Raw genomic sequence first — 144,179 nt, forward strand, 5'->3', positions numbered from 1 at the left:
ATCAGATAGATTTCATACCTAGTTCTAGCACAATTGAAAATGATTTCATACATGGTGAAAAATGTATTGATGACACTCATTAGGGAGAATGAATTGAAAATTGTGTGAATGAACTTAACATGACTTGATTTAGCAATTGGTGTTGATTTAACCAATGCATTGATTAAAGAAATTCAGCAAAGGCTTAGACTTCATAAGCACAATTGAAAACTGTTCCAATGGTTGAAAGACTATGAACAGAGCTAGTAGCCACTTGGACATGTGACCAACTGAGTAACTGGGGGTGGGTATCACCAATATGTACCTTCACGTCAAAAGGTTGGTGACTTTTTCAAGCAAAACTTAAGTGCACAAAGCTGAATAAAGTACTTCAAGGCTTGCAAATCACTCTGAAAGCTAGAAAAAGTCTTAACTGAACATAACATGTGCATGTATAATATCTCTCTTGAGTAAAACAAATCCTAGCCATGGTAAGTAAAGGGAAACAAAAAAAGAAGGTGAGTAATCTTCATGCATATATTCTTCACTGCAATGATTCAAAATAGGTGTCTTGAGTAAGAGTTTAAGTGGAAATAAGGATCAAGTAGTAAAGAAAACTTGTTTGACAATGTTTATTTGCTTGAGGACAAGCAAAGGGCTAGGTGTGGGGGTATTTGATAAAGCATATTTTAGTCCATTTTATCATTATGTTCTTGATGTTTATTTGCATCTTTTCTGCTTAATTTTGTGATTTTAATCATGTTTTACAGATAATAGGTGTAAAGAGACATTCTGGAGAAAATGCTCTTAAAACTGCCAAAAAGTGCCAAAAAAGGAAAGTTTTCAGAAAAGGAAAGTTTTCAAATAAGAAAAGTGCAGAAGCAAAAGCAAATAAGGAAAGCTCAGTCAGAAAATTATTTGAAATTCAAATCGCAAATCTTTCTTTCCTTGTTCAAAAATGTGCGCACACTACAGCAGTCATATCTTCCTATTTAGGCATCAAGATCTAATCCAAACACACTTGCCTCTTCCATATTCAGCATTCAAAATTCAAACGAAGGCTCCACCTAAAAAGGAAAGACTGGACAGATATCTTTCTACTTCTGCACATTAATGACTGCACGCTCTCCTTCCTCTTCTGCAGTCCATGCGCACACCACTTGCCTCCTGAAGCCAAGGCACGCGCCCTTCCTCTTCTGAAAGCCTTGGGATGTGCCTCTTTCCTTCTGAAGCTCAAGCCACGCATCCTTCCTCTTTTGAAAGCATTAATGCACGATTCTTTCCTCTTCTGAAGACAAGCCGCGCGTCTCCTTCCCTCTAGTGAGCTTGCAACGCGATACTTTCCTCTTTTGCAACAACTTGGGCAGCAAGTTGTACATGGGCAGCCTCTTCACTAATTAGGAAGCAAGCACCTCTTGGGCAGGAAGGGCAGCATGTAAGGACCTAGGGCAATACTTTCAACTATAAAAAGACACATAAGGAGCCTCCCCACAGCTCTTGGAAGCCCCCCTTGGAGGCACCTACGGGATTCACATCTCTTCTTCTACCTTTCTTCTTTTCTTTTATTTTTGGTTTTTGTTTCAGCCATGAGAGGCTAAAATCTTTTATTCTAGTTGAAGATTAGGTGATGTTTTAGTTGTTTTATGGATTGGGAGACTTGATCAAACATTGTTTATCTTTTGTTATTCAATATTCATACAATCTCATGCTTAATTCCATTGTTGCTTTATTGTTTTGATCAATATGGCCAATTGATTCTTGATTGCAAGGTAATAATATGTTAGTTTGGGTGATTTAAGTCCGTAATTGCTTGGATTATTCAAACATAAGAACACTTGGTGTAAAAACCAAGGAAATTGTATGATCTAGCAACATCTCATGCGTTTGAGTAGTTAGGATTGGATCTCTCTCTTTCTTCATGCAATTAATAATTGTTTGATGTCTAAGGCCCAAGGACGTTCCTTGGCAATTTGTTAATTAGTAATTAATTAGAGGATGTTCCCTAATTGGTGTAATCATAAGGAGAGACATGGTGGTGAGAAGCATTTTCCATCTCCATAACTAATCTATTGAATCAATCAAAAGAAACTAAGTGTCAATGATCAATCCCAACAACTCAAGTGGATCCAATTCTTCAACTAGAGCTTTCTTATTATTTATTTCTCTTTTATTTTATTATTCGCTTATTTTAATTGCTTTCAGTAGTTTATTAATCAAATCAATCTCAAATTCCCCCATTTTACTTTTACTGCAATTTATTTTTATTCCGCTCTCAGATTATCTCGTTTTCAGTTTTATCTCATTTCAGTTTGTTTTGCTTTCAGTTTATTTTGCTTTCAGTTTATTTCGCTTTCAGTTTATTTTGCTTTCCGTTTATCTCGTTTCAGTTTATTTTTATTTCAGTTTATTTTATTGGTCTTGATAAGGAAAATAGGTAAGTTCTCAATTCCCTGTGGATTCGATTATTTCACCACTATCTGCAGTTGTAAATTGTTGATAACCAGAAAGGTTATTTTTTACCGGCTTCGACAACCGCGAGTCAAAAATTGGCGCCATTGCCGGGAAATTGTTCTGACTTGTTTGTTTTTCTTTCAGGACCAGATCTGCCACCCAAAGAACACCTCATCGCAGATCTGAACATAAAAATTAAAAAAAAAAAAGTGAAGACCATTTTTGCATAGGAGCACCTTCTGCAACACATTCGGCTGCCGAACTTCATCAACCTTCGGCCGTCGAACCTCATCCTCATTCGGCCACCGAACATCTCACCAAAGGCACGGTCACATCGCAGATCTGAATCATGGATGAGGTAAGTACATCTGATCTTTCTTTTCATCTTTCTGAACTGATCTCTCTTGTGAATAGATGCGCCATAGGTTGAGCTCAACAATTTCAGCCACCAAGGGCATGTGGGATCTGTTCATATGTAGGACACCCAACTGATCAATGTCCTACACGTTATGGGTATGACCAGCCTAGACATGCATATGGAAGATTCAATAGTAAGCCTAGGCATACATTTGGAGGATTCTATGAACAGCCAAGACATGATCCCTACCATGACACATACAATTCAAATTGGGGAGACCATCATACAGTCTGATCTCCAGCCTTGAACCATACAGTCTTACAAGTCCATTTGACAAAAATCCATGTGCATCAAGCGAACAAAGCCGATTCCATTCACTCTTCGACGGCGCTACTAGTGTATGTGAGGGAGGAAAGGGCCATCTTTGAGGCAGCCATTGGTAAAAGTACAAGTGATCATATATCATACTTACTGAATGTTGGTTTAATTAATGGGTGCTTGTGGGTAGGAATGTATTTATATGGATTAAAGATGAACATGAGTCCTTATCTTGTGAGATCTATAATTGAATCCTCATTACTTGATATTTTAGAAATGTGATTTTTTTTTTTTTTTTTGTCAATCTCTGTCTCTTGGGTTTCAGTAAGTCATAAGAAGATATAAGTAGGCTCTTTTGTGGTGATGGACTCCATAACTTATTTCTACCTTAACCATTCCAAATAAAGAAAGATAACTTTGTATGAATTATCTTATAGAGAATTGCCACATTATATTTTAATAAGTTTTGGATTAGTGAATTATTATAAAACTAACAATTGTTTTTGAATTTCGAAATATCAGTTTATGTGTCATGCCCTCAAAAGAAGCCTTAACCTAATGTTTCATGTCACATTATGCACACACATATATTTATGTTTTTTTTTTAAATTATTTCAACAACATAAAACTTAAGAACATGACTAGACTATTATTTAAACCATGATAATTTTAATAAAATTTATAGTCCCGTATAAGTTTTTCAATATAATTTCTACACGAATGATTCATATATAATAGTTTAAAATAATGTTTAAAATTATGATTACGATTTTTAAATATATAATTAGTAAATATGAAATTGTATACAAATTTAAGAGTATCCAACTTTATGTGTTAGATCACCAAAAGCAGGTAAGGTGTGTTGTTCAAAATCTGAGCTCATATGTTATAAGTTGTACTTTGATCTAATAAAATATTATGAGATGTACTTTTGGATATAATCCACATATCACCCTTAAAAAAAAATTTACTAGTGAAGAAAAATATTTTCTATTTTTTATTGACTTTAAAGAAATTAAATATATTAGTTTACCGACCAAGAGCATGTGGCACGGATGTATAAGTGAGAATATTAATTTATTATTAATTATTATCTATAGTTATAATTTTTTATTTTTATCTTTACTCTTGTATTTATATCCATTTTACATTACTAATTATTTAATATTGGTGAGCATTTTTTCAATAATTTTTAAAAAATTCATTCAAAATTATTGTATTAAAAATTACTGTAATTCGATACTTATAAATTATAAGTTTGATAACGATGTAAAACTATATTTTTATTAACATTATTAAAGAAATTTTATTATTTTAAAATTTAAATATTTTACTAATTTTATTTAAAGAAGGTTAAAATTTATTAATAAAGTATAATAATTTAATTTTTTAAATTTTCTTATTTATAATAATTTAGTACATATAATTTTAATATTAATAAAATTTAATATTTTTAACATTAATTTTTTAAATTTTAAATTAAATAATGGTAATCTAATAAAAAATATATTATTAATAAAATAATAATTTATAATTTAAATAAAAAAATAACATTTAAGTGGTAAAATTTACATATAATTTATTACTTTTCAATAAGGGGTCTTTTCATTCATTTTAATACTTTTCAATAGTATTTACATACACCGATAAAAAATTTTTTTTTTAATGTGAAAATTTATCAAAATATGAATCGATCAATCTAAACATAAAACGTCGATATTTGTTATTGAACAATAAATAAATATAAGAATTTAGCGGTTCAAAGAATGTCATATAGAATAAAAAGAACAAATAAATAAAACCTACAACTTTCAATAAAGTGACAGATTTAAATACCGCTCTTATAAAATCCTGAACGTAGATTTCACTAAAATAAGGAAATCCATCCCCAACTCTCTATTAGGCCATCTCCAACGCTGCGCCATTCTTCATTTTGGCGTTGGAGATGGCCCTCCAACGCTGCGCCAATATTCAACGCCATTTTAGCAATCGCTACAGTGTCACGCCATAGTTGGCGTGACACTGTAGCAGCGCTATTTCTATTTTTTTTTTTTTTTAATTTATAATATAATTTAAAATTTGTTTTTTTTAATTATAATATAATTCAAAATTTATATATATTTTTAATTAAATTTATTTTTTTTCACTCTTATAATTTATTATATTTTTAATTTATTTTATATTTTTATAATTATTAAAATTTAATTTAAATTAATATATTCACAATTATAAATAATATTTATAATAAATTAATTTATTTATAATATATTACATAGAATAATATAAATGATCATATCAATTAGCTTGTAATTTTTTATTGATAATTTAATATGTATGAGTTTATTTTATTTTTAATTTGCTAATTAATGTTTAATTAATGTATGTTTATAATTAATGTTTAAGTAATGTTTTTTTATAATTATTATTTAATTAATAATTTTTATAATTAATATATTTTTTTTATTTATTTATAAAATAATTAAATATTTAAATATTGGATGAAAATATAAAATATATAAATATTTAGAGTGAATATATAAAATTATATGAATTTTTTAAGTGAAATATATAAATAAAATTAAAGTAAAATAAATAATATAATATTAAAAAGAGAGAAGAATATAAATAGAATATTATTTTTGGTGTTAAAATTGGTGCAGAAGGTTGGAGTAAATATTGCACCATTTTAGTGCAAAGCACCAAAATGGTGCAAAAAATAGTGCATAGGGTTGGAGATGGCCTTAATACCCATTGGACCCCTTCTCTTTTCCACCCACCACTTCCACTACACAACTCATATATCACTAAATTAACTATGGCCCTCTCCTCCCCTTCGCTCTCTAGCAAGGCGGTGAAGCTCTTCTCCTTTACCCCTAAGCTCATGGGCAATGGCTATGTCCATTCTCCAGTGAGCTTCCGTCTTACTTGACTGGTGAGTTCCCAGGTGACTATGGATGGGATACTGTTGGTCTCTGTGCTGACTCAGAAACTTTTGTCGAGAACCGTGAGCTTGAAGTGATTCACTGCAGAAGGGCTATGCTTGGAGCTCTTGCATGGATGAATAAACAGTTTCTCCAGTATGAAATCTGTAGGTTCTGCCTGGATAGCCCGTCAAAGGATCTGCTCTCATGTTCATGTTTGTCATTGGTACTTATGATAGTGGATACCATGTTTTGGACCAAGATTTCCATAGATTTGCTTGGTAGGATCACCATAAAAAAAACCAAGTCTCATCATAGTAGCAAAATTATTTGAGACAGCCTTGTCAATATTCGACTCATCATAGTAGGACCAAGACTTCAGTGTGCTGGTCTAAGAATCACCAGCAATTGAGATCCAGACCTATCAAATTAAAAAAAAAAAAATTGCAATTTCATTATAAATACTAAGCCTCTTTTAAGGAAAAAATGCAATTAACAAGCAATATCCCTTTTTTTTTCAAAGGGTAATTTTATTTAGTCTACTAGTGAATGGGGATTTGGGGCGGTTGTGGCATTGTCTTTCAAATGTCATCTTATGTCATATATCTAGCTTGTGACACTGGTTTTCAAATCAGGTACTCATGTATGCTTCTATCCTAAGTTATAGTCACGTTTTGACAATATTAAGGGTCTAATTCACTCATAGTCTCTTCATGAAATTTGTTATCTTAGCAATTAAGACTTTTTCTTTTGTGACTTTATTTTAATCTATAATCTTTTAAATATAATTATTTGTATGTCATTTATTTTAGTCATAACATTTATTTTCTTTAGACAGACTGCACCCGAAGGCTGCCTACATTCCTCTAATTGAGAATCAGGTTCACGCAGCTTTTAACAATAGATAATAATATAAAGTTTATACTAATATAATTTGTTCATATCAACCACATTATCACATTATGCTATTCAAAATTATATACATATACAAATTTATATATTATCCATTATGAATATAACCCATCAATAATAATATTTTAGACCATTAGCCCTAAAAAGTACACTGAAGGCATCTTAAGTTAATTTCTAAACAAATCAATTTTTTTAACTCAATCTGCAGGCCTGAACATAGCTTCATACCTAAGGCAACTTGATGCAAGTACCTGGCACCCTTCATCTGGCAGTTACCAAAGCACTAAAGGTGCTTTAATTAACTTGCCTTGCCCAGAAACTTGAGAAACATTACCATATCAATTTACCTCATCCAAGATGGACCGACTCACCTTTGGTAATCCTAATCTAAAGCAAACAAAGAAAATACAGAACAACTATAGTTGTAGATATTTGCTTACCAAATGCTTGGTGTCAAATCCCCAATTTGCTTAATTTCTTGTTCTGGATTTCCACCAAAGAGGGGAGCCCATAATGAGAGAATATCAAAAACCTGGTCTTGAAGCTCCTACAAGTAGCAAGAATAGCAGCATAACATACACGTACTGTCTACATCAACTGGTGAATCTAATAATAATTGTATACCTCCTTTGGCATAGAAGATAATAGAGAGGATAGAAGTAGCCATCCAGCTTCTTTTTCAACTGTTGCAGCCACAGGGTTGCGACTAGGTTTTGTTAGCATTTTCTTTGCAACTTCAAGTGCTGACCTAGGCAATCTGAGTACAAAACAGGATCATATAGGTTTCCAAAACAACCCGTATATGAGACAAAAATACAAGTCAAGAGTACCATAGCCATACAAATATGCGGTCAACAACCAAAGGGCTGAATATTATTCTCATGAAATACTGTTCTATAGAAATTTGCAGAACAACCAATGTTTTGACCGAAATATTTGATTCCGGTCTCAAAGAATCCTAATTTAGTTGTACATAGAAATTTATTTTATCATGTGAGAATTAAGATATGGTTCAAATATCAACATTTGCAATATATTAGTCAATATTTAGGAAGGGAACTACGAGTTTCCTTTAACCTGGTAAATTTTGGGTGCATGCATGGCTTTTTTTTTTTTTTATCCTTCAGACACTAAAATTAGGTTTTAAAAATTCTATAGTTTTGTAAGAAATACATTATTGTCCTCTATAGAGAAAGGATTAGAGTATCAGAATTCAGAAAAATAATTGACCAAAATGCTTTATTGATAACCAAGATGTAGAAACAACTCCAGAACCACAGAGAAATAACAAGTACTGAGTAAACAAACATAGTAACAACTGCTCCAAAGCAAGTAACAGAAGAAACTATACATAAATGAAAAGAACAACTAACAATACGACACAAACACAATCTCTAAGAAGTGCTTTAATATATTATTGAGCATTAGCCTCAGCCCGAATATAAAATGCAAAATAGAAAAGCTAGTTTATTGATATAAAGTAAAGATGCTTTCGTGCTTATCATTTACTTGCTATGTAGCCATCTTTACATAACTTGGCCCAAGCAATGCCCAAAGAGTTTATGCCTTTCTTGGTTGGACTTAAGCAACATGCAACATTCTTTCAAGTCCTAAATTTTGAGCAAGAAGCAGACATATACGGGGATGAGAAGGAGTTTCTTAATTCTCACAATTAGCACAAGTGGGAAAAGGGAAGACCAAAGTCTGCATTATACTAAATCTTTTTGGTAATTGAACTAACTATATTTGATCACCATAGAATATCAAGCACCAAAAGGAAACAATATATGTGGCATATAGAGAAACGAAATCAATTATAAAAGATTGACACTATTATAAAGGATTCACTGATTCACTGACCCAAGATTTATTAAAAAATAAAAATGGTACAGGGGCTAAAGTCTACACTTCCATAAAATTTCACTTTCAGAAAGAGAAAGATTTAAATGCTAAATTAACAGAAATCGAAAAACAAAGGAATTACTTGAATTCTTTCAACAGAGGATATAAAAGTCAAGATTTCCATAATATTTCACTTTCAAAAAGAGAAAGATTTAAATGCTAAATTAAAAGAATTCTACAAACAAAGGAATTACTTGAATTCTTTCAACAAAAGATATAAAAACGAAGATTTCCATAAAATTTCACTTTCAGGAAGAGAAAGATTTAAATGCTAAATTAACAAAAATCTAAAAACAAAGGAATTACTTGAATAGCAGAGGATATAAAGGCCAAGATTTCCGATCCTTCAACAGAAGATATAAAAGCCAAGATTTCATATCCTCAACGCAGTCTTTACGTCCTTGGGTTTGTCTTTCTTTCTTTGCTGATAAGAAGTCGGAAACATGGCTTCTGTACAATTGTTGGCGTATACCAACGGAACGGATAGTGGGGGTGAAATGGGCAAGTCAACCGGGAAAGATGGCAGCCGGTTTACGTCCTTGGGTTTGTCTTTCTTTCTTTGCTGATAAGAAGTGGCCTATACCAACGGAAACGGAACGGATAGTGGGGTGAAATGGGCAAGTCAACGGGAAAGATTGTTTAAGCAAGGAGGAAAACAAATAATTAATTACTAATTAGGAAGAAATTAAAGGGGAGGAAGACAAAATGAAGATGGCAGAAGGGAAGAAAATAGAAGAAATGAGAAATTCAAGAGAGAAAGGTGAAAAATAAAATGAAGATGGCAGAAGGGAAGAAAGACAAAAACCTTGAGAGGATTTGAATTCATTTTGAGTTGCAATACTACTCCCATAATAACTGTGGACGACTTAAAACTGCCAAACAACACGGGCCGGATCCGCTGGCCCAGTGGTTTTTATTTTAAAAAATTAGGGGTATTTATGTAATTCTATTAATTTTATATAATTTTAATATAAATCACTATTATTTTCGATTTTTCTACTAGCTGTGAATTAATAATTTAATCTTAAAATTTATTTTATTAAACGTTAAATATAGCAAATAATTAATAACCAGCGGATAGTTAAGCTTTTATTAAATTATTTTCATCTATTGTTGTTAAAATGGCAATTAAAAATATATATTATATAATTTATTTATAATTAAAGTATATATAAATTAATAATTAATTATAAATATAAATTAGAAAACTGATTATTAATTAAATAAAAATTACTTTTAATATGTATTTTTATTATATAAAATAAATAAATTTTATAAGCAATTTTATAATATTTATATTTATTTTATAAGTTTAAATAATTTATTAATATATATTAAAATTTATAATAATATGAAATATTATAATTAATAAATATAAAAAGATGATATCAGTATAAATAAAAGATAAAATTTCATCAATTATTTATATATTTTTAATATATAAAAATTATATTTTATATTAATAATATTAAATAAAATATTATATATCTTGTTATATAAAGTTATCCTTTATAATTTTTATATAAATTTATATACAATCGTATTTTTTATAAAATATTTAATATTTTTATTTTAATTTAGTCATCTAACTAGAGGCAATTAGAATATAAAAACCCAAGATTTCCATACTATTTCACTTTCAAAAAGAGAAAATATTATAATTTCATAAAATATCTTGTATTTCAAGATTTTTCTTCACTTTCCAGGGATGAAATTTATGGTATAAGCCGAGACGTTGTTGTTAACAGAATGCTTTCATGTTACAATGGCATGAACAAAGAACCCGAACATGGAGAACATAGCCAATATGCTATTCTTGAGCTCAGCAAATGCTTCTGGGTCATCAGTCAAATCCAATGGGTCAAATCTTTCACCTGAGTAGATTGGGTTTCTAATCTCACCGAGTGGTCCACCGGTAAATATGTAACCCTCAACGGCACCCATCAAAACTACCTGAACTAAATTTTAATAAGTTGTGGATTAGTGAAATATTATAAGGGGCCTTTTCATTCATTTTAGTACTTTCCAATCCATGTTCACATCACATCTTTCAAAAAGATTTATTATATCTCTATGCACCGATAAAAGGAATCATTTTTTTCCTTAATGTGAAAATTTATCAAAATATCTGTCGATCAATCTAAACATTAAATGCCCGGATTCGTTATTGGGCAATAAATAGATCTAAAACTTGGTGGTCTAAAGGGTGCCAAGTAGGATGAATAAGAATAAACAAACAAAACCTACAGCTTCTAATAAAATGACAGTTTTAGATACCCCACAATAAGAAGAAACTCTTAAGAAATCCTGAACTTAGATTCCACCAAGATTAGAAAATCCATCTCCAACCCTGTATTAATACCCATTGGAACCCTCTTCCCTTTTCCACCCACTGCTTCCACTACACAACTCATATACCAGTAGATTAACTATGGCCCTCTCCTCCCCTTCGCTCACTGAAAAGGCGGTGAGCTCTCCCCTTTGCCCCTAAGCTCATGGTCAATGGCCATGTCTTCATGAGGAAAACTGCTAGCAAGTATGTTTCCTATGAAAGTCTATGGTACGGTTCAAACCGTATTAAGTACTTGTAATTAAGTTAGAATACATGATTCTTATTTTTTTTAAGGATCTAGAATTATGACTTACTTCTTTACATGCTCTATTAAGCTTGATTTTGAGACTTTATAGCACTCCATGTACATTCCAAATAATTTTAAAAGCACATTTCCTCGTATCAGTTTAGTGCATCCAAAATATTACGAGGCGTTTGATTAGAAAATTTTAAAATATGAAATTTGTGTATATGTTTTGTTCAATTAATTAGAGTCGTTCAATTAATTAGAAAAATCATAATATATGTTTTGTTCAATTAATTAGAATTTATATATCATATCAATAATATTAAATAAATAAAATATTATATATTTTATATTATAATTTTTTTATATTTCAAATTTTTATTAAACTACAATATTTCTATAAGAATAAAAATCAGAAGTAAATAATGAAATTAATAAAAAAATAGTATTGAAATAAAAATATGCATTTTAAAGATTATTTTATTAGTAAACAAAATTTTAGGGATTATATTATAATTTTTTAATAACTTTTTATATTTAATTTATTTTTTTTATTAAAATTAAGACAAAATAAAAAAAATTAATTTTATTATAAAAATTTAAAATATAAATATAAATTAATATAAATGTTTCAAATTTTTTTTATTTAATACACCTTCTAAGGAATAATGCATAACAAGTGGATTAAAAATATTTTTATCAAAATTAATTCAAATAAATAGTTAAAATTGAGATAAATATGAAAAAGATTGATTTTATTGTCTGAAATTTTAATATTAGAATATAAAAAAGTAATAAATATTTAATTTTTTTTATCAAATAAACCTAATATGAATAAATTTAACCCACCATTTTATTTTTTATGATTTTGCGAATGTATCTTAAATTGCCACCCAAATAAGAATTTCCTTTCATTATTTTGTACTTGTACCCACTACCAACCACTCATGCTCATATTTAATTCCTTATTTGGCCTCAAGTACTAATGGGCTAAATATATGTACACTATCTATTTATAATTTTATTTTACTTTAAATTTTTTTAAATTAATTTAGGAAAAATCTTAATTTTATTAGTCATCTAACTAGAGGCAATTAGAATATAAAAACCCAAGATTTCCATACTATTTCACTTTCAAAAAGAGAAAATATTATAATTTCATAAAATATTTATTTTAGTCAATAAATAAATAAATATATATATTTATTATTATTAAATCTAATAAAAAAAATTTAAGCTAACAATTAAAAATAATTTACAATTTAATACAAATAAATTTACAATCAGTCAAAATAGAATTCTCTAAAATTTTCTCTTACTATTAAAATTAACTTAAATACTTAATATAAAGATTATTATACTAAATTTTTCGCAATTCGATACATTGAAAATTTGAAATAAAATAAATAATCAAATCATTAAGTATTAGAGAATACATGCAAAATCACTGAACTGAGCACAAAAAGTTTAGGATAATTGGATTTGCAAAAGAAAAAAAAAATTGTCCACACTATGACTCTTCATAACAGATATTACATTTTCAACACCACTAGTCACATTCGAATATATTCCACACTTCGACAGAAAGCACTCAAAATATTTCAAGATTTTTCTCCACTTTTCAAGGACGAAATTTGTGGTAAAGCCGAGGCGTTATTGTTAACAGAGTCAGAAAAGTGGCCGCCAAGTTCTCCAACAATCTCTTTCATGTTACAATGGCATGAACAAAGAACTCGAACATGGAGAACATAGCCAATCTGCTATTCTTGAGCTCAGCAAATGCTTTTGGGTCATCAGCCAAACCCAATGGGTCAAATCTTTCACCTGAGTAGATTGGGTTTGTAATCTCACCGAGTGGTCCACTGGTAAATATGTAACTTTCAACGGCACCCATCAACACTACCTGAACTACCTGAACTAAATTTTAATAAGTTTTGGATTAGTGAATTATTATAAAACTAACAATTGTTTTTGGATTTCGAAATATGGCATGTCCTCGGAATATCAAGAGTGATAAATGTACTAATCTTATAATTTTAAGTGTGAACTTTAAATAATTTTATAAAATAATTTTATTTCAAATCCATTTTAAAAGATTTTTAAATATGTGAATTTATTTAGATTACTCAGTTATTTGGATCAAAAGTTACAATTAGTATCATATATATCATCGATAAAAAAATTGTACGGAACTAGTGGACCCGTAAGAAAAGGTCTATCCATGGGAGTTTTTATGGAGAAGTCAAAAGTTTGAGTATCTTCATTTTTTTTTCCTGCAAGATTGTTCATCAATTTCTGCATGTTAATTATCATTTACATGAGATCAATCACCGCATGAAATCTCAATAACTTTTGTGCACAACTAATGAAAGCTAATAATTTTTATTATCATACGATATTTTTTGATTTACCAATTATAGTCTACACGAATGATTCATATATAATAGTTTAAAATAATGTTTAAAATTATAATTACGATTTTTAAATATATAATTAGTAAATATGAAATTGTATGTGTATATATTCGCATACAAATTTAAGAGTATCAAACTTTGTGTTAGATCACCAAAAGCAGGTAAGGTAGGTAAGGTGTGTTGTCAAAAATCTGAACCCACATGTTATAAGTTGTACTTTGATCTAATAAAGTATTGTGAGATGTAAATTATTTAAATTTAAAATTAAATAATGGTAATCTAATAAAAAATATATTATTAATAAAATAAAAATTTATAATTTAAATAAAAAAATAACATTTAAGAGGTAAAATTTACTATATTTTAGAGGTTATATAATTTATTACTTTTTAATAAGGGGTCTTTTCATTCATTCTAATACTTTCCGATAGTATTTACATACACTGATAAAAAGAATTAAAAAGAATTTTTTTTAGTGTGAAAATTTATCAAAGTATGGATCGATCAATCTAAATATGAAACGTCCATATGAACAATAAATAAATATAAGAATTTAGCGGTCCAAAAAATATCATATCGGATAAAAAGAACAAACAAATAAAATCTACATCTTCCAATGAAGTGACAGATTTAAATACCGCTCTTATGGAATCATGAACGTAGATTTCACTGAGATAAGGAAATCCATCACCAACTATCTATTAATACCCATTGGACCCCTTGTCTTTTCCACCCACCACTTCCACTAGCAAGGCGGTGAAGCTCTTCTCATTTGCCCCTAAGCTCATGGGCAATGGCCATGTCCATTCTCCAGTGAGCTTCCGTCTTACTTGACTAGTGAGTTCCCAGGTGACTATGGATGGGATATTGTTGGTCTCTGTGCTGACTCAGAAACTTTTGTCAAGAACCGTGAGCTTGAAGTGATTCACTGCAGATGGGCTATGCTTGGAGCTCTTGGATGAATAAACAGTTTCTCCAGTATGAAATCTATAGGTTCTGCCTGGATAGCCCGTCAAAGGATCTGCTCTCATGTTCATGTTTGTCATTGGTACTTATGATAGTGGATACCATGTTTTGGACCAAGATTTCCATAGATTTGCTTGGTAGGATCACCATAAAAAAAAACCAAGTCTCATCATAGTAGCAAAATTATTTGAGACAGCCTTGTCAATATTCGACTCATCATAGTGGGACCAAGACTTCAGTGTGCTGGCCTAAGAATCACCAGCAATTGAGATCCATACCTATCAAATTAAAAAAAATTGCAATTTCATTATAAATACTACGCCTCTTTTAAGGAAAAAATGCAATTAACAAGCAACCTGATAATCAACTTTAACAAGTAATTAGCATTTCAAGCATTACCTGCCAATATTGTGTAGCTGCAGCTTCTTCTGGTGTTTTGGTATAGTGTTGTCCATTGAAGAACTCATATACTGAATCACAGTCAGAAACTATGTATCTGCAAAAACCGAGCCGAATTCAAACCAGATGATCAACTATGAAACTCAAAATTCGGAGAATGAATATATACCCATTCAATTTCCATTCGCCTCGAATGACCCCAGAAAGAAGATTTGGATCAGCACATGTTGGCTTACCATTGACCTGATTGTAGGAACACATTACACTGGCAACATTACCATCAAGAACACAACTTCTAAATGGAGGTTGAAATGTATCTTCCATGTCTTGCTTTGTTACCTGAATTATCACAATTCAAAAGCACACAAAAGAAAAATAATAAATGGACTTCTAACCAGGGGCCTCTTAGCCTCTTCCCCATCTGGGATCACGAAAAATGTTTAACATTTGGCGACCAAAACGTCAAGCCTGTCAATCCTACGTTCTGCATGGCCCTTGCCTTCAGTAGAAAGTGCCTTGCAAAAAACAATTTCATCAAATGAATTGGAATCCGTTCACTAACTTTTAAACATCAAATGAGGAAATGGTACAGTGATTGTATACCTTTCCAATGGCTTGGAAAAGGACGAAAGCCTTGTAGCTGCAGGTAGGACATTGGAGAAATTTGTACCACGACCCACAAAAGAGACCAAGCCTCAGACCACCAGTTATAGTTGGGTATCCCTAGTCTACTCACACTTGCAGAAATTTGTACCATGACCCACATGAGAAAAAAAAGGAGAGTTTTTATGTTTGAACTTCAGATTATATTGGGCTGTGATGATATGTAAATTGTTGTGATTTAATTCAAAGCATAATGTAATTTTTGCATGCTAAAAGTGCATCTTCTCTGCGACTGTCTTGTAAAAGAACTGTCATCTTCTACTCTGAAAGGATAAATTTCCCACAGAAAATTCCATGAAAATGAAACAATTACAGGTAGTTGAAATCAAATCGTCGCTATAGTTCTCAGGATCGTTCCTGTAATGGTTAAATGCAAGTTCTAAAGCACCATTCGATCCCTGCAAATGTTTTATCCATCAGAATAACAGTCAAGAATAGCATGTTAAATACAAATCTGACAAAATCGCAAAACAGAGGAACATTTTGAACCATCAGAACAGTCGAGATTATAATTGTAGTTGTATTGTAGATCATGCAGCCTGCAGGCTCATCTTTTGATTGACCGGTGATACTAGTAAGTTCTATTAGCTCAAAGCTTAGGTATAGCAACCTAATTAAGATAAAAATCAAGTAACCAGCTCTAGTCAATTGCCTGCTCATCAGGATTCAAGAATGTATATCCATTTCGAAACTGAAGAGGAATTGTCTCATCATCAACATCAAAGACACTAGGGGAGAGAAAAAATAATGAGTTGATGAATCATGATACTTGTAAATAATTTCAGGAAAGTTGTTGAATATGCAAAAAGCACGTCACATATGTTATGAATAAAATCTTATGTTAAGTCCCCCGGAGTCCTCAAGCCCCAAGAATTATCCTAAAATATTAATTTATGTTCACTAGGTCACTGATTCAAAGTGAGATCTATAAAGATATCACTCTCAAATCCACCAGATATCATTGGACTAGGAGTGAATACTCGGTTATTTGCCATTCTAGAAAATTTGCATAGGCAAGATTGATAGCTTTACCTGTGTAAGGCCACAAGGCTCAAAGATAGATGGGATGACAGAACATGTCAGATGCTGCATAAATGGAATGAGAAAGAGGTTAATCATCTTCAATATCAGCCGAATGTGCTCATGATTCTGAAAGTGATTTGCGATACCTCAAATTCCCTCTACAAAAGAAATGAACAAGTAAACTAAAAGTATCTGTCCAGAGGAGTAAGCTTGGAACTGACAGAGGAGTAGGAAAAGGTGTACACCTTTCTGTGGCACCATTCTTGTTATGCAGCCCAAGTATTCAATAAAATATGAAAGACTTCTAGGATTGGATGCACATTCACAAAGAAAATAACAAATATTCAAGAAAACTCCAAACAGAGAATCAAATGACCCATTCATATAGTTTTCCGTAGTTGTAAAATGTATGATCATGCACTGTAAGAAAATTAAGGCAGAAGCAAATTTTAAATTAGTCATGGCAATTATGTCTGGTTTTTTGCCAGCTTGAAGAAGCAATTCAAGTGCAGCACGGCTGAAAAACGAAAAACGATAGAAATCATCATGTTCTCCGTAAAACTGCCCTCTCCAAAAGAACTTGTCAGGGTGTTGAGGCTCAATAAAGTAAACAGGAAGACCTGCGTGATTGAAACTCACAATCAAGATGAATAGCTTAAATAAATTGTGGAAAAAAAATTTAGCCTACCCTTAAATTGCCAATACCATCATATTGCATGCAGTCATATTTTGGCAGAATAATTTCCACAAGGTGTCCTCTCTTTTTTAGTGCTTTTCCAAGACCGGTCACAACATCTCCCAAGCCACCAACCTTTTAGCAAAAAATAATTCATAATTAATATTAGTGACAAAAATATGACAAGGAGAACACAACAAGAGAAAAAAAAGGGGAAGGAGAAGAAATTAACTTTCCATGAACTCTACCAATATTCAGAATTATGCAAGCAGAACAACCATCTGAGATGAAATTTTGCAAATTTTAAATAATTTCTATATATTTAATTAATCAAATTTAACATCCTATAGTTGGTTCTCATGTTAAATACTTGCGTGGAAGATTGTAAGCACCTTCTTATTCATAGTCATCGATTTGGCTATTAAGATGTTCTGGAATTTAAAAAAGAGTGATTTGGTTATTAGAACTCGTAGTTGAAAAATGTGAAGAAGAAGATTTTGGTCACTAAGATATTTCTACCGTAAACCCAAATTTTTGCAAAAGAATGCAAATTAACCACATTAGTTGAATTATTGACTAATAATATTGAAACAAAGGAAATAAGATTTTCTTTTCCCTTTTCCCATTATAAACCCCATAAACCAAGTCAAACATCTAAAAAGAGCTGGATGCAACTCAAGATTGTGTACAAGACCAAAACAATAACATGGCCAGTACAGAAAAACCTTCCCCTCCACCGGACAATTCAGGGAAGCTTGTAATCATTAAACAACAATTCCATAGGTAATCTAACAGCCATACTTGGTTCCTAATTCCTTGCTCATTCTTCAAAAGAGTCGTTAGTTTATTATGCAACTTTGAATCAAATTTTATAATCTCACATGAAAGGCCTTAGCTCAACAAAAACCAGTTGTTACCGTAATTTCTTTTACATTGTTTGGTGCAATAGGCAAACCACAAGCAGAAGCAGTAAAACAATAGCTCAATATCACTCAGAAGTTGAATTGTGAACAGAACAGAGAACGACGTTTACCACAAGAATGTTGATCAAGAGTTAATATGCTGTGCATAATAGTTGTAAGAATATATGCTAATAATAGAAAGAACCATTAGATAGAAAGAGAACACGCATCAATTTCTAACAAAAGTCACCTTGAAGCTGACACCTCTCAGTACATCCTTATCCCCAAATGACTTGTAGACATTTTTACCTTCAATTAGAACATCAGAATCATCCTCTGGTTCCAATACCGTCCCTAATTGCTTTGATTTATAAGAATCCTGGTCACACCTAAAAGAAAAGAAAAACATAGTAAGAAACAGATGCAAATTAAGTTAACGATAGAGCAAAAGGAGATAAAAGAAGAAAAGCGCTGAACAACAAACGATCAAACAAGACACCGCAAAAACTAAAAACAATCTAAACTACAGAAACTAGACAAATACACTTAGCGTAAGGGAATTACATTGAATTTGGTTGCTCGATATTCATCGCGGCCTATGTTTCGCAGAGGTGCCATACAAGCGCAGAGAACCTTTCTCTGATTATAGCAGAACGAAGAGGTTGTGTCCGTACTCCAAATAGAGAATCTAGCAGACCCAGTAGAGCCATGCGGTGCAGTAGCAGGAAATAACATTGAACCAGTCAAAGAAACCATACTTGCAGAAGCAATTGAGATTCTGGATGATGATATTACTGATTCTGAAGCACACCCAGATCGATCTTCAGGCCAAAAATTACAAAAACACAAACAATATCTAAAATGAGGTGGAATACAGGTTATGAATGATGGAGAATGCAATTTGAAGCAAACCCAGAAGAATTTATGGGCAAGATTTCACAAAGTAATTGAATTTCACCATTAAAGTGAGAAACTTAAAGGTAAATCAAACTTTGCCATCGAAATCCCAGATGAAATGTCCTCGATACACTTGCAAAAAGCCGGCCAAGAACCAAGAAGGCAGACCGATGTGAATGAATACGATATTAGAAATAAAGGGAAAAGAAAAAACAAATATAGAAAAGGACCACGTTTTTGTCGTGCTTTCGTAAAGAAACGTATTGGGAGTGTTGCAGTCTTTTAATCATGTTCATAACATTTGGGGCATCAAGAACCTCCCTCAAGCAATGCCTGTGTAACAAAGGTTAATGTTCACTAAATTTAGGAAGGACAAAACAAGTTATGTTGTGTTCTAGCTGCTGTGACCTAATATAGTAGTAGGATAATCCTCCTTCCAGTTACAAACAGCTAAACCGTCTCCACTCCAAATGACGAAAAGATGAAAATGGATGAAGATAATTTTTTTAAAAGAAAAAAGGGAGAACAGGAAAAAGAAAAGAACTTCAGGGCGCATAACCAAGTTAACAAGAAAATCCAGTACCATATAAACATAAAGTATATATGCTCAAGAAATTTATCCCAAAACATCATATTCCAGTATGCCATTATGCTTGATACCTCTACCCTGCAAAGTTTCATTCATTGTTTTAACCACTATTAACACTGGAAGCAAAGATAACAAACATACTTATATCCTGAGCTTGCACTATGCGTGACTTGTTCTCAATAATGGGTCTCAGCTGTCTCATCTCTGCCTCCAACAATAAGTGACGATGAAACTGATCCTGAAGAATAAAACACTCGACTATTGTATATATTGCTGCAGAAAAAAAATCATTTCACAAGAGATCAAAGCCATATTAGCAAGGAGGAAGTTGAATGAAAACAGGGGGGGGGGAGAATGGCATATTTATTGCAAACCTTAGTGAAACCAGGGCTTGCAATCACCGCACAACGAATGACACTGAAATCAATATGCTTGGATAAAATCTATCAGAACTGGTGAAGAAGTGCTTCAGGTATTTAATTTGCCTGAAACATATTGTGAATTCAGAAGCAGGGTAGAGGCATACTAACATAAAATACAAATCAAATGCTCACCTGTAAAACATGCTCAAAGAACTTATTCAATGCCTGCAGCAAGGAGAACAAGAAATGTAAAACATAGAGTTTTAAAGCACTTCTGATAAATTCATGAATCCTTAGAATCCATGCAAAAGGAGGCAGAACCATAGAAGCCACATCAGTAATAACAACTCCAGTACATTGACAAGCCAATAGCAACTCAAATATAAATGACTTGGATTCACTGTGTTGGAAGAAAAGAAGCATACCGACTCATAAACAGCAATGGCAGGGCCATGCTTTCGAGGAATTGAAGTCTCTATCCTTGATCGATTAGCTGTTACGATGTAGTGTATTAGTCACAGCACCATAAGGCACCAGGATAACAGTTTACAACATGACAATAAAAAAAATATTCGAGAAAATAAGATATGAAGTAGAGTGGAAGTCATTCCTTATAGGCTTTGTTGCTTCATGTTTATGTGATTATTTATTTTTAAACAACTGAACCAAAAAAAATCAAAGAATTACCTTACCTTTTACCGACAAGTAAGATGTGTGCAAGTCCTTCTTGCATTAAAACCACAGCAAGATCAGCACTTGCATCGGGATTTGAAATTGTAGGGAGAGAAACATCAGTTACAAAGTAATTAAATTAGTCTATGCATATTTAACATCATCAATTAGACTACTTGAGCAATTCAAAGCACCAAACCTATAAAACCCTGAAGGACCAACTTCAGTAGGTGGAACACAAACAGCTAGCATCAGCAACAAAGGAATAACTGCCAGGCAGGTAATGCTCAAGAGTGCAAAAACTAAGTTAAGGGACAACACCCACCCTAAAGAAACTAAGTTTTAGGCCATCAAGGTCCAACAGGTTAGGAATTCTAGATGTAGCATGCATTTCCATGCACCGTACAGTAATGTCCTTTTAGTGAGACACTGATTATGAAGAGAAGAGCTAATTTTCCAGATTCTCCTCTAGGCAATATTTATTGCCAGTAGCTTTAACATCTCTAGTAAACCAGAGCATTTTATAGGAGAACGACCACACTTAGTTTTCATTAGTTAGGATCCTCAATTGTTCAGTTGCATTATGGCATTATAATTGCTCAGTAGTAAACTATGATGTGTGAGTGGGTACCGACAGGGCTTAACTTTTCTATAAGAATAGTCAATTGCCTGATGCATTTGACACTTCAATGAAGTCAAGGTGGACATAATGCTATTAAATGAGTGATTCTTACAATTCCAACTCAAAAAAAAGGAAAATTGCAACAAAGAGCACCATGTGCACCAATAGTAATTTGTTAATAGCCGGTATCAACGCCTAACTACAAGCAGCTTGAGCATAACAGATGTAAACCACATGGTTGGGATTCTAAAAAATCAACAGTGTGGAACTTCTAAAGAAATTATTCCCACATGGATATGCATTCAAGTAACAGAAATAGCTAGCCACAGTAAACTCGGAAGAGTCGAGTACGATTGTTTTTGAGATTAGGAATTGTAAGAGCAGCATTCAACGTGACGAACACAATTACAGGTTTAAAAGAGGTAACGACACCGAGAGAGAAGATATAAAAATAAAGGATCGAAAGGTGAATTGAGTTAGGAGAAAGCACGAAGGCAATATCTCCTTTTCTGAGGCCAAAATGGTGGTGAAGCGAGAGGCCAATTTTTTGTGCGAAGGACGAAGTCGGTGACCTGCCATCCAGCTCGTGTAAACCGCATGACTTTGGGCCACCATGCATCTGAAATTTCGATGAGCCAAAACCACTCCATTAACTCGACTAGTAGTCCGTGAGGATAGAGAATTATCCCAGGGTCCAATTGGTAAACCTTCACTCCTTCCATTTCTCCACAGTGAGCTAGACTCATCATCAGCGATTCAAACTCGGGAGAGTCGAGTACGATTGTTTTGAGATTAGGAATTGTATGAGCAGCATTCGACGTGACGAACACAAGTACAGGTTTCGAATGCTGAATTTGGTGGAGAATCTCAAGTTTAAAGATAATTGATTTTTTAGGAGAGGTAACGACACCGAGAGAGAAGATATAGAAATAAAGGACCGAAAGGTGAATAGAGCTAGGAGAAAGCACGAAGGCAATATCTCCTTTTCTGAGGCCAAAATGGTGGTGAAGCGAGAAGGCCAACTTTTTGTGAGAAGGACGAAGTCGGGAAAATAAATTCGGCAGCGAGCGACGGCGTCGATGAGAGCGTTTTAGGTTTTTCTACACCATTTAAGAATTTTACCTTAATTAACCAACGATTAATACCTCGCCTTGGTTATCCAAGGTGTAGCGTAGAGTCCAGCATCAAGTAATATAAAAATACAATATGGCCTGCTACCGACAGATGCTCCCCCACTTTCAATTCAAATTTGTAAAGAATCGCCAAATATTTTTAAATCCTAATTTATTGTGCCAAGAAATAAAATTTTGGATTTTTATGACACTATTCTTTATTTTTTCAAGAAACAATTTCATTTAGTCTGCTAGTGAATGAGGATTTGGGATAGGTGCAACACTTCCTTTATGCCTTATAACTGAACTACGACATTGCCTTTCAAATGCCAACTAACGTTTTATATCTAGACGGTGACACTGCCTTTCAATTGTTGTTTTATATCACAAATTGCACCTATTCGCATGCCAATTTTCGTTCCTTTGACAAGCTTTCCAAGTTATTCATTTTAGGTACTTCTGTATGCTTCTATCCTAAGTTATAGTCAAGTTTTGGCAATATTAAGGGTCTAATTCACTCATGGTCTCTTTATCAAAATTGTTCTCCTATATCTTAGCTAATTCAGTGATTTCTTTTGTGGCTTTTTTTTTTCTATAATCTTATAAATATAATTATTTGTATGTTAATTATTTTAAATATATTAAACTTATTAAATTTCAAATAAGTAATTTATTCAACATGAAAATCTGTTAATATGGCTTGAATTTACATCGCTACTATTTGCTAATTAAAGTCTTAACATATATTATATTTCGACCGCACCCGAAGGCTGCCTACGTACCTCCAATAGAGGATCAGGTCCACGTAGCTCTTAACAATGGATAATAACATAAAGTTTATACTAACATAATTTATTCTTGCTAATAATCAACCACAATATCACACTATGCTATACAAAAATAATCTTATTCATTTATTGAATAATCTATTGGAGGAATAAGGGTTATATCTAGAATCCAGGAAATAACTAAGGAAACATAAATAATTATATTTTCATAGCTAACTTTGCACAATCCAATTAAGAAACTAAATACAAATATTCAAAACATATATATATATATATATATATATATACACATATTTATATATAAACAGATATCAATATAACCTATCAATAATAATTACTTGTACCGATTAAAGTGTTTAAAATCTAACTATATCACCAATATAGATAAAAACTAAACTTCCAATAAACAACAATATTATCTCAAATAATATCACTTCCGCCAAAATAATTTATCTAATCTTATCAAATATAATCTTACTTCTGAAAAGGAAAAAAGAATAAACTATTGCAGCGATTAATTCGGTTTTCCAACATAGACCTTCAATATAATCTTAAAGGCAATTCTATCCACTTCCAAGTGATGAATCGAAATATTTATCAAAAAGTACATTAGGAATTCATACACTATTTATGTCATGTTCTTAAAAGTTTGATAGACTCTACAATCTTCCGTATTTTTTTCCTAGCTAGAGTAACTAATATGTTATTAATGAGATCAATTAACCCCTTAATCACACCTACCATCTCATAACTATCACCTATTTTATGTGCGTATTTTCCTTGTATCTTCAATCCCCTCTTACATAATGTTTAGATAATTAAACTTTCTTTAAAACTCTTGAATCTGTTATTATGATAATTCAAATTTATTTCTCTGAAGGTTAAGACTATGTTTCGACATAAAACAATCATCACAGTAAAAAGTGAACAAGAAGATTGGTCACTAACATGTTCTAGCCTATTTCACCTACTCATACCTCTCCTTTTTTTCATTTCTCTTATATCATAATATTTATAAAATTCCTCTTTTTAATGATAAACAACACAAAAACAATTATGTTTTTTGAGTACATTGTCGCTCTCATAGAATTTTTCTATACCTTATTGCTAATATCTCTAATATTTTATTCTAAAAGGATATAAACTTTTATTTCAAGTCGATTCATAGCAGTTAGAAACTTGTCATGGTACAACTGCATCACATATAAGGCATCTACTATATCCTAGCAGATTCTTAAAAGTCATGCACACAATTTCCACTCAATGCTCCAATGTCCATAATGTAATCTGCAGCTTACAATACAAACGTTTGTAGCTTTGAATAGATTATCGCGATCACGACTTTAGACTATCACCTCTATCTTCTAACACAGGTTGAATGTCAAATAACATTCTTAGCCAACTTACAAAAGCCTATAGTAGAGTTATATCAAGACCTTAACCTATAAGGTATACACATTTGCTTATACTTGTTCCTTCTCCTTAACACCTAGAAAGGCCTAAACGTTAGCTCTGATACCACTAACTCTAACACCCCTATAAGGTTACTTAACTAACCGAAATGGAGAAGTACCGTGGTGCTTCTCTCATTTTGTCAAGTAACTATTATCATGTATTTCATGACATTTAATATATTTTTGGACAATGCCATAAAAAATTTAAACCTTTATGAATTTTTGCATTTTAATTAAAATGATTTTACTTGGTACAATAAGTTAGGATTTAAAAACATTTAGCGATTCAATTCAAATTTGAAATGAAAGTGGGGGAGCATTTGCCGGTAGCTAACGTGACGTTCCATCTGTATTTTTTTATTATTTACTGGTGGATCATACGCTACACATTGAATAGCCAATATGAGAAATTAACCACCGGTCAATGGTAAAAATCCAAGTTTGCTGTTTAACTAACCTCACCTAAAGTGAAATTTCGAAATTGCTCACGGAACAGTTCAACTACGCTTTTTCTAAGCGAAGCAACGCTGCAACCTGCAACATCTAGAGAGCTAAAATCTTAGCCGTCTAACAACCTAGGATCCTTAGTTATCAGCACCACCACCGGTGCAGTCTATCTTACACTCCTGAATTACTATCAACATTGTCTTCATATCAAATCTACCTATGCACACCACCGCCACTCCCATGGTTAAACCTCTCACGGAATAACATAAACCATAGACATGAAAATAAGGCAACGAAAAAAAAGAAAGTTGCAGCTGCCATCCAGCTCGTGTAAACCGCATGACTTAGGGCCACCATGCATCCGAAATTTCGATGAGCCAAAACCACTCCATTAACTCGACCAGTAGTCCGTGAGGATAGAGAATTGTCCCAGGGTCCAATTGGTAAACCTTCCCTCCTTCCATTTCTCCACAGTGAGCTAGACTCATCATCAGCGATTCAAACTCGGGAGAGTCGAGTACGATTGTTTTGAGATTAGGAATTGTACGAGCAGCATTCGACGTGACGAACACAAGTACAGGTTTCAACAGCTGAATTTGGTGGAGAATCTCAAGTTTAAAGATAATTGATTTTTTAGGAGAGGTAACGACACCGAGAGAGAAGTTATAGAAAGAAAGGACCGAAAGGTGAATAGAGTTAGGAGAAAGCACGAAGGCAATATCTCCTTTTCTGAGGCCAAAATGGTGGTGAAGCGAGAAGGCCAACTTTTTGTGAGAAGGACGAAGTCGGGAAAATAAATTCGGCAGCGAGCGACGGCGTCGATGAGAGCGTTTTAGGTTTTTCTACACCATTTAAGAATTTTACCTTAATTAACCAATGATTAATACCTCGCCTTGGTTATCCAAGGTGTAGCGTAGAGTCCAGCATCAAGTAATATAAAAATACAATATGGCCTGCTACCGACAGATGCTCCCCCACTTTCAATTCAAATTTGTAAAGAATCGCCAAATATTTTTAAATCCTAATTTATTGTGCCAAGAAATAAAATTTTGGATTTTTATGCCACTATTTATTTTTTCAAGAAACAATTTCATTTAGTCTGCTAGTGAATGAGGATTTGGGATAGGTGCAACACTTCCTTTATGCCTTATAACTGAACTACGACACTGCCTTTCAAATGCCAACTAACGTTTTATATCTAGACGGTAACACTGCCTTTCAATTGTTGTTTTATATCACAAATTGCACCTATTCGCATGCCAATTTTCGTTCCTTTGACAAGCTTTCCAAGTTATTCATTTTAGGTACTTCTGTATGCTTCTATCCTAAGTTATAGTCAAGTTTTGGCAATATTAAGGGTCTAATTCACTCATGGTCTCTTTATCAAAATTGTTCTCCTATATCTTAGCTAATTCAGTGATTTCTTTTGTGGCTTTTTTTTCTATAATCTTATAAATATAATTATTTGTATGTTAATTATTTTAGTCATATTAAACTTATTAAATTTCCAATAAGTAATTTATTCAACATGAAAATCTGTTAATATGGCTTGAATTTACATCGATACTATTTGCTAATTAAAGTCTTAACATATATTATATTTCGACCGCACCCGAAGGCTGCCTACGTACCTCCAATAGAGGATCAGGTCCACGTAGCTCTTAACAATGGATAATAACATAAAGTTTATACTAACATAATTTATTCTTGCTAATAATCAACCACAATATCACACTATGCTATACAAAAATAATCTTATTCATTTATTGAATAATCTATTGGAGGAATAAGGGTTATATCTAGAATCCAGGAAATAACTAAGGAAACATAAATAATTATATTTTCATAGCTAACTTTGCACAATCCAATTAAGAAACTAAATACAAATATTCAAAACATATATATATATATATATATACACATATTTATATATAAACAGATATCAATATAACCTATCAATAATAATTACTTGTACCGATTAAAGTGTTTAAAATCTAACTATATCACCAATATAGATAAAAACTAAACTTCCAATAAACAACAATATTATCTCAAATAATATCACTTCCGCCAAAATAATTTATCTAATCTTATCAAATATAATCTTACTTCTGAAAAGGAAAAAAGAATAAACTATTGCAGTGATTAATTCGGTTTTCCAACATAGACCTTCAATATAATCTTAAAGGAAATTCTATCCACTTCCAAGTGATGAATCGAAATATTTATCAAAAAGTACATTAGGAATTCATACACTATTTATGTCATGTTCTTAAAAGTTTGATAGACTCTACAATCTTCCGTATTTTTTTCCTAGCTAGAGTAACTAATATGTTATTAATGAGATCAATTAACCCCTTAATCACACCTACCATCTCATAACTATCACCTATTTTATGTGCGTATTTTCCTTGTATCTTCAATCCCCTCTTACATAATGTTTAGATAATTAAACTTTCTTTAAAACTCTTGAATCTGTTATTATGATAATTCAAATTTATTTCTCTCGAAGGTTAAGACTATGTTTCGACATCAAACAATCATCACAATAAAAAGTGAACAAGAAGATTGGTCGCTAACATGTTCTAGCCTATTTCACCTACTCATACCTCTCCTTTTTTTCATTTCTCTTATATCATAATATTTATAAAATTCCTCTTTTTAATGATAAACAACACAAAAACAATTATGTTTTTTGAGTACATTGTCGCTCTCATAGAATTTTTCTATACCTTATTGCTAATATCTCTAGTATTTTATTCTAAAGGATATAAACTTTTATTTCAAGTCGATTCATAGCAGTTAGAAACTTGTCATGGTACAACTGCATCAGATATAAGGCATCTACTATATCCTAGCAGATTCTTAAAAGTCATGCACACAATTTCCACTCAATGCTCCAATGTCCATAATGTAACCTGCAGCTTACAATACAAACGTTTGTAGTTTTGAATAGATTATCGCGATCACGACTTTAGACTATCACCTCTATCTTCTAACACAGGTTGAATGTCAAATAACATTCTTAGCCAACTTACAAAAGCCTAGGCCTGAACATAGCTTCATACCTAAGGCAACTTGATGCAAGTACCTGGCACCCTTCATCTGGCAGTTACCAAAGCACTAAAGGTGCTTTAATTAACTTGCCTTGCCCAGAAACTTGAGAAACATTACCATATCAATTTACCTCATCCAAGATGACCGACTCACCTTTGGTAATCCTAATCTAAAGCAAACAAAGGAAATACAGAACAACTATAGTTGTAGATATTTGCTTACCAAATGCTTGGTGTCAAATCCCCAATTTGCTTAATTTCTTGTTCTGGATTTCCACCAAAGAGGGGAGCCCATAATGAGAGAATATCAAAAACCTGGTCTTGAAGCTCCTACAAGTAACAAGAATAGCAGCATAACATACACGTACTGTCTACATCAACTGGTGAATCTAATAATAATTGTATACCTCCTTTGGCATAGAAGATAATAGAGAGGATAGAAGTAGCCATCCAGCTTCTTTTTCAACTGTTGCAGCCACAGGGTTGCGACTAGGTTTTGTTAGCATTTTCTTTGCAACTTCAAGTGCTGACCTAGGCAATCTGAGTACAAAACAGGATCATATAGGTTTCCAAAACAACCCGTATATGAGACAAAAATACAAGTCAAGAGTACCATAGCCATACAAATATGCGGTCAACAACCAAAGGGCTGAATATTATTCTCATGAAATACTGTTCTATAGAAATTTGCAGAACAACCAATGTTTTGACCGAAATATTTGATTCCGGTCTCAAAGAATCCTAATTTAGTTGTACATAGAAATTTATTTTATCATGTGAGAATTAAGATATGGTTCAAATATCAACATTTGCAATATATTAGTCAATATTTAGGAAGGGAACTACGAGTTTCCTTTAACCTGGTAAATTTTGGGTGCATGCATGGCTTTTTTTTTTTTTTTGATCCTTCAGACACTAAAATTAGGTTTTAAAAATTCTATAGTTTTGTAAGAAATACATTATTGTCCTCTATAGAGAAAGGATTAGAGTATCAGAATTCAGAAAAATAATTGACCAAAATGCTTTATTGATAACCAAGATGTAGAAACAACTCCAGAACCACAGAGAAATAACAAGTACTGAGTAAACAAACATAGTAACAACTGCTCCAAAGCAAGTAACAGAAGAAACTATACATAAATGAAAAGAACAACTAACAATACGACACAAACACAATCTCTAAGAAGTGCTTTAATATATTATTGAGCATTAGCCTCAGCCCGAATATAAAATGCAAAATAGAAAAGCTAGTTTATTGATATAAAGTAAAGATGCTTTCGTGCTTATCATTTACTTGCTATGTAGCCATCTTTACATAACTTGGCCCAAGCAATGCCCAAAGAGTTTATGCCTTTCTTGGTTGGACTTAAGCAACATGCAACATTCTTTCAAGTCCTAAATTTTGAGCAAGAAGCAGACATATACGGGGATGAGAAGGAGTTTCTTAATTCTCACAATTAGCACAAGTGGGAAAAGGGAAGACCAAAGTCTGCATTATACTAAATCTTTTTGGTAATTGAACTAACTATATTTGATCACCATAGAATATCAAGCACCAAAAGGAAACAATATATGTGGCATATAGAGAAACGAAATCAATTATAAAAGATTGACACTATTATAAAGGATTCACTGATTCACTGACCCAAGATTTATTAAAAAATAAAAATGGTACAGGGGCTAAAGTCTACACTTCCATAAAATTTCACTTTCAGAAAGAGAAAGATTTAAATGCTAAATTAACAGAAATCGAAAAACAAAGGAATTACTTGAATTCTTTCAACAGAGGATATAAAAGTCAAGATTTCCATAATATTTCACTTTCAAAAAGAGAAAGATTTAAATGCTAAATTAAAAGAATTCTACAAACAAAGGAATTACTTGAATTCTTTCAACAAAAGATATAAAAACGAAGATTTCCATAAAATTTCACTTTCAGGAAGAGAAAGATTTAAATGCTAAATTAACAAAAATCTAAAAACAAAGGAATTACTTGAATAGCAGAGGATATAAAGGCCAAGATTTCCGATCCTTCAACAGAAGATATAAAAGCCAAGATTTCATATCCTCAACGCAGTCTTTACGTCCTTGGGTTTGTCTTTCTTTCTTTGCTGATAAGAAGTCGGAAACATGGCTTCTGTACAATTGTTGGCGTATACCAACGGAACGGATAGTGGGGGTGAAATGGGCAAGTCAACCGGGAAAGATGGCAGCCGGTTTACGTCCTTGGGTTTGTCTTTCTTTCTTTGCTGATAAGAAGTGGCCTATACCAACGGAAACGGAACGGATAGTGGGGTGAAATGGGCAAGTCAACGGGAAAGATTGTTTAAGCAAGGAGGAAAACAAATAATTAATTACTAATTAGGAAGAAATTAAAGGGGAGGAAGACAAAATGAAGATGGCAGAAGGGAAGAAAATAGAAGAAATGAGAAATTCAAGAGAGAAAGGTGAAAAATAAAATGAAGATGGCAGAAGGGAAGAAAGACAAAAACCTTGAGAGGATTTGAATTCATTTTGAGTTGCAATACTACTCCCATAATAACTGTGGACGACTTAAAACTGCCAAACAACACGGGCCGGATCCGCTGGCCCAGTGGTTTTTATTTTAAAAAATTAGGGGTATTTATGTAATTCTATTAATTTTATATAATTTTAATATAAATCACTATTATTTTCGATTTTTCTACTAGCTGTGAATTAATAATTTAATCTTAAAATTTATTTTATTAAACGTTAAATATAGCAAATAATTAATAACCAGCGGATAGTTAAGCTTTTATTAAATTATTTTCATCTATTGTTGTTAAAATGGCAATTAAAAATATATATTATATAATTTATTTATAATTAAAGTATATATAAATTAATAATTAATTATAAATATAAATTAGAAAACTGATTATTAATTAAATAAAAATTACTTTTAATATGTATTTTTATTATATAAAATAAATAAATTTTATAAGCAATTTTATAATATTTATATTTATTTTATAAGTTTAAATAATTTATTAATATATATTAAAATTTATAATAATATGAAATATTATAATTAATAAATATAAAAAGATGATATCAGTATAAATTATATATATAATTTTTTGTATGATCAACTAATAAATTAAAATAAAAATATTAAATATTTTATAAAAAATACGATTGTATATAAATTTATATAAAAATTATAAAGGATACCTTTATATAACACGATATATAATATTTTATTTAATATTATTAATATAAAATATAATTTTTATATATTAAAAATATATAAATAATTGATGAAATAAATAAAATATTATATATTTTATATTATAATTTTTTTATATTTTAAATTTTTATTAAACTATAATATTTCTATAAAAATAAAAATCAAAATAAATAATGAAATTAATAAAAAAATAATATTGAAATAAAAATATGTAATTTTTATTTCAATATTTACGGGCCATTGAAATAAGTATTTTTAATTTCTCATTTAATTTTAAAAAAAAATTAATTTTATTAGTCATCTAACTAGAGGCAATTAAAAATATTTCACTTTCAAGAATAAAAAAATTTAAATACTAAATTAACAAAAATCTAAAAATAAAGGAATTATTTGAATTCTTTCAATAAAGATATAAAAACCAAGATTTCCATAATATAATATTACCAAAATTAGAATTTATTTTTTAATATTTATGTATATTCTAAAAATTAAAATATTTACTACTAACTTTAAATTAACTAAAATAATAAAAATTATTATTCACTTTGAAATTTCAGTTAATATTTAATAATATAAACAATAACTTATTATCTCATAATATAATGTTATTAAATTTATTAATTCTTTATAATTGTCAATATATATATATATATATATATATATATATATATATATATATATATAATTAATTTTTAAAAATATTAAAATAATTATATTTAAAATTAAGTTGATTTTTAAAATTATTTTAATATTTAAACATATTATTTTAATAATTCTTATTTTAAAAATTAATCTAGTTGTATTTCAATTTATTTAAGTATTTCTTTTAGATTTTCTTAGTAAGATTAATTTAAATAATAAAATTATTATCTAATATTACCTTTGTTTAAAAATTGTATTCTTGTTATATTCTTATATATTCTTTCAAATTTATTTCATTAACTATAAAATTAATTTAAATAATAAAATTATAATTTATTTTAATAAATTAAATTTTAAATAATATTATTAGTAACTATAAAGTAATTAAAACCTATTATAAACAAATAAAAAATCAAAAGGCATTATTAACGATTTTAATATATTAAAAAATTACTTAATTAATATAATTTTCTTTTACAATAAAATAAAATATGTACTTACGTACACTATATAATATCATTAAAATTTTTTTTAAATTATATTTCAATAAAATTTAATTAATTGCATATATAATGATTAGTTTAATTTAAATTAATTTAAAAAAATAAATACTACTTAATAATACAATTTAAATTTAAAAAAGACATTAATCTAATCAATCCAAAATTTAATTTTTTATTTTTTTTAATTATTAGCCAAGGCAAAAATATTATTATCCTACTCCGACTTAGATAATTTAAAAAATCTTATTATTTTCCTCTTTCAATAATTTTATTCTATAATAATATATTAAAATTATAAAATTATATATTAAAATTTTAAAATTAACTCAACCAATTTTTAATTTATTATTTATACATAATAAATTTTAAAATATAATTAGATTAAAATATTAAATAATAGAAAATTTATATTTTAAATTTTTTATTTCATTAGAATTTTTAATTCCCACTAATTAAATTTAACTTCATATTAAATAAACAGTAAAAATAAATAAAAATAAAAGCATTTACTTAATTATTATAAATAAATAAAAGTTTTAATTAATAACGTTTGATTAAAACGATATAATAGAAATGAGAGACTAGAAGTTAAAAAATGAATCTCAAATTGATTAGTTTTTAAGAAAATTTTAATATATAAAATTATAAAAATATTTAAAAAAATATATAATATTAATTAAAAATAATATAAAGAGGTGTTCTATTAAATTTATAATTTTATTTATACAATAATTTTAATTAAATTTAATGATAATTATTATATCCTATACGATAAAATAATAATATGCTATTATTAAAAGTATAAACTGCAAATATTATTTATTTATTTATTTAGTTAATTATTAATAAATAAACTTTTTCCCTATATATTTATAAAAATATTTAACTTCATACTTTTATAAATATTCAAAAAATTATTTTTATATTAATTTTATTATGTGATCTAATTTTATAATAATAATATTATAGTATAATATTAAATAATTTATACTAATCTACCTATAATAAAATTACCATTTAATTTATATCCTTATTTTAAAAAATTTAATGTTATTATATCTTATATATCTTTTTAAAATTTTTCTTAATTAATTAAAATTAATATAAAGTATAAAATTATCATCTATTTTAAAAATTAAATTTTAAAAAATAAAATTATCAACTATTTAAATAATTAAATATTATTATAAATAATTTAAAGACTCAAAAGTAATTATTTTCCGCCTTTTCTCACTTTTATGTATAATATAGATATACACACAAATTATGATATTAGTGTATAAAAATAAATAAAAAAAATTATATTTATAGTATATAAGATATTTAAAAATTATAGAAAAATAATATATGTAGAATCAGTTTTAGTACAGCACGGTTCTAAAATAATTTTTAGTGAATAATTAAAATCAAACTAGAGCTGTAAATTAAGTTTGGTATGGTACAATTTTTAACATTATAATATGATTTTTCGTTTCAATACTCCAAGAACCGGCTCTTGTATTTCAAGATTTTTCTTCACTTTCCAGGGATGAAATTTATGGTATAAGCCGAGACGTCGTTGTTAACAGAATGCTTTCATGTTACAATGGCATGAACAAAGAACCCGAACATGGAGAACATAGCCAATATGCTATTCTTGAGCTCAGCAAATTCTTGAGCTCTTGTATTTCAAGATTTTTCTTCACTTTCCAGGGATGAAATTTATGGTATAAGCCGAGACGTTGTTGTTAACAGAATGCTTTCATGTTACAATGGCATGAACAAAGAACCCGAACATGGAGAACATAGCCAATATGTTATTCTTGAGCTCAGCAAATTCTTGAGCTCTTGTATTTCAAGATTTTTCTTCACTTTCCAGGGATGAAATTTATGGTATAAGCCTAGACGTTGTTGTTAACAGAATGCTTTCATGTTACAATGGCATGAACAAAGAACCCGAACATGGAGAACATAGCCAATATGCTATTTTTGAGCTCAGCAAATGCTTCTGGGTCATCAGTCAAATCCAATGGGTCAAATCTTTCACCTGAGTAGATTGGGTTTCTAATCTCACCGAGTGGTCCACCGGTAAATATGTAACCCTCAACGGCACCCATCAAAACTACCTGAACTAAATTTTAATAAGTTGTGGATTAGTGAAATATTATAAGGGGCCTTTTCATTCATTTTAGTACTTTCCAATCCATGTTCACATCACATCTTTCAAAAAGATTTATTATATCTCTATGCACCGATAAAAGGAATCATTTTTTTCCTTAATGTGAAAATTTATCAAAATATCTGTCGATCAATCTAAACATTAAATGCCCGGATTCGTTATTGGGCAATAAATAGATCTAAAACTTGGTGGTCTAAAGGGTGCCAAGTAGGATGAATAAGAATAAACAAACAAAACCTACAGCTTCTAATAAAATGACAGTTTTAGATACCCCACAATAAGAAGAAACTCTTAAGAAATCCTGAACTTAGATTCCACCAAGATTAGAAAATCCATCTCCAACCCTGTATTAATACCCATTGGAACCCTCTTCCCTTTTTCACCCACCGCTTCCACTACACAACTCATATACCAGTAGATTAACTATGGCCCTCTCCTCCCCTTCGCTCACTGAAAAGGCGGTGAGCTCTCCCCTTTGCCCCTAAGCTCATGGTCAATGGCCATGTCTTCATGAGGAAAACTGCTAGCAAGTATGTTTCCTATGAAAGTCTATGGTACGGTTCAAACCGTATTAAGTACTTGTAATTAAGTTAGAATACATGATTCTTATTTTTTTTAAGGATCTAGAATTATGACTTACTTCTTTACATGCTCTATTAAGCTTGATTTTGAGACTTTATAGCACTCCATGTACATTCCAAATAATTTTAAAAGCACATTTCCTCGTATCAGTTTAGTGCATCCAAAATATTACGAGGCGTTTGATTAGAAAATTTTAAAATATGAAATTTGTGTATATGTTTTGTTCAATTAATTAGAGTCGTTCAATTAATTAGAAAAATCATAATATATGTTTTGTTCAATTAATTAGAATTTATATATCATATCAATAATATTAAATAAATAAAATATTATATATTTTATATTATAATTTTTTTTATATTTCAAATTTTTATTAAACTACAATATTTCTATAAGAATAAAAATCAGAAGTAAATAATGAAATTAATAAAAAAATAGTATTGAAATAAAAATATGCATTTTAAAGATTATTTTATTAGTAAACAAAATTTTAGGGATTATATTATAATTTTTTAATAACTTTTTATATTTAATTTATTTTTTTATTAAAATTAAGACAAAATAAAAAAAATTAATTTTATTATAAAAATTTAAAATATAAATATAAATTAATATAAATGTTTCAAATTTTTTTTATTTAATACACCTTCTAAGGAATAATGCATAACAAGTGGATTAAAAATATTTTTATCAAAATTAATTCAAATAAATAGTTAAAATTGAGATAAATATGAAAAAGATTGATTTTATTGTCTGAAATTTTAATATTAGAATATAAAAAAGTAATAAATATTTAATTTTTTTTATCAAATAAACCTAATATGAATAAATTTAACCCACCATTTTATTTTTTATGATTTTGCGAATGTATCTTAAATTGCCACCCAAATAAGAATTTCCTTTCATTATTTTGTACTTGTACCCACTACCAACCACTCATGCTCATATTTAATTCCTTATTTGGCCTCAAGTAGTAATGGGCTAAATATATGTACACTATCTATTTATAATTTTATTTTACTTTAAATTTTTTTAAATTAATTTAGGAAAAATCTTAATTTTATTAGTCATCTAACTAGAGGCAATTAGAATATAAAAACCCAAGATTTCCATACTATTTCACTTTCAAAAAGAGAAAATATTATAATTTCATAAAATATTTATTTTAGTCAATATATAAAAATTTTATTAGTCATCTAAAGAACTCGAACATGGAGAACATAGCCAATCTGCTATTCTTGAGCTCAGTAAATGCTTTTGGGTCATCAGCCAAACCCAATGGGTCAAATCTTTCACCTGAGTAGATTGGGTTTGTAATCTCACCGAGTGGTCCACTGGTAAATATGTAACTTTCAACGGCACCCATCAACACTACCTGAACTACCTGAACTAAATTTTAATAAGTTTTGGATTAGTGAATTATTATAAAACTAACAATTGTTTTTGGATTTCGAAATATGGCATGTCCTCGGAATATCAAGAGTGATAAATGTACTAATCTTATAATTTTAAGTGTGAACTTTAAATAATTTTATAAAATAATTTTATTTCAAATCCATTTTAAAAGATTTTTAAATATGTGAATTTATTTAGATTACTCAGTTATTTGGATCAAAAGTTACAATTAGTATCATATATATCATCGATAAAAAAATTGTACGGAACTAGTGGACCCGTAAGAAAAGGTCTATCCATGGGAGTTTTTATGGAGAAGTCAAAAGTTTGAGTATCTTCATTTTTTTTTTCCTGCAAGATTGTTCATCAATTTCTGCATGTTAATTATCATTTACATGAGATCAATCACCGCATGAAATCTCAATAACTTTTGTGCACAACTAATGAAAGCTAATAATTTTTATTATCATACGATATTTTTTGATTTACCAATTATAGTCTACACGAATGATTCATATATAATAGTTTAAAATAATGTTTAAAATTATAATTACGATTTTTAAATATATAATTAGTAAATATGAAATTGTATGTGTATATATTCGCATACAAATTTAAGAGTATCAAACTTTGTGTTAGATCACCAAAAGCAGGTAAGGTAGGTAAGGTGTGTTGTCAAAAATCTGAACCCACATGTTATAAGTTGTACTTTGATCTAATAAAGTATTGTGAGATGTAAATTATTTAAATTTAAAATTAAATAATGGTAATCTAATAAAAAATATATTATTAATAAAATAAAAATTTATAATTTAAATAAAAAAATAACATTTAAGAGGTAAAATTTACTATATTTTAGAGGTTATATAATTTATTACTTTTTAATAAGGGGTCTTTTCATTCATTCTAATACTTTCCGATAGTATTTACATACACTGATAAAAAGAATTAAAAAGAATTTTTTTTAGTGTGAAAATTTATCAAAGTATGGATCGATCAATCTAAATATGAAACGTCCATATGAACAATAAATAAATATAAGAATTTAGCGGTCCAAAAAATATCATATCGGATAAAAAGAACAAACAAATAAAATCTACATCTTCCAATGAAGTGACAGATTTAAATACCGCTCTTATGGAATCATGAACGTAGATTTCACTGAGATAAGGAAATCCATCACCAACTATCTATTAATACCCATTGGACCCCTTGTCTTTTCCACCCACCACTTCCACTAGCAAGGCGGTGAAGCTCTTCTCATTTGCCCCTAAGCTCATGGGCAATGGCCATGTCCATTCTCCAGTGAGCTTCCGTCTTACTTGACTAGTGAGTTCCCAGGTGACTATGGATGGGATATTGTTGGTCTCTGTGCTGACTCAGAAACTTTTGTCAAGAACCGTGAGCTTGAAGTGATTCACTGCAGATGGGCTATGCTTGGAGCTCTTGGATGAATAAACAGTTTCTCCAGTATGAAATCTATAGGTTCTGCCTGGATAGCCCGTCAAAGGATCTGCTCTCATGTTCATGTTTGTCATTGGTACTTATGATAGTGGATACCATGTTTTGGACCAAGATTTCCATAGATTTGCTTGGTAGGATCACCATAAAAAAAAACCAAGTCTCATCATAGTAGCAAAATTATTTGAGACAGCCTTGTCAATATTCGACTCATCATAGTGGGACCAAGACTTCAGTGTGCTGGCCTAAGAATCACCAGCAATTGAGATCCAGACCTATCAAATTAAAAAAAATTGCAATTTCATTATAAATACTACGCCTCTTTTAAGGAAAAAATGCAATTAACAAGCAACCTGATAATCAACTTTAACAAGTAATTAGCATTTCAAGCATTACCTGCCAATATTGTGTAGCTGCAGCTTCTTCTGGTGTTTTGGTATAGTGTTGTCCATTGAAGAACTCATATACTGAATCACAGTCAGAAACTATGTATCTGCAAAAACCGAGCCGAATTCAAACCAGATGATCAACTATGAAACTCAAAATTCGGCGAATGAATATATACCCATTCAATTTCCATTCGCCTCGAATGACCCCAGAAAGAAGATTTGGATCAGCACATGTTGGCTTACCATTGACCTGATTGTAGGAACACATTACACTGGCAACATTACCATCAAGAACACAACTTCTAAATGGAGGTTGAAATGTATCTTCCATGTCTTGCTTTGTTACCTGAATTATCACAATTCAAAAGCACACAAAAGAAAAATAATAAATGGACTTCTAACCAGGGGCCTCTTAGCCTCTTCCCCATCTGGGATCACGAAAAATGTTTAACATTTGGCGACCAAAACGTCAAGCCTGTCAATCCTACGTTCTGCATGGCCCTGCCTTCAGTAGAAAGTGCCTTGCAAAAAACAATTTCATCAAATGAATTGGAATCCGTTCACTAACTTTTAAACATCAAATGAGGAAATGGTACAGTGATTGTATACCTTTCCAATGGCTTGGAAAAGGACGAAAGCCTTGTAGCTGCAGGTAGGACATTGGAGAAATTTGTACCACGACCCACAAAAGAGACCAAGCCTCAGACCACCAGTTATAGTTGGGTATCCCTAGTCTACTCACACTTGCAGAAATTTGTACCATGACCCACATGAGAAAAAAAAGGAGAGTTTTTATGTTTGAACTTCAGATTATATTGGGCTGTGATGATATGTAAATTGTTGTGATTTAATTCAAAGCATAATGTAATTTTTGCATGCTAAAAGTGCATCTTCTCTGCGACTGTCTTGTAAAAGAACTGTCATCTTCTACTCTGAAAGGATAAATTTCCCACAGAAAATTCCATGAAAATGAAACAATTACAGGTAGTTGAAATCAAATCGTCGCTATAGTTCTCAGGATCGTTCCTGTAATGGTTAAATGCAAGTTCTAAAGCACCATTCGATCCCTGCAAATGTTTTATCCATCAGAATAACAGTCAAGAATAGCATGTTAAATACAAATCTGACAAAATCGCAAAACAGAGGAACATTTTGAACCATCAGAACAGTCGAGATTATAATTGTAGTTGTATTGTAGATCATGCAGCCTGCAGGCTCATCTTTTGATTGACCGGTGATACTAGTAAGTTCTATTAGCTCAAAGCTTAGGTATAGCAACCTAATTAAGATAAAAATCAAGTAACCAGCTCTAGTCAATTGCCTGCTCATCAGGATTCAAGAATGTATATCCATTTCGAAACTGAAGAGGAATTGTCTCATCATCAACATCAAAGACACTAGGGGAGAGAAAAAATAATGAGTTGATGAATCATGATACTTGTAAATAATTTCAGGAAAGTTGTTGAATATGCAAAAAGCTCGTCACATATGTTATGAATAAAATCTTATGTTAAGTCCCCCGGAGTCCTCAAGCCCCAAGAATTATCCTAAAATATTAATTTATGTTCACTAGGTCACTGATTCAAAGTGAGATCTATAAAGATATCACTCTCAAATCCACCAGATATCATTGGACTAGGAGTGAATACTCGGTTATTTGCCATTCTAGAAAATTTGCATAGGCAAGATTGATAGCTTTACCTGTGTAAGGCCACAAGGCTCAAAGATAGATGGGATGACAGAACATGTCAGATGCTGCATAAATGGAATGAGAAAGAGGTTAATCATCTTCAATATCAGCCGAATGTGCTCATGATTCTGAAAGTGATTTGCGATACCTCAAATTCCCTCTACAAAAGAAATGAACAAGTAAACTAAAAGTATCTGTCCAGAGGAGTAAGCTTGGAACTGACAGAGGAGTAGGAAAAGAATAGTTTAGTAAATGAAAACCAGTGCTCATTTCCAAAGGTGTGCATTCACGAAATCACATGTAGATTTCATAAATTCAACTATCTGCATATGTATTTGTTTGTCCACATAGCAAGCATGTTACTTCCATTACGCATAGTGATCAAGACTTTTTATTCTTTTTGCAAAATACTGTCTTAGATTCTCCAAGTAAGGCAGTCAATTGAGAGATGCTTTTTCTGTTTTCCAGTTAAGCATCTAAAAGCACCTTGAAATAGTGATTGGATGCTTTAGGAGGAAGCAACCATGGGAATGCATTCTCCAAATGCATATATTCGCGTGCGCGCTTGTGTGTGTTTGTTCTCAAAATCTTATAGACAACATTATATGCAAAATACAGAGCATTGCATATTTTTCAGTAGCATAAAGAGAAATACATGTGCAACTGGGCTTGAGCCAAGTAGTAGAAATTGTCCTCCCAACTCTAGGGTACGGTATATTGCATGTCTAATAAGGTGTACACCTTTCTGTGGCACCATTCTTGTTATGCAGCCCACGTATTCAATAAAATATGAAAGACTTCTAGGATTGGATGCACATTCACAAAGAAAATAACAAATATTCAAGAAAACTCCAAACAGAGAATCAAATGACCCATTCATATAGTTTTCCGTAGTTGTAAAATGTATGATCATGCACTGTAAGAAAATTAAGGCAGAAGCAAATTTTAAATTAGTCATGGCAATGAATTATGTCTGGTTTTTTGCCAGCTTGAAGAAGCAATTCAAGTGCAGCACGGCTGAAAAACGAAAAACGATAGAAATCATCATGTTCTCCGTAAAACTGCCCTCTCCAAAAGAACTTGTCAGGGTGTTGAGGCTCAATAAAGTAAACAGGAAGACCTGCGTGATTGAAACTCACAATCAAGATGAATAGCTTAAATAAATTGTGGAAAAAAAATTTAGCCTACCCTTAAATTGCCAATACCATCATATTGCATGCAGTCATATTTTGGCAGAATAATTTCCACAAGGTGTCCTCTCTTTTTTAGTGCTTTTCCAAGACCGGTCACAACATCTCCCAAGCCACCAACCTTTTAGCAAAAAATAATTCATAATTAATAATAGTGACAAAAATATGACAAGGAGAACACAACAAGAGAAAAAAAAGGGGAAGGAGAAGAAATTAACTTTCCATGAACTCTACCAATATTCAGAATTATGCAAGCAGAACAACCATCTGAGATGAAATTTTGCAAATTTTAAATAATTTCTATATATTTAATTAATCAAATTTAACATCCTATAGTTAGTTCTCATGTTAAATACTTGCGTGGAAGATTGTAAGCCTTCACTATGTTCCTTCTTATTCATAGTCATCGATTTGGCTATTAAGATGTTCTGGAATTTAAAAAAGAGTGATTTGGTTATTAGAACTCGTAGTTGAAAAATGTGAAGAAGAAGATTTTGGTCACTAAGATATTTCTACCGTAAACCCAAATTTTTGCAAAAGAATGCAAATTAACCACATTAGTTGAATTATTGACTAATAATATTGAAACAAAGGAAATAAGATTTTCTTTTCCCTTTTCCCATTATAAACCCCATAAACCAAGTCAAACATCTAAAAAGAGCTGGATGCAACTCAAGATTGTGTACAAGACCAAAACAATAACATGGCCAGTACAGAAAAACCTTCCCCTCCACCGGACAATTCAGGGAAGCTTGTAATCATTAAACAACAATTCCATAGGTAATCTAACAGCCATACTTGGTTCCTAATTCCTTGCTCATGCTTCAAAAGAGTCGTTAGTTTATTATGCAACTTTGAATCAAATTTTATAATCTCACATGAAAGGCCTTAGCTCAACAAAAACCAGTTGTTACCGTAATTTCTTTTACATTGTTTGGTGCAATAGGCAAACCACAAGCAGAAGCAGTAAAACAATAGCTCAATATCACTCAGAAGTTGAATTGTGAACAGAACAGAGAACGACGTTTACCACAAGAATGTTGATCAAGAGTTAATATGCTGTGCATAACAGTTGTAAGAATATATGCTAATAATAGAAAGAACCATTAGATAGAAAGAGAACACGCATCAATTTCTAACAAAAGTCACCTTGAAGCTGACACCTCTCAGTACATCCTTATCCCCAAATGACTTGTAGACATTTTTACCTTCAATTAGAACATCAGAATCATCCTCTGGTTCCAATACCGTCCCTAATTGCTTTGATTTATAAGAATCCTGGTCACACCTAAAAGAAAAGAAAAACATAGTAAGAAACAGATGCAAATTAAGTTAACGATAGAGCAAAAGGAGATAAAAGAAGAAAAGCGCTGAACAACAAACGATCAAACAAGACACCGCAAAAACTAAAAACAATCTAAACTACAGAAACTAGACAAATACACTTAGCGTAAGGGAATTACATTGAATTTGGTTGCTCGATATTCATCGCGGCCTATGTTTCGCAGAGGTGCCATACAAGCGCAGAGAACCTTTCTCTGATTATAGCAGAACGAAGAGGGTTGTGTCCGTACTCCAAATAGAGAATCTAGCAGACCCAGTAGAGCCATGCGGTGCAGTAGCAGGAAATAACATTGAACCAGTCAAAGAAACCATACTTGCAGAAGCAATTGAGATTCTGGATGATGATATTACTGATTCTGAAGCACACCCAGATCGATCTTCAGGCCAAAAATTACAAAAACACAAACAATATCTAAAATGAGGTGGAATACAGGTTATGAATGATGGAGAATGCAATTTGAAGCAAACCCAGAAGAATTTATGGGCAAGATTTCACAAAGTAATCGAATTTCACCATTAAAGTGAGAAACTTAAAGGTAAATCAAACTTTGCCATCGAAATCCCAGATGAAATGTCCTCGATACACTTGCAAAAAGCCGGCCAAGAACCAAGAAGGCAGACCGATGTGAATGAATACGATATTAGAAATAAAGGGAAAAGAAAAAACAAATATAGAAAAGGACCACGTTTTTGTCGTGCTTTCGTAAAGAAACGTATTGGGAGTGTTGCAGTCTTTTAATCATGTTCATAACATTTGGGGCATCAAGAACCTCCCTCAAGCAATGCCTGTGTAACAAAGGTTAATGTTCACTAAATTTAGGAAGGACAAAACAAGTTATGTTGTGTTCTAGCTGCTGTGACCTAATATAGTAGTAGGATAATCCTCCTTCCAGTTACAAACAGCTAAACCGTCTCCACTCCAAATGACGAAAAGATGAAAATGGATGAAGATAATTTTTTTAAAAGAAAAAAGGGAGAACAGGAAAAAGAAAAGAACTTCAGGGCGCATAACCAAGTTAACAAGAAAATCCAGTACCATATAAACATAAAGTATATATGCTCAAGAAATTTATCCCAAAACATCATATTCCAGTATGCCATTATGCTTGATACCTCTACCCTGCAAAGTTTCATTCATTGTTTTAACCACTATTAACACTGGAAGCAAAGATAACAAACATACTTATATCCTGAGCTTGCACTATGCGTGACTTGTTCTCAATAATGGGTCTCAGCTGTCTCATCTCTGCCTCCAACAATAAGTGACGATGAAACTGATCCTGAAGAATAAAACACTCGACTATTGTATATATTGCTGCAGAAAAAAAATCATTTCACAAGAGATCAAAGCCATATTAGCAAGTAGGAAGTTGAATGAAAACAGGGGGGGGGAGAATGGCATATTTATTGCAAACCTTAGTGAAACCAGGGCTTGCAATCACCGCACAACGAATGACACTGAAATCAATATGCTTGGATAAAATCTATCAGAACTGGTGAAGAAGTGCTTCAGGTATTTAATTTGCCTGAAACATATTGTGAATTCAGAAGCAGGGTAGAGGCATACTAACATAAAATACAAATCAAATGCTCACCTGTAAAACATGCTCAAAGAACTTATTCAATGCCTGCAGCAAGGAGAACAAGAAATGTAAAACATAGAGTTTTAAAGCACTTCTGATAAATTCATGAATCCTTAGAATCCATGCAAAAGGAGGCAGAACCATAGAAGCCACATCAGTAATAACAACTCCAGTACATTGACAAGCCAATAGCAACTCAAATATAAATGACTTGGATTCACTGTGTTGGAAGAAAAGAAGCATACCGACTCATAAACAGCAATGGCAGGGCCATGCTTTCGAGGAATTGAAGTCTCTATCCTTGATCGATTAGCTGTTACGATGTAGTGTATTAGTCACAGCACCATAAGGCACCAGGATAACAGTTTACAACATGACAATAAAAAAAATATTCGAGAAAATAAGATATGAAGTAGAGTGGAAGTCATTCCTTATAGGCTTTGTTGCTTCATGTTTATGTGATTATTTATTTTTAAACAACTGAACCAAAAAAAATCAAAGAATTACCTTACCTTTTACCGACAAGTAAGATGTGTGCAAGTCCTTCTTGCATTAAAACCACAGCAAGATCAGCACTTGCATCGGGATTTGAAATTGTAGGGAGAGAAACATCAGTTACAAAGTAATTAAATTAGTCTATGCATATTTAACTTCATCAATTAGACTACTTGAGCAATTCAAAGCACCAAACCTATAAAACCCTGAAGGACCAACTTCAGTAGGTGGAACACAAACAGCTAGCATCAGCAACAAAGGAATAACTGCCAGGCAGGTAATGCTCAAGAGTGCAAAAACTAAGTTAAGGGACAACACCCACCCTAAAGAAACTAAGTTTTAGGCCATCAAGGTCCAACAGGTTAGGAATTCTAGATGTAGCATGCATTTCCATGCACCGTACAGTAATGTCCTTTTAGTGAGACACTGATTATGAAGAGAAGAGCTAATTTTCCAGATTCTCCTCTAGGCAATATTTATTGCCAGTAGCTTTAACATCTCTAGTAAACCAGAGCATTTTATAGGAGAACGACCACACTTAGTTTTCATTGGTTAGGATCCTTAATTGTTCAGTTGCATTATGGCATTATAATTGCTCAGTAGTAAACTATGATGTGTGAGTGGGTACCGACAGGGCTTAACTTTTCTATAAGAATAGTCAATTGCCTGATGCATTTGACACTTCAATGAAGTCAAGGTGGACATAATGCTATTAAATGAGTGATTCTTACAATTCCAACTCAAAAAAAAGGAAAATTGCAACAAAGAGCACCATGTGCACCAATAGTAATTTGTTAATAGCCGGTATCAACGCCTAACTACAAGCAGCTTGAGCATAACAGATGTAAACCACATGGTTGGGATTCTAAAAAATCAACAGTGTGGAACTTCTAAAGAAATTATTCCCACATGGATATGCATTCAAGTAACAGAAATAGCTAGCCACAGTAAACTCGGAAGAGTCGAGTACGATTGTTTTTGAGATTAGGAATTGTAAGAGCAGCATTCAACGTGACGAACACAATTACAGGTTTAAAAGAGGTAACGACACCGAGAGAGAAGATATAAAAATAAAGGATCGAAAGGTGAATTGAGTTAGGAGAAAGCACGAAGGCAATATCTCCTTTTCTGAGGCCAAAATGGTGGTGAAGCGAGAGGCCAATTTTTTGTGCGAAGGACGAAGTCGGTGACCTGCCATCCAGCTCGTGTAAACCGCATGACTTTGGGCCACCATGCATCTGAAATTTCGATGAGCCAAAACCACTCCATTAACTCGACTAGTAGTCCGTGAGGATAGAGAATTGTCCCAGGGTCCAATTGGTAAAACTTCACTCCTTCCATTTCTCCACAGTGAGCTAGACTCATCATCAGCGATTCAAACTCGGGAGAGTCGAGTACGATTGTTTTGAGATTAGGAATTGTATGAGCAGCATTCGACGTGACGAACACAAGTACAGGTTTCGACAGCTGAATTTGGTGGAGAATCTCAAGTTTAAAGATATTTGATTTTTTATGAGAGGTAACGACATCGAGAGAGAAGATATAGAAATAAAGGACCGAAAGGTGAATAGAGCTAGGAGAAAGCACGAAGGCAATATCTCCTTTTCTGAGGCCAAAATGGTCGTGAAGCGAGAAGGCCAACTTTTTGTGCGAAGGACGAAGTGGGAAAAATAAATTCGGCGGCGAGCGACGGCGTCGATGAGAGCGTTTTAGGTTTTTCTACCCCATTTAAGAATTTTATCTTAATTAACCAACGATTAATACCTCGCCTTGGTTATCCAAGGTGTAGCGTAGAGTCCAGCATCAAGTAATATAAAAATACAATATGGTCTGCTACCGACAGATGCTCCCCCACTTTCAATTCAAATTTGGAAAGAATAGCCAAATATTTTTAAATCCTAATTTATTGCGCCAAGAAATAAAATTTTGGATTTTTATGCCATTATTCTTTATTTTTTCAAGCAATAATTTCATTTAGTCTGCTAGTGAATGAGGATTTGGGATAGGTGCGACACTTCGTCTATGCCTTATAATTGAACTACGACACTGCCTTTCAAATGCCAACTTACGTTCTATATCTAGACTGCGACACTGCCTTTCAATTGCCGTTTTATATCACAAATTGCACCTATTCGCATGCCAATTTTCGTTCCTTTAACAAGCTTTCCAAGTTATTCAGTTTAGGTACTTATGTATGCTTCTATCCTAAGTTATAGTCAAGTTTTAGCAATATTAAGGGTCTAATTCACTCATGGTCTCTTTATGAAAATTGTTCTCATATATCTTTGCTAATTCAGTGATTTCTTTTGTGGCTTTATTTTTATCTATAATCTTATAAATATAATTATTTGTATGTTAATTATTTTAGTCATATTAAAATTATTAAATTTCCAATAAGTAATTTATTCAACGTGAAAATCTGTTAATATGGCTTGAATTTACATCGCTACTATTTGCTAATTAAAGTATTAACATATGTTATATTTCGACCGCACCCGAAGGCTGCCTACGTACCTCCAATAGAGGATCAGGTCCACGTAGCACTTAACAATAGATAATAACATAAAGTTTATACTAACATAATTTATTCTTGCTAATAATCAACCACAATATCACATTATGCTATACAAAAATAATCTTATTCATTTATTCAACAATCTATTGGAGGAATAAGGGTTATATCTAGAATCCAATAAATAACTAAGGAAATATAAATAATTATATTTTCATATTTTCATAGCTATACTTTGCACAATCTTATTAAGAAACTAAATACCAATATTCAAAACATATATATATATACATATATATATATATACACATATTTATATATAAACATATATCAATATAACCTATCAATAATTACTTGTACCGATTAAAGTGTTTAAAATCAAACTATATCACCAATATAGATAAAAACTAAACTTCCAATAAACAACAATATTATCTCAAATAATATCAATTCCGCCAAAATAATTTATCTAACCTTATCAAATATAATAATGCTTCTAAAAAGGGAAAAAGAATAAACTATTGCAGTGATTAATTCGGTTTTCCAACATAGACCTTCAATATAATCTTAAAGGCAATTCTATCCACTTCCAAGTGATGAATCGAAATATTTATCAAAAAGTACATTAGGAATTCATACACTATTTATATCATGTTCTTAAAAGTTTGATAGACTCTACAATCTTCCTTATTTTTTTCCTAGCTAGAGTAACTAATATGTCATTAATGAGATAAATTAACCCCTTAATCACACCTACCATCTCATAACTATCACTTATTTTATGTGCATATTCTCCTTGTATCTTCAATCTCCTCTTACACAATGTTTAGATAATTAAACTTTCTTTAAAACTCTTGAATCTGTTACTATGATAATTCAAATTTATTTCTCTCGAAGGTTAAGACTGTTTCGATATCAAACAATCATCACAGTAAAAAGTGAACAAGAAGATTGGTCACTAACATGTTCTAGCCTATTTCACCTACTCATACCTCTCCTTTTTTTCATTTCTCTTATATCATAATATTTATAAAATTCATCTTTTTAATGATAAACAACACAAAAACAATTATGTTTTTTGAGTACATTGTCGCTCTCATAGAATTTTTCTATACCTTATTGCTAATATCTCTAGTATTTTATTCTAAAAGGATATAAACTTTTATTTCAAGTCGATTCATAGCAGTTAGAAACTTGTCATGGTACAACTGCATCACATATAAGGCATCTACTATATCCTAGCAGATTCTTAAAAGTCATGCACACAATTTCCACTCAATGCTCCAATGTCCATAATGTAATCTGCAGCTTACAATACAAACGTTTGTAGCTTTGAATAGATTATCGCGATCACGACTTTAGACTATCACCTCTGTCTTCTAACACAGGTTGAATGTCAAATAACATTCTTAGCCAACTTACAAAAGCCTATAGTAGAGTTATATCAAGACCTTAACCTATAAGGTATACACATTTGCTTATACTTGTTCCTTCTCCTTAACACCTAGAAAGGCCTAAACGTTAGCTCTGATACCACTAACTCTAACACCCCTATAAGGTTACTTAACTAACCGAAATGGAGAAGTACCGTGGTGCTTCTCTCATTTTGTCAAGTAACTATTATCATGTATTTCATGACATTTAATATATTTTTGGACAATGCCATAAAAAATTTAAACCTTTATGAATTTTTGCATTTTAATTAAAATGATTTTACTTGGTACAATAAGTTAGGATTTAAAAACATTTAGCGATTCAATTCAAATTTGAAATGAAAGTGGGGGAGCATTTGCCGGTAGCTAACGTGACGTTCCATCTGTATTTTTTTATTACTTACTGGTGGATCATACGCTACACATTGAATAGCCAATATGAGAAATTAACCACCGGTCAATGGTAAAAATCCAAGTTTGCTGTTTAACTAACCTCACTTAAAGTGAAATTTCGAAATTGCTCACGGAACAGTTCAACTACGCTTTTTCTAAGCGAAGCAACGCTGCAACCTGCAACATCTAGAGAGCTAAAATCTTAGCCGTCTAACAACCTAGGATCCTTAGTTATCATCACCACCACCGGTGCAGTCTATCTTACACTCCTGAATTACTATCAACATTGTCTTCATATCAAATCTACCTATGCACACCACCGCCACTCCCATAGTTAAACCTCTCACGAAATAACATAAACCATAGACATGAAAATAAGGCAACGAAAAAAAAGAAAGTTGCAGCTGCCATCCAGCTCGTGTAAACCGCATGACTTAGGGCCACCATGCATCCGAAATTTCGATGAGCCAAAACCACTCCATTAACTCGACCAGTAGTCCGTGAGGATAGAGAATTGTCCCAGGGTCCAATTGGTAAACCTTCCCTCCTTCCATTTCTCCACAGTGAGCTAGACTCATCATCAGCGATTCAAACTCGGGAGAGTCGAGTACGATTGTTTTGAGATTAGGAATTGTACGAGCAGCATTCGACGTGACGAACACAAGTACAGGTTTCGACAGCTGAATTTGGTGGAGAATCTCAAGTTTAAAGATAATTGATTTTTTAGGAGAGGTAACGACACCGAGAGAGAAGATATAGAAAGAAAGGACCGAAAGGTGAATAGAGTTAGGAGAAAGCACGAAGGCAATATCTCCTTTTCTGAGGCCAAAATGGTGGTGAAGCGAGAAGGCCAACTTTTTGTGAGAAGGACGAAGTCGGGAAAATAAATTCGGCAGCGAGCGACGGCGTCGATGAGAGCGTTTTAGGTTTTTCTACACAATTTAAGAATTTTACCTTAATTAACCAACGATTAATACCTCGCCTTGGTTATCCAAGGTGTAGCGTAGAGTCCAGCATCAAGTAATATAAAAATACAATATGGCCTGCTACCGACAGATGCTCCCCCACTTTCAATTCAAATTTGTAAAGAATCGCCAAATATTTTTAAATCCTAATTTATTGTGCCAAGAAATAAAATTTTGGATTTTTATGCCACTATTCTTTATTTTTTCAAGAAACAATTTCATTTAGTCTGCTAGTGAATGAGGATTTGGGATAGGTGCAACACTTCCTTTATGCCTTATAACTGAACTACGACACTGCCTTTGAAATGCCAACTAACGTTTTATATCTAGACGGTGACACTGCCTTTCAATTGTTGTTTTATATCACAAATTGCACCTATTCGCATGCCAATTTTCGTTCCTTTGACAAGCTTTCCAAGTTATTCATTTTAGGTACTTCTGTATGCTTCTATCCTAAGTTATAGTCAAGTTTTGGCAATATTAAGGGTCTAATTCACTCATGGTCTCTTTATCAAAATTGTTCTCCTATATCTTAGCTAATTCAGTGGTTTCTTTTGTGGCTTTTTTTTTCTATAATCTTATAAATATAATTATTTGTATGTTAATTATTTTAGTCATATTAAACTTATTAAATTTCCAATAAGTAATTTATTCAACATGAAAATCTGTTAATATGGCTTGAATTTACATCGATACTATTTGCTAATTAAAGTCTTAACATATATTATATTTCGACCGCACCCGAAGGCTGCCTACGTACCTCCAATAGAGGATCAGGTCCACGTAGCTCTTAACAATGGATAATAACATAAAGTTTATACTAACATAATTTATTCTTGCTAATAATCAACCACAATATCACACTATGCTATACAAAAATAATCTTATTCATTTATTGAATAATCTATTGGAGGAATAAGGGTTATATCTAGAATCCAGGAAATAACTAAGGAAACATAAATAATTATATTTTCATAGCTAACTTTGCACAATCCAATTAAGAAACTAAATACAAATATTCAAAACATATATATATATATATACACATATTTATATATAAACAGATATCAATATAACCTATCAATAATAATTACTTGTACCGATTAAAGTGTTTAAAATCTAACTATATCACCAATATAGATAAAAACTAAACTTCCAATAAACAACAATATTATCTCAAATAATATCACTTCCGCCAAAATAATTTATCTAATCTTATCAAATATAATCTTACTTCTGAAAAGGAAAAAAGAATAAAGTATTGCAGTGATTAATTCGGTTTTCCAACATAGACCTTCAATATAATCTTAAAGGCAATTCTATCCACTTCCAAGTGATGAATCGAAATATTTATCCCATAGTTAAACCTCTCACGGAATAACATAAACCATAGACATGAAAATAAGGCAACGAAAAAATAGAAAGTTGCAGCTGCCATCCAGCTCGTGTAAACCGCATGACTTAGGGCCACCATGCATCCGAAATTTCGATGAGCCAAAACCACTCCATTAACTCGACCAGTAGTCCGTGAGGATAGAGAATTGTCCCAGGGTCCAATTGGTAAACCTTCCCTCCTTCCATTTCTCCACAGTGAGCTAGACTCATCATCAGCGATTCAAACTCGGGAGAGTCGAGTACGATTGTTTTGAGATTAGGAATTGTACGAGCAGCATTCGACGTGACGAACACAAGTACAGGTTTCGACAGCTGAATTTGGTGGAGAATCTCAAGTTTAAAGATAATTGATTTTTTAGGAGAGGTAACGACACCGAGAGAGAAGATATAGAAAGAAAGGACCGAAAGGTGAATAGAGTTAGGAGAAAGCACGAAGGCAATATCTCCTTTTCTGAGGCCAAAATGGTGGTGAAGCGAGAAGGCCAACTTTTTGTGAGAAGGACGAAGTCGGGAAAATAAATTCGGCAGCGAGCGACGGCGTCGATGAGAGCGTTTTAGGTTTTTCTACACAATTTAAGAATTTTAACTTAATTAACCAACGATTAATACCTCGCCTTGGTTATCCAAGGTGTAGCGTAGAGTCCAGCATCAAGTAATATAAAAATACAATATGGCCTGCTACCGACAGATGCTCCCCCACTTTCAATTCAAATTTGTAAAGAATCGCCAAATATTTTTAAATCCTAATTTATTGTGCCAAGAAATAAAATTTTGGATTTTTATGCCACTATTCTTTATTTTTTCAAGAAACAATTTCATTTAGTCTGCTAGTGAATGAGGATTTGGGATAGGTGCAACACTTCCTTTATGCCTTATAACTGAACTACGACACTGCCTTTCAAATGCCAACTAACGTTTTATATCTAGACGGTGACACTGCCTTTCAATTGTTGTTTTATATCACAAATTGCACCTATTCGCATGCCAATTTTCGTTCCTTTGACAAGCTTTCCAAGTTATTCATTTTAGGTACTTCTGTATGCTTCTATCCTAAGTTATAGTCAAGTTTTGGCAATATTAAGGGTCTAATTCACTCATGGTCTCTTTATCAAAATTGTTCTCCTATATCTTAGCTAATTCAGTGGTTTCTTTTGTGGCTTTTTTTTTTCTATAATCTTATAAATATAATTATTTGTATGTTAATTATTTTAGTCATATTAAACTTATTAAATTTCCAATAAGTAATTTATTCAACATGAAAATCTGTTAATATGGCTTGAATTTACATCGATACTATTTGCTAATTAAAGTCTTAACATATATTATATTTCGACCGCACCCGAAGGCTGCCTACGTACCTCCAATAGAGGATCAGGTCCACGTAGCTCTTAACAATGGATAATAACATAAAGTTTATACTAACATAATTTATTCTTGAAAATAATCAACCACAATATCACACTATGCTATACAAAAATAATCTTATTTATTTATTGAATAATCTATTGGAGGAATAAGGGTTATATCTAGAATCCAGGAAATAACTAAGGAAACATAAATAATTATATTTTCATAGCTAACTTTGCACAATCCAATTAAGAAACTAAATACAAATATTCAAAACATATATATATATATATACACATATTTATATATAAAAAGATATCAATATAACCTATCAATAATAATTACTTGTACCGATTAAAGTGTTTAAAATCTAACTATATCACCAATATAGATAAAAACTAAACTTCCAATAAACAACAATATTATCTCAAATAATATCACTTCCGCCAAAATAATTTATCTAATCTTATCAAATATAATCTTACTTCTGAAAAGGAAAAAAGAATACAGTATTGCAGTGATTAATTCGGTTTTCCAACATAGACCTTCAATATAATCTTAAAGGAAATTCTATCCACTTCCAAGTGATGAATCGAAATATTTATCAAAAAGTACATTAGGAATTCATACACTATTTATGTCATGTTCTTAAAAGTTTGATAGACTCTACAATCTTCCGTATTTTTTTCCTAGCTAGAGTAACTAATATGTTATTAATGAGATCAATTAACCCCTTAATCACACCTACCATCTCATAACTATCACCTATTTTATGTGCGTATTTTCCTTGTATCTTCAATCCCCTCTTACATAATGTTTAGATAATTAAACTTTCTTTAAAACTCTTGAATCTGTTATTATGATAATTCAAATTTATTTCTCTCGAAGGTTAAGACTATGTTTCGAAATCAAACAATCATCACAGTAAAAAGTGAACAAGAAGATTGGTCACTAACATGTTCTAGCCTATTTCACCTACTCATACCTCTCCTTTTTTTCATTTCTCTTATATCATAATATTTATAAAATTCCTCTTTTTAATGATAATCAACACAAAAACAATTATGTTTTTTGAGTACATTGTCGCTCTCATAGAATTTTTCTATACCTTATTGCTAATATCTCTAGTATTTTATTCTAAAAGGATATAAACTTTTATTTCAAGTCGATTCATAGCAGTTAGAAACTTGTCATGGTACAACTGCATCAGATATAAGGCATCTACTATATCCTAGCAGATTCTTAAAAGTCATGCACACAATTTCCACTCAATGCTCCAATGTCCATAATATAATCTGCAGCTTACAATACAAACGTTTGTAGCTTTGAATAGATTATCGCGATCACGACTTTAGACTATCACCTCTATCTTCTAACACAGGTTGAATGTCAAATAACATTCTTAGCCAACTTACAAAAAAGCCTATAGTAGAGTTATATCAAGACCTTAACCTATAAGGTATACACATTTGCTTATACTTGTTCCTTCTCCTTAACACCTAGAAAGGCCTAAACGTTAGCTCTGATACCACTAACTCTAACACCCCTATAAGGTTACTTAACTAACCGAAATGGAGAAGTACCGTGGTGCTTCTCTCATTTTGTCAAGTAACTATTATCATGTATTTCATGACATTTAATATATTTTTGGACAATGCCATAAAAAATTTAAACCTTTATGAATTTTTGCATTTTAATTAAAATGATTTTACTTGGTACAATAAGTTAGGATTTAAAAACATTTAGCGATTCAATTCAAATTTGAAATGAAAGTGGGGGAGCATTTGCCGGTAGCTAACGTGACGTTCCATCTGTATTTTTTTATTACTTACTGGTGGATCATACGCTACACATTGAATAGCCAATATGAGAAATTAACCACCGGTCAATGGTAAAAATCCAAGTTTGCTGTTTAACTAACCTCACTTAAAGTGAAATTTCGAAATTGCTCACGGAACAGTTCAACTACGCTTTTTCTAAGCGAAGCAACGCTGCAACCTGCAACATCTAGAGAGCTAAAATCTTAGCCGTCTAACAACCTAGGATCCTTAGTTATCAGCACCACCACCGGTGCAGTCTATCTTACACTCCTGAATTACTATCAACATTGTCTTCATATCAAATCTACCTATGCACACCACCGCCACTCCCATAGTTAAACCTCTCACGGAATAACATAAACCATAGACATGAAAATAAGGCAACGAAAAAAAAGAAAGTTGCAGCTGCCATCCAGCTCGTGTAAACCGCATGACTTAGGGCCACCATGCATCCGAAATTTCGATGAGCCAAAACCACTCCATTAACTCGACCAGTAGTCCGTGAGGATAGAGAATTGTCCCAGGGTCCAATTGGTAAACCTTCCCTCCTTCCATTTCTCCACATTGAGCTAGACTCATCATCAGCGATTCAAACTCGGGAGAGTCGAGTACGATTGTTTTGAGATTAGGAATTGTACGAGCAGCATTCGACGTGACGAACACAAGTACAGGTTTCGACAGCTGAATTTGGTGGAGAATCTCAAGTTTAAAGATAATTGATTTTTTAGGAGAGGTAACGACACCGAGAGAGAAGATATAGAAAGAAAGGACCGAAAGGTGAATAGAGTTAGGAGAAAGCACGAAGGCAATATCTCCTTTTCTGAGGCCAAAATGGTGGTGAAGCGAGAAGGCCAACTTTTTGTGAGAAGGACGAAGTCGGGAAAATAAATTCTGCAGCGAGCGACGGCGTCGATGAGAGCGTTTTAGGTTTTTCTACACCATTTAAGAATTTTACCTTAATTAACCAACGAGTAATACCTCGCCTTGGTTATCCAAGGTGTAGCGTAGAGTCCAGCATCAAGTAATATAAAAATACAATATGGCCTGCTACCGACAGATGCTCCCCCACTTTCAATTCAAATTTGTAAAGAATCGCCAAATATTTTTAAATCGTAATTTATTGTGCCAAGAAATAAAATTTTGGATTTTTATGCCACTATTCTTTATTTTTTCAAGAAACAATTTCATTTAGTCTGCTAGTGAATGAGGATTTGGGATAGGTGCAACACTTCCTTTATGCCTTATAACTGAACTACGACACTGCCTTTGAAATGCCAACTAACGTTTTATATCTAGACGGTGACACTGCCTTTCAATTGTTGTTTTATATCACAAATTGCACCTATTCGCATGCCAATTTTCGTTCCTTTGACAAGCTTTCCAAGTTATTCATTTTAGGTACTTCTGTATGCTTCTATCCTAAGTTATAGTCAAGTTTTGGCAATATTAAGGGTCTAATTCACTCATGGTCTCTTTATCAAAATTGTTCTCCTATATCTTAGCTAATTCAGTGGTTTCTTTTGTGGCTTTTTTTTTCTATAATCTTATAAATATAATTATTTGTATGTTAATTATTTTAGTCATATTAAACTTATTAAATTTCCAATAAGTAATTTATTCAACATGAAAATCTGTTAATATGGCTTGAATTTACATCGATACTATTTGCTAATTAAAGTCTTAACATATATTATATTTCGACCGCACCCGAAGGCTGCCTACGTACCTCCAATAGAGGATCAGGTCCACGTAGCTCTTAACAATGGATAATAACATAAAGTTTATACTAACATAATTTATTCTTGCTAATAATCAACCACAATATCACACTATGCTATACAAAAATAATCTTATTCATTTATTGAATAATCTATTGGAGGAATAAGGGTTATATCTAGAATCCAGGAAATAACTAAGGAAACATAAATAATTATATTTTCATAGCTAACTTTGCACAATCCAATTAAGAAACTAAATACAAATATTCAAAACATATATATATATATATATACACATATTTATATATAAACAGATATCAATATAACCTATCAATAATAATTACTTGTACCGATTAAAGTGTTTAAAATCTAACTATATCACCAATATAGATAAAAACTAAACTTCCAATAAACAACAATATTATCTCAAATAATATCACTTCCGCCAAAATAATTTATCTAATCTTATCAAATATAATCTTACTTCTGAAAAGGAAAAAAGAATAAAGTATTGCAGCGATTAATTCGGTTTTCCAACATAGACCTTCAATATAATCTTAAAGGCAATTCTATCCACTTCCAAGTGATGAATCGAAATATTTATCAAAAAGTACATTAGGAATTCATACACTATTTATGTCATGTTCTTAAAAGTTTGATAGACTCTACAATCTTCCGTATTTTTTTCCTAGCTAGAGTAACTAATATGTTATTAATGAGATCAATTAACCCCTTAATCACACCTACCATCTCATAACTATCACCTATTTTATGTGCGTATTTTCCTTGTATCTTCAATCCCCTCTTACATAATGTTTAGATAATTAAACTTTCTTTAAAACTCTTGAATCTGTTATTATGATAATTCAAATTTATTTCTCTCGAAGGTTAAGACTATGTTTCGACATCAAACAATCATCACAGTAAAAAGTGAACAAGAAGATTGGTCACTAACATGTTCTAGCCTATTTCACCTACTCATACCTCTCCTTTTTTTCATTTCTCTTATATCATAATATTTATAAAATTCCTCTTTTTAATGATAAACAACACAAAAACAATTATGTTTTTTGAGTACATTGTCGCTCTCATAGAATTTTTCTATACCTTATTGCTAATATCTCTAGTATTTTATTCTAAAAGGATATAAACTTTTATTTCAAGTCGATTCATAGCAGTTAGAAACTTGTCATGGTACAACTGCATCAGATATAAGGCATCTACTATATCCTAGCAGATTCTTAAAAGTCATGCACACAATTTCCACTCAATGCTCCAATGTCCATAATGTAATCTGCAGCTTACAATACAAACGTTTGTAGCTTTGAATAGATTATCGCGATCACGACTTTAGACTATCACCTCTATCTTCTAACACAGGTTGAATGTCAAATAACATTCTTAGCCAACTTACAAAAAGCCTATAGTAGAGTTATATCAAGACCTTAACCTATAAGGTATACACATTTGCTTATACTTGTTCCTTCTCCTTAACACCTAGAAAGGCCTAAACGTTAGCTCTGATACCACTAACTCTAACACCCCTATAAGGTTACTTAACTAACCGAAATGGAGAAGTACCGTGGTGCTTCTCTCATTTTGTCAAGTAACTATTATCATGTATTTCATGACATTTAATATATTTTTGGACAATGCCATAAAAAATTTAAACCTTTATGAATTTTTGCATTTTAATTAAAATGATTTTACTTGGTACAATAAGTTAGGATTTAAAAACATTTAGCGATTCAATTCAAATTTGAAATGAAAGTGGGGGAGCATTTGCCGGTAGCTAACGTGACGTTCCATCTGTATTTTTTTATTACTTACTGGTGGATCATACGCTACACATTGAATAGCCAATATGAGAAATTAACCACCGGTCAATGGTAAAAATCCAAGTTTGCTGTTTAACTAACCTCACTTAAAGTGAAATTTCGAAATTGCTCACGGAACAGTTCAACTACGCTTTTTCTAAGCGAAGCAACGCTGCAACCTGCAACATCTAGAGAGCTAAAATCTTAGCCGTCTAACAACCTAGGATCCTTAGTTATCAGCACCACCACCGGTGCAGTCTATCTTACACTCCTGAATTACTATCAACATTGTCTTCATATCAAATCTACCTATGCACACCACCGCCACTCCCATAGTTAAACCTCTCACGGAATAACATAAACCATAGACATGAAAATAAGGCAACGAAAAAAAAGAAAGTTGCAGCTGCCATCCAGCTCGTGTAAACCGCATGACTTAGGGCCACCATGCATCCGAAATTTCGATGAGCCAAAACCACTCCATTAACTCGACCAGTAGTCCGTGAGGATAGAGAATTGTCCCAGGGTCCAATTGGTAAACCTTCCCTCCTTCCATTTCTCCACAGTGAGCTAGACTCATCATCAGCGATTCAAACTCGGGAGAGTCGAGTACGATTGTTTTGAGATTAGGAATTGTACGAGCAGCATTCGACGTGACGAACACAAGTACAGGTTTCGACAGCTGAATTTGGTGGAGAATCTCAAGTTTAAAGATAATTGATTTTTTAGGAGAGGTAACGACACCGAGAGAGAAGATATAGAAAGAAAGGACCGAAAGGTGAATAGAGTTAGGAGAAAGCACGAAGGCAATATCTCCTTTTCTGAGGCCAAAATGGTGGTGAAGCGAGAAGGCCAACTTTTTGTGAGAAGGACGAAGTCGGGAAAATAAATTCGGCAGCGAGCGACGGCGTCGATGAGAGCGTTTTAGGTTTTTCTACACCATTTAAGAATTTTACCTTAATTAACCAACGATTAATACCTCGCCTTGGTTATCCAAGGTGTAGCGTAGAGTCCAGCATCAAGTAATATAAAAATACAATATGGCCTGCTACCGACAGATGCTCCCCCACTTTCAATTCAAATTTGTAAAGAATCGCCAAATATTTTTAAATCCTAATTTATTGTGCCAAGAAATAAAATTTTGGATTTTTATGCCACTATTCTTTATTTTTTCAAGAAACAATTTCATTTAGTCTGCTAGTGAATGAGGATTTGGGATAGGTGCAACACTTCCTTTATGCCTTATAACTGAACTACGACACTGCCTTTCAAATGCCAACTAACGTTTTATATCTAGACGGTGACACTGCCTTTCAATTGTTGTTTTATATCACAAATTGCACCTATTCGCATGCCAATTTTCGTTCCTTTGACAAGCTTTCCAAGTTATTCATTTTAGGTACTTCTGTATGCTTCTATCCTAAGTTATAGTCAAGTTTTGGCAATATTAAGGGTCTAATTCACTCATGGTCTCTTTATCAAAATTGTTCTCCTATATCTTAGCTAATTCAGTGATTTCTTTTGTGGCTTTTTTTTTCTATAATCTTATAAATATAATTATTTGTATGTTAATTATTTTAGTCATATTAAACTTATTAAATTTCCAATAAGTAATTTATTCAACATGAAAATCTGTTAATATGGCTTGAATTTACATCGATACTATTTGCTAATTAAAGTCTTAACATATATTATATTTCGACCGCACCCGAAGGCTGCCTACGTACCTCCAATAGAGGATCAGGTCCACGTAGCTCTTAACAATGGATAATAACATAAAGTTTATACTAACATAATTTATTCTTGCTAATAATCAACCACAATATCACACTATGCTATACAAAAATAATCTTATTCATTTATTGAATAATCTATTGGAGGAATAAGGGTTATATCTAGAATCCAGGAAATAACTAAGGAAACATAAATAATTATATTTTCATAGCTAACTTTGCACAATCCAATTAAGAAACTAAATACAAATATTCAAAACATATATATATATATATACACATATTTATATATAAACAGATATCAATATAACCTATCAATAATAATTACTTGTACCGATTAAAGTGTTTAAAATCTAACTATATCACCAATATAGATAAAAACTAAACTTCCAATAAACAACAATATTATCTCAAATAATATCACTTCCGCCAAAATAATTTATCTAATCTTATCAAATATAATCTTACTTCTGAAAAGGAAAAAAGAATAAACTATTGCAGTGATTAATTCGGTTTTCCAACATAGACCTTCAATATAATCTTAAAGGCAATTCTATCCACTTCCAAGTGATGAATCGAAATATTTATCAAAAAGTACATTAGGAATTCATACACTATTTATGTCATGTTCTTAAAAGTTTGATAGACTCTACAATCTTCCGTATTTTTTTCCTAGCTAGAGTAACTAATATGTTATTAATGAGATCAATTAACCCCTTAATCACACCTACCATCTCATAACTATCACCTATTTTATGTGCGTATTTTCCTTGTATCTTCAATCCCCTCTTACATAATGTTTAGATAATTAAACTTTCTTTAAAACTCTTGAATCTGTTATTATGATAATTCAAATTTATTTCTCTCGAAGGTTAAGACTATGTTTCGACATCAAACAATCATCACAGTAAAAAGTGAACAAGAAGATTGGTCACTAACATGTTCTAGCCTATTTCACCTACTCATACCTCTCCTTTTTTTCATTTCTCTTATATCATAATATTTATAAAATTCCTCTTTTTAATGATAAACAACACAAAAACAATTATGTTTTTTGAGTACATTGTCGCTCTCATAGAATTTTTCTATACCTTATTGCTAATATCTCTAGTATTTTATTCTAAAAGGATATAAACTTTTATTTCAAGTCGATTCATAGCAGTTAGAAACTTGTCATGGTACAACTGCATCAGATATAAGGCATCTACTATATCCTAGCAGATTCTTAAAAGTCATGCACACAATTTCCACTCAATGCTCCAATGTCCATAATGTAATCTGCAGCTTACAATACAAACGTTTGTAGCTTTGAATAGATTATCGCGATCACGACTTTAGACTATCACCTCTATCTTCTAACACAGGTTGAATGTCAAATAACATTCTTAGCCAACTTACAAAAAGCCTATAGTAGAGTTATATCAAGACCTTAACCTATAAGGTATACACATTTGCTTATACTTGTTCCTTCTCCTTAACACCTAGAAAGGCCTAAACGTTAGCTCTGATACCACTAACTCTAACACCCCTATAAGGTTACTTAACTAACCGAAATGGAGAAGTACCGTGGTGCTTCTCTCATTTTGTCAAGTAACTATTATCATGTATTTCATGACATTTAATATATTTTTGGACAATGCCATAAAAAATTTAAACCTTTATGAATTTTTGCATTTTAATTAAAATGATTTTACTTGGTACAATAAGTTAGGATTTAAAAACATTTAGCGATTCAATTCAAATTTGAAATGAAAGTGGGGGAGCATTTGCCGGTAGCTAACGTGACGTTCCATCTGTATTTTTTATTACTTACTGGTGGATCATACGCTACACATTGAATAGCCAATATGAGAAATTAACCACCGGTCAATGGTAAAAATCCAAGTTTGCTGTTTAACTAACCTCACTTAAAGTGAAATTTCGAAATTGCTCACGGAACAGTTCAACTACGCTTTTTCTAAGCGAAGCAACGCTGCAACCTGCAACATCTAGAGAGCTAAAATCTTAGCCGTCTAACAACCTAGGATCCTTAGTTATCAGCACCACCACCGGTGCAGTCTATCTTACACTCCTGAATTACTATCAACATTGTCTTCATATCAAATCTACCTATGCACACCACCGCCACTCCCATAGTTAAACCTCTCACGGAATAACATAAACCATAGACATGAAAATAAGGCAACGAAAAAAAAGAAAGTTGCAGCTGCCATCCAGCTCGTGTAAACCGCATGACTTAGGGCCACCATGCATCCGAAATTTCGATGAGCCAAAACCACTCCATTAACTCGACCAGTAGTCCGTGAGGATAGAGAATTGTCCCAGGGTCCAATTGGTAAACCTTCCCTCCTTCCATTTCTCCACAGTGAGCTAGACTCATCATCAGCGATTCAAACTCGGGAGAGTCGAGTACGATTGTTTTGAGATTAGGAATTGTACGAGCAGCATTCGACGTGACGAACACAAGTACAGGTTTCGACAGCTGAATTTGGTGGAGAATCTCAAGTTTAAAGATAATTGATTTTTTAGGAGAGGTAACGACACCGAGAGAGAAGATATAGAAAGAAAGGACCGAAAGGTGAATAGAGTTAGGAGAAAGCACGAAGGCAATATCTCCTTTTCTGAGGCCAAAATGGTGGTGAAGCGAGAAGGCCAACTTTTTGTGAGAAGGACGAAGTCGGGAAAATAAATTCGGCAGCGAGCGACGGCGTCGATGAGAGCGTTTTAGGTTTTTCTACACCATTTAAGAATTTTACCTTAATTAACCAACGATTAATACCTCGCCTTGGTTATCCAAGGTGTAGCGTAGAGTCCAGCATCAAGTAATATAAAAATACAATATGGCCTGCTACCGACAGATGCTCCCCCACTTTCAATTCAAATTTGTAAAGAATCGCCAAATATTTTTAAATCCTAATTTATTGTGCCAAGAAATAAAATTTTGGATTTTTATGCCACTATTCTTTATTTTTTCAAGAAACAATTTCATTTAGTCTGCTAGTGAATGAGGATTTGGGATAGGTGCAACACTTCCTTTATGCCTTATAACTGAACTACGACACTGCCTTTCAAATGCCAACTAACGTTTTATATCTAGACGGTGACACTGCCTTTCAATTGTTGTTTTATATCACAAATTGCACCTATTCGCATGCCAATTTTCGTTCCTTTGACAAGCTTTCCAAGTTATTCATTTTAGGTACTTCTGTATGCTTCTATCCTAAGTTATAGTCAAGTTTTGGCAATATTAAGGGTCTAATTCACTCATGGTCTCTTTATCAAAATTGTTCTCCTATATCTTAGCTAATTCAGTGATTTCTTTTGTGGCTTTTTTTTCTATAATCTTATAAATATAATTATTTGTATGTTAATTATTTTAGTCATATTAAACTTATTAAATTTCCAATAAGTAATTTATTCAACATGAAAATCTGTTAATATGGCTTGAATTTACATCGATACTATTTGCTAATTAAAGTCTTAACATATATTATATTTCGACCGCACCCGAAGGCTGCCTACGTACCTCCAATAGAGGATCAGGTCCACGTAGCTCTTAACAATGGATAATAACATAAAGTTTATACTAACATAATTTATTCTTGCTAATAATCAACCACAATATCACACTATGCTATACAAAAATAATCTTATTCATTTATTGAATAATCTATTGGAGGAATAAGGGTTATATCTAGAATCCAGGAAATAACTAAGGAAACATAAATAATTATATTTTCATAGCTAACTTTGCACAATCCAATTAAGAAACTAAATACAAATATTCAAAACATATATATATATATATATACACACATATTTATATATAAACAGATATCAATATAACCTATCAATAATAATTACTTGTACCGATTAAAGTGTTTAAAATCTAACTATATCACCAATATAGATAAAAACTAAACTTCCAATAAACAACAATATTATCTCAAATAATATCACTTCCGCCAAAATAATTTATCTAATCTTATCAAATATAATCTTACTTCTGAAAAGGAAAAAAGAATAAACTATTGCAGTGATTAATTCGGTTTTCCAACATAGACCTTCAATATAATCTTAAAGGCAATTCTATCCACTTCCAAGTGATGAATCGAAATATTTATCAAAAAGTACATTAGGAATTCATACACTATTTATGTCATGTTCTTAAAAGTTTGATAGACTCTACAATCTTCCGTATTTTTTTCCTAGCTAGAGTAACTAATATGTTATTAATGAGATCAATTAACCCCTTAATCACACCTACCATCTCATAACTATCACCTATTTTATGTGCGTATTTTCCTTGTATCTTCAATCCCCTCTTACATAATGTTTAGATAATTAAACTTTCTTTAAAACTCTTGAATCTGTTATTATGATAATTCAAATTTATTTCTCTCGAAGGTTAAGACTATGTTTCGACATCAAACAATCATCACAGTAAAAAGTGAACAAGAAGATTGGTCGCTAACATGTTCTAGCCTATTTCACCTACTCATACCTCTCCTTTTTTTCATTTCTCTTATATCATAATATTTATAAAATTCCTCTTTTTAATGATAAACAACACAAAAACAATTATGTTTTTTGAGTACATTGTCGCTCTCATAGAATTTTTCTATACCTTATTGCTAATATCTCTAGTATTTTATTCTAAAAGGATATAAACTTTTATTTCAAGTCGATTCATAGCAGTTAGAAACTTGTCATGGTACAACTGCATCAGATATAAGGCATCTACAATATCCTAGCAGATTCTTAAAAGTCATGCACACAATTTCCACTCAATGCTCCAATGTCCATAATGTAACCTGCAGCTTACAATACAAACGTTTGTAGCTTTGAATAGATTATCGCGATCACGACTTTAGACTATCACCTCTATCTTCTAACACAGGTTGAATGTCAAATAACATTCTTAGCCAACTTACAAAAGCCTAGGCCTGAACATAGCTTCATACCTAAGGCAACTTGATGCAAGTACCTGGCACCCTTCATCTGGCAGTTACCAAAGCACTAAAGGTGCTTTAATTAACTTGCCTTGCCCAGAAACTTGAGAAACATTACCATATCAATTTACCTCATCCAAGATGACCGACTCACCTTTGGTAATCCTAATCTAAAGCAAACAAAGGAAATACAGAACAACTATAGTTGTAGATATTTGCTTACCAAATGCTTGGTGTCAAATCCCCAATTTGCTTAATTTCTTGTTCTGGATTTCCACCAAAGAGGGGAGCCCATAATGAGAGAATATCAAAAACCTGGTCTTGAAGCTCCTACAAGTAACAAGAATAGCAGCATAACATACACGTACTGTCTACATCAACTGGTGAATCTAATAATAATTGTATACCTCCTTTGGCATAGAAGATAATAGAGAGGATAGAAGTAGCCATCCAGCTTCTTTTTCAACTGTTGCAGCCACAGGGTTGCGACTAGGTTTTGTTAGCATTTTCTTTGCAACTTCAAGTGCTGACCTAGGCAATCTGAGTACAAAACAGGATCATATAGGTTTCCAAAACAACCCGTATATGAGACAAAAATACAAGTCAAGAGTACCATAGCCATACAAATATGCGGTCAACAACCAAAGGGCTGAATATTATTCTCATGAAATACTGTTCTATAGAGATTTGCAGAACAACCAATGTTTTGACCGAAATATTTGATTCCGGTCTCAAAGAATCCTAATTTAGTTGTACATAGAAATTTATTTTATCATGTGAGAATTAAGATATGGTTCAAATATCAACATTTGCAATATATTAGTCAATATTTAGGAAGGGAACTACGAGTTTCCTTTAACCTGGTAAATTTTGGGTGCATGCATGGCTTTTTTTTTTTTTTTGATCCTTCAGACACTAAAATTAGGTTTTAAAAATTCTATAGTTTTGTAAGAAATACATTATTGTCCTCTATAGAGAAAGGATTAGAGTATCAGAATTCAGAAAAATAATTGACCAAAATGCTTTATTGATAACCAAGATGTAGAAACAACTCCAGAACCACAGAGAAATAACAAGTACTGAGTAAACAAACATAGTAACAACTGCTCCAAAGCAAGTAACAGAAGAAACTATACATAAATGAAAAGAACAACTAACAATACGACACAAACACAATCTCTAAGAAGTGCTTTAATATATTATTGAGCATTAGCCTCAGCCCGAATATAAAATGCAAAATAGAAAAGCTAGTTTATTGATATAAAGTAAAGATGCTTTCGTGCTTATCATTTACTTGCTATGTAGCCATCTTTACATAACTTGGCCCAAGCAATGCCCAAAGAGTTTATGCCTTTCTTGGTTGGACTTAAGCAACATGCAACATTCTTTCAAGTCCTAAATTTTGAGCAAGAAGCAGACATATACGGGGATGAGAAGGAGTTTCTTAATTCTCACAATTAGCACAAGTGGGAAAAGGGAAGACCAAAGTCTGCATTATACTAAATCTTTTTGGTAATTGAACTAACTATATTTGATCACCATAGAATATCAAGCACCAAAAGGAAACAATATATGTGGCATATAGAGAAACGAAATCAATTATAAAAGATTGACACTATTATAAAGGATTCACTGATTCACTGACCCAAGATTTATTAAAAAATAAAAATGGTACAGGGGCTAAAGTCTACACTTCCATAAAATTTCACTTTCAGAAAGAGAAAGATTTAAATGCTAAATTAACAGAAATCGAAAAACAAAGGAATTACTTGAATTCTTTCAACAGAGGATATAAAAGTCAAGATTTCCATAATATTTCACTTTCAAAAAGAGAAAGATTTAAATGCTAAATTAAAAGAATTCTACAAACAAAGGAATTACTTGAATTCTTTCAACAAAAGATATAAAAACGAAGATTTCCATAAAATTTCACTTTCAGGAAGAGAAAGATTTAAATGCTAAATTAACAAAAATCTAAAAACAAAGGAATTACTTGAATAGCAGAGGATATAAAGGCCAAGATTTCCGATCCTTCAACAGAAGATATAAAAGCCAAGATTTCATATCCTCAACGCAGTCTTTACGTCCTTGGGTTTGTCTTTCTTTCTTTGCTGATAAGAAGTCGGAAACATGGCTTCTGTACAATTGTTGGCGTATACCAACGGAACGGATAGTGGGGGTGAAATGGGCAAGTCAACCGGGAAAGATGGCAGCCGGTTTACGTCCTTGGGTTTGTCTTTCTTTCTTTGCTGATAAGAAGTGGCCTATACCAACGGAAACGGAACGGATAGTGGGGTGAAATGGGCAAGTCAACGGGAAAGATTGTTTAAGCAAGGAGGAAAACAAATAATTAATTACTAATTAGGAAGAAATTAAAGGGGAGGAAGACAAAATGAAGATGGCAGAAGGGAAGAAAATAGAAGAAATGAGAAATTCAAGAGAGAAAGGTGAAAAATAAAATGAAGATGGCAGAAGGGAAGAAAGACAAAAACCTTGAGAGGATTTGAATTCATTTTGAGTTGCAATACTACTCCCATAATAACTGTGGACGACTTAAAACTGCCAAACAACACGGGCCGGATCCGCTGGCCCAGTGGTTTTTATTTTAAAAAATTAGGGGTATTTATGTAATTCTATTAATTTTATATAATTTTAATATAAATCACTATTATTTTCGATTTTTCTACTAGCTGTGAATTAATAATTTAATCTTAAAATTTATTTTATTAAACGTTAAATATAGCAAATAATTAATAACCAGCGGATAGTTAAGCTTTTATTAAATTATTTTCATCTATTGTTGTTAAAATGGCAATTAAAAATATATATTATATAATTTATTTATAATTAAAGTATATATAAATTAATAATTAATTATAAATATAAATTAGAAAACTGATTATTAATTAAATAAAAATTACTTTTAATATGTATTTTTATTATATAAAATAAATAAATTTTATAAGCAATTTTATAATATTTATATTTATTTTATAAGTTTAAATAATTTATTAATATATATTAAAATTTATAATAATATGAAATATTATAATTAATAAATATAAAAAGATGATATCAGTATAAATTATATATATAATTTTTTGTATGATCAACTAATAAATTAAAATAAAAATATTAAATATTTTATAAAAAATACGATTGTATATAAATTTATATAAAAATTATAAAGGATACCTTTATATAACACGATATATAATATTTTATTTAATATTATTAATATAAAATATAATTTTTATATATTAAAAATATATAAATAATTGATGAAATAAATAAAATATTATATATTTTATATTATAATTTTTTTATATTTTAAATTTTTATTAAACTATAATATTTCTATAAAAATAAAAATCAAAATAAATAATGAAATTAATAAAAAAAATAATATTGAAATAAAAATATGTAATTTTTATTTCAATATTTACGGGCCATTGAAATAAGTATTTTTAATTTCTCATTTAATTTTAAAAAAAAATTAATTTTATTAGTCATCTAACTAGAGGCAATTAAAAATATTTCACTTTCAAGAATAAAAAAATTTAAATACTAAATTAACAAAAATCTAAAAATAAAGGAATTATTTGAATTCTTTCAATAAAGATATAAAAACCAAGATTTCCATAATATAATATTACCAAAATTAGAATTTATTTTTTAATATTTATGTATATTCTAAAAATTAAAATATTTACTACTAACTTTAAATTAACTAAAATAATAAAAATTATTATTCACTTTGAAATTTCAGTTAATATTTAATAATATAAACAATAACTTATTATCTCATAATATAATGTTATTAAATTTATTAATTCTTTATAATTGTCAATATATATATATATATATATATATATATATAATTAATTTTTAAAAATATTAAAATAATTATATTTAAAATTAAGTTGATTTTTAAAATTATTTTAATATTTAAACATATTATTTTAATAATTCTTATTTTAAAAATTAATCTAGTTGTATTTCAATTTATTTAAGTATTTCTTTTAGATTTTCTTAGTAAGATTAATTTAAATAATAAAATTATTATCTAATATTACCTTTGTTTAAAAATTGTATTCTTGTTATATTCTTATATATTCTTTCAAATTTATTTCATTAACAATAAAAGATTTTACATTAGACACTATAGCCATGTTAGATTCAGGCGCAGATATGAATTGTATAGACCAAAGAATTATACCAAGTAAATACTTCCAAAAAACTAGACAAACCTTGTCAGCAGCGAATTTAACAAAGGTAAAAATAGATTACAAAATACCAAGTGCACATATATGTAACAATGGAATTTGTTTTAAAACTACTTTTATGCTAATAAAAAACCTTAATACACAAATCATTTTAGGAAACCCATTTTTACAAATGTACCCATTTAAAGTCACTCAATTAGGATTAGAAACAAATGTGCTAGGACAAGATATTATTTTTCAATTTATAACACCAATTAATTATCATGATATTAATATATTTCAACAAACAAATATAAGCAAAATAAATAATTTAAAAAATCAGATAAAATTTTTAAAAAGTGATTTACATTCTATCAAAATAGAAGAACAATTAGAAAAACCAATTATTCAACAACAAATAAAAGAAATTCAAGAAAAATTTGAAAAAGATTTATGTTCAGATTTACCAACAGCTTTTTGGGATCGAAAACAACATATAGTAACTCTACCATATGAACCAGAATTTAATGAGCAAAATATCCCAACTAAAGCTAGACCTATACAAATGAACCAAGAAATGGTAGAATTCTGTAAAAAAGAAATTCAAGATTTATTAGCTAAAAAATTAATCAGACCAAGTAAATCACCATGGTCCTGCGCAGCTTTTTATGTAATGAAAAATGCAGAGATTGAGAGGGGAGCACCCCGATTAGTCATAAATTATAAACCCTTAAATACCGCTTTACAATGGATAAGATATCCTATACCAAATAAACAAGATCTATTAAATAGACTTTACAAAGCACAAATATTCTCAAAATTTGACATGAAATCAGGATTTTGGCAAATTCAAATAGCCGAACAAGATAAATACAAAACTGCTTTCACTGTACCTTTCGGACAATATGAATGGAATATTATGCCTTTTGGGCTAAAAAATGCACCAAGTGAATTCCAAAAAATAATGAATGATATTTTTAATCCATATAAATTTATAATCACTTATATTGATGATGTTTTAATCTTTAGTGAAAATATAAACCAACATATTAAACATTTAAATGTTTTTTATAAAGCTGTAAAAAGAAATGGTTTAGTTTTATCAAAACCAAAAATGAAACTATTTCAAACAAAGATTAGATTTTTAGGTCATGAGATTTATCAAAACACAATCGTACCAATCCAAAGGAGTATAGAATTTGCTAATAAGTTTCCCGATGAAATCAAAGATAAGAATCAATTACAAAGATTTTTAGGTTCATTAAATTATATTGCAGATTTTTTACCTAATTTATGAATTCTATGTAAACCATTATACAATAGATTAAAGAAAAATCCTAAACCATGGACTAGTAACCATACTAAAATTATTCAGGAAATCAAAAAACATGTTAAAACTTTACCATGTTTAAATATTTGCAATCCTGATATACCAAAAATAGTAGAAACAGATGCTTCTGACCAAGGATTCGGAGGCATATTAAAACAACGTATCAATAATAAAGAACATATTATAAGATACTACTCAGGAGTTTGGAATCCAACTCAAGAAAAATATTCTACCATCAAAAAAGAAATTTTAGCAATAGTATTATGTGTCACAAAATTTCAAGGAGATTTATTAAATCAGAAATTCACAATTCAAGTAGATTGTAAAGCTGCTAAGGATGTTCTCACCAAAGATGTAAAAAACTTAGCAGCCAAACATATTTTTGCCAGGTGGCAAGCTTTCTTATCTATATTTGATTTTGACATTATCCATATAAAAGGAACTGATAATTCTATTGCTGATTTCCTAACACGTGAATTTTTGCAGGGACACCATGGCTGACAAAGGAAAAGAAAAGATCTCATTAAGATCACCAAAAATTAAACCTGCTAATATAAATCTATTACCTCCAAATACTCCCCGACCGATTTATACAAGTACCTCTTCTATTTTACAAAGACCAATGAACCCAATATCCAGTGCATTAGTAATACCAACTTCTCCAAGACCAAGGTTGCCCAGTTTTGCCTCTGTCAATAGGTTTGGCCCATTACAGGCTACTCCAATTCCACCCTCTACATTCAAACAAGCAGTTACTGGCCCAACTGTTAGTGGACCATCATCTTCCAGCCCATCACTAACATCTTCACAGGAATTCTCCCAGACAGACTATACTTATAAACCAATTGATGAGTATATCCTGACAATTGAACAAGAATATTGGGCCCAAAACCCCAATGTAAACGTCTATCAATTATGTAGTATTGTTTTTCCAAAGAGTCATTTTTACATACCAGACAATTTTCAAAAATCACAATATTTTTATGAGACCATTCTCAAAAATACTTGTTCTGTTGTTATTCACAATAATTATGATCCACAAATACCAAATAAAGTGAAATATTGTAAAATTCGAATTTTGAAAGTCTGGACTCTTACAGATTGGGGTCTTGAACCTCACAAAATGAGAGAGATGATCATGACAATGGGACAAATAAACCAAAATATTAAATACAATTATTATGATTATCAGACTGCTTGGGAAAGAACATTTTTCAAGCAGAATGAACAATTGTCTGTGTCTTTCTTTTTCTTTTTTGATGACAATTTCTCTTATCCTGTGCCCTATTGGTTCTACCAATGGTGGAACAAATTTGGATTTTGCGAAACCAATGTCCCAAACCAGATTGTTATAGCAAAAGAACAATTCTTTGAAAAACAACAGTTACCAGAGACTGTTACCATAGCCCCATCTTGGCTAGTATATAGTCACCATTTTCATATCCCATGGATACTCATGATAGAATACCAGATAAAAGACCAAACCATAGGTATTTTTCAAGTACCCACTCTAGTCAGAAAATTCAAAACAAAATGGTGGAATAAAACCAATTTACATGGCTGTGACAATAAAGCCGTTGACCAATTCTTTCAAGATCATCCACAATTTTGCAAAAAACCCAGCATTTCTATCATCACCAGACAAGAAACTTTCTTAGCCCGAAAACAACAAATTATGTCCCAAATGGCTGCATGTACATCAGAAGAAGAATATGACCAATTAATCAATGAATTAAATGAAGTTAGAAGTTCAGCAGCATCTCCATCACCAATCAGCTTAGACAACGACAATGATGATTTTTTCACCCAGGCAGAAATATAATTCACCAGAAGAAGACAAATAAGAAGACATAAGCAATGACAATGCGCCTGAATCTAACATGGCTATAGTGTCTAATGTAAAATCTTTTATTGTCAAATGTATTTTTACATACCATTTTTGATATTTTATTCTAGTAATATCATTAAACTTTAATGGTTGTTCCTCTTCTGTATCTGTCTCTATTACTTCTTCTATTTTTGTTTTGTCTTTTCCTGAACTCTGTCCTCTATTTTGGTTGTGTTGATTTTGTTCTAAATAGTCACACCTTAATTTTAGTTGTCTTACCTCTAGTTTTAATTGTTTTATTTCAGATTGTAAGTCCATGGAAGAAATTGTTGTCGTTGATTTTTTATTTTTAAACATTTGTTCAATATCTTCAAATTTAGTTGGTGGTGCAGTTTCTTGTTTTATTTCTTCATTAATTAATTTTTTTAATTTTTTAAATATTTTTCATTTTATATTGGAGTCTTGTACTTGCTCTATTTGTTCTAACACTTGTTGATATTATGTTAAGACATTTACTTTATTGTTACAATAACAAATTTCTCCTTGACAATTATGGTTACTATCTGTACTATTTATGGTATCTGATGAATTGTCACTGCTATATTCATCCTCTAGTTCTGAAGAAGATAACTTAATTTGGTTAATTTTTTCTAACAATTGTTCTATGTTGTCTATTTTTAATTCTAAGCCTAATTCATGTATTTTTCTTCTCGCAGGACACTCTTTTGCATAATGTCCTTTTTGGTTACACAAATAACAAGTTATGTTATTGGATCTTTTAAAATTGTTTTTCTTATAATTATTTCTTTTAAAGGGTCGCTTTGTAAAAGGTTTTTTAGTAATTTGCTTATTATATTTATTATATGGCTTCCTAGAATATTTGTATTGCCTATAAATTTTATCTTTAAAAGGTTTATATTTTTTATGTTTCTGTTTCTTTATGATTCCAAATCCAAATTGTTCACACCAATTTCCTAATTCTTTTCGAGATTGTCTATTTTCCATTTTTAATTTTTGTTGTAGTTTCATATCTCTACATAGTCTTATGCCTGTTAAATTTACACATGTGATTAGATCTCCATATGTTAAATCATCGTATGATATATGGCCAAATTTTTGTTCAATTGTCTCTTTTACTTTTGTTGCAAATAATCTTGGCAATCCTGTTAAGAATTTTTCTTTCCAATGGTAGGCATTTGGGTCTGCTAAAGCATAAACTCTTTTTAGGAAATTGTCTTTATACCATCTAAAATTTTCTAACTTTCTACATTTGAGATTTTGTAATATTTCACTGTTTCGTTCTGTATATAAATCTAAGTCTCCAATAAAATGGGATATAATATTGTAAACTAAATAGGCTAAACTAAAAGATTGTGGTTGTCCTGTGGATGGGTCAATGACTGGTTCTCCTGTAGTACTATCTATTCTTCTAGCATTCAATATATTTGTTTTTATTTCATTACCTAATAACTTGTCCCACCATGTTCTTAATTCTCCTGTAAATCCTAGTATTATATTTTCAGCTGCATCTTTTTCAGTAATACCCACTCTTTGTTTGTAAATATTTCCTACAATAACCATTTCCTTTGTTATTTGTATTATTTCTATTTCTGATAAATCGTCTATGTTCCATTCGTAAATATTTTTTGCATTATATTGTTTTTGTTTTCTATCTAATATTTTTAAATCATCTGGTCTAGTTTCATATTGTCGTTTGCCTATAGTATTTAAAGGAATAACATTGTCTTGGTCAGAGTCTGATGCTTCTAAGGGATTGTTTATAGTGTCATCTTCTGATGAAGAGGTTTCATTATATTCAGTTAAAATAGTTATTTTATTTTTATCTTTGCTAGTACTTTCACTTGGTATGTTACTTTGTGTAGGTTCTTTTATTTTAATGCCTCCTGTCATACTGGGTTTTGGGGAAGTACTTTGTTCATTTATTATTTTCTGCAATAATTTTGACATGTCTTGTAATTCTGTCTTTGGACTTAGTGTTACTATTTCTATGGGATTTTGTGATGGAGGTATCATTTTTGTGAAAGGTGTATTAATGGGTTTTATAGCTGGATCTATTATATCATATGGTTTTGGATTACTATATTTCTGAGATAAATATATAGTATTTGGTTTAGGAGTTATAGGAGATGGTGCTTGGGGTGTTTCTATATGTTCTATATTTATAATTGCGTCATGATTTTTATCTATTTTTTCTTCTATTCTATCTAATTGTTGGCCTATTATATGTAATGATACATTGGTCCAATTGTTTTGTAAATTTATTTCTCTTATGTTATTATCCTGAATATTGTTAGTATTTACAATTGGTTGCATTCCATGAGATATTTGGTTCTTTCTAAAGAATACTCTATCTAATGGTGGTCTTTCACATTCATGGGCTAGATCACTAACTTCTCCTGAATTACCAACTTTGTGCCATTTATGTATTTTCTTTTCTAATACATTTAATCTCTTTTCATGAAAGTATTTTAAATATGTGAAAAATGGTATAGTTGTTTCTACTTGTTCACAAAATGCAAAGAATTATTTTTTAATTAAGCTTTGTTCTTTTCTGGAATAGGTTTGCAAAAATATGGCTCTATTCCCCCGGTTTTGATCTGACATGTAGTCAGCTTGAATTTGGTCTTTATCAAGAGTAAAAGTTTGGGTTAAGGTATTAATAGAATAATCACTATCTTCATATGGTTGGCTAAATTGACCTTGTCGAAATACTCCTTCTTGTAGTTTGATACCTTTCGTGGTATGGTGTGGTATAGTTTGAGGGTTAAATGTTTCTTCTATAGGTTTTGTACCAGAAGTTTCACCAACAAAAGGTCCTGTATATGATGGTGGAATTGTAGTTTCTTCAGAGATACTAGTATCTGTATTAATTTCAATATGGGGTCGTCTTTGTGAGGATCCTATTGAATGTCTGGAAGGCTGGTAAATGGTTGGACTAGTTTGTCTAAAAGAGTTTGATCTTTTATATTTTAATTCTACTGCTCCATCTTCTGTTTGTATAATGTAGTCTACTTCTTTATTTTCTTTTGGAGGTAAACTTGGTATGGTTTTGACAGGATATCTCCAACTTTCTGGTAGACTCACATCTTTCCATTTTATTGTTTTTGGTATAGTAATGTTTGCTTTAGTTTGGTCAATTTCCCAAAAAATTGTCTCTCCTGTTAATCTATTATGATTAATAGCATTTGGACATAGTCCTGTATTCATTATTTTATAATTTAATCGATAAAATACTTCATATATATGAGATCCTTTTAACATATTATAATTATGTGTTAAAATATCTAATGTTAATATTTTCATAATATGAGGATCAGTTAATGAAATTGTAAAATTAGGAAAACAATTTGAATATATTGGTCCATTAGTTAAACTGGTTTCAAATAATCCTAATAAAGAGTCTTTGTAATTATTATGTCTACAATCTCTTAATGCTACATGCATACTGGTATTTAAACCTTCTACAGTTAATGGTTTAATTGCAATTTGTACTAAACCTATGTGCATAAATCTATATCCTTGGCTAATGTATTTTAAAATTGTCTTTCTACTTAATAAACTCATAGATTGGTTTTCTGAATATAATGATATAACTTTTTCTTTGGTCTTAATAGCTCTAGCGGCTTTAAAATCAAATATGCCTTTCTTATATATGGCTGAAATTTCTGTTTTAGGAGGTTTCCAATTAGCTAGTTGTTGGTCATTCCAAGTACTTTCCCTAGATAATATGGTTGTATTATTATTATTATCTGTAATATTTAAATCATCTCTAAGGTTATCATCTGGTTGTCTGGACCTAGAAGATCGAGTCCTTCTAAACATATTCATCTTCAAATCCTAGGGTTTTCACTTACACCTCCTTTTCCCTATATATTTATAAAAATATTTAACTTCATACTTTTATAAATATTCAAAAAATTATTTTTATATTAATTTTATTATGTGATCTAATTTTATAATAATAATATTATAGTATAATATTAAATAATTTATACTAATCTACCTATAATAAAATTACCATTTAATTTATATCCTTATTTTAAAAAATTTAATGTTATTATATCTTATATATCTTTTTAAAATTTTTCTTAATTAATTAAAATTAATATAAAGTATAAAATTATCATCTATTTTAAAAATTAAATTTTAAAAAATAAAATTATCAACTATTTAAATAATTAAATATTATTATAAATAATTTAAAGACTCAAAAGTAATTATTTTCCGCCTTTTCACACTTTTATGTATAATATAGATATACACACAAATTATGATATTAGTGTATAAAAATAAATAAAAAAAATTATATTTATAGTATATAAGATATTTAAAAATTATAGAAAAATAATATATGTAGAATCAGTTTTAGTACAACACGGTTCTAAAATAATTTTTAGTGAATAATTAAAATCAAACTAGAGCTGTAAATTAAGTTTGGTCTGGTACAATTTTTAACATTATAATATGATTTTTCGTTTCAATACTCCAAGAACCGGCTCTTGTATTTCAAGATTTTTCTTCACTTTCCAGGGATGAAATTTATGGTATAAGCCGAGATGTTGTTGTTAACAGAATGCTTTCATGTTACAATGGCATGAACAAAGAACCCGAACATGGAGAACATAGCCAATATGCTATTCTTGAGCTCAGCAAATTCTTGAGCTCTTGTATTTCAAGATTTTTCTTCACTTTCCAGGGATGAAATTTATGGTATAAGCCGAGACGTTGTTGTTAACAGAATACTTTCATGTTACAATGGCATGAACAAAGAACCCGAACATGGAGAACATAGCCAATATGTTATTCTTGAGCTCAGCAAATTCTTGAGCTCTTGTATTTCAAGATTTTTCTTCACTTTCCAGGGATGAAATTTATGGTATAAGCCGAGACGTTGTTGTTAACAGAATGCTTTCATGTTACAATGGCATGAACAAAGAACCCGAACATGGAGAACATAGCCAATATGCTATTCTTGAGCTCAGCAAATGCTTCTGGGTCATCAGTCAAATCCAATGGGTCAAATCTTTCACCTGAGTAGATTGGGTTTCTAATCTCACCGAGTGGTCCACCGGTAAATATGTAACCCTCAACGGCACCCATCAAAACTACCTGAACTAAATTTTAATAAGTTGTGGATTAGTGAAATATTATAAGGGGCCTTTTCATTCATTTTAGTACTTTCCAATCCATGTTCACATCACATCTTTCAAAAAGATTTATTATATCTCTATGCACCGATAAAAGGAATCATTTTTTTCCTTAATGTGAAAATTTATCAAAATATCTGTCGATCAATCTAAACATTAAATGCCCGGATTCGTTATTGGACAATAAATAGATCTAAAACTTGGTGGTCTAAAGGGTGCCAAGTAGGATGAATAAGAATAAACAAACAAAACCTACAGCTTCTAATAAAATGACAGTTTTAGATACCCCACAATAAGAAGAAACTCTTAAGAAATCCTGAACTTAGATTCCACCAAGATTAGAAAATCCATCTCCAACCCTGTATTAATACCCATTGGAACCCTCTTCCCTTTTCCACCCACTGCTTCCACTACACAACTCATATACCAGTAGATTAACTATGGCCCTCTCCTCCCCTTCGCTCACTGAAAAGGCGGTGAGCTCTCCCCTTTGCCCCTAAGCTCATGGTCAATGGCCATGTCTTCATGAGGAAAACTGCTAGCAAGTATGTTTCCTATGAAAGTCTATGGTACGGTTCAAACCGTATTAAGTACTTGTAATTAAGTTAGAATACATGATTCTTATTTTTTTTAAGGATCTAGAATTATGACTTACTTCTTTACATGCTCTATTAAGCTTGATTTTGAGACTTTATAGCACTCCATGTACATTCCAAATAATTTTAAAAGCACATTTCCTCGTATCAGTTTAGTGCATCCAAAATATTACGAGGCGTTTGATTAGAAAATTTTAAAATATGAAATTTGTGTATATGTTTTGTTCAATTAATTAGAGTCGTTCAATTAATTAGAAAAATCATAATATATGTTTTGTTCAATTAATTAGAATTTATATATCATATCAATAATATTAAATAAATAAAATATTATATATTTTATATTATAATTTTTTTTATATTTCAAATTTTTATTAAACTACAATATTTCTATAAGAATAAAAATCAGAAGTAAATAATGAAATTAATAAAAAAAATAGTATTGAAATAAAAATATGCATTTTAAAGATTATTTTATTAGTAAACAAAATTTTAGGGATTATATTATAATTTTTTAATAACTTTTTATATTTAATTTATTTTTTTTATTAAAATTAAGACAAAATAAAAAAAAATTAATTTTATTATAAAAATTTAAAATATAAATATAAATTAATATAAATGTTTCAAATTTTTTTTATTTAATACACCTTCTAAGGAATAATGCATAACAAGTGGATTAAAAATATTTTTATCAAAATTAATTCAAATAAATAGTTAAAATTGAGATAAATATGAAAAAGATTGATTTTATTGTCTGAAATTTTAATATTAGAATATAAAAAAGTAATAAATATTTAATTTTTTTTATCAAATAAACCTAATATGAATAAATTTAACCCACCATTTTATTTTTTATGATTTTGCGAATGTATCTTAAATTGCCACCCAAATAAGAATTTCCTTTCATTATTTTGTACTTGTACCCACTACCAACCACTCATGCTCATATTTAATTCCTTATTTGGCCTCAAGTAGTAATGGGCTAAATATATGTACACTATCTATTTATAATTTTATTTTACTTTAAATTTTTTTAAATTAATTTAGGAAAAATCTTAATTTTATTAGTCATCTAACTAGAGGCAATTAGAATATAAAAACCCAAGATTTCCATACTATTTCACTTTCAAAAAGAGAAAATATTATAATTTCATAAAATATTTATTTTAGTCAATATATAAAAATTTTATTAGTCATCTAAAGAACTCGAACATGGAGAACATAGCCAATCTGCTATTCTTGAGCTCAGCAAATGCTTTTGGGTCATCAGCCAAACCCAATGGGTCAAATCTTTCACCTGAGTAGATTGGGTTTGTAATCTCACCGAGTGGTCCACTGGTAAATATGTAACCTTCAACGGCACCCATCAACACTACCTGAACTACCTGAACTAAATTTTAATAAGTTTTGGATTAGTGAATTATTATAAAACTAACAATTGTTTTTGGATTTCGAAATATGGCATGTCCTCGGAATATCAAGAGTGATAAATGTACTAATCTTATAATTTTAAGTGTGAACTTTAAATAATTTTATAAAATAATTTTATTTCAAATCCATTTTAAAAGATTTTTAAATATGTGAATTTATTTAGATTACTCAGTTATTTGGATCAAAAGTTACAATTAGTATCATATATATCATCGATAAAAAAATTGTACGGAACTAGTGGACCCGTAAGAAAAGGTCTATCCATGGGAGTTTTTATGGAGAAGTCAAAAGTTTGAGTATCTTCATTTTTTTTTCCTGCAAGATTGTTCATCAATTTCTGCATGTTAATTATCATTTACATGAGATCAATCACCGCATGAAATCTCAATAACTTTTGTGCACAACTAATGAAAGCTAATAATTTTTATTATCATACGATATTTTTTGATTTACCAATTATAGTCTACACGAATGATTCATATATAATAGTTTAAAATAATGTTTAAAATTATAATTACGATTTTTAAATATATAATTAGTAAATATGAAATTGTATGTGTATATATTCGCATACAAATTTAAGAGTATCAAACTTTATGTGTTAGATCACCAAAAGCAGGTAAGGTGTGTTGTCAAAAATCTGAACCCACATGTTATAAGTTGTACTTTGATCTAATAAAGTATTGTGAGATGTAAATTATTTAAATTTAAAATTAAATAATGGTAATCTAATAAAAAATATATTATTAATAAAATAAAAATTTATAATTTAAATAAAAAAATAACATTTAAGAGGTAAAATTTACTATATTTTAGAGGTTATATAATTTATTACTTTTTAATAAGGGGTCTTTTCATTCATTCTAATACTTTCCGATAGTATTTACATACACTGATAAAAAGAATTAAAAAGAATTTTTTTTAGTGTGAAAATTTATCAAAGTATGGATCGATCAATCTAAATATGAAACGTCCATATGAACAATAAATAAATATAAGAATTTAGCAGTCCAAAGAATATCATATCGGATAAAAAGAACAAACAAATAAAATCTACATCTTCCAATGAAGTGACAGATTTAAATACCGCTCTTATGGAATCCTGAACGTAGATTTCACTGAGATAAGGAAATCCATCACCAACTATCTATTAATACCCATTGGACCCCTTGTCTTTTCCACCCACCACTTCCACTAGCAAGGCGGTGAAGCTCTTCTCATTTGCCCCTAAGCTCATGGGCAATGGCCATGTCCATTCTCCAGTGAGCTTCCGTCTTACTTGACTAGTGAGTTCCCAGGTGACTATGGATGGGATACTGTTGGTCTCTGTGCGGACTCAGAAACTTTTGTCAAGAACCGTGAGCTTGAAGTGATTCACTGCAGATGGGCTATGCTTGGAGCTCTTGGATGAATAAACAGTTTCTCCAGTATGAAATCTGTAGGTTCTGCCTGGATAGCCCGTCAAAGGATCTGCTCTCATGTTCATGTTTGTCATTGGTACTTATGATAGTGGATACCATGTTTTGGACCAAGATTTCCATAGATTTGCTTGGTAGGATCACCATAAAAAAAACCAAGTCTCATCATAGTAGCAAAATTATTTGAGACAGCCTTGTCAATATTCGACTCATCATAGTGGGACCAAGACTTCAGTGTGCTGGCCTAAGAATCACCAGCAATTGAGATCCATACCTATCAAATTAAAAAAAATTGCAATTTCATTATAAATACTACGCCTCTTTTAAGGAAAAAATGCAATTAACAAGCAACCTGATAATCAACTTTAACAAGTAATTAGCATTTCAAGCATTACCTGCCAATATTGTGTAGCTGCAGCTTCTTCTGGTGTTTTGGTATAGTGTTGTCCATTGAAGAACTCATATACTGAATCACAGTCAGAAACTATGTATCTGCAAAAACCGAGCCGAATTCAAACCAGATGATCAACTATGAAACTCAAAATTCGGAGAATGAATATATACCCATTCAATTTCCATTCGCCTCGAATGACCCCAGAAAGAAGATTTGGATCAGCACATGTTGGCTTACCATTGACCTGATTGTAGGAACACATTACACTGGCAACATTACCATCAAGAACACAACTTCTAAATGGAGGTTGAAATGTATCTTCCATGTCTTGCTTTGTTACCTGAATTATCACAATTCAAAAGCACACAAAAGAAAAATAATAAATGGACTTCTAACCAGGGGCCTCTTAGCCTCTTCCCCATCTGGGATCACGAAAAATGTTTAACATTTGGCGACCAAAACGTCAAGCCTGTCAATCCTACGTTCTGCATGGCCCTTGCCTTCAGTAGAAAGTGCCTTGCAAAAAACAATTTCATCAAATGAATTGGAATCCGTTCACTAACTTTTAAACATCAAATGAGGAAATGGTACAGTGATTGTATACCTTTCCAATGGCTTGGAAAAGGACGAAAGCCTTGTAGCTGCAGGTAGGACATTGGAGAAATTTGTACCACGACCCACAAAAGAGACCAAGCCTCAGACCACCAGTTATAGTTGGGTATCCCTAGTCTACTCACACTTGCAGAAATTTGTACCATGACCCACATGAGAAAAAAAAGGAGAGTTTTTATGTTTGAACTTCAGATTATATTGGGCTGTGATGATATGTAAATTGTTGTGATTTAATTCAAAGCATAATGTAATTTTTGCATGCTAAAAGTGCATCTTCTCTGCGACTGTCTTGTAAAAGAACTGTCATCTTCTACTCTGAAAGGATAAATTTCCCACAGAAAATTCCATGAAAATGAAACAATTACAGGTAGTTGAAATCAAATCGTCGCTATAGTTCTCAGGATCGTTCCTGTAATGGTTAAATGCAAGTTCTAAAGCACCATTCGATCCCTGCAAATGTTTTATCCATCAGAATAACAGTCAAGAATAGCATGTTAAATACAAATCTGACAAAATCGCAAAACAGAGGAACATTTTGAACCATCAGAACAGTCGAGATTATAATTGTAGTTGTATTGTAGATCATGCAGCCTGCAGGCTCATCTTTTGATTGACCGGTGATACTAGTAAGTTCTATTAGCTCAAAGCTTAGGTATAGCAACCTAATTAAGATAAAAATCAAGTAACCAGCTCTAGTCAATTGCCTGCTCATCAGGATTCAAGAATGTATATCCATTTCGAAACTGAAGAGGAATTGTCTCATCATCAACATCAAAGACACTAGGGGAGAGAAAAAATAATGAGTTGATGAATCATGATACTTGTAAATAATTTCAGGAAAGTTGTTGAATATGCAAAAAGCACGTCACATATGTTATGAATAAAATCTTATGTTAAGTCCCCCGGAGTCCTCAAGCCCCAAGAATTATCCTAAAATATTAATTTATGTTCACTAGGTCACTGATTCAAAGTGAGATCTATAAAGATATCACTCTCAAATCCACAAGATATCATTGGACTAGGAGTGAATACTCGGTTATTTGCCATTCTAGAAAATTTGCATAGGCAAGATTGATAGCTTTACCTGTGTAAGGCCACAAGGCTCAAAGATAGATGGGATGACAGAACATGTCAGATGCTGCATAAATGGAATGAGAAAGAGGTTAATCATCTTCAATATCAGCTGAATGTGCTCATGATTCTGAAAGTGATTTGCGATACCTCAAATTCCCTCTACAAAAGAAATGAACAAGTAAACTAAAAGTATCTGTCCAGAGGAGTAAGCTTGGAACTGACAGAGGAGTAGGAAAAGAATAGTTTAGTAAATGAAAACCAGTGCTCATTTCCAAAGGTGTGCATTCACGAAATCACATGTAGATTTCATAAATTCAACTATCTGCATATGTATTTGTTTGTCCACATAGCAAGCATGTTACTTCCATTACGCATAGTGATCAAGACTTTTTATTCTTTTTGCAAAATACTGTCTTAGATTCTCCAAGTAAGGCAGTCAATTGAGAGATGCTTTTTCTGTTTTCCAGTTAAGCATCTAAAAGCACCTTGAAATAGTGATTGGATGCTTTAGGAGGAAGCAACCATGGGAATGCATTCTCCAAATGCATATATTCGCGTGCGCGCTTGTGTGTGTTTGTTCTCAAAATCTTGTAGACAATATTATATGCAAAATACAGAGCATTGCATATTTTTCAGTAGCATAAAGAGAAATACATGTGCAACTGGGCTTGAGCCAAGTAGTAGAAATTGTCCTCCCAACTCTAGGGTACGGTATATTGCATGTCTAATAAGGTGTACACCTTTCTGTGGCACCATTCTTGTTATGCAGCCCACGTATTCAATAAAATATGAAAGACTTCTAGGATTGGATGCACATTCACAAAGAAAATAACAAATATTCAAGAAAACTCCAAACAGAGAATCAAATGACCCATTCATATAGTTTTCCGTAGTTGTAAAATGTATGATCATGCACTGTAAGAAAATTAAGGCAGAAGCAAATTTTAAATTAGTCATGGCAATGAATTATGTCTGGTTTTTTGCCAGCTTGAAGAAGCAATTCAAGTGCAGCACGGCTGAAAAACGAAAAACGATAGAAATCATCATGTTCTCCGTAAAACTGCCCTCTCCAAAAGAACTTGTCAGGGTGTTGAGGCTCAATAAAGTAAACAGGAAGACCTGCGTGATTGAAACTCACAATCAAGATGAATAGCTTAAATAAATTGTGGAAAAAAAATTTAGCCTACCCTTAAATTGCCAATACCATCATATTGCATGCAGTCATATTTTGGCAGAATAATTTCCACAAGGTGTCCTCTCTTTTTTAGTGCTTTTCCAAGACCGGTCACAACATCTCCCAAGCCACCAACCTTTTAGCAAAAAATAATTCATAATTAATATTAGTGACAAAAATATGACAAGGAGAACACAACAAGAGAAAAAAAAGGGGAAGGAGAAGAAATTAACTTTCCATGAACTCTACCAATATTCAGAATTATGCAAGCAGAACAACCATCTGAGATGAAATTTTGCAAATTTTAAATAATTTCTATATATTTAATTAATCAAATTTAACATCCTATAGTTGGTTCTCATGTTAAATACTTGCGTGGAAGATTGTAAGCCTTCACTATTTTCCTTCTTATTCATAGTCATCGATTTGGCTATTAAGATGTTCTGGAATTTAAAAAAGAGTGATTTGGTTATTAGAACTCGTAGTTGAAAAATGTGAAGAAGAAGATTTTGGTCACTAAGATATTCTACTGTAAACCCAAATTTTTGCAAAAGAATGCAAATTAACCACATTAGTTGAATTATTGACTAATAATATTGAAACAAAGGAAATAAGATTTTCTTTTCCCTTTTCCCATTATAAACCCCATAAACCAAGTCAAACATCTAAAAAGAGCTGGATGCAACTCAAGATTGTGTACAAGACCAAAACAATAACATGGCCAGTACAGAAAAACCTTCCCCTCCACCGGACAATTCAGGGAAGCTTGTAATCATTAAACAACAATTCCATAGGTAATCTAACAGCCATACTTGGTTCCTAATTCCTTGCTCATTCTTCAAAAGAGTCGTTAGTTTATTATGCAACTTTGAATCAAATTTTATAATCTCACATGAAAGGCCTTAGCTCAACAAAAACCAGTTGTTACCGTAATTTCTTTTACATTGTTTGGTGCAATAGGCAAACCACAAGCAGAAGCAGTAAAACAATAGCTCAATATCACTCAGAAGTTGAATTGTGAACAGAACAGAGAACGACGTTTACCACAAGAATGTTGATCAAGAGTTAATATGCTGTGCATAACAGTTGTAAGAATATATGCTAATAATAGAAAGAACCATTAGATAGAAAGAGAACACGCATCAATTTCTAACAAAAGTCACCTTGAAGCTGACACCTCTCAGTATATCCTTATCCCCAAATGACTTGTAGACATTTTTACCTTCAATTAGAACATCAGAATCATCCTCTGGTTCCAATACCGTCCCTAATTGCTTTGATTTATAAGAATCCTGGTCACACCTAAAAGAAAAGAAAAACATAGTAAGAAACAGATGCAAATTAAGTTAACGATAGAGCAAAAGGAGATAAAAGAAGAAAAGCGCTGAACAACAAACGATCAAACAAGACACCGCAAAAACTAAAAACAATCTAAACTACAGAAACTAGACAAATACACTTAGCGTAAGGGAATTACATTGAATTTGGTTGCTCGATATTCATTGCGGCCTATGTTTCGCAGAGGTGCCATACAAGCGCAGAGAACCTTTCTCTAATTATAGCAGAACGAAGAGGTTGTGTCCGTACTCCAAATAGAGAATCTAGCAGACCCAGTAGAGCCATGCGGTGCAGTAGCAGGAAATAACATTGAACCAGTCAAAGAAACCATACTTGCAGAAGCAATTGAGATTCTGGATGATGATATTACTGATTCTGAAGCACACCCAGATCGATCTTCAGGCCAAAAATTACAAAAACACAAACAATATCTAAAATGAGGTGGAATACAGGTTATGAATGATGGAGAATGCAATTTGAAGCAAACCCAGAAGAATTTATGGGCAAGATTTCACAAAGTAATCGAATTTCACCATTAAAGTGAGAAACTTAAAGGTAAATCAAACTTTGCCATCGAAATCCCAGATGAAATGTCCTCGATACACTTGCAAAAAGCCGGCCAAGAACCAAGAAGGCAGACCGATGTGAATGAATACGATATTAGAAATAAAGGGAAAAGAAAAAACAAATATAGAAAAGGACCACGTTTTTGTCGTGCTTTCGTAAAGAAACGTATTGGGAGTGTTGCAGTCTTTTAATCATGTTCATAACATTTGGGGCATCAAGAACCTCCCTCAAGCAATGCCTGTGTAACAAAGGTTAATGTTCACTAAATTTAGGAAGGACAAAACAAGTTATGTTGTGTTCTAGCTGCTGTGACCTAATATAGTAGTAGGATAATCCTCCTTCCAGTTACAAACAGCTAAACCGTCTCCACTCCAAATGACGAAAAGATGAAAATGGATGAAGATAATTTTTTTAAAAGAAAAAAGGGAGAACAGGAAAAAGAAAAGAACTTCAGGGCGCATAACCAAGTTAACAAGAAAATCCAGTACCATATAAACATAAAGTATATATGCTCAAGAAATTTATCCCAAAACATCATATTCCAGTATGCCATTATGCTTGATACCTCTACCCTGCAAAGTTTCATTCATTGTTTTAACCACTATTAACACTGGAAGCAAAGATAACAAACATACTTATATCCTGAGCTTGCACTATGCGTGACTTGTTCTCAATAATGGGTCTCAGCTGTCTCATCTCTGCCTCCAACAATAAGTGACGATGAAACTGATCCTGAAGAATAAAACACTCGACTATTGTATATATTGCTGCAGAAAAAAAATCATTTCACAAGAGATCAAAGCCATATTAGCAAGTAGGAAGTTGAATGAAAACAGGGGGGGGGGGGAGAATGGCATATTTATTGCAAACCTTAGTGAAACCAGGGCTTGCAATCACCGCACAACGAATGACACTGAAATCAATATGCTTGGATAAAATCTATCAGAACTGGTGAAGAAGTGCTTCAGGTATTTAATTTGCCTGAAACATATTGTGAATTCAGAAGCAGGGTAGAGGCATACTAACATAAAATACAAATCAAATGCTCACCTGTAAAACATGCTCAAAGAACTTATTCAATGCCTGCAGCAAGGAGAACAAGAAATGTAAAACATAGAGTTTTAAAGCACTTCTGATAAATTCATGAATCCTTAGAATCCATGCAAAAGGAGGCAGAACCATAGAAGCCACATCAGTAATAACAACTCCAGTACATTGACAAGCCAATAGCAACTCAAATATAAATGACTTGGATTCACTGTGTTGGAAGAAAAGAAGCATACCGACTCATAAACAGCAATGGCAGGGCCATGCTTTCGAGGAATTGAAGTCTCTATCCTTGATCGATTAGCTGTTACGATGTAGTGTATTAGTCACAGCACCATAAGGCACCAGGATAACAGTTTACAACATGACAATAAAAAAAATATTCGAGAAAATAAGATATGAAGTAGAGTGGAAGTCATTCCTTATAGGCTTTGTTGCTTCATGTTTATGTGATTATTTATTTTTAAACAACTGAACCAAAAAAAATCAAAGAATTACCTTACCTTTTACCGACAAGTAAGATGTGTGCAAGTCCTTCTTGCATTAAAACCACAGCAAGATCAGCACTTGCATCGGGATTTGAAATTGTAGGGAGAGAAACATCAGTTACAAAGTAATTAAATTAGTCTATGCATATTTAACTTCATCAATTAGACTACTTGAGCAATTCAAAGCACCAAACCTATAAAACCCTGAAGGACCAACTTCAGTAGGTGGAACACAAACAGCTAGCATCGGCAACAAAGGAATAACTGCCAGGCAGGTAATGCTCAAGAGTGCAAAAACTAAGTTAAGGGACAACACCCAGCCTAAAGAAACTAAGTTTTAGGCCATCAAGGTCCAACAGGTTAGGAATTCTAGATGTAGCATGCATTTCCATGCACCGTACAGTAATGTCCTTTTAGTGAGACACTGATTATGAAGAGAAGAGCTAATTTTCCAGATTCTCCTCTAGGCAATATTTATTGCCAGTAGCTTTAACATCTCTAGTAAACCAGAGCATTTTATAGGAGAACGACCACACTTAGTTTTCATTAGTTAGGATCCTCAATTGTTCGGTTGCATTATGGCATTATAATTGCTCAGTAGTAAACTATGATGTGTGAGTGGGTACCGACAGGGCTTAACTTTTCTATAAGAATAGTCAATTGCCTGATGCATTTGACACTTCAATGAAGTCAAGGTGGACATAATGCTATTAAATGAGTGATTCTTACAATTCCAACTCAAAAAAAAGGAAAATTGCAACAAAGAGCACCATGTGCACCAATAGTAATTTGTTAATAGCCGGTATCAACGCCTAACTACAAGCAGCTTGAGCATAACAGATGTAAACCACATGGTTGGGATTCTAAAAAATCAACAGTGTGGAACTTCTAAAGAAATTATTCCCACATGGATATGCATTCAAGTAACAGAAATAGCTAGCCACAGTAAACTCGGAAGAGTCGAGTACGATTGTTTTGAGATTAGGAATTGTAAGAGCAGCATTCAACGTGACGAACACATATCAAAACAAGTGAGAAAGGCATTTAACAAAAATTACAAAAGAAAAACACAAGACAGCTAAAACAGAATAAAATACCCGCGTCCTTGCAATCTTGAAGACTGGACACGAACATGCATTTCTCAATATCATACTTCTACTCAATGGAAGTCAGTCGAAGAAAGCCTATTTGTTCAGAGAGGCTCAGTTGGGGGAGATCATTACAACCCAGAGGAACCTCCCTCCAAGGGAGGTCCACCTGCCAAGACGACTCGGGACCCCCTTTTAGCTCCACCACAGCGAACCCCTCTGCCCATTCTTTGATTGAGTCTTTATGACCTGAGAAAATGGACAGCCCTCCTCGGGAGGCAAAATAGTAAAAACCTTGAACCGCCCGGACCAGCCAGAAGAAGGTGACAAACAAGCAAGCTGTGGGCGAGATACCCCAGCTCAGACCGACAGACTCAAAGGAACACATAAAAAGAATTAAATTGGGAGCAAGCATCCGAGGAGTTATTCCAAAGTACCAGAAAACCTTGATAAAGAAGGGTGAAAAGGGGAAGGTTAAGCCATACTCGCACTGTTTGACAAAGAAAACCAAAATGCGGTCTTTTTGAGGGTCGATTAAACTAGAAGGAGGAGGATCGAGAAGAACGATCCTCTCATTACGAAGGGGAGTCTGGATACGGAAAAGAGGGGTATCCAGGTACTCTCGGGAAAAGAAATTTTTCAGGGCAGAGGAGGTAACATTAGACTCTAGATTCATTACATCAGGAAGCTTCGGGCTATCCATGGCAATATGAAAAGTGTACTTTAAAGACGATTGGGGCAGAAGGGCAGGATGAACAGAGCACGCAGAAAGTAGAAGGAGAGTAAGAGTTCTGTGAAGATGGGGAGGATTTGAATTTTGAGAATAGTAAAGTGAAGAAGAGATGTTTTGATGGGAATGGTCCTTAGGCCACGCAATCATAATAGGTTATCGATATTTACCCCCTCATCACTCATGTAATAACTGCTGAGGAGGTAAAGGGGCATTTGATAATCGTTGGGCCTCGCACCCCCTTTGGGTTGAATTAGGGCTCACAAAAGCAAACCAGGCCTTGAGCTCGGAACGCCCCTAGGCAGGCCTGCCCAGTGGCTTCGACCCAGGATCTAGCATGAAAGATAGGCCGGCTCGTCTGCGAGCCCAAGTCCAATAAGGAAGAGGCCGGCCTAAGAAGGAGACATGGGGAGAAATGAGCAAGCCCCGTCCTATCGCAGCTCTATTCACATGTGCACTGGGGAAAATTAAATGGCCGCCTGACATAGGTATGACGATTGATGGTACGGGCCCGTCTGATAGAGACAGACGTTACTGTAGCAGAGAGGCCGTTAGGCGCCACTGGCAAGCAAGAAGAAAAGAATAAAAGGAAATGAGTACCCCCCTAAAAGGATCAAGCTTACACACACAAAAATTCTATCCTCTGGATCTCAGAACATCAATTCCCAATCCAATTAATATTCATGTGATATTCAACTCTCAATTCAGTCCTAAAATATTTCCTTCCAGTATTAATCTCAAGATAAAATCGTTCAAGCATCCCACAAGTACTTAAAAGTATTAATATCAAGAATTGAATAATAGATTGGTAAAAAAAATAATTAAGTCAGATAAATTAAAGAAAATCAATAATCTAAGCTACATCAAGTCCCCTAGCAAAGGAATTTAGTTGCTCATGTTCAAAAATTCAACAATAAACTCTATTGAAAAATTATCCAAAATTATCCTAAAATAATTGTGAACAATAAATCAAAAGAATAAGAGAAGAAATAAAAACTCTACATGAATTTATCTTTTTAGATCTTTCAAATCTTCCTCCTTGAATTTTTTGCGATTTTCACAGTGTATATGTGTTCAAAGGTGAGCAAAAAATCCTTTAGTTTCTCAATTATGATGTATTTATATTCTCTTGAGACTTCTAATATGGGCCTTGGTGGAAAACACAGAAAATTTAGACTTTTGACAAAAATTATGGGGTAAAACCCGTAAAAAATAACGAAACACGGGATAAACCATGAAAATATGGGTCTACCCATATTTTAGTTTCAAAATCTATTGTCCAAAGAGAAACATGGGATAAAATACAAAAACAAGAGGAAGAGATAAAAACACAGGACTGCTCCATGTTTTTATATATTTCTTCATAATCACTTTAAATTGTCATGAATTTTTTTCCAAAATGTGTCCTTTATTCTTTAACTTGTTTTAACATGTAAAAACCACTATAAATGGAGTAAAAACATCAACTAATAGACTAAAAATAAAAATCCTAAAAATAAACATAACGATCTAATAAAACTAATAAATATCAGTCAAATTAAGTGAATGTGACTCTAAAATTATATGAATAAATATGTAAAATTTCACCGCATTACTTACATTTTATTTCCTCTTTTTCATATTGATAATCTGAGATCCAGAAAGATAGGGTTTTCCAAGGGTTTTGTAAACGTAAAAAAAAAAACTTGGGTCTAGAGGAGAGCAATCCTCCTTTTATCCTCTTTTTTCTCCCTCACGCAAGATGGCCTCTCCGCTATAGGTCTACCTACCCCTTCATGCAATTCCGTATGTCAGGATAACCTCAGGACCCTCCCTGTGTCAGGCGAGCATTTAATTCCCTTCGACGCGTGCGTGGTCTGGGCTGCGAAATGACTGGACCCGCAGTCTTTTCTTCTTGTGGCCGGGTTTGAGGGAAAAGAACTAGAACCTAGGAGAGGGCTGGATATAAGGCTGAGATGGGCTGGGCCGGTCTAATTGAGTGACTTAAATGGGAGTCTGATTAGGAGGATGAACGGATTGGGCCTGGCTTACTCGGGGGCTCAGGAGCCTCCTGATTGTGGGCTGCTACTATCGGCCCGGCCTCGTAAAGGGGTGGAGAAATCCAGCGGTCATCAAATGCCCCTTTACCTTCTCATTAGTTATTGCCCGACTGATGAGGGGGTAAATACCGAGAATCATTATGACCGCGCCATATAAATATAGTTTGCCTCTGAACACCCCTTCGCCTTATCATCATATCAGTTTCTAAATTTTCTCCGTCTTCTCCCAGTTTCTGCTTTCCTCGGTTATTCGTACACGCTGCTATCTGCGTTCCTCTGTCTTTATTTTCACGGTACGTTTCTTCTTTTACGTTAGTGCCCCTTGCCAGAAGGGGAGTATCGTTCTCCTCAATCCTCATCCTTCTGGTTTAATCGACTCTCAGAAAGATGTGTGCTTGATTTTGTCTTCCTTCGAATCTGTTTATCTGAGCTGAGGATTCACACCCACGGCGCGTCTGTTCATCACCTTCTTTGGGGAGGTCAAGATAAGCCAAAAATCTTATTACTTTGTCCCTCATGGAGGCCCGTTTTAATCTTGCTTTTGTGATTTTTACCGAGAAGTCTTCTGACTTGCCCCGATCTTGGATTTTTTGCAGCTTCTGAAATGAAAGTAGATCAGGTTAAGCCCTCTGAGAATTTCGTGCTCTCCTAGTAAGACATGAATACTGCCTCGGACACCTTCCCAGCGGGGCGATCGAGGGGGGAGACTTCCCCATAAGTGGCCCAAGTGAGATCGTCCAAATCGTCCTTCCGGCTTCCTTCTCTTGCTCCTGCCCGAACTCCAAACCCAGGCCCTCGAGATGCTAAATCTTCGAGGTCGTCAAACTGCGGCAAGTCGGGCTCGGCCACTCAAGCTGTTCAAGCCCCTAGGTCTCCACGGACTTCGAGATCGAGCGATCACTCCGGCTTGATGGAGACGAAGCCTGCCTTGCCCTCTAGTGTCACTCTCGGAAGGGGACTCAAGACCTCCACAGCTGAGGCGAAGGTCCTTGCAAGTGAGACTAAGATCGCGCCCGTGGGGAATGTTCAGGGGGCCCCAGTCGAGGGCGGTCAGGTTACAAAGGAGAGGGAGTCCGGTTCTGCAGATGGCGGGAGTGTAGCGGAGGAGGTCGGAGGTAAGCGTCCTGCCTCTACCGAAGTGCCTGCCCCGGCTCCCATTCTGAAGGAGTCCCGGGTTCTAGGAGAACGGCTTCTGTCCTCCCTCCTCTTGAGAAGAAAAAGGACGCTCCCGTGGTGTCTCTGATGTCTGCCCCTGTCTTAAATCCAGGGAATAACATGATTTCTGAAGTTTATCATGGGATACAAGATGGGGCTCACACATGTAATATAAAGCAGATCATGGTAGATTTGTGTAAGGATTTCCTTGCTAGGAATGGTGAAGATGATTAGCTTGCTGTTGATTTTGATGTAGAGCGCTTCTGCTATGGGAAACAGAGATCTGCTGCACTCAGTCGAGCTTCTGCTGATGCTTTCCGATATGTGTTCCGTGATATTAAAAGTTTAACTTACAAATATGCAAGCAGGGTCAATGCATTGATGGCTATGTTTAAACCAGGAAGCAAGGGTAATTCGCTAAAATTAGTCCAACATAGTATGTGTGTAGGTTTGCAACATCTACTTGTTCCATTGCCCTTCAGAATGCTTTACCGGCTTTCTTGTGCTGCTTTAAGTAAGCAAAAGGGGGTGACAACGCTACTGAATTTGCCAAGTGTCATATCCCATCTGTTGTCGTTGACGGTTCTCTTTTATCCGACTTGAATCTCCTTTTGAGGGTTACTGGGAGGTCTGAGCCAAAGAGTGCTGGGTCTCCCGCAATCAGCAATGCAGATAGTATAAATGCAGATTATGTAGATGATAGTGCCCCTAGGCATATAAGCCCTTTAAGGACTGTTTTTCTTTCAGTAGAATAGGTACTTGTAATAGATTGTGATATAGGCTGTAATCACTTTCCCTTTTTAATGAAACTTAATTTTTGTTTATTGTGCATACTTGAACAGTTCTTATCTCTGCTTGTTTTTTCAACTTCATCGGGCTACTTATACTATTACAAGCATGATTTGTCAAGAATGAAACACTTAAACTATGTGCTTCATAATTTCTCTAGGGAATCCACTATACTGTTTTTTCCTTTTTACCTTTGAGCTCCTCAGAACTAAAATTCTATCAATCGACTGAATTTTTGACTTATAAATTTATCCATTTCACTGAGGCATTTTTATCTGTAAGCTCTTTTCGAGCTGGACTAGCCTTACCCGTGGACTCGGTTCTTAACAGCGGGCTGAACTCATAACTTATGGGTTTTTATGACTCCTGCAAGGACATCCTCATTTTTTTAATTACTTTATTACTATGGTCTTAGGCTGATAGAGCATATTTTAGCCAATTTATCCTTATGTTATTGATGTTTATTTGCACCTATTCTATCTAATTTTGTGGTTTTAATCATGTTTTGCAAATATTAGGTGTGAAGAAACAATTTGAAGAAAATGCTCTTAAAAGTGCCAAAGAATGCCAAAAAACAGCCACTTTCGGAAGCACCTTCAGAAGCACTTTCGGAAGCCGAAAGTCACCCACCTTCGGAAGCACTTTTGGAAGCACTTTCGGAAGCCGAAAGTCACCCACTTTCGGGGGCACTTTCGGCGGCCTAAAGTCAAGTCCAGAGATGAAAGTCACCCACCTTCAGGGGCACCTTCGGCCGCCGACCCTTGCGTCCAAAGCCGAAAGTCCAGCCTCCAAAACTCATTTTAGGCAGCAGAAAATCACTCTCAACACTCTCTTTCCTCATTCAAGAAGCCATATCTCAAGTTGCCATATTTGAGGAGCCAAACAAGGGAAGTATTTTGAGATCCAAATCTTCAAGATTCACATTCAAATATTGGATTCCAAGATCAAGCTTATTAAGGAAGCCAAATCCAAAGATCACATGTTTCCCACTTAGTATCATGCATATTCAAAATTCAAAAGGAGGCTCCACCTTCCTTATTAGTGCATGGGCAGCCTCTTAACTCTTTAGGCAACATCTTGAAGACCTTGGGCAGCAAGTAAAAAGACCAAAGAGCCCCCACTTGCCCCCCATCACATGCATCTCGTTTTTGCCTTCACCCATGCACAAAGAAGGCACATATGGGACTAAGGGCACTTTGGACAGCTTCTAAAAGACTCATGGACTGCCACCAAACCCTAAGGAGCCTCTCAAGATCTATTTAAAGGCTTCAAGAAGACAGGAAAGGCAGATTTTGAATCTCCCAACCTCTCCAAGGTTCGGCCAAGGCTCTCCAAGCTCCCCACACTTTGGTTCTTCATCTTTTCTTCTTCTTTTCTTTTATTTTCTGTTTTGGTTCAGCCTTGAGTGGCTGAAACCCTTATTCTAGTTGAAATTTGGTTGAAACTAAGGTTGTTTAAAAGGTTGTGAGATCTGAACATAAAGTGTTTGATTTTGGTTTATTCAATATTCATACAATTGATGCTTAATTCTAAGATTGCTTTGTTGTTTTAATCAAATTGGCCACTTGATTCTTAATTGCAAAGTTAATTGATTGTTGGATTAGGATATTTGTTAGTCCGTAATTGCTGGAAATATTCTGTCCATAGAACACTTGGTGTAAAAACCAAGAAATTGTATGATCTAGCAATATCTCATGCGTTTGAGTAGCTAGGGTTTGGATCTTTCTTGTTCTTCATGCAATTGGCAATTGTTTTGATGCCTTTGGCCCAAGGACGTTCCTTGGCAATTTGTTGATTAGTAATTGGTTAGAGAACGTTCCCTAATCAATTTGTTCATAAGGAAAGACATGGTGGTGAGAAGCGTCTTCCACCCCCATAACCAACCTATTGAATCAATCAAGATAACCAAGTTTCAATGATCAACCCAAACAACCAAAGTGGATCCATATCTTCAACTAGACTTTTCTCATATTGATTTCTTGTTTTATTTTGACTACTTGCTGTTTTAATTGCTTTCAATAGTTGTTAGACAAATCAATCTCAAAACCCCTCTTTTTTTACTTTCCTTGCACTTGTTTCTATTTCTCTTTGATTACTTGCTTTCACTTGTGCTTTCAATTAGTTCTATTGGTCTTGATTGAGATAAATAAATAGGTAATCAATTCTCTATGGATACGATCCTTCACCACTATCTGCAGTTGTAAATTGTAGGTAACCAAGAAGGTTATTTTTGACCGGCTTCGACAACCGCTCCTATCAAAAATTGGCGCCGTTGCCAGGGAATTGATTTTACTTGTTTGTTTATTTTTCTTTCATGACCAGATCTGAGCATAAGGACACTCTGCCCTTTGATCTAGAAATTGAACGCACTCTCAGCAGATTAGGAAAGCAAGCCTCTGCGCTTTAGGACATTCTGCCCAACCTTCGACCGCCGAACCACCCCAACATTCGGCCGCCGAAAGTCCTTTACTCCAGCTGCCAAACTTCATCAACATTCTGCTGCCCATCATCTCACCCAAGTAAGTCACCATCACTGAATTAAATCATGGACGAGGCAAGTACACCTTTTTGCCTTGCGAAACTTTATGAACAAATCGCTGCTGCAAAAAGTTTTATTATAGACCAAGCTGAACAAGCTCTTGAAGTACGTCCATGTTGGGGAGACCAACCAAATTATGACTATGGAAGGGATAGCTACTACAAAAACTATCAAGCCCAAGCAATACCTGAAGATCGCAGAACTAAACTTTATAAAATGTTGGAAACTTTGCAAAATGCCCAACAGGAAGTGGATCGAATAGCTGCCAAATGGAGAGCAGACATGGTAAGAAAAGAGGAAGAACTTCAAGCTGATGAGACAGATGAGGAAAGTTGGCAAATTCAAGAATAAGCTGCTGAAGAGACACAACCAGAAAACTGTTTGTCCAAACAAACTGATCAAGCAGAACTTGTTGATAGTCTTGATATTATTGATCGTTTGAGTAAAGATGTATTTTATGATGATATACTAAATGATGATCTTTGCAGGGAAGAGAGCTAGAAAGAGCCAGAACTGAAAGAAACTGACTATTGCATCCAACAGGTAGACTGCAGCCAAGCGGAGGATGAAGAAAATGCTGTTGCACCACTTCAGGAAGGACTTGCGCAAACTGAAGCCATGACTTTTCAGCCGCCGAACTCCACCATCTTTCGGCCGTCGGACCCTTCACCTCAGCTCTCATTGCAGACTGAAACCATCTCCATCGCGTCCTTTCAACTTCCAACACAGTCAAGCTCCTCCAGTCCTCCCTTTCAGTCAGACCTTATGCAAAAGGAGGCCCCTAGATCCAGTTTTGCCAAAAGCCTTGCGCAAGACAGTCCTGCAACACTTCCAGTTTTTATCTCATTTTTAAGTTTATTATTGTTCAGTTTATTTTCGGTCATAAAAAGAGAAATAGCCAATCTTGTGCAGAAGGAGCAAACTGAAACCATGTCAGCCATAGAGCCAACGCAAACAGTCCATGCTCACAAGGAACAAATGGTAGTCCAAGAGCCAAAACCAAAGGAGCATGCGGATCAATGTCTTCCCAAACCTCCGGATAAGGTAGAGTTTGTTTTACTAAATTTTAGTACTAAATTGCAGCTACACATGGAGAAACATGAATTGGAGTTCAAAGTTCTGCCCAATCATCCCAAAAATGCAAATATAAGGGCTAGAGGAATACCTCATCTAAAAAAGGAAAAGCTAATCATGTTACTTCATGAGTACATGGAAAAAGTAGGATGTGTTATGACCAAATCAAAAGGAGTGCTACACTTTTTGCTCAATGCAATTGGGACGCTTTTCCCTTCCCCAATTACTTGATCCTTGATCAAGAGGATTGCACCATGCACACCACACCCAGGGGAGTACTCAGTTTCCTTTGTTCTTTTATGTTTCTTATACATTGAGGACAATACATGATTTAGGTGTGGGGGTGCATATCTCTGAATTTTTACTTTTATTTTTGCTTTAATCTTTAGTTTGCTTGCATTAGGCAAAATTTTTTTCATTTTTGTTATTTATGCTTTCAATAAAACACACACAACCACAACCTTCTTCTTCTTTTGTTTTGCTCTACTCAAACTGATGAACTATGTTGGATGAGTTTTTCTTTCCATGACCCCATTGATGTGATAACTCTTTAAACTTATGTTGAATCAATTGCAGTGTGTTATATTCATGCTTGAGAATTTCCTTTTCAATTGAATCTTTGAGTTTGCCAATGGTGAAAAATATATTGATGACCCTCAATTGATTGAGAATAAATTGAAATTGTGTGAATGAACCTAATATGACTTTTTAGCAATTGGTGTTGATTTGCCCAAATCATTATGAGAAAGAAAATTCAGCAAAGGCAAAGACCTCAAAAGCACAAATTCAAAAACTGTTCCAATGATCAAAAGACTATGAACAAGGCTAGTAGCCACTTGGATAGGTGACCAACTGAAAAATATAAACCATGACATCAAAAATAGGTTGGTGACCTTTCCAAGCAAAATCTAAAGTGCAAAAGCCTGAATAAAGTACTTCAAGGTAAGGGCAAGTCAATCCAAAAGCTAGAAAAAGTCTTAACAAATTAATGTGCATGTCTCTCTTGAGGAAAACAAATCCTAGCCGTGGTAAGCAAAGGGAAAGAAGGAAAGGGGGTAAGTAATCTTCATGCATATATTCTTCACTGCAATGCTTCAAAATAAGTGTCTAGAGTATGAGCTTAAGTGGTAATAAGGATCTAGAGGAAGAAAACTTATTTGACTATGTTTATTTACTTGAGGACAAGCAAAAGCTTAAGTGTGGGGGTATTTGATAGAGCATATTTTAGCCAATTTATCCTTATGTTATTGATGTTTATTTGCACCTATTCTATATAATTTTGTGGTTTTAATCATGTTTTGCAAATATTAGGTGTGAAGAAACAATTTGAAGAAAATGCTCTTAAAAGTGCCAAAGAATGCCAAAAAACAGCCACTTTCGGAAGCAACTTCGGAAGCACTTTCGGAAGCCGAAAGTCACCCACCTTCGGAAGCACTTTTGGAAGCACTTTCGGAAGCCGAAAGTCACCCACTTTCGGGGGCACTTTCGGCGGCCTAAAGTCAAGTCTAGAGACGAAAGTCACCCACCTTCGGGGCACCTTCAGCTGCCGACCCTTGCGTCCAGAGCCGAAAGTCCAGCCTCCAAAACTCATTTTAGGCAGCCGAAAATCACTCTCAACACTCTCTTTCCTCATTCAAGAAGCCATATCTCAAGTTGCCATATTTGAGGAGCCAAACAAGGGAAGTTATTTGAGATCCAAATCTTCAAGATTCACATTCAAATATTGGATTCCAAGATCAAGCTTATTAAGGAAGCCAAATCCAAAGATCACATGTTTCCCACTTAGTATCATGCACATTCAAAATTCAAAAGGAGGCTCCACCTTCCTTATTAGTGCATGGGCAGCCTCTTAACTCTTTAGGCAACATCTTGAAGACCTTGGGCAGCAATTAAAAAGACCAAAGAGCCCCTACTTGCCCCCCATCACATGCATCTCGTTTTTGCCTTCACCCATGCACAAAGAAGGCACATATGGGACCAAGGGCACTTTGGACAGCTTCTAAAAGACTCATGGACTGCCACCAAACCCTAAGGAGCCTCTCAAGATCTATTTAAAGGCTTCAAGAAGACAGGAAAGGCAGATTTTGAATCTCCCAACCTCTCCAAGGTTCGGCCAAGGCTCTCCAAGCCCCCCCACACTTTGGTTCTTCATCTTTTCTTCTTCTTTTCTTTTATTTTCTGTTTTGGTTCAGCCATGAGTAGCTGAAACCCTTATTCTAGTTGAAGTTTGGTTGAAACTAAGGTTGTTTAAAAGGTTGTGAGATCTGAACATAAAGTGTTTGATTTTGGTTTATTCAATATTCATACAATTGATGCTTAATTCTAAGATTGCTTTGTTGTTTTGATCAAATTGGCCACTTGATTCTTAATTGCAAAGTTAATTGATTGTTGGATTAGGATATTTGTTAGTCCGTAATTGCTGGAAATATTCTGTCCATAGAACACTTGGTGTAAAAACCAAGAAATTGTATGATCTAGCAACATCTCATGCGTTTGAGTAGCTAGGGTTTGGATCTTTCTTGTTCTTCATGCAATTGGCAATTGTTTTAATGCCTTTGGCCCAAGGACATTCCTTGGAAATTTTTTGATTAGTAATTGGTTAGAGGATGTTCCCTAATCAATTTGTTCATAAGGAAAGACATGGTGGTGAGAAGCGTCTTCCACCCCCATAACCAACCTATTGAATCAATCAAGATAACCAAGTTTCAATGATCAACCCAAACAACCAAAGTGGATCCATATCTTCAACTAGACTTTTCTCATATTGATTTCTTGTTTTATTTTGACTACTTGCTGTTTTAATTGCTTTCAATAGTTGTTAGACAAATCAATCTCAAAACCCCCCTTTTTTTACTTTCCTTGCACGTGTTTCTATTTCTCTTTCATTACTTGCTTTCACTTGTGCTTTCAATTAGTTCTATTGGTCTTGATTGAGATAAATAAATAGGTAATCAATTCTCTGTGGATACGATCCTTCACCACTATCTGCAGTTGTAAATTGTAGGTAACCAAGAAGGTTATTTTTGACCGGCTTCGACAACCGCTCCTGTCATAGGCACATAGCCTTTGCAGAATAACAATAAGTCAGATCGTTTACCTTTTAAGGTGGTGAGCAGGGCTGGCCTTTTGTTTTTAGTTTAGTTCTGATAGGAATTGAGGCTGAGGCCTTCAGCTTATGCCACTGAATTTCCTCTTGGATCATAGGAGGCTTGTTGCCTTCAGTTTGCCTTTGAGCTTTTTGAGCTCGGCTCTTTTTTGCTTGGTTTTCCAAGTTCGTGCTTCCAGGTCGGCACTTTTGGCCTTTTGTTGTCTTTGTCTTCTTAGCTCGGCTTTCCGTGTTGTGAGATCTTGGGTATCCCAGTCTTGTAGCTCCGGGAGATCTTGGGGATCTCACCGGCCGTTTTTGCCCCGGGAGATCTCGGGGATTTCGCCGGCCGTTTTTGCTCCGGGAGATGTTTGAGATCTTCGCCGGCCGTTTTTGCTCCGGGAGATCTTGGGGATCTCACCGGCCGTTTTTGCTCCAGGAGATCTTTGAGATCTTCGCCGACCGTTTTTGCTCTGGGAGATCTTTGAGATCTTCGCCGGCCGTTTTTGCTCCGGGAGATCTCGGGGATCTCACCTGCCGTTTTTGCTTCGGGAGATCTTTGAGATCTTCGCCGGCCGTTTTTGCTCCGGGAGATCTTGGGGATCTCACCGGCTGTTTTTGCTCCGGGAGATCTTTGAGATCTTCGCCGGCCATTTTTGCTCCGGGAGATCTTTGAGATCTTGGGGATCCTGGTTTTGTTCCTCCCTGAAGTCTTCTGGGATCTGTTCTTTTCTTTTTTCTGAGAGAGTTAATACTCATAGTAATGGAGATAATCATTGCTTTGTCAAAAGGTGATGTTATTCCATTCATTCATGTTTTCATAGTACAAAAATTTCTTTTTACAAATATTATAAGGAAAGTACCTCTTTAGGTGCTGGATATTCCAGGCGTGAGGCTCAGGATTTCCCTGCATATCTTCGATTTGATATACCCCTGGCTTGACTACTTTTGCTATTCTGAACGGGCCCTCCCAAGTCGGCGCCAACTTGCCTACCGCCGCTCTTTTTCCTGTAGCTTCTAGGTTTCTCAGGGCCAGGTCTCCTACCTTTAGCCTTCTTTCCCTGACCTTTTGATTGTAATAATGGGTTGCTCTTTGTTGGTAAGCGGCAGTTCAGATTTGGGCTTCTTCCCTGATTTCCTCCAAGGCATCAAGGTTACTTCTCAGTTTATCACTGTTCGCGTTCTCATCATGAAACTGGACCCGGTGTGTAGGGACTTGTAGCTCAATTGGGACTACAGCTTCAGTGCCGAATGCAAGTGCAAAAGGCGTTTCTTTAGTGGACGACCTGGGGGTAGTTCGGAGTGTCCACAAGATGCTATTGAGTTCTTCTGCCCACTTTGCCTTTGCCCCATCCAGCCTCTTCTTTAACCCCTAGAGGATAGCTCTGTTGGTGACCTCCGTCTGGCCATTGGTCTGAGGGTGAGCTACTGAGGAGAATTTGTGCCATATGCACATGTTTGTCGTGAATGCTCTGAAGGTACTGCAGTCGAATTGTCTGCCATTATCTGAGATGAGCACCCTCGGTACTCCAAACCTGCAGATGATATTTCCCCATACAAAATCTATCATCTTGCGGGCTGTTATTGTGGGGACTGCTTCCGCCTCTAGCCATTTCGAGAAGTACTCCACAGCCACTACTACAAACTTTTTCTGCCCCGTGGTCTTGGGAAAGGGTCCCAGGATGTCTATTCCCCATTGCGAGAATGGCCACGGGCTGGAGATACTGGATTGAGGAGTGGCTAGGACATTGATGGCGTTGGCAAATCTCTGGCAGACATCACATCTTCGAACAAACTCTTCTGCTTCCTTCTTAACAGTGGGCCAGTAGTACCCTTGCCTGAATATCTTATTAGCCAGTGTTCCTGCCCCTTCGTGAGCTCTGCACGTTCCTCTATGTATTTCTTCCATCACCTTTATTGCCTCCTCCGGGCTCACACAGCAGAGCCACGGGCTGGATTTCCCCATTCTGTACAAAGTTCCCCTTATTGCATGATAGTTGGCAGCTCGGGCCACTATCTTTTTTGCTTCGCCCTTGTCTTCAAAGAGCTTTCCTTTTTCCAGGTATTCCAAGTACGGGGTCATCCAGTTCTGGTTTTGCTCTACCTGAAATACAATGATTGTTTTATTAAAAGCAGGCGTGCTAACATATTGTATGTATACCTCATCAGGAAGTTGTTCTAGTTCTTCTTTAGTCAACCGACTGAGCAAGTCTGCTTCCTCATTCTCCTCTCGGGCTATTCTTTGGTATTTAACTATGATTCCCCGACCCTTGAGCTCAGCTTCAATGGTTTTTACCTTTGCCAGGTAATTCTGCATGATTGGGTCTCTGGCCTGATATGCCCCGGTTATCTGATTAATCACCAGCTAGGAGTCACTATTCACTTTGAGGTCGGTCGCCCCTACTTCCATTGCCACCAGCATCCCATTTATTAGGGCTTCATACTCTGCCACATTATTGGAAGCCTTGAATTCTAGGCGTAGGGCATAGCAAACCTTAAATTCTCCTGGTCCCTTCAGCAGTATTCCAGCGCCACTGCCCCCGGCGCTTGATGCCCCATCTACGTATAGTTTCCAGTCGAATTCCTGAGAGGACTGCCCCTCTGTCTCCTCTCCCGACGCTTCAGAAGCTAGCTTACCCGACCCCTTTTGTTCTTCATTGAATGTGCACTCTGCTATGAAATCAGCCAGGGCCTGAGACTTTATAGCGGTCCGAGGTCGGTACTCTAGATAATAAGGGCTAATCTCAATGGACCAAGCCAGCATCCGGCCTGAGGTTTCCGGCCTGTGCAGAATCTTCTTCAGAGGTTGATCTGTCATTACTACTCCCTGGTGGCTTTCCAAAAAGACCTTGAACTTCCGAACTGCTAGCAACAAAGCGTATGCAATCTTCTCGATGTTCAAATATCTGATTTCGGCATCTTTAAGCATTGCTGACATAGAAGACAGGCTTTTGCTCCCCTTCTTCCACCCTAACCAGCACGGCACTGACGGCTTGTTCTGAGGCTGACAAATAAATCAGGAGCTCTTCTCCTTCCACCGGACTACTGAGCACATGAGGCGAGCTAAGATAACTCTTGAGCTCTTTGAAAGCTTCTCGGCAGTCTTCGGTCCATTCGAAGTTTGGCACTTTCCTCAACTTCTTAAAGAATGGCAAGCATCTCTCCGCCGACCTCGACATGAACCGATTGAGCGCCACCACTCAACCAGTAAGTCTCTGGATGTCCCTCACACATGTAGGTTCTGGCATATTCAGGATAGCTTCTACTTTCTCTGGGTTGGGCTCAATGCCTTTTCCACTCACCATATACCCCAGGAACTTTCCCCCCTGATGAAGAAGGCACATTTCGCTAGGTTCAGCCTCATTCTGTACTGTTCGAGCACCTCGAATACCTCCCTCAAATCTACCATGTGCTGTTGGAAGGTTGGGCTTTTGACCACCATATCATCTACATACACTTCTACATTTCTGCCGATCTTATTTTTGAAAATCTTGTTCATCAGTCTTTGGTACGTTGCCCCGGCATTCTTCAGCCCGAAGGGCATGGCCTTATAGCAGTAAGTCCCATCTTCTGTTATGAACAAGGTCTTTTCTTCATCTGACCTGTCCATTGGAATTTGGTGATACCCAGACATAGCATCCAAAGACCACATGTAATCAAAACCGGCCGTGGAATCGACCATTTTATTAATATCAGGGAAGGGATAACAATCTTTAGGACAGGCCTGATTCAGGTCAGTAAAATCTATGCACATCCTATATTTGCCATTGGCTTTTTTCACTAATACATGATTTGCTAACCACTGCGGGTACATGACTTCCCTGATAAAGCCTGCCTCTTCTAACTTTCGTACTTCCTCCCTGGTGTCCTGTTGCTTCTCCTTTCCTATCACCCTTTTCTTCTGCTTCACCGGTCTAGCTTCGGGGAGGACATTCAGCTTGTGCGTCATCACCTCGGGGTCAATCCCGGGCATGTTAGAAGGCTTCCAGGCGAAGCTCGACGCTTGACCTCGGATCAGGACCATGACTTCAGTTTTCTGTTCTTCAGTGAGGCCGGCGTTGAGACTGAAGACCTTATCTGTCTCTGCTTCTGATAAGGGAAAAGTCTCCAGCTCTCCGACCTGCTCTGTTCTAGCCTCCTTCTTCTCGTCCCTAACCTCTAGGACTCCTGAGTCTAGCCTTTCTGCTGCCGAGCTCGGCTCTGATACCGTGGCTAGATACACTGCTCTTGCCTCTTCCTGACTTCCTCTGACTACACCCACTCCTGCCTCTGTTGGGAACTTCATAGCCAGATATCTGATGCTGGTTACGGCCTCAAAGTCAAACAGCGCAGGCCTCCCCAGAATTGCATTGTAGCTCAATAGGAGTTTGACTACTAAGAACGTCGCATAGTGAGTGCGAGTCCTTGGTGCCTCTCCTAAAGTGAGAACCAGCTTTACCTTTCCCTCCACCGGCACCGGGATTCCTCCAATCCCTTTCACTGGGGCCTGGTCCCGGACTAGTTGCTCCTCGGGAATTCCCATTTGATGGAAGACCTGGTACGGCAGCAGATTCACTTTGCTCCTATCATCCACCAAGATCTTCTTCACCTGGTAGTTGTGAATGACGGCTTCAATGACAAGGGCGTCGTCATGAGGCATCTGAACACCCTGAGCATCCTCCGGAGAGAAAACGATTGCTAATGGAGAGTGTTCGATGACCTGCATGACCTCAGCATTGCTGCTTTCCCCCTCTCGACTCCTCTTCTTCCCCCTTCGGCTCATCCGACCTCCTGTGCCTCCAACAATCATGTTGATGGTCCCACTGGACCCATCATTCACCGGTCCGGCTCCCGCTCTCCTCGGTCCTTGGGCTGTCGGGTTAGGCTGAGGCCTCTGTCCCTCTGTACTGCCATGAGCACCTCGGGTCTAGAGGTGTTGAGCGGGGTTAGGCTCTCTGGAATCCACGGAGGGAGCGATTTCTGTTTTGGGACCCTTGGAGGGTGGGGTCTTTGGTCTCTTCGCTCCCAGGGCTGTCTGTAAGTTTCAGGCCTTCTGCCTTGCCTCTTCTCCTGTCTCTCCGACCTCTTTTCTTCGGGGGCTTTTCCTCTGTCTTCTGCCTCTTTAGCGAACCTGCTCGTCATTAAGGCATCATCCTGCCTTATGTATTTCTCCGCCCTCTTCATGAGCTTTGCTAGTGAGGTCGGGGGTTTCCTGCTCAACGAGCCAAAGAACTCGGGCGAGGTTGTCCCTTTCTGCATGGCCTCTACCACTCGACTCTCGTCTAGTTCGGGGATCTGTAGGGCCTCTGTGTTAAAACGGGCCACGTACTCCCTCAATGATTCATCCTTCCTCTGCTTGACTGTCTCCAAGTAACTGGTCTTTCTCTCTGCTGGCACTCCGGCTATGAACCGGCTGATGAAGGCGTTGGCCAGATCCCCGAAACTCCTGATGCTCCCCGCCATCAGGTTGTTAAACCACACCCGCGCTGGCCCTGTTAGAGTTGTAGGGAATACCTTGCACATCAAGGCATCCGACAGAGTCTGCAGTTCCATAAAAGTTTTGTAGTTGAGATCATGCTCCCTCGGGTTGCTAGCCCCGTCATACGCTGCCATAGGAGGCATCATAAACTTCTTGGGGACAATCTCCTGTTGCACCCATTTTGAGAAGGGTGACGAGGTGGGCAAGAGAGTTTGATTCTGATCCTTCGTTCCCAATCAGCCAAGAGCTGCTCTCTCATCTTTTGCAGCTTTTGGTCTACACTCTCCTCCTCCTGCCTGGGTTTCTTCTCCTGGCGATACTCCTCTTCCTCCGCTTCGCTTCTCGTCCACTTGGTTGTTCCGATAGAATAACTGTCGTCTTCATCATTCTCAATCAACTCCCCTCACCCTCCTTCCGTGAACCCTTGCTTCTAGCTCTGCTTCTCCACCAGTTCTCCTGCTTCTCTCTCTTGTTTCTCGGCTGGTTGTTTGAGGAGGGTTGAGGGTAGGTTGGCGAGGTTCATTGGTTCTGGGTTCTTCCACTACTGGCGACACATTCACCGGGGTGTTAAAGCCCCTTTGTTGCATCATCTGCCCCAACCAGTGAGCGGTATTTTATAGTTGGAGGGCCATGGTTTGAAGGTCCTGGTTGGACAGAGTAGCTCCAGGCACGTTCCCTACCAAGCTTGGCGAGGGGTTGAAGGGAATTGGTGTTTGGTTGTTTGGGGTTGCGGGACTGGAAAAAGAGAACTGTTGTCCCTCCTAAGCGGAGCTCAGGTCATTAGGGGTGTTGACAATATTGTTTGCGTTGTGATTAGCCATCGTGGATCTCAGTGGGTTTTGTAAGAGTGGAACTTCCGGTGACGAAAAAATCTCCTTCGGTTCCCACAGACGGTGCCAATTGATAATCTGAGATCCAGAAAGATAGGGTTTTACAAGGGTTTTGTGAACTTAAAAAAAAAAACTTGGGTCTAGAGGAGAGCAATCCTCCTTTTATCCTCTTTCTTTTCCCTCACGCGAGATGGCCTCTCCGCTATAGGTCCACCTACCCCTTGATGCAATGCCGTACATCAGGATAACCTTAGGACCCTCCCTGTGTAAGGCGAGCATTTAATTCCCTTCGGCACGTGCGTGGTCTGGGCTGCGAAATGACTGGACCCGCAGTCTTTTCTTCTTGTGGCCGAGTTTGAGGGAAAAGAACCGGAACCTAGGAGAGGGCTGGATATAAGGCTGAGATGGGCTGGGTCGGTCTAATTGAGTGACTTGAATGGGAGTCTGATTAGGAGGATGAACGGATTGGGCCTGGCTTACTCGGAGGCTCAGGAGCCTCTTGATTGTGGGCTGCTACTATCGGCCCGGCCTCGTAAGTGTAATACCCGGCTAGACTCCAGTATCGGGATTCCTACCGTCCGGTGGAATCTCGGATGTCGGAAACCTCTAGAAGGGTAAAATCATATTTTTCATAAGATGTTTTAATGTATTTTATGGTTTTAAGCAAGAAAGAAAATGAGTTTTGAATGAAAATAACTGACAGTGCGGTTGTCGAAGCCGGTCAAAAATAACCTTCTTGGTTATCAACAATTTACAACTGTAGATAGTGGTGAAGGATCGAATCCACAGAGAATTGATTACCTATTTATTTTTCTCAATCAAGACCAAGAGAACTAATTGAAAACGCAATTGAAAGCAAGTAATTGAAAGCTGAATTAGAGTAAAGTGCAATAAAAGAAAAAGGGGGGTTTTGAGATGATTTGATTAACAACTATTGAAAGCAATTAAAACAGCAACTAATTAAAATAAAAGAGGAAATCAATATGAGAAAAGTCTAGTTGAAGATATGGATCCACTTTGGTTGTTTGGGTTGATCATTGAAACATGGTTATCTTGATTGATTCAATAGGTTGGTTATGGGGGTGGAAGACGCTTCTCACCACCATGTCTTTTCTTATGAACAAACTGATTAGGGAACGTCCTCTAACCAATTACTAATCAAAAATTGCCAAGGAACGTCCTTCGGCCATAGGCATCAAAACAATTGCCAATTGCATGAAGAACAAGAAAGATCCAAACCCTAGCTACTCAAACGCATGAGATGTTGCTAGATCATACAATTTCTTGGGTTTTTACACCAAGTATTCTATGGACAGAATATTTCCAGCAATTACGGACTAACAAATATCCTAATCCAACAATCAATTAACTTTGCAATCAAGAATCAAGTGGCCAATTTGATCAAAACAACAAAGCAATCTTGGAATTAAGCACAATTGCATGAATATTGAATAAATCAAAAGCAAACACTTTATGTTCAGATCTCACAACCCTTAAAACAACCTTAGTTTCAACCAAACTTCAACTAGAATAAGGGTTTCAGCCACTCATGGCTGAACCAAAACAGAAAATTAAAGAAAAGAAGAAAGAAGAACCGAAATTGAGAGGAGAAGCCCTTGGAGGGCCGGCTGCCCTTGCTTGGCCGAATTTGGGGAGTTGAATTGTGTCTCTTCTTGTGTTCTTGAGGCCTTTAAATAGGTGTTGAGAGGCTGCCCAAGGTTTGGTAGCAATCCATGAGTCTTTTAGAGGCTGTCCAAAGTGCCCTTGGTCCCATATGTGCCTTCTTTGTGCATGGGTTAAGGCAAAAACGTGGAGCATGTTTTGAATTGCAAATGGGGGCTCTTTGGTCTTTTAATTACTGCCCAAGATCTTCAAGTTGTTGCCTAAAGAGTTAAGAGGCTGCCCATGCACTAATAAGGAAGGTGGAGCCTTCTTTTGAATTTTGAATTTTGAATGTGCGTGGCATGAAATGGGAAACATGTGATCTTCAAGATTTGGCTTCTTGAATGAGCTGGATCTTGAAATCCAATATCTGAATATGAATCTTGGAGATTTGAATTTCAAAATACTTTCCTTCTTTGGCTCTTCAATTATGGCAACTTGAGATATGGCTTCTTGAATAAGGAAAAGGCAACTTGCTTGATTTGAAATTCGAATTTCAAATGGCTTTGGCTGAATGTTCTTTCCTTCTTTGCCACTTCCCTTATTTAGAACTTTCCATATTTAGCTTGACTTGATTTTGTAACAGCCCGGAAACCGAACTGCTACCGGCACTAGGATCCAGATCGGCTTAAGGCCGCCTAGACCCGTAGTAAGCCTACTGTGAACTCTGTGTATCTGCGAAATCCCATACATGATCATACATTTTCTGTAAACATTTAAAACTTTTCTTTCTCCACGGCTTAACCTGTGCATACTCTATCTCTCTACTGTAAAAACTTGCCAGAGCTCTCATCTTAGCTCAAGGCAGCTCTAACTCATACTATGTTAAGCCGGGCTTTTCATACATAAACATAAATCATTTACATAAGATCATGTACAAACTTAAAGGGATACAACTCTTAACAATCAAGCACCATCTATACACTGTACACTTCCTTATCTCTTACATTTACATGTCCATACTATCTATTACATACATCTCTTTACGTTCTTCCTGTACTCTTCTTACATCTCTCTGTACTCTGAACCTGCACAACTGGGGATAGGGGAGAGGGGTGAGCTTCTATAGCCCAGTGAGCAGGAGCTATATAAAACAGTTTATAAAACAAATGTCTTTATGCCATGCAGCACATCACAACCATATACATCAAGGAAAAAGTTGTCACCTATAGCCCTCCACATAACTGACTCACATATAGTACTTAACTAAGCACAGTGCCTGGGACGATTAGGCCTCCTCCAGGACTTAATGAAAAGGTTTTGTCAGGGCGATTAGGCCTTCTCTGACTGTTTTCTGAAAACGTTTTGCCAGGGCGATGAGGCCTCCTGGCTATCTACCTTTGACTAACAGGGGCGATTAGGCCTCCCTGCTCACACTTATCATGCTTGACTCTTTACTTAATTCATATCATGTCATAGCATACCAAACTGAGGGCTAAAGGATCATCCAACATTCATCCGCATACTCATCAAATTATGCAATGCAACACCTTCGTGAATACTAATGCAACAACCTAATATCTCATGCTCATCCATTATTATCTTTTATTTTAACCATCCTAACATTATGGCAATTATGATGCATGAATCATGCTAAAACATTCTTGAATTTAAAATATGCATAGTTAGTCCCACTCACCTCTGGCTGACTGTAGACTGACTTTGCAGGTTCCGGAGCAGTGCTCACTGCTGATCTCCCTGGTTTCTCTGGTCCGTTCCTACACACGTGGACTCAGATGAGGGACCAAACTCACGCCATAACAGTTCTACGAACTCCCCCAAAAGCCCTCTAAAAGACCCTCTAACTATCACATAACACATGCAAAAGCCAACTGGACAGGGCACTTTCGGCGGCAGGTTCGGCGGCCGAAACTCCCGTCCAGAAACGAAACTCACCTACTTTCGGCGGCCGAACCTCTACTTTCGGAGGCCGAAAGTCCTATACCTACACCTTCGGGTGCACCTTCGGCGCCCGAACGTCTCGTTCAGAGACGAAACTCAAACTTCGGCGGCACTTTCGGCGGCCGAATGTGCATGACAGATCCGAAAGTCCAGCTTTCGGAAGCAGCCTTCGGCAGCCGAAGCCACCTCCTCAAGGCTTTCGGCGGCCGAACCTCCCTTCGGCGGCCGAACCTGGTTTCGCCCGAAGGGCAGAAATCTGCTCTGCTTCATGCACACCTCCTCCTATCTCTCTCCCAACATGCACACACAACTCCTCAACATGCATATACACTTGTACATGCTCAAAGGGGTCTAAAACTAGCCTATAACCCCAACAAACACAACATCTAACACATAAACATGCTTGAACATCAAAAACTCTAAAAATCTCCTAGAACCCTACTCATGCGTACTACCCCATAATCTTCCATAAAACCTTTAAAAAAACATAGTAAAAGCTTCGGATCTATCCCTTACCTCTTGGAACACTTGAGGTTGGAAGCCTCTAACGTGGAGTTATGGCAAAATCCTCACTCAAAGCTCCAAACTTCAAACTTTGCTCCTTTTTGCTTAAAACTTCACAAATCCATAAAAACTCATCAAAACCTTGGAAGATTTGAAAAAACACAAAACTAAGCTAAGGAAGAGCATGATCTCACCTAGGTCTGGAGAAATGGGAAGCAAACTTACCCATTTGACCGACCTAGGGCCCTTTTAAAGATGGGTGGCCAGTCTACCTTTGGCGGCCAAACGTGAGATCCGAAAGCCATGCAAGTTCGGCGGCCGAAAGTGACCTTCGGCGGCCGAACCTTTGCATTTCTTCCTTAGTGCTTTTCTTTCAAAAACTCACTTCTCTAACCCTTGAAAACCTTAAAACTCTGTGAAAACATACTTAAACATTCTTTAAAACATATGTATGACCCTTCTAGAGGGTTCCGACACCCGAGATTCCATCAGACTACAGGAATTCCGATGCCGGATTCTAGCCGGGTATTACATTCTCCCCCCCTTAAGAACATTCGTCCCCGAATGTTCCTACAACAACTAAACACATAGAAAAGTGGAAAAACTAATGCTTCTTGCTCTAGCAACACTGACGTACCTTCCCTCGGTGTTCTTCTCTCCATTCTTCGTCACATTACCTCTAAACTCTGCAAGCTTTCGCTGCGCACTCTAATCCTTGCCCTTCTCTCTTCATCTCTTCTATCCTGACTTCCACTCTTAACAGGTAGTATCCTTCGTTTCCCCCCCCCATCCATACTAAACACTCACGAGTGGGGTACTAGGTCGGATAAAACCTTGACTCTCTTAGCTCTGTTGATACCACTGAAACTGGTTTCCTCTCCTGATCATCTTTCCCGGAGCAACCTATAAGCCTGTAAGGCTGAGATCACACCTCTAGGCAGCCTACACTGTCCCTTCTTAGGGACTACCTCTGATCCATCGGACCTCTATACACATCTGCCTGGTCTCTGCCAACTCGGCAGTACTACGAGTAGCTAGCCAATCCATCACTAGAAGGACGAACAGTTCAATCTAGAACCATAAGGTCAGATGGAAGGCATCTACTCCCCACTCACTGACTCTATCACAGATGGATCACTCTGAGGTCTACTAACTTTAATGACATTCTAAGCCCAGAGGTCATCAGACCTACTCGCTCTATGGTTCTAGAACCAACAGGGAAAAACATCAAAACGTAAACAGATATACACGTCAAAACATCCAAGGAGGGAATTACCTGACACCCTGGTGTTAAACGTGTCTGCCTCTTGTTGTGTCATAGTAAAGATCCGAGCCGGAGCTGACGGACCTTCACCTCGAGAACCCACATGTGAAGGGGTTGACCCTCTTCCTCTACCCCTGCTCTGTGTCGTGACTGGAGCTACTGGTCGTGGTACACTTCCCCTAGTCGTCTGATGGGACTGTGCGGTGAAAAATGCCTGAGGGCACTCACGAGCTATGTGTCCTTCTTGACCACACCTAAAACATGCTGACGTCCCAAAGAGACAAACTCCTCCGTGCCTTCTACCACACTTCGCACATACTGGCACCTCTGAGCTTGCGCTCGAGCCACTGCCTGCACTCAATCCTGCTTTCATCTGATCCCAGAACTTACCCCTCTTTGATCTCCTCAGACCTCTTCCTCCCTTTTTACTCTTCGTGTCTGCTTCATGTAAAGAGGAGAGATTAACATCACCTGTCTCCAAGTTCTTGGGATCTAAAGACTGTGCCACAGATGGCTTGTCTGTCCCTTGAAATCTGACACTTGCCTCCATCATCCTTGCTGCATCAACAATGGAGTGAAAACTCTCTTTATCCGCTGCCTGAATCAAAGAGAAATACCGAGGATGTAACCTCATGGCATATCTCCTCGCTTTCTTCTTCTCCGTGTCATATGCTTGTCCTACATACTGGAACAAGTCCAAAAACTTGTCCGTATACTCATCCACACTCATTTCTTCCGTCTGTCGGAGCTGTTCAAATTCCACCATCTTCCTTTCTCTGGCACTATCAGGAAAAGCCCACCCGGCAAATTCATTGGCAAACTCTTCCCATGTCATACTGTCTAACCTAGGGGCCACATAGTGCTTAAACCATTCTCTAGCTTTCTTACATTTTAATGTGAACCCTGCCATTTCGATGGCTCTGCCCTCATCAGCTCCCAACTCACTCGTTATCATCCTTACTGCACTGAGATACTCAAAGGGATCATCTCCTGTATTGAATTTCGGAGCGTCCAACTTCAAGTAGTCAGTCATCTTCACCTTATCTCCCTTGGATGAGCTGGGCTGCTGTTGTGTTTCAACAACAGGGGCTACTGGTTCTGGTGGTGGTGGAGGTACTGTTTCTCTTGGTTCAGGGTATGCTGTACTTGGATGATGTGGTGGGGGTGGATACATGTGATATGGTGGATAGAATGGAGGATAGGGCATATATGGCAGGTGGGGTGAATATAGGGCAAAACTGGAGTAATCCGACGTACCTCCCATCGGATATCCTGGGCCCTGTGCACCTCCCTGAGACTCCCCCATACCTTCTTCTGTCCCTCCTATACCCATACTCTCATCTCTACTCCGATCACCATCCATAACCTCTCGAACTTCTTCTGATCTGCCTCCTCTAGCTACTCCCCTTCTGCTCTCATCAGAAGACCTTCTAGGGTCTTGTGACGTTCCCTCCCTACTTAACCTGTGTCTCCTTGCCCTTGGCAATGCGGGAGGACGAGCCGTTGTACCCTCACTTCCTGGTGGTACTTCAGTCAATCTTGCAGAGCGACGCGTTCCTCTCATCTTAACTATCTGGAAACCAACACATAGCATACACATCAATGACTCATACTCCATGTGAAACACATGAACATCTAACATTCATCACATATCCTTATGGACATGTCTTCCTATGGTGCTTGACTCACTATAACCTCTATGAACCCATCTCTAACCATCTAGGTCCGACCATGTGAACCTAACTGCTCTGATACCACTCTGTAACAGCCCGAAAACTGAACTGCTACCGGCACTAGGATCCAGATCGGCTTAAGGCCGCCTAGACCCGTAGTAAGCCTACTGTGAACTCTGTGTATCTGCGAAATCCCATACATGATCATACATTTTCTGTAAACATTTAAAACTTTTCTTTCTCCACGGCTTAACCTGTGCATACTCTATCTCTCTACTGTAAAAACTTGCCAGAGCTCTCATCTTAGCTCAAGGCAGCTCTAACTCATACTATGTTAAGCCGGGCTTTTCATACATAAACATAAATCATTTACATAAGATCATGTACAAACTTAAAGGGATACAACTCTTAACAATCAAGCACCATCTATACACTGTACACTTCCTTATCTCTTACATTTACATGTCCATACTATCTATTACATACATCTCTTTACGTTCTTCCTGTACTCTTCTTACATCTCTCTGTACTCTGAACCTGCACAACTGGGGATAGGGGAGAGGGGTGAGCTTCTATAGCCCAGTGAGCAGGAGCTATATAAAACAGTTTATAAAACAGATGTCTTTATGCCATGCAGCACATCACAACCATATACATCAAGGAAAAAGTTGTCACCTATAGCCCTCCACATAACTAACTCACATATAGTACTTAACTAAGCACAGTGCCTGGGGCGATTAGGCCTCCTCCAGGACTTAATGAAAAGGTTTTGTCAGGGCGATTAGGCCTTCTCTGACTGTTTTCTGAAAACGTTTTGCCAGGGCGATGAGGCCTCCTGGCTATCTACCTTTGACTAACAGGGGCGATTAGGCCTCCCTGCTCACACTTATCATGCTTGACTCTTTACTTAATTCATATCATGTCATAGCATACCAAACTGAGGGCTAAAGGATCATCCAACATTCATCCGCATACTCATCAAATTATGCAATGCAACACCTTCGTGAATACTAATGCAACAACCTAATATCTCATGCTCATCCATTATTATCTTTTATTTTAACCATCCTAACATTATGGCAATTATGATGCATGAATCATGCTAAAACATTCTTGAATTTAAAATATGCATAGTTAGTCCCACTCACCTCTGGCTGACTGTAGACTGACTTTGCAGGTTCCGGAGTAGTGCTCACTGCTGATCTCCCTGGTTTCTCTGGTCCGTTCCTACACACGTGGACTCAGATGAGGGACCAAACTCACGCCATAACAGTTCTACGAACTCCCCCAAAAGCCCTCTAAAAGACCCTCTAACTATCACATAACACATGCAAAAGCCAACTGGACAGGGCACTTTCGGCGGCAGGTTCGGCGGCCGAAACTCCCGTCCAGAAACGAAACTCACCTACTTTCGGCGGCCGAACCTCTACTTTCGGCGGCCGAAAGTCCTATACCTACACCTTCGGGTGCACCTTCGGCGCCCGAACGTCTCGTCCAGAGACGAAACTCAACCTTCAGTGGCACTTTCGGCGGCCGAATGTGCATGACAGATCCGAAAGTCCAGCTTTCGGAAGCAGCCTTCGGCAGCCGAAGCCACCTCCTCAAGGCTTTCGGCGGCCGAACCTCCCTTCGGCGGCCGAACCTGGTTTCGCCCGAAGGGCAGAAATCTGCTCTGCTTCATGCACACCTCCTCCTATCTCTCTCCCAACATGCACACACAACTCCTCAACATGCATATACACTTGTACATGCTCAAAGGGGTCTAAAACTAGCCTATAACCCCAACAAACACAACATCTAACACATAAACATGCTTGAACATCAAAAACTCTAAAAATCTCCTAGAACCCTACTCATGCGTACTACCCCATAATCTTCCATAAAACCTTTAAAAAGCCATAGTAAAAGCTTCGGATCTATCCCTTACCTCTTGGAACACTTGAGGTTGGAAGCCTCTAACGTGGAGTTATGGCAAAATCCTCACTCAAAGCTCCAAACTTCAAACTTTGCTCCTTTTTGCTTAAAACTTCACAAATCCATAAAAACTCATCAAAACCTTGGAAGATTTGAAAAAACACAAAACTAAGCTAAGGAAGAGCATGATCTCACCTAGGTCTGGAGAAATGGGAAGCAAACTTACCCATTTGACCGACCTAGGGCCCTTTTAAAGATGGGTGGCTAGTCCACCTTCGGCGGCCAAACGTGAGATCCGAAAGCCATGCAAGTTCGGCGGCCAAAAGTGACCTTCGGCGGCTGAACCTTTGCATTTCTTCCTTAGTGCTTTTCTTTCAAAAACTCACTTCTCTAACCCTTGAAAACCTTAAAACTCTGTGAAAACATACTTAAACATTCTTTAAAACATATGTATGACCCTTCTAGAGGGTTCCGACACCCGAGATTCCATCAGACTACAGGAATTCCGATGCCGGACTCTAGCCGAGTATTACAGATTTCAACTTGGCAGACTTGCTCTCTTTTGCTCCAAATAAGGCAGTTTTAGGGGTATTTTCTCCAGAATGTCCTTTTACACCATTTTCTGCAAAATAATATTAAAAGCACTAAATTAAGTAGAAATCATGTAAATATTCATCAATAATATTAATATAAAATGGACTAAATTATGCTCTATCAAATACCCCCACACTTAGCTTTTGCTTGTCCTCAAGCAAATAAACATAGTCAAATAAGTTTTCTTTGCTCTAGATCCTTGTTTCCACTTAGGCTCATACTTTAGACACTTATTTTGAATCATTGCAGCGAAGAATATATGCATGAAGATTACTTACCTTCTTTCCTTGTTTTCCTTTGCTTACCATGGCTAGGATTTGTTTTCCTCAAGAGAGATCATGCATATTAATTTGTTAAGACTTTTTCCAGCTTTTAGTGTGACTTGCCCTTACCTTGAAGTACTCTATTCAGGCTTTTGCACTTTAGATCTTTCTTGGAAAGGTCACCAACCTATTTTTGATGTACTTTTAGATATTTCAGTTGGTCACCTATCCAAGTGGCTACTAGCCTTGTTCATAGTCCTTTGACCATTGGAATAGTTTTTAAATTTGTGCTTTTGAGGTCTTTGCCTTTGCTGAATTTTCTTTCTCTCAATGATTTGGGCAAATCAACACCAATTGCTAAATCAAGTCATGTTAAGTTCATTCACACAACTTTAATTTATTCTCAATCAATTGAGGGTCATCAATATATTTTTCACCATGGCAAACTCAAAGATTCAATTCAAAAGGCAATTCTCAAACATGAATATAACTCACTGCAATTAATTCAACATAAGTTTAAAGAGTTATCACATCAATGGAGTCATGGAAAGAAAAACTCATCCAACATAGTTCATAAGTTTGAGTAGAGCAAAACAAAAAGAAGAAGAAGGTTGTGGTTGTGTGTGTTTTATTGAAAGCATAAACAACAAAAATGAAAAAATTTTGCCTAATGCAAGCAAACTAAAGATTAAAGCAAAAATAAACTTAAAAGTAAAAATTCATAGACATGCACCCCCACACCTAAATCATGCATTGTCCTCAATGTATAAGAAACGTAAAAGAACAAAGGAAACTGAGTACTCCCCTGGGTGTGGTGTGCATGGCGCGATCCTCTTGATCAAGGCTCAAGTAATTGGAGAAGGAAAAAGAGTCCCAATTGCATTGAGCAAAAAGTGTAGCGCCCTTTTTGATTTGGTTATGAACCATCCTACTTTCTCCATGTACTCATGAAGTAACATGATGAGCTTCTCCTCTTTTAGATGAGGTGTGCCTCTAGCTTTTATGTTTGCATTTTTGAGATGATTGGGAAGCACCTTGAATTCCAATTCATGTTTCCCCATGTGTAGCTGCAATTTAGTACTAAAATTTGGTAAAACAAACTCTACCTTATCCGGAGATTTGGGAAGACATTGATCTGCATGCTCCTTTGGTTTTGGCTCTTGGACTTCCACTTGTTTCTTGTGAGCATGGGCTGTTTGCATTGGAAGGCTAAAAGGATTTTCAGATTGCTCCTTCTGCTCAAGATCTGACTGAAAGGTGAACTAAAAAGTAGTCAGATTCGGTGGCCGAAAGATGGCTGAGTTCGGCGGCCGAAAATTCATGGCTTCAGTTTGTGCAAGTCCTTCCTGAAGTGGTGCGACAGAGCTCTCTTCAGTCTGTGCTTGGTTGCAGTTCTCCTGTTAGATGCAACAGTCAGTTTCTTTCAATTCTGGTTCTTTCTGAGTCTCTTCCCTCATCCATGATTCAGATCTATGATGGTGACTGTGCCATTCGGTGAGATGTTCGGTTGCTAGAGTGAAGCAAGTTCGGCGGCCGAATGTTGATGGGGTTCGGCGGCTGAAGGTTGGGCAGAATGCTTGGTAGCTTGCTTTCCTAATCTTCTGAGGGTGCGTTCAATTTCTGGATCAAAAGAGCAGAGTGTCCCTTCTTTCAGATCTGGTCATGAAAGAAAAATAAACAAACAAGTAAAATCAATTCCCCGGTAACGGCGCCAATTTTTGACAGTTCGGTTGTCGAAGCCGGTCAAAAATAACCTTCTTAGTTATCAACAATTTACAACTGTAGATAGTGGTGAAGGATCGAATCCACAGAGAATTGATTACCTATTTATTTTTCTCAATCAAGACCAAGAGAACTAATTGAAAACACAATTGAAAGCAAGTAATTGAAAGCTGAATTAGAGTAAAGTGCAATAAAAGAAAAAGGGGGGGTTTTGAGATGATTTGATTAACAACTATTGAAAGCAATTAAAACAGCAAGTAATTAAAATAAAAGTGGAAATCAATATGAGAAAAGTCTAGTTGAAGATATGGATCCACTTTAGTTGTTTGGGTTGATCATTGAAACATGGTTATCTTGATTAATTCAATAGGTTGGTTATGGGGGTGAAAGACGCTTCTCACCACCATGTCTTTCCTTATGAACAAACCGATTAGGGAACGTCCTCTAACCAATTACTAATCAACAAATTGCCAAGGAACGTCCTTCGGCCATAGGCATCAAAACAATTGCCAATTGCATGAAGAACAAGAAAGATCCAAACCCTAGCTACTCAAACGCATGAGATGTTGCTAGATCATACAATTTCTTGGGTTTTCACACCAAATGTTCTATGGACAGAATATTTCCAGCAATTATGGACTAACAAATATCCTAATCCAACAATCAATTAACTTTGCAATCAAGAATCAAGTGGCCAATTTGATCAAAACAACAAAGCAATCTTGGAATTAAGCACAATTGCATGAATATTGAATAAATCAAAAGCAAACACTTTATGTTCAGATCTCACAACCCTTTAAACAACCTTAGTTTCAACCAAACTTCAACTAGAATAAGGGTTTCAGCCACTTATGGCTGAACCAAAACAGAAAATTAAAGAAAAGAAGAAACAAGAACCGAAATTGAGAGGAGAAGCCCTTGGAGGGCCGGCTGCCCTTGCTTGGCCGAATTTGGGAAGTTGAATTGCGTCTCTTCTTGTGTTCTTGGGGCCTTTAAATAGGTGTTGAGAGGCTGCCCAAGGTTTGGTAGCAATCCATGAGTCTTTTAGAGGCTGTCCAAAGTCCCTTGGTCCCATATGTGCCTTCTTTATGCATGGGTTAAGGCAAAAACGTGGAGCATATTTTGAATTGCAAGTGGGGGCTCTTTGGCCTGTTAATTACTGCCCAAGATCTTCAAGATGTTGCCTAAAGAGTTAAGAGGCTGCCCATGCACTAATAACGAAGGTGGAGCCTTCTTTTGAATTTTGAATTTTGAATGTGCATGGCATGAAATGGGAAACATGTGATCTTCAAGATTTGGCTTCTTGAATGAGCTGGATCTTGAAATCCAATATCTGAATATGAATCTTGGAGATTTGAATTTCAAAATACTTTCCTTCTTTGGCTCTTCAATTATGGCAACTTGAGATATGGCTTCTTGAATAAGGAAAAAGCAACTTGCTGATTTGAAATTCGAATTTCAAATGGCTTTGGCTGAATGTTCTTTCCTTCTTTGCCACTTTCCTTATTTAGAACTTTCCATATTTAGCTTGACTTGATTTCAACTTGGCAGACTTGCTCTCTTTTGCTCCAAATAAGGCAGTTTTAGGGATATTTTCTCCAGAATGTCCTTTTACACCATTTTCTGCAAAATAATATTAAATGCACTAAATTAAGCAGAAATCATGTAAATATTCATCAATAATATTAATATAAAATGGACTAAATTATGCTCTATCAATAACCTTGGAGGAAGACCCAGGTTCGGCCGCCGAACCTCAAGTTCAGCTGCCGAACATGCATGCATTTCGGGAGTGCTTTAGGCCCCCGAAGGCATGAGTGAGGGAAGTCCAGGTTCGGCCGCCGAACATGGCATGCATGCGGAGGCACGTTAGGCCCCCGAAAGTGGCCTGGCCAGCCACCTATTGATACGGATCCAATAGGGAAAATTTCTAACAATGGTGTGGAGCAAACTTATGTCATTCAAATGGATCTAAAAGGAGTTCAACATCATATTCATATGATCCATATATATTTGGGGAGTGCTTCAACTCATATGGGACAGATTTGGTGCAACACTTGCAATCATAGACTTAGGGAGCCTAATCAAACCTATAGGCTAAAACTACACAAAGGGAAGCCTAAAGTGAAGATCAAGTAAGGCTTTTGTGAAGATTCAGCTTTTTTATGATAGGCTTGCTATATTTTTATTATTTAACACTTGTTTTATTTTAGCTTTATTTGGGCTTGTATTCTGGCCATACTTTATCTTTTAAGTTTTAGAGTGTTGGGCCATGTTTTGGGCTTATGTTTTAATACTTATGTGTTATTTTAGTGTGTGATTGGGTTTGTGCCTTATGTATTTAAGTCAGGTCCAAGAAGAGTGTCTTAGGGTTTTATTTGTTTTTCTCCTTACTATATAAGGATAAGAAACAATTGTAAGAGGAGTTTTTAATCAAATTTTTCAGAATTCTCTTCATGCCTTTGGCGTGTATTGCTTTGAGTGAGAGTGAGGATTTGCTTTCATCAATTGCACCAGGAATCTTGGCTAACTTATCAACTATTTGTTGTGGCGTTTGTCGGATTCTCATCTAAATCCTTCGGTCATTGGTATTTCAGCTTCTCTAAGTTTGGGGTGCCATAGGAGGTGGGTTTATCAAATCTTTGGATTTCGTATCTACTTGTGCGTGTGGGTTTGAGGCTTGTGCCATAGGGTTCCGCGTCAGTTGGTATCAGAGCCAAAGTGAGGTAAATTCTGATTTATCTTAGGATCTAGGGTTTTTGAGTTTTCCTTTTCTTCCTTGTTCTTTTCGGTGAAAGCTTGTGTGTCCATGGCTGCACCTTCTTGATTATTAGTTATAAAAAAAAATCGAAATCCAAAAAAAAAAATCAAAAATAAAAAATCGCCTTTACCTTATTTATCTTGATCTGGCCGAAATTGTGGTATGTTTCCTTTTTCGTCCATATTGCCTTACCTATCTCAATTGATTGCTGTAATTTATGGGAATCAATTTTGAATTTTGAATTTGGTTGAATCCAGATTAGGAGATAAAAGAATTTCTGCCTATTTCCTAAAGTGCACATTTAAGGAAATTGCATCTAAATTGATTTGATGTCAAATCCTTCTTTTAACACCAGAATTTTCGTCCATGTTTCTGATCTGAGTGAAATTTACATTTTTCTTTTCTAATTCTATTTGTGGGGTTTTGATACTTTCTTTTTTGGGTAGATTTATATAGATCCATATTTAATTTTCTTTAAAGTGAATTAAATTCAAACATTTATTCAGGTTCTTTTTTTTATTTGCATTCTAAGTTTTTTTTTTTGGTGTAAGCTTGCTTTTACTTCCTTGACATTGCTGGAGTATTGTTTGCTTGTGTTTATACTCTAGGTGATATTTTTTCAAGTAGCACAAAACCTGGTTCTTGTGTTACTTTCCAAATTGTCAGTGTCTTCTTTAGGTTTTCTTCTTTGTTTCATTAAACGCACCTTGTGGTTGGTTGGTTGACCTTAGTTTCTGAAGTGCAATTGAAGAATCAGCAAAAGAATGGTAAGAGTGCAAAAACTTGAGTACTTTCTTTTTTTAACACAATATTTGCTAGTTTTTTTTGTTCTTTGTTGATTTAAGGTAGGATGAGTAAAAACAAGAATGTTGTGGATCGTACTGATGGAAGTGAATCGAACATGAGTAACGATTACAAGCTCTTTAAGAAGTCAGTCAGTGGTGAGATACAAAGGCTCAATAAGACTCTTGAGAGGTTGATTGAAACTATGGAGAGTTTGAATGTCTCACAAGCTTCCACTTCTACAAGACTACCTCAAAGAACTCTTAATTGCAATAATGACTGTGACGATTCAGATGTGTTGGTTAATAATGTGTTGCTTGCTGCACATTGTGAAATGCTTATTGCTAGGCGTGCTCTGAATATGCAGGTTAAGGAAGAAAGCCTAGAACAACGGGAAAACATATTTCACACTAGGTGTTTGGTTAATGGAAAAGTGTGTACTCTCATTATTGATGAAGGTAGTTGCACAAATGTGGCTAGTGTGTATATGGTGGAGAAATTGGGCTTGACTTCTATTAAACACCCTAAGCCATACAGATTGCAATGGTTGAATGATTGTGGTGAGGTTAGGGTTACACGCCAGGTGGTTATACCATTTTCTATTGGTAGGTACAAGGATGAGATATTGTGTGATGTGGTACCTATGCAGGCAAGCCATATGTTGTTGGGTAGGGCGTGGCAACATGATAGAAATGTGCAACATGATGGGTTCAATAACAAGTACTCCTTCACTCATGAAGGACAGAAGGTTATATTCGCTCCTTTATCACCTCAAGAGGTATACGTTGATCAAATAAAGATGCTGGAGAGGGAGAGGGAGGCTTCGGCCTTGGCCACAAAGGGGAGTGAGAGCTTGAATTCTGCGAAAAAGATGAGAGAAAAGAGTGAGTTTGAGGGTAAAGAGGCTGGAAAAGAATCAACGCTAGTTCAAGGAGGGAAGGTGGAGAAAGAAAAGGAGAATGAAGAGGCTAAAGCTTAATCTCAGTTTCCATAGAGATTGAAATTGAAGAGGAAGTTGTAATGCATGAATCTGATGTAGTTGTTGAAAATTCCATCAATGAGCTTATGGAAGAGGTTGTGAATGATGGTGGACATGGGGAGCACGTGATTGATGAGGTGGAGGAGGCGAATGAGACTGTTTCGGAAGTTGTAGAGGAGAATGGGTCACATCCGCAGGATCTTTCTATGACTAATATTTTTATGCCTAGTTCATTTGTTCTTGATGTGCAGGTTGTTGATGAAAACATTAAGGACGAAAGTTTTATTCTATCTCCACCTATTCAAAAGGAGGTCTTTGAAGATACATGGGTTCCTAAAGCTTCCCTTTTTGACATAAATATCAGCAAGATTCGAGGACGAATCTTTTCTAAAGAAGGAGAGAATGATACGGATCCAATAGGGCAAATTTCTAACAATGGTGTGGAGCAAACTTATGTCATTCAAATGGATCTAAAAGGAGTTCAACATCATATTCATATGATCCATATATATTTGGGGAGTGCTTCAACTCATATGGGACAGATTTGGTGCAACACTTGCAATCATAGACTTAGGGAGCCTAATCAAACCTATAGGCTAAAACTACACAAAGGGAAGCCTAAAGTGAAGATCAAGTAAGGCTTTTGTGAAGATTCAGCTTTTTTTATGATAGGCTTGCTATATTTTTATTATTTAACACTTGTTTTATTTTAGCTTTATTTGGGCTTGTATTCTGGCCATACTTTATCTTTTAAGTTTTAGAGTGTTGGGCCATGTTTTGGGCTTATGTTTTAATACTTATGTGTTATTTTAGTGTGTGATTGGGTTTGTGCCTTATGTATTTAAGTCAGGTCCAAGAAGAGTGTCTTAGGGTTTTATTTGTTTTTCTCCTTACTATATAAGGATAAGAAACAATTGTAAGAGGAGTTTTTAATCAAATTTTTCAGAATTCTCTTCATGCCTTTGGCGTGTATTGCTTTGAGTGAGAGTGAGGATTTGCTTTCATCAATTGCACCAAGAATCTTGACTAATTTATCAACTATTCGTTGTGGCGTTTGTCGGATTCTCATCTAAATCCTTCGATCATTGGTGTTTCAGCTTCTCTAAGTTTGGGGTGCCATAGGAGGTGGGTTTATAAAATCTTTGGATTTCGTATCTACTTGTGCGTGTGGGTTTGAGGCACAAGTAGATACAAAATCCACACGCACAAGTAGATACGAAATCCAAAGATTTGATAAACCCACCTCCTATGGCACCCCAAACTTAGAGAAGCTAAAACACCAATGATCGAAGGATTTAGATGAGAATCCGACAAACGCCACAACGAATAGTTGATAAGTTAGCCAAGATTCCTGGTGCCATTGATGAAAGCAAATCCTCACTCTCACTCAAAGCAATACACGCCAAAGGCATGAAAGAAATTCTGAAAAGTTTGATTAAAAGCTCCTCTTACAATTGTTTCTTATCCTTATATAGTAAGGAGAAAAACAAATAAAACCCTAAGACACTCTTCTTGGACCTGACTTAAATACATAAGGCACAAACCCAATCACACACTAAAATAACACATAAGTATTAAAACATAAGCCCAAAACATAGCCCAACACTCTAAAACTTAAAAGATAAAGTATGGCCAGAATACATGCCCAAATAAAGCTAAAATAAAACAAGTGTTGAATAATAAAAATATAGCAAGCCTATCATAAAAAAGTTGAATCTTCACAAAAGCCTTACTTGATCTTCACTTTAGGCTTCCCTTTGTGTAGTTTTAGCCTATAGGTTTGATTAGGCTCCCTAAGTCTATGATTGCAAGTGTTGCACCAAATCTGTCCCATATGAGTTGAAGCACTCCCCAAATATATATGGATCATATGAATATGATGTTGAACTCCTTTTAGATCCATTTGAATGACATAAGTTTGCTCCACACCATTGTTAGAAATTTGCCCTATTGGATCCGTATCACCTATAAAGGGGTCCCCATGTCCGAACGGGCGAGCTTTTCTCCCCATTTTCGGCCAAGGTGAGCTTCTCCGCCGAACATGCATGAGTTTCGGCTCTGGAACCCACTTTCGGCCGCCGAAGGTGCCGCCGAAAGTGGCTCCGAAAGTGGCTGAGTTTCGGCTCTGGAGGGACTTTCGGCCGCCGAACCTGCCGCCGAAAGTGCCCTATTCAGCCTTTCTTTGCATGATTTATGTGATTGTTTTAAGGTGTTTTAGGGGGGGTTTTTGGGGAGTATTTTAGAGTCATGTTCATGGATGTTTGGTCCCTCATTTGAGTCCACCTGTGTAGGTTCGGACCCGAGGAACCGAGGACCTCAGCAGTGAGATAGTTGCTTCAGAGTCATTAGAGCTTCAGCCAGAGGTGAGTGGAATACCTTATTACGTTTCAAAGCAAATAAATAAATTTTGAGCATGATACATGCATCACGTATGCCATGAGATATTCTAGGTTGTTTGCATTAGAATTCACGAATATGTTGCATTGCATTATTTGATGTTGATGTGGATGGATGTTGGATGATCCTTTAGTCCTCGTATGATATGATATGATGATGATACGGTACGGAAGACCAGTGAGGCCCATTCTACGCCCCTGGCACAATTGGAATGTTATGTTATGTTATGATATGTAAGAGAAAGATCAGTGAGGCCCAGTCTACGCCCCTGGCACAGTTGGACTATGTAGAGGACTACTGGTGACAGGTCCATCCTTGATGTGATTTGTTTGTGATGTGTTGCATTTCATGAAAGCATGAAATTTAAACTGAATGATTATTTATTCTGCTCACTGGGCTTTATAGCTCACCCCTCTCCCTTAACCCCCAGGTTTGCAGGTACAGGGTAGACCAGGAGGTCAGCAGGAGTAGAGTCATATTTTATGTAATAGCTAGACGTGGACATGAATATGATGTAATGTAAAAGTATAGTATTGAAATGTAATGTAATGATGCTTATGGAAGTTTAGAGTTGTGCTTGACCATAGTATGTTGTTAATCCATTTTTAGTACATGATCTTAAATGTTTAATGATGACTATGTAAACTAAGTTTAATGTATGATATGTTACCCCATTGGAGTATTTGATGAGGACTCCAGTGAGAGGTTTTATGTTATGATTTGTGTATGCACAGGTTAAGCTTGGTGAATGATTGAATGAATGAATAAACGAATGAATGAATAAATGAGAAAGTTTTAAATTTTATGTAATTGTTGATCATGTATGGGATTAAACAGGTATTCAGGATGTATGTTTGCCTTGCTACGGATCCCAGCAGCCTTAAGCCGATCTGGATCTTAGCGCCGGTAGCGGTCCGGTTTCCGGGTCGTTACAGTAAGGGGGTGGAGAAATCCAGCGGTCATCACATATTATATGCATTTTTATTCTCGGTATGTCCCTCTCTTTCTCTCCCTTTTTTTGATGCATTATTATTATTATAACCTTATACTAAATTCATTATAACTACATATATATATAGTTTTCGATTTATAAATATTACTACATTCTTTTTTCAAGTTATAAACTAATATTTTTAAAAATTAAATAAATTATATTAGGAATATTCATGAATGGATCAATCCATTATATCCATCCAATCCAACTAATTTAAACTAATAAAATTTGTTAAATAGCAATATTAAATTGTTTATAATATTTTATTCAATTTTTATAATTTTTTATTAATAAACTAACAAGTAATTATTCTACAACCGGTTGTCACATTCTAATCTAACTCTATATCTTTTCCTTTAATTTTTTTAATATAATATTAATTTATTTTTATATTTTTATTATTTTTAGGAGTATGATATCTCAATTCAATAATTTTTACTTTTTATTTTTTTTTTAATTTCTAAAAGATAAAATTAGTATTTTTTGCACCTGTAATATTAAAATTAATTATTTTTATTATAATTGCAAATTTAAATAACTAATCTATCATGATAGATAAAGTTGGTTTGAATTTAAATTTAATTCAAACTAATCAATAAACACCCCTAAATTATATATATTTATATCTACAAAATTTATAAATTTTAATGTATTATAAATATTAAAAATAAAAAATATGTACTTATATATAACATTTGGCTTAAATTAATACAAATTTAATATAAAATATCTAGGTAATACTCTACATTCATATCTATAAATTAATAAATTTTGATTTGTTATAAATATTAAAAACATAAAAAAAAAATTGTTACATGTATCGTAACATTTGGCTTAAATTAATATGTATATAAGATAGAATAATTTTAATACTATAAAATTATTTTATAAAAGTAAAAGAAAACCAAAACCCTAACTACACCTATCTAAATTAATTAACAAATAATTTGCAAAATTTTAAAACACTTTATTATTGATTCATATATTCCTGCAATCTATCTCTATCTTATAACTGCTTCTTATTTCATTATTATAATACTATCTCATCCTTTAATATAGTTTATTGCTTTCCAAATATATGAATATTTTATTGTTATTTCTTATAACAATATATATATCCTTCATTTAATTTACTTAATTTTATTATTTAAAATAAAAGAATTTTATTTTTTAATTTAAAAAATTACTTTAAAATAAATTGAAATTATTTTTTTTTATAAAATAATCATGTCATATTAATAAATTAAAATATAAAATTTTTTACCGTAATTATAAATAAATATAAAAAAGAAATAAAAAGTATTTATGATGTTTCCTTTAATATTATTATTAATTTTTAAAAATAATAATTTAAAAGATAAAATTAAAGTATTCATATTATAAACTAATACACATTGTATATTAAATATTTTTTATATATGTTTTTTAACATTATAAACTGTATTATTTGTATCTAAAAAAATTTAGAGAAAATTACTTTTTAGTCCCTGAGGTTTAACGTAATTAACACTTTTGTCCCTCTATTTTGACGACCCAACACTTAAGTCCCTCACTTTTTCTTCTGTCCGAATTCGTAGTCCCTTCGTCAAAAATGGCCGTTTGGAACATGTGAATTGACAAATTTAACCCTTACAAAAAATCCCTCTATTTCAAAATCACGAAACCCTATTCCTCTTTCTTCTCCGTCTTTCTTGTCCCTCTCTGTCGCGCTCTCTCTGTCTTTGTCTAATACTTCTCTCTCTCTTTCAGCTTTGTCCCTTTCTCTCGCGCTCTCTCTATCTCTCTCTGTGTCAAAACTAAACCCCTCTGTCTTAATCAAAACTTGTCCCTATCTCTCGTGCTCTCACTATTTTTGTCGAAACCTTTTCCCTCTCTCTCGCGCTCTCTCTGTCTCTCTCTCTACCGAAACTTCTCTCTTTGTGGTCCCATTGTCCCTCATTTTCTTAATCTTCTCGAGAAACACTGAACCCACCATATTCCAAAAGTGGAGTCAGCGTTCATATACGCGGAAGAAAACGAAATCGTGGTCCACTTTGAAAGTGCGAAAATCCCTTTTCTTTTAAGGTGAAGACAAATTCGTTGGTTTACTGTTTAGACTTTTTGAGTTACAAAATAATTTTTTTTATTGGTTTTTCTAGGGTTTACTGTTAAAATTAGGGGTTTAATGATTTGAGAATTAATTTTATATTTTTCTTTTTATTTTTGCAGATAGCAATGGATAAATCTGAGAGGTACAATTTGTTAATCAAATATGAAGGGCGTGAGAGAATGAACAATTTGCTTGCTGACAGGTACTCCTACATCAGACTGTTGACTGACATATATGAGTTGTTGTATTTAAAGAGTGATTTTATAGAGATTAAGGCTGGTAATGGTTTCACAATAGAGAATGATGTTGATTTAATGCTTATATTTGAGCTTTACAAGGAAAATCGAGAAATACCCTTAACTGTTACAACTAAGGCAGTAGCATTAGATGTAGAAATACCTAAACGAAATAGAAAAAGGAAAAATGTATGTTATATTGAAATTGACCAGGATGTTGAGAAGGAAAGTGATAGTTGCAGTAATGCAGGTTCTGTTAGGGGCAGTGAGGGTGTGTTTCATGAAGTTAATATTGAGGGTCCCAATACTGAGGATAGTGAAGATGAGGAAAATGTAGAAGGTGGAGAAAATGTAGAAGGTGAGGAAAACATAGAAGGAGAGAATGGAAATGTAGAAGGTGGAGAAAATGTAGAAAGTGAGAAGAATATAGAAGTAGAGGAGGAAAACATAGAAGGAGAGGAGGAAAATGTAGAAGAAGCTGAGGATAATGCAGATTATGTGGGTGCAGAATCTGTGGATGTTGATTCTGTTGGTGCTGATTCTATGGATGCTGATAGTGAAGACAGTAATAATGATGAATTGTGTAAAGAGAATGAGATGGAGGATGAAATGATGGGTGATAGTGATTCTATCCCTTTTTCTGATTTTCATAGTGGAGATGAAGATAGTGTTGATGAAGAAGGTGAAACTATAGATGATCAAGGTTGCCAAAGAAAATGGAAAGATCCTTTAAAAGGACTGTATTCAGATCCATTTTCATGTCAAGAAGGGGAAGAAATACAATTTAAAATTGGTCAAGTGATAGAGCATATTTTAGTCCATATTTTCATGATCTTATTGATGTTTATTTGCACCTATTCTACCTAATTTTGTGGTTTTAATCATGTTTTGCAAATATTAGATGTGAAGAAACAATTTGAAGAAAATGCTCTTAAAAGTACCAAAGAATGCCAAAAAAACAGCCACTTTTGAAAGCACCTTCGGAAGCACCTTCGGAAGCACTTTCGGAAGCCGAAAGTCACCCACTTTCGGGGGCACTTTCGGCGGCCTAAAGTCAAGTCCAGAGACGAAAGTCACCCACCTTCGGGGGCACCTTCAGCCACCGAACCTTGCGTCCAGAGCCGAAATTCCAGCCTCCGAAACTCATTTTAGGCAGTCGAAAATGCCTCCCAATGCACTCTTTCCTCATTCAAGAAGCCATATCTCAAGTTGCCATATTTGAGGAGCCAAACAAGGGAAGTATTTTGAGATCCAAATCTTCAAGATTCACATTCAAATATTGGATTTCAAGATCAAGCTGTTTAAGGAAGCCAAATCCAAAGATCACATGTTTTCCACTTATTATCATGCACATTCAAAATTCAAAAGGAGGCTCCACCTTCCTTATTAGTGCATGGGCAGCCTCTTAACTCTTTAGGCAACATCTTGAAGACCTTGGGCAGCAATTAAAAAGACCAAAGAGCCCCCACTTGCCCCCCATCACATGCATCTCGTTTTTGCCTTCACCCATGCACAAAGAAGGCACATATGGGACCAAGGGCACTTTGGACAGTCTCTAAAAGACTCATGGACTGCCACCAAACCCTAAGGAGCCTCTCAAGATCTATTTAAAGGCTTCAAGAAGACAAGAAAGGAGATTTTGGTTCCACCACTTCTCCAAAAATTCGGCAAGGCTCCAAAGCCTTTCTCCACACTTTAGTTCTTCATCTTTTCTTCTTCTTTTCTTTTATTTTCTGTTTTGGTTCAGCCATGAGTGGCTGAAACCTTCTTTCTAGTTGAAGTTTGGTTGAAACTAAGGTTGTTTAAAGGGTTGTGAGATCTGAACAGAAACTTTTGTCTTTGATTTTATTCAATATTCATGCAATTGATGCTTAATTCTAAGATTGCTTTGTTTTTTTGATCAAATTGGCCACTTGATTCTTGATTGCAAAGTTAATTGATTGTTGGATTAGGATATTTGTTAGTCCGTAATTGCTGGAAATATTCTGTCCATAGAACACTTGGTGTAAAAACCCAAGAAATTGTATGATTTAGCAACATCTCATGCGTTTGAGTAGCTAGGGTTTGGATCTTTCTAGTTCTTCATGCAATTGGCAATTGTTTTGATGCCTTTGGCCCAAGGATGTTCCTTGGCAATTTGTTGATTAGTAATTGGTTAGAGGACGTTCCCTAATCAGTTTGTTCATAAGGAAAGACATGGTGGTGAGAAGCGTCTTCCACCCCCATAACCAACCTATTGAATCAATCAAGATAACCATGTTTCAATGATCAACCCACACAACCAAAGTGGATCCATATCTTCAACTAGACCTTTCTCTTATTGATTTCTCTCTTATTTTAGATTACTTGCTGTTTTAATTGCTTTCAATAGTTGTTAGACAAATCAATCTCAAAACCCCCCTTTTACTTTCCTTGCACTTGTTTCTATTTCTCTTTGATTACTTGCTTGCACTTGCGCTTTCAATTAGTTCTATTGGTCTTGATTGAGAAAAATAAATAGGTAATCAATTCTCTGTGGATTCGATCCTTCACCACTATCTGCAGTTGTAAATTGTAGGTAACCAAGAAGGTTATTTTTGACCGGCTTCGACAACCGCTCTTGTCATCAAGTTTTTGATAATGTGCAAGCAGTTAGAGATGCACTTAGGGATTATGCAATCAAAGGGGGCTTCACAATAATTAGAAAGAAAAATGATAATAAAAGGGTGACTGCAGTATGTGACAATGGTACTTGTCCTTGGAGATTTCATGCTTCTGTTTTACCTGACAAGATTACATTCATGATTAAAACATTGCAAGATGAACATACATGCATAAGACCAATTGACAACCAAAATCATAATCATACTTGCATTTGGATTGCTGAAAAACTTAAGAGTAGTTTGAGAGTTGATCCTGAAATGAGTTATGAATTGATGCGAAATGAATTGAAGGAAAAGTGGGGTGTTGAGCCCCCTATATGGCAGTTGTATAGAGCCAAATGTAAGGCAAAAGAAAAAAATATTGGTTTGCATGAAGAGTCTTACAAACAATTGCACAAGTATGTACACTACTTGAAGATGTTCAATCCTGGTACTGAGGTGAAAATTCAAAGTACCGAACCTCTTAATGTTAATGAACCTAGGGTCTTCAAGAGAGTGTTTATCATGTTTTATGTTGTTAGAGCAGGATTCATAGATGGATGTAGACCCTTTTTTGGATTGGATGGATGTCATCTTAAGGGACGTTATGGTGGGATATTCCTATGTGCTATTGTATTGGATGGCAACAGGGGAGTGTTGCCCTTAGCTTTTGCAGTAGTTGAATCTGAATGTGGAGATAGCTGGAGGTGGTTTCTACAATGCATGGAATCACGTATTGGACAAGGTACAAATGACAGACCATAGACAATAATGTCTGATAGACAAAAGGTATATGTTCATTATTTGCATTATATTCCTTTCATAATTATTTCAATATACTTTATATAATGAATTTTTTTTTTTGCAGGGATTAAAAGAAGCTGTGAAGGATATATTTCCTTCAGCTGCTCACAGGTTTTGCTGTAGACACTTATACAGTAATTTCAAGAAGGAGTTTCCTGGGTTGACATTAAAGAAGGACTTTTGGAATGCAGCCAAAGCTACTCATGGATATGAGTTTTGGCTACATATGAGAAATATGAAATCTAAGAAGGAGCAGAAGCCTCATGATTGGTTGCTGAAGATACCACTTTCACATTGGTCAAGACATGCATTTTGGACAACAGCAAAGTGTGACAACTACACCAACAATTTCACTGAATCATTTAACAGCTGGATTGGAAATCTGAGGGGTTTGCCAATCATTCAAATCATTGAGAAGGTAAGGCAAAAATGTATGCTTAGATTCCATGAAAGGTATGAGAAGGCTGCAACTTGGCAAGGGAAGGTGACCCCAAGAATTCAGAAGACTTTGAGGCAAATTATAAACCAGAGTAGATGTGTGAAGTTAATTCCGGGAAGAAATGATGAATTTGAATGTCATGAAGGTCCTTGTAGGTTTGCAGTTTCACTTGAAAGGAGAACTTGTTCATGTGGTTGGTGGGACATTTCAGGCTTGCCATGCAAGCATGCTGTTAGAGCAATAGGATACAAGAGAGCTGAGATTGAAGACTTTTGTGATGAATATTTCACCATTTCTACATACAAGAAGGTATATCAACATGCAATACATCTCATACCACAAAGGGATTTGCAACCAGATGAGGATCACCCACCAATGCAGCCTCCTCCTTTGAAAAGACAACCAGGCAGACCAAAAAAGGCAAGGAGGAGAGAGGATGGTGAGGCATGTCCAGCTCCAAAGAGAACAAGGAATGCCACAGTTGTAATACCCGGCTAGAGTCCGGCATCGAAATTCCTGTCGTTCGGTGGAATCCAGGATGTCGAAATCTTCTAGAAGGGTAAGTTTTATGTTTTTCTAAAGTAATGTAGTGTGTTTTAATGTTTTAAAGTGAAAATGAAATGAATTTTTGAAAGAAAAGAACCAAGGCAGAAAAGCCAGGTTCGGCCGCCGAAGGTGACATTCGGCCGCCGAACATGCATGGCTTTCGGTTTCACGTGTGACGCCAGCCACCTATAAAAGGCCCTCAGTCGGTTGGAAGGATAAACATCACCGTTTTCTTTCACTTTCTGAGGTGAGACCCTGTCCTTTTTTAGTATTCTTTCATGTTTTTATCCCATCTTGCAAAACTTTGATTGAGTTTTATGTGGTTTTGAAGGTTTTAAGCTAAAAACACAAAGTTGTGAAGTTTGGAGAGTTTGAAGAAGAGTTGCTTCAAAACTCCACGTTAGGATCATTCATGTAATACCCGGCTAGAATCCGGCACCGGAATTCCTATTGTCTGATGGAATCCGGGGTGTTGGGATTCTATATAAGGGTAGGAGTTATGGTTTCTATGTGTTATGAGGTGTTTTATAGTTTTACAGTTCTTTAGTTTTGAGTTTTGAGTTGAAATGAACCAAGGCAGAGGAGCCAAGTTCGGCCGCCGAAGATAAGTTCGGCCGCCGAAAGTACTCAATGTTTGGCTTCCGAAGTTCAGGTTCAGCCCCCGAATGTTGCATGGTTTTGCATGCGATTCGGCAGCCGAAGCTGTGTTGGTCAGCCAGCTTTTGAGCCATCCTTAGTCAGCATTGTGGACAGGTGTTATGTCCAGCTTGTTGCCAGAAGTTGGCCACGTCTTCCTTGGTGTATTTGCTGAGTTTGAGCAGCTCATGCAGGAGTTTGCTCGTTTACCAAGTTTTGAAGGTTGTGAAGCAAAAAGTGAGTTTGAGAGAGTTTGAGAGTGTGAGAGGAGGTGATCCGTTTTCCCTTGTTCAGAGTGTGTAGCTTCTTACTACAGGAGGTAAGTGATGTTCTTGAATATGTTTTCTGAAGGTTTTAGGGGGATTTGTGGAAGGAGATGCATGTTTAGGTTCTTAATGATAGTTTTGATGAGTTATGCATGTATACATGTTTATGTGTTATGTTTGATTTGTTTGTTGGGGTTATTAGATAGTTTTGGACCCCTATGATCATATACTTATGTATATGTGTGTTGAGGAGGTGGTATATGCATGTTTGGAGTTATTGCTGGAAAAGAGGAGATGGTTTGCCGTTGAAACTGAGTTCTGGATGAACTCAGGTTCGGCAGCCGAAGGTTCATTCGGCCGCCGAACCTCTTGCATGGTGGCTTAGGCTGCCACAGTTTGCCCCCGCGAGTTTTGCATGTTCGGCTCTGTATGGGGGATTCGGCCGCCGAAGGTGCTGCCGAAGGTGCTTGAGTTTCGTCTCTGGAGAGGACTTTCGGCCGCCGAACCTACCGCCGAAAGTGTTCTGTCCAGCTTTCCTTTGCTTGCTTTGCATGACGATTAGAGAGAGTTTTAGGGGATTCTTGGGGAGTTTAAATAGAGTTATTTCTACGCTTGTTTGGTCCCTCATATGAGTCCATATGTATAGGTACAGACCAGAGGAACCAGAGAGAGCAGCAGTGAGTACTGCTCCAGAGGTTCAGAACCTGCAGAGTCAGTCAGTCCAGATAGCCAGAGGTGAGTGGAACTAAACTTATGACTTTTAATTGAACTACAAACTGCTTTTAGCATATCTCATGCATCATGTTTATGCCATAGGTTGATTGCATTAGTATTCACGAATATGTTACATTGCATTGTTATTTGGTGATGTGAGTGAATGCTGAATGATCCAATAGTCTCAGACAGGAAGTCCAGGAGCCTTTGACTACGCCCTGGCAGGTATAGCAAAGTCCAGGAGCCTTTGACTACGCCCTGGCAATGGTAAGTACAGAGGTGTTATATACACATATACATATATATGACAGGAAGACCAGGTGCTCGATTCTACGCCCTGGCACAGAGTTACTGGGACTATGTGGTGACAGGTTTACTCTTGATGTGGCTTGTCTGTGATATGGTGCATTCCATGAGATCATATTTTACTGAGATGTTTTACTGTTCTACTCACTGGGCTATAGAGCTCATCCCACTCCCTTAACCCCAGTTTTGCAGGTTCAGTGTACAGTGTACAGGGACAGTCCAGCAGAGTGCAGGAAAAGTAAAGAGATCTGTAATAGCTTAGAGTGGACATGTAATATTAAAGAGATGTAATAGTTGTTGCTAGACCTAGTGATGTATGTATTGTACATGATCTGTATATGTATATATGTTTTCCTGTATGTGAAAACCAGGCTTAACAGGTATGAATTAACCCATCTAGAGCAAGCTCTAGTCAGGGATACAGAGTATAAAGTACATGAGTACAGAGTACAGAGATAGTGCATGCACAGGTTAAGCCTTGGTTCAGAAAAGAATTTTATTTTCACAGAAAATGTATGATCATGTATGAGTTTTACAGGTACACAGAGAGTATAGCAGGCTTGCTACGGGTTCTGGCGGCCTTAAGCCGACCTGAATCCTAGCGCCGGTGACGGTCCATTTTGGGGTCGTCACAATTCATCTTCTTGGTTTCAAGAGGTAAGTGAAGATCCTGAGCTTGTTTTTATGATTTATGATTGTTTTATGGGGTTTATGGAGAGAGTTGCAAGAATAGGTTAAAAAGAGAGTTTTTGATGATTTTGTGAGAAAAGTTTGTTTATGTGTTATGTGTTTTGTGTTGTTGGGGTTTATAGGTAGTTTTTGACCCCTTTGAGCTTATACTTAGGTGTATGCATGTTGAGGAATTGAGGTGTTAGAGTTTGGAAAGATTTGGTGCGTTTTGGTGAGAGGCAGAGCAAGTGTCTGCCTTGCTGAAGAACTCAGGTTCGGCAGCCGAAGGAACATTCGGCCGCCGAACCCATGAGGAGGTGGCTTCGGCTGCCCAAGCTTGCCCCCGAGCTTTTAGACTTTCGGCTCTGGAGGGAAGTTCGGCCGCCGAAGGTGCCGCCGAAGGTTAGAGACTTTCGTCTCTGGAGTGCCTTTCAGCCTCCGAAACTTGCCCCCGAAAGGGTTCGGCTGCCGAAAGTAGAGATTCGGCCACCGAAGGTGCATGAGTTTCGGCTCTGGAGAGGACTTTCGGCCGCCGAACCTGCCGCCAAAAGTGTCTTGTTCAGCTTTTCTTTTGCATGCTTTGCATGATTGTTTGAGTGAGTTTAAGGGGATTCTTGAGGAGTTTAATAGAGTTATTCATAAGCTAGTTTGGTCCCTCATTTGAGTCTTTCTGTGCCTACACAGACCAGAGGAACCAAAGAGAGCAGCAGTGAGTACTGCTCCAGAGTTTACAGAGCCTGCAGAGTCATTCAGTCCAGATAGCCAGAGGTGAGTGGAACTAAACTTAATTCTTTCAATTGAGAAATGGAATGTTTTTAGCATATCTCATGCATCATGATTGTGCAATAGGTTGATTGCATTAGAATACACAAATATGTTGCATTGCATAGTTATTTGTTGATGTGGGTAAATGCTGAATGATCCAATAGTCTCTGAGTTAAGACCAGGAGCCTTTGACTACGCCCTGGCAGGTATAGTAAAGACCAGGAGCCTTTGACTACGCCCTGGCAATGGTAAGTACAGAGGTGTTATATACACGTATACATATATGACAGGAAGACCAGGTGCTCGATTCTACGCCCTGGCACAGAGTTACCGGGACTATGTGGTGACAGGTTTACCTTGATGTGGATTGTTTGTGGTATGATGCATTCCATAAGATCATGTTTTAATGATATGTTTTACTGTCCTACTCACTGGGCTATAGAGCTCATCCCACTCCCTTAACCCCAGTCTTGTAGGTTCAGTATACAGTGTACAGAGGGGATCCAGAAGAGTACAGAAAGAGAAAAGAGATTTGTAATAGCTTAGAGTGGACATGTAATATTAAAGAGATGTACTAGTTGTGTATATAGTTGTGTTTGACTTAGTTGTGTTGTGTTGTAAATCTTTTGTTTATGTACATGATCTAGTTATGTATATGTTTTACAGAGTATGTGAAAAACCAGGCTTAACAGTTATGAGATAACCCATCTAGAGCAAGCTCTAGTCAGGGGTACAGAGTACAGAGTACAGAGATAGTGCATGCACAGGTTAAGCCGTGGTTCAGAAAAGAGTTTTTATTTTTACAGAAAAAAAATGTACGATCATGTATGAGATTTACAGATACACAGAGAGTATAGCAGGCTTGCTACGGGTTCTGGCGGCCTTAAGCCGACCTGAATCCTAGCGCCGGTGACGGTCCATTTTGGGGTCGTTACAGATTGGTATCAGAGCTCTAGGTTCATATGATCGGACCTATAGAGAGAGTGTCGGGCTCATAGAGGTTACAGTTGGTCAAGCACAATAGGGAATCATGTCCACTAGGATATGATGTTGAGTCCTGTCTATTTGATGCTATGAAATGCCATGATATGCATGTGCATTATTGAAATATATGAGTTAACTATATGCTGATATGCTATGATATGTGCTGTGTTTTTCAGAGAGTTAAAATGCGATGAACTCGTCGATCAGCTCGATTGACTGGAGTCCCACCAGATAGTGAGAGAATAGCTGCTCGTCCTCCTGCATTGCCGAGGGCAAGGTCACAAAGTGTAATACCCGGCTAGACTCCGGTATCGGAATCCCTACCGTCCGGTGGGACCTCGGATGTCGGAAACCTCTAGAAGGGTAAAACCATGATTTTATGAAATGTTTTCATGTTTTTAAGTAAGAATTAAATGAGTTTTTGCATGAAAAATCTTTGGAGGAAAACCCAGGTTCGGCCGCCGAACTTTGAGGTTCGGCCGCCGAACATGCATGCTTTCGGAGGGACTTTAGGCGCCCGAAAGTTTTGAGTGAGGGAAATGCAGGTTCGGCCGCCGAACTCCAAGTTCGGCCGCCGAACCTTGCATGCATACGGAGGCACCTTCGGCCCCCGAACGTGGCCTGGCCAGCCACTATAAAAGGGACCCTTAGCCGAAATGGGCGAGGTTTTCTCCCATTTTCGGCCACAACAAGCTTCCGATCTCCCTCTCCTCAAATCTTGTGTTCTTTCACTAGATCTCCTCCATCTTTCTTGAGTTTTAAACCCACATTGCAAGTTTTAAGCTTTAAAGGCAAGTTTTGGAGCTTTGGAAACTCAGGAGCTCTCGTGCTTGGATCTCCGAGTTGAGTCGTCTCTTCCTCGATCTTCAAGAGGTAAGAGCCGATCTTAAGCTCAATGTATGTTTCAAATGAGTTTCATGAAGTTTTAAGGGGTAGAGAAGCATGTTAGAGTTAGTTGAGCATATGTTAGGTTTATGTGATTTTTGAACAATGTGGCTTGCTTGATGTGTGTTTGAAGTGTTGTAGTTGGGGCATATGTTTGTATGAGGCCCCTAGGAACTGGTATGATGTATATGCATGAGTAGAATCAAGTTTATGCAGGTTTTGAGGCGTTTTGGAGGCTGTGGACACAAGGGAGCCAAGTTTCTGCCCTTCGGCAGAAACTCAGGTTCGGCCGCCGAAGTGACTTTCGGCCGCCGAACCCCCTTGTGGAGGCAGTTTCGGCTGCCGAAGCCTGCCCCCGAAACTCAAGGTTCGTCTCTGTCTGGGAGGTTCGGCCGCCGAAAGTGCCGCCGAACCTGCATGACTTTCGGCTGCAGAGGGACTTTCGGCCGCCGAACCTGCCGCCGAAAGTGCCCTGTTCAGCCATTTCTTGCATGTTTACATGTGATGTTTTCAGGATGTTTTAGGGGGTTTTTGGGGAGCTTTTCAGAGTCACGTTCATGTATGTTTGGTGCCTCATTTGAGTCCACCTGTGTAGGTTCGGACCCGAGGAACCGAGACCCCCGGTTGTGAGATAGTTGTTCAGAGTTCGTTGTCAAGCTTCAGTTACCAGGTGAGTGGAACAACCCCTTAAGTTTTAAAGTAATTGAATAAATGAATGAATCATAAAGCATTGCCCATGCATCATTATGCCATGCAATATTAGGTTGCTTGCATTAGAATGCACGAATATGTTGCATTGCATAATTTGTTATTGATGTGGATGAACATTGAATGATCCATTAGCCCTCGTATGACATGATAGCCTATGTGAGTCCAGGTGTGCCTGCTACGGCTCTACGCCCCTGGCACTATGATTGATGATGGAAGTCCGGGTGTGCCTGCTACGGCTCTACGCCCCCGGCATGTATAAGTAAGAAGGATAGGGGCTAAATGGTGACAAGTTCATCCTTGTTGTGAAATGTTTGTGTTATGACGCATACATGAAAGCATGAATAAGAAAAAGAATGAAAATAAAAGTTATTTGATAATAAAAAATAAAAATGAATAATAATGTACCTAAAAATGGAGGAATTAAAACAAATGTTTTTAGTTTCCGCTCACTGGGCTTTTAGCTCACCCCACTCCCATTATCCCCAGAGTTGCAGGTACAGGAGAGATCAAGAAGTCGGCTAGAGTGAAGTCAAGTCATATGTATGTAATAGCTAGAGTATGTGGACATGACATATGATAAGAATGTAATGTAAAGTTTGAACAGTTATGTTTATGTAACTATGTTATTGAGGATAGATTTGTGCTTGACTATAGTATATGTTAATCCCTTGGTATGTACATGATCTTATTATATGATGTGTATGTGAACCAACTCAACACAGATTTTATATTGCCATTGAGGCTTTGATGAAATCCCACAGAGGGATTAATGTTTATGTATATGATGAATACAGTGCATGCACAGGTTGAGTTTGGTGTATGAAGAAAAAGAAAAGTTTTAATTCTTAAGTATGTTTGTTGATCATGTATGGGATTAAACAGGTATACAGGATGTATGTAGGCTTGCTACGGGTCCCGGCGGCCTTAAGCCGATCTGGACCCTAGTGCCGGTAACGGGTCGGTTTTCCGGGTCGTTACAGAGTGGTATCAAAGCCCTAGGTTCATATGATCGGACCTAGAGTGTCGGGCTCATAGATGTTCTAGAAGGTCAAGCACACTAGGAAAATCATGTCCACTAGGATAGGATGTAGAGTCCTGTCAATATGATGATATGATATGCCATGATGATATACATGTGCATAAATGCTATGATGTGATGCTATGTATGTGATGAGGGTTCATGTGTTTCCACATGAACCATATGATGCTAATGATTGTTTATGCTATGTGCTGTTTTTCAGAAGATAGAATGAGAGGAACTCGTCGATCTGCACGATTGACTGGAGTGCCACCTCAGGACGAGGGCACTGATGCCCGTCCTCTAGCATTGCCTAGGGCAATGTCCAGTAGGTCCAACAGAGACAGAGTAGCTAGAGACCCTAGAAGGTCTTTAGATCTGGGAAGAAGCAGATCAGTAAGGGGAACAGTGCAGGGAGGAATGTCTGAGGATATGGAAGTAGACCAGAGGAGGGATGGCAGTCTCGGTGTGAGCATGCCGGAAGAGGGCATGGGAGAATCAGAAGGAGGCACTCAGGCCTCGAGTTATGTCCAGCCACATCACTACCCACCCTATTCACACCATCCAGGGTATTCGATGGGAGGTACATCGGATTACCCCAGTTTTAGCCCTTATCCTCCACATATGCCATACCCACCTTACTACCCACCATACTCTCAGTACCCCATGTACCCACCTCCACCTCCCTATACCAGTACAGCAAACCCTACCCCAGGGGATGTTGTACCTCCACCACCACCAGTACCTACTGTCCCGGAAACACAAGTACCCAAACCTACCTCATCTGGAGGGAGCAAGGTCAAGATGACCGATTATATGAAGCTGGGTGCTCCCCAGTTTGAAACCGGTGATGATCCGTTCGTGTACTTGGAGCGGGTCAAGGCAATTACAGATGAGATAGGGGCTGACGACAGTAGAGCCATTCAGATGGCCGGGTTCACGTTTAAGTGCAAGAAGGCACGGGAATGGTTCAAGAATTATGTGAACCCGAGAGTGGACAGCATGAATTGGGAAGAGTTTGCAAACGAGTTTGCAGGATGGGCTTTCCCTGATAGTTCAAGGGAATTGAAGATGATAGAATTCGAGCAGTTGAGGCAAACTGATGACATGAGTATAGATGAGTACACAGACAGGTTCCTGGAGTTGTTGCCATATGCTGGGCTGAATTTGGACACAGATCAAAAGAAGTCGAGGAGATATATTATGAGGCTGCACTCCAGGTATTCCTCTTTGGTACAGTCAGCAGAGAGGGAGAGTTTCCATGCCATAGTAGATATGGCTAGGAGAATGGAGGCTAGTGCTATCGTTGAGGGGAAGGTAAAACAGTCAGTGGCACAGTCTTCTGGTTCCAAGACCCCAGGTGGGGAAAGGTTAGACTCTTCTTCTCTGAGTACAGCAGTTGCAGGCAATAAGAAGTGGGACAGAGGCCACAGAAAATCTAAGAAGAATAAGTTCTGGAACAAGATCAAGTCAGGTCTGGGTTTAGGCAGTGGCTCAAGCTCTGGCGCAGAGGTTACAGCATGTATGAGATGTGGGAGACCACACAAGGGAGTATGTCTGGCAGGGACAAACACATGTTTCAGATGCGGACAGGCGGGTCATTTGGCTCGAGACTGTCCTAGAGGAGCCTTTACAGCACCGTCTCAGCAGACAACCTCCGGCAGTGTGGTGCAGCCAGTAGCTCCAGCCGCAACACAGGCCAGTGGCAGAGGCAGAGAGAGAGGGTCAGCCTCTTCTTCAGCAGGATACAGAGGTGAAGGTCCATCAGCTCCGGCACGGATCTTCACAATGACTCAGCAGGAGGCCAACACATCCAACACCGTGGTGGCAGGTAATCTCATCATTGGTTGTTCAGATGTGTATGCCTTAATGGACCCGGGTGCATCTCATTCTTTTATTGCTCCGAGAGTCGTGGAGAGGGTAGGATTGATGGTCTCTGGGTTAGAGTGTCCCCTATGGGTCAGTGGACCCAAGTGTGACCCGTCAGTGGCAGAGGCAGTCTGCCAATGTAGTCCAGTTTTCATAGAGGGAAGATGCCTTTCCGCCGACCTCGTGGTTCTAGATTTGACAGATTTTGACGTCATTCTAGGGATGGATTGGTTATCGACCCATGGTGCTACCTTGGACTGTAGAGACAAGGTAGTCAGATTCAGAGATCAGGATGGGTCAGAGGTCGTCTTCAGAGGAGACAAGAGGGGTACACCTAGAGGTCTGATCTCAGCTCTTCAGGCTCGTAGGTTGCTTAGGAGGGGATGTCAGGGGTTTCTAGCTCATGTGAGGGAGTTAGATAGTCATGTCAGAGAGCCCGCCTCAGTGCCTGTGGTGAGTGAGTTCTTAGATGTTTTCCCAGACGAGCTGCCAGGGTTACCACCTGCTAGGGAGATAGAGTTCGAGATTGAGTTAATGCCTGGAACTAGGCCTATCTCTATCCCTCCCTACAGGATGGCGCCAGCAGAGTTGAAAGAGCTAAAGGAACAGTTGCAAGAACTGGTGGACAAGGGTTTCATCCGACCGAGTACCTCACCTTGGGGTGCTCCAGTGCTCTTTGTAAAGAAAAAGGATGGATCCCTTAGGCTTTGTATCGACTACAGACAGTTGAACAAAGCCACCATCAAGAACAAGTACCCTTTGCCGAGGATCGACGATCTATTCGACCAGCTAGCAGGAGCAGGTTGTTTCTCCAAAATAGATCTGAGATCAGGGTACCATCAGTTGAGGATAAGGAATGAAGATGTACCGAAGACAGCTTTCAGGACCAGGTATGGGCACTATGAGTTCCTTGTGATGCCGTTTGGGTTGACCAACGCCCCTGCAGCATTCATGGACCTCATGAACAGAGTATTCAGTCAGTATCTAGATCACTTCGTTATTGTCTTCATAGACGATATCTTAGTGTATTCCAGAAATGCAGAGGAGCATGCCCATCACCTGAGGATAGTTTTGCAGACCTTGAGAGAGCATGGCTTGTATGCCAAGTTCTCCAAGTGTGAGTTTTGGCTTAGGAGCATTTCATTCTTGGGGCACATTGTGTCAGAACAGGGTATTGAAGTAGACCCCAAGAAGGTAGAGGCTGTAGCTAACTGGCCTAGACCCACCACAGTGACCGAGATCAAAAGTTTTTTGGGTTTAGCAGGTTACTACAGGAGGTTCGTTCAGGACTTCTCAAAGATTGCTGCTCCTATGACCAAATTGACAAAGAAGAATCAGAAGTTTATATGGACCGATCAGTGTGAGGAAAGCTTTGAGGAGCTTAAGAGGAGGTTGACTTCAGCACCGGTGTTAGCTCTGCCAAAAGGTGATGATGACTTCTCAGTATATTGTGATGCGTCCCGTGTGGGACTGGGTTGTGTGCTAATGCAAAATGAGAGGGTGATCGCTTATGCTTCTAGACAGCTGAAGAAGCATGAGCTGAATTACCCCACACATGACCTGGAGATGGCGGCAGTGATCTTTGCACTCAAGATGTGGAGGCATTACCTTTATGGGGTAAAGTGTGAGATCTTCACAGATCATAAGAGCTTGCAGTACATCCTGAGTCAGAGAGAACTGAACTTGAGGCAGAGAAGATGGGTAGAGCTGTTGAGTGACTACGATTGCAAGATTCAGTACCATCCGGGTAAGGCGAATGTTGTGGCAGACGCCCTAAGCCGGAAATCACTCGGCAGTCTATCCCACATTTCAGCAGAGAGGAGGCCGGTGGTGAAGGAGTTCCACAGACTTATGAGTGATGGATTACAGTTGGAGTTGTCTGGCACAGGTGCCTTAGTGGCTCAGATGAGAGTGACACCCGTGTTTCTGGAGCAGGTAGCTCAGAAACAGCATGAGGACCCAGAGTTAGTGAAGATTGCCAGGACGGTTCAGTCAGGCAAAGATAGTGAGTTCAGATTTGATGATAAGGGGATCCTCCGCTACGGGAACAGATTATGTGTGCCAGATGACATTGGTCTGAAGGGAGATATTATGGGGGAAGCCCATAATACCAGGTATAGTGTTCACCCTGGAGCCACCAAGATGTATCAGGATCTGAAGAGAGTGTATTGGTGGCCAGCTATGAAGAAGGACGTGGCACTGTTCGTGTCAGCCTGCGATGTGTGTCAGAGGGTGAAACTAGAGCATCAGAAGCCGGCTGGAATGCTTAACCCGCTACCTATTCCAGAATGGAAATGGGAGAACATAGCTATGGACTTCGTAGTGGGGTTACCGGCAACATCCAACAGACTAGACTCCATATGGGTGATTGTGGACAGACTCACCAAATCTGCTCACTTCATTCCAGTTAGGAGCAACTACTCTGTGGATAAGTTAGCGCAGGTTTATGTGGATGAAGTCGTCAGACTACATGGGGTCCCGGTATCTATAGTGTCAGATAGAGGGCCCCAGTTCACCTCCAGGTTTTGGCGGAGTCTGCAGAGTGCTATGGGTACCAGG

The 144,179-nt window shown here is 35.5% G+C and overlaps 7 protein-coding genes and 3 long non-coding RNA genes across 48 annotated transcripts; 2 read left to right on the plus strand and 8 right to left on the minus strand.

Annotated features, from left to right (window-relative positions):
- Window positions 1-5,725: 5,725 nt before the first annotated feature.
- On the minus strand, window positions 5,726-9,682 carry LOC110608153 (protein SWEETIE). Its single transcript, XM_021747360.2, has 4 exons — window positions 9,148-9,682; window positions 7,564-7,696; window positions 7,380-7,486; window positions 5,726-6,448 (listed from the first exon to the last, which is right to left on the minus strand). The coding sequence occupies exons 1-4, from the start codon at window positions 9,216-9,218 to the stop codon at window positions 6,406-6,408; spliced, it is 354 nt and encodes a 117-aa protein (XP_021603052.2). The 5' UTR covers window positions 9,219-9,682; the 3' UTR covers window positions 5,726-6,405.
- A 4,662-nt stretch (window positions 9,683-14,344) lies between these two features.
- LOC122724079 (glycogen synthase-like) lies at window positions 14,345-19,415 on the minus strand. Its single transcript, XM_043958609.1, has 7 exons — window positions 19,028-19,415; window positions 18,714-18,852; window positions 17,591-17,696; window positions 15,803-17,505; window positions 15,369-15,714; window positions 15,200-15,296; window positions 14,345-15,078 (listed from the first exon to the last, which is right to left on the minus strand). Exons 1-4 carry the CDS (start codon window positions 19,051-19,053, stop codon window positions 17,033-17,035), a joined length of 744 nt encoding a protein of 247 aa, XP_043814544.1. The 5' UTR covers window positions 19,054-19,415; the 3' UTR covers window positions 14,345-15,078; window positions 15,200-15,296; window positions 15,369-15,714; window positions 15,803-17,032.
- Window positions 16,993-40,875, plus strand: LOC122724084. Its single transcript, XR_006351359.1, has 2 exons — window positions 16,993-17,122; window positions 40,733-40,875. It is a non-coding gene; the product is annotated as an uncharacterized LOC122724084 (long non-coding RNA).
- LOC122724081 (protein SWEETIE-like) lies at window positions 20,544-30,989 on the minus strand. 4 transcript variants are annotated; one of them, XR_006351326.1, is made up of 5 exons: window positions 30,456-30,989; window positions 28,870-29,002; window positions 28,686-28,792; window positions 20,737-20,804; window positions 20,544-20,613 (listed from the first exon to the last, which is right to left on the minus strand). XR_006351326.1 is itself a non-coding variant. In XM_043958611.1 (5 exons), the coding sequence occupies exons 1-5, from the start codon at window positions 30,524-30,526 to the stop codon at window positions 20,801-20,803; spliced, it is 378 nt and encodes a 125-aa protein (XP_043814546.1). In that variant the 5' UTR covers window positions 30,527-30,989; the 3' UTR covers window positions 20,737-20,800. The 4 variants fall into 4 exon arrangements, 3 of the variants coding, with proteins under 3 accessions (XP_043814546.1, XP_043814547.1, XP_043814548.1); XM_043958611.1 differs by lacking the exon at window positions 20,544-20,613 and adding an exon at window positions 21,004-21,066; XM_043958612.1 differs by lacking the exons at window positions 20,544-20,613; window positions 20,737-20,804 and adding an exon at window positions 20,999-21,034.
- LOC122724082 (protein SWEETIE-like) lies at window positions 37,956-67,721 on the minus strand. 35 transcript variants are annotated; one of them, XR_006351346.1, is made up of 16 exons: window positions 67,184-67,719; window positions 65,598-65,730; window positions 65,414-65,520; window positions 44,856-44,923; window positions 44,623-44,655; window positions 44,443-44,553; window positions 44,211-44,342; window positions 43,147-43,404; window positions 42,892-42,971; window positions 41,699-41,804; window positions 40,642-41,613; window positions 40,505-40,558; window positions 39,413-39,870; window positions 38,980-39,324; window positions 38,811-38,907; window positions 37,956-38,689 (listed from the first exon to the last, which is right to left on the minus strand). XR_006351346.1 is itself a non-coding variant. In XM_043958614.1 (5 exons), the coding sequence occupies exons 1-5, from the start codon at window positions 67,252-67,254 to the stop codon at window positions 44,920-44,922; spliced, it is 378 nt and encodes a 125-aa protein (XP_043814549.1). In that variant the 5' UTR covers window positions 67,255-67,721; the 3' UTR covers window positions 44,856-44,919. The 35 variants fall into 35 exon arrangements, 3 of the variants coding, with proteins under 3 accessions (XP_043814549.1, XP_043814550.1, XP_043814551.1); XR_006351351.1 differs by having other exon boundaries at window positions 41,149-41,613; window positions 67,184-67,718; XR_006351340.1 differs by adding an exon at window positions 43,542-43,813 and having other exon boundaries at window positions 39,413-41,613; window positions 42,833-42,971; window positions 67,184-67,721.
- Window positions 49,101-58,103, minus strand: LOC122724085. Its single transcript, XR_006351360.1, has 2 exons — window positions 51,776-58,103; window positions 49,101-49,783 (listed from the first exon to the last, which is right to left on the minus strand). It is a non-coding gene; the product is annotated as an uncharacterized LOC122724085 (long non-coding RNA).
- LOC122724086 lies at window positions 59,834-65,407 on the minus strand. Its single transcript, XR_006351361.1, has 2 exons — window positions 65,121-65,407; window positions 59,834-61,584 (listed from the first exon to the last, which is right to left on the minus strand). It is a non-coding gene; the product is annotated as an uncharacterized LOC122724086 (long non-coding RNA).
- Window positions 67,722-80,710: 12,989 nt separating the features above from the next.
- LOC122724083 (beta-xylosidase/alpha-L-arabinofuranosidase 2-like) lies at window positions 80,711-85,714 on the minus strand. 2 transcript variants are annotated; one of them, XM_043958618.1, is made up of 5 exons: window positions 85,646-85,714; window positions 82,168-82,301; window positions 81,734-82,079; window positions 81,565-81,661; window positions 80,711-81,443 (listed from the first exon to the last, which is right to left on the minus strand). In XM_043958618.1, the coding sequence occupies exons 3-5, from the start codon at window positions 81,886-81,888 to the stop codon at window positions 81,414-81,416; spliced, it is 282 nt and encodes a 93-aa protein (XP_043814553.1). In that variant the 5' UTR covers window positions 81,889-82,079; window positions 82,168-82,301; window positions 85,646-85,714; the 3' UTR covers window positions 80,711-81,413. The 2 variants fall into 2 exon arrangements, with proteins under 2 accessions (XP_043814553.1, XP_043814552.1); XM_043958617.1 differs by lacking the exon at window positions 85,646-85,714 and having other exon boundaries at window positions 81,734-81,903.
- On the minus strand, window positions 84,107-88,116 carry LOC122724080 (probable starch synthase 4, chloroplastic/amyloplastic). Its single transcript, XM_043958610.1, has 9 exons — window positions 87,879-88,116; window positions 87,612-87,679; window positions 87,379-87,411; window positions 87,199-87,309; window positions 86,964-87,095; window positions 85,901-86,157; window positions 85,587-85,715; window positions 84,454-84,559; window positions 84,107-84,368 (listed from the first exon to the last, which is right to left on the minus strand). The coding sequence occupies exons 6-9, from the start codon at window positions 85,952-85,954 to the stop codon at window positions 84,199-84,201; spliced, it is 459 nt and encodes a 152-aa protein (XP_043814545.1). The 5' UTR covers window positions 85,955-86,157; window positions 86,964-87,095; window positions 87,199-87,309; window positions 87,379-87,411; window positions 87,612-87,679; window positions 87,879-88,116; the 3' UTR covers window positions 84,107-84,198.
- Window positions 88,117-131,779: 43,663 nt separating this feature from the next.
- LOC110607965 lies at window positions 131,780-132,749 on the plus strand. Its single transcript, XM_021747145.1, has 2 exons — window positions 131,780-131,797; window positions 131,877-132,749. The coding sequence occupies exons 1-2, from the start codon at window positions 131,780-131,782 to the stop codon at window positions 132,747-132,749; spliced, it is 891 nt and encodes a 296-aa protein (XP_021602837.1).
- Window positions 132,750-144,179: the final 11,430 nt, after the last annotated feature.

Source organism: Manihot esculenta, chromosome 7 (assembly GCF_001659605.2).
Source record: "Manihot esculenta cultivar AM560-2 chromosome 7, M.esculenta_v8, whole genome shotgun sequence".
NCBI classification, from domain to species: domain Eukaryota; kingdom Viridiplantae; phylum Streptophyta; class Magnoliopsida; order Malpighiales; family Euphorbiaceae; genus Manihot; species Manihot esculenta.

Bases quoted from the DNA above. Each gene is read 5' to 3' on its own strand.
- LOC110608153 (XM_021747360.2), bottom strand. From the start codon at position 9,218: ATGAAATCTTGGCTTTTATATCTTCTGTTGAAGGATCGGAAATCTTGG. The intron at 7,697-9,147 runs GTAATTCCTTTG...TTTTGTACTCAG, and splicing joins TTATATCCTCTGCTATTCAA to ATTGCCTAGGTCAGCACTTG. The intron at 7,487-7,563 runs GTATACAATTAT...TGCTACTTGTAG, and splicing joins TATCTTCTATGCCAAAGGAG to GAGCTTCAAGACCAGGTTTT.
- LOC122724079 (XM_043958609.1), bottom strand. From the start codon at position 19,053: ATGAATATCGAGCAACCAAATTCAAT. The intron at 18,853-19,027 runs GTAATTCCCTTA...CTTTTCTTTTAG, and splicing joins ATCGAGCAACCAAATTCAAT to GTGTGACCAGGATTCTTATA. The intron at 17,697-18,713 runs GTGACTTTTGTT...TTTTGCTAAAAG, and splicing joins TGAGAGGTGTCAGCTTCAAG to GTTGGTGGCTTGGGAGATGT.
- LOC122724081 (XM_043958611.1), bottom strand. From the start codon at position 30,526: ATGAAATCTTGGCTTTTATATCTTCTGTTGAAGGATCGGAAATCTTGG. The intron at 29,003-30,455 runs GTAATTCCTTTG...TTTTGTACTCAG, and splicing joins TTATATCCTCTGCTATTCAA to ATTGCCTAGGTCAGCACTTG. The intron at 21,067-28,685 runs GTAAGCAAATAT...TCCCGATGCAAG, and splicing joins GATTTGACACCAAGCATTTG to TGCTGATCTTGCTGTGGTTT.
- LOC122724082 (XM_043958614.1), bottom strand. From the start codon at position 67,254: ATGAAATCTTGGCTTTTATATCTTCTGTTGAAGGATCGGAAATCTTGG. The intron at 65,731-67,183 runs GTAATTCCTTTG...TTTTGTACTCAG, and splicing joins TTATATCCTCTGCTATTCAA to ATTGCCTAGGTCAGCACTTG. The intron at 45,186-65,413 runs GTAAGCAAATAT...TCCCGATGCAAG, and splicing joins GATTTGACACCAAGCATTTG to TGCTGATCTTGCTGTGGTTT.
- LOC122724083 (XM_043958618.1), bottom strand. From the start codon at position 81,888: ATGGAAGATACATTTCAACCTCCATTTAGAAGTTGTGTTCTTGATGGT. The intron at 81,662-81,733 runs GTATATATTCAT...CGGTTTTTGCAG, and splicing joins GGCGAATGGAAATTGAATGG to ATACATAGTTTCTGACTGTG. The intron at 81,444-81,564 runs GTAATGCTTGAA...TTAATTTGATAG, and splicing joins CAGCTACACAATATTGGCAG to GTATGGATCTCAATTGCTGG.
- LOC122724080 (XM_043958610.1), bottom strand. From the start codon at position 85,954: ATGGCACCTCTGCGAAACATAGGCCGCAATGAATATCGAGCAACCAAA. The intron at 84,560-85,586 runs GTGACTTTTGTT...TTTTGCTAAAAG, and splicing joins TGAGAGGTGTCAGCTTCAAG to GTTGGTGGCTTGGGAGATGT. The intron at 84,369-84,453 runs GTATTGGCAATT...TCAATCACGCAG, and splicing joins TGACTGCATGCAATATGATG to GTCTTCCTGTTTACTTTATT.